The following is a 130,874-nucleotide window of genomic DNA, read 5'->3' as shown; positions in this document are numbered from 1 at the left end:
CCACGGAAACCAGCTTGCTTTACGGCAATGATTTCTTCAGCTTGGGGTTTCAGCCTATGTAATAGGACTTTTGCATCACTTTGCTAGCATGGCATATGAGGCTGATGGTTCTGTAGTTCTGGCATTGTTGTTAGTTTCCCTTCTTGGGGAGAGTGATAATAAGTGACTGGGTCCACAGTGTAGGCCAATCTCCTGTCTGCCAGATCTTGTTGCAGATACGAGTAAGGACATCAGTTACTGTGTCTTCTCCATGCTTTATCAACTCAGCGGGGATGTTGTCTACGCCTGCATCATACGCCTATATCAACTACTTATATATTAAAAAAGATACTTGTAAATCAATACATGCGAGGGTTTGCCACGAAAAAATGTTTTTTAGTGATCTTTGTAAACGTTTCGTAACTTGCAAGTGTACAACTCTATGACGTTTAAGCCTAACTGTTTAATGTCCCATTGAACGAAGTACTTGTCAAAATATGATTCCCAGTAACAACATAATTTGCAACCGAACCTTTCTTACAAGAAAATAACGGCAACGCGATAAAACATACTTGCCCAGGGTCTCTCCAACACATGTTCTTTCTTTGCTATGTACAATTGCTATCGCTACACTAAAGGGGATTTTACCAACGATCGTATGGCGGGCCATCAGTCTCAAATCATTTGGAATCGACATATACCGATTTAAATCGACATATACCAATAATCTTTGACTTATACCAGTTTCCAGCAGCTTAAATTGACTTCTATCGATTTAAATAGACATATACCAGCTTAATTCGACATATCATCGATTCAAATCGTCATATGCAAATTTAAATCGACATGTACCAATTTTAAATCGACATACACCAGTTTAAATCGATGATACGTCAAATTATATCGGGATATGTCACTTTAAATAGGAATATATCAGTTTAATTCGACTTATACCAGTTAATTCTACGTATACCAATTTAAATCGATGATACTTAAAGTAAATCGGTGTATGTCAATTTAAATCGACATCTACCAGTTTAAATCGATGATATGTCGAATTAAATCGGTAGAAGTCAATCTCCTTGGACGTATACCAGTTTCTAGGAACTCAAATTGACATATACCTATTTAAATCGACATACCATCGATTTAGCTCATTGATATATTCCGAATCCCGATTACGGCGATGATTGACATGTGACGATCCATCACGTGCAGTCACCTGAGTAATTAAATAGTTCCAAATTACCAATCTAATGTTTGTCTCAGTACCTATATGAAAGAAGCTAAAACTATCCATTCCTTTAAATATTGCCTACGTATAATATAATGTGCTTTATCTATTATTTATTCACTGTATGTATAGCCTTTCCCTTTGTCAATGGTTCCTTTTTTTGGTTTTGATGATAGTCATAACCTTTGCATTCATAATGGTGTGTGGATGTGTGTGGATGTGTCAAATTGTGAAATCCTTGTAAACACGATATCTCAAGAAGGGAAGCTTGGGCCGATCTCATGTTTGGTGTGTAAGAGTACCACTGTGATAACCCAGAAACCTGTTTTTTGTGGAGGTCAAAGGACAGTTGGAGTCATATCAGAGGTCAAATTGTGAAAACCTTGTAAACATGATATTCTCAATACTGGAAGCTGGGGCAGATCTCATACTTGGTATGAAGGTGTATAATATTGAGTAAAAGAAGCCTATTGATTTTGGTGGAGTATATTGCAAGAATTAGGTAACATTGGACATATCTCATGTTTTGGTTTGCAGAGGTTACATATCAACTTGAAGAAGCCTATTATTGCTTTTGGTGGAGTTCAAAGGTATTTTGAAGTCAACAAACGCCAAAACACTTACTTCACTCCCCTCTTACCTGTCTCTCTGCACTAACGCACCTTCCTAAACCTGATATCGCAAGGGAAGCTTGGACAGATCGCATATTTGGTACGTTATTGTACCGCATTGAGTACAAGAGGCCTAATGTTGTGGGCAGAGGCCAAATGGTCGTTTGAGTTCACCAGGACTCAAATTGTGAAAACTATGTTTACACAATATTTCAATAAGGACAGATGTCATATTTAGTGTTGATCTAGGCTATCTATCACATTTAGTACAAGAAGCCAGCTGTTGCAGAGGTCATGGTCATTTCAGGACAGCCTGTGTCATTGTGTATTTATTGTTTGTCACATCACACTGCTTTACTGAGATCGTGTATGTTGTACACCTCACTATACATTACGTCAGATTTATGAAGAAAACTACTCATGTTACATCATCAAAACTACAACGCATTTTTGCATTATGGTTATCACTTCTTCTTTTGTTTTTGTCTCTCCTTTTCCGAGTGACTTTTGCGGACTGAAGTATAGCGACTTTTCAGTGATATTATCTTACTTATTGTCTAGTACAATATATTAGTCCGACTGTAAGTTCTGTACCATTAAAACACATAGGATTATTATATAAAATATTTAAATAGGCTACCAAGCTATACTTATAAACTATGCATTAATTACATCTTATCAAAATCAATGACTTGACCGAAAATAGTAGCGCGCTGCTAACATTTTCGAATTACCCATCACACTCACCACCACAAAATGGTGAGTAAACCACATACAATATATTACTATTCTTATATAAAACTACATTTTCTACATCCACACCGATATTCCAAACCATAACGTAAAATAGACCACATGTAGGCCATAATCCAGGTAACATAACATTAAGGAGCATAAGTCAATGAAAGGCTTGACAAAGGCCATTAATTGTGTAGGCTACATTGAAGGACTAACATACTGTATATAGACTACTGGTAATATAGCTCCGTTCGTTGTAAATATACTCTTTTCGGTATGCAAGGTGCTTTACGTGTACCTCCAATAGAGTAATTAAACTGCTAATCGTGTATTATGAATTGGATATTACATAGGTATAATAAAATGAATAAGAATTCACTATATATAGTGAATAAGAGAAACCGTATTTTGTAAAGAGATTTTAGAAGGAAGTCTCAAGTATCCAAGTCATGTCAAAGGATTCTTTCGAGACCTATACTCTAAAACTGCAGGTTACTATATATGTACCCAAAAGTCCAAATATATTTTTTCGTGAAGCATGAAATACCTAGATTTGCTGGTATATATTGTTTCACAGACTCGTGTGAAGGCGTGAGAAATACCTTATATGTGTGTGAAATTTGTATTTTAGTTATTACTGGAATTAAGTGCCGAAGTATGATGAACATTACACAACGCATTACAATATTGCTTAACAAATGTTTCATACTTACATTATAACAACAGGTCCGTCACAGAGATATAAAAGCCATTACCTTTCAGCAGAAGTTATCATGCTCTTGTACATGACTGATATTATTACAACTATATACGGCTCTGCAATTTAAAACCTCCGTGATATTAATTCAAGCATGAATGCAGTCTATTAAAACAGGTACGCATGCGTACCACATAGACTAGTGTATAAGTCATAACCATATCTTCTATACGAAGCACTGTATTATGATACATTTATGTCCGTTCCAAGATGATGATGATGATGACTATGACGACGACGACGACGACGATGATGATGATGGAAGCCGGAGATCGAGAATGGGTTGGAGTTGCTCATGTCTTATTTGTTTTCTTTCTGGAAGCCTTTAAGGATGAAGAATGCAAGCAGAAACAAAGTGATTTAAAACCATAAGAGTTTCTCAAATGTTTCCTCCTTTCGATAGGTGTATTATCTATTCATTGTACGACCGAACCGTGCCATGAGAAGATGCTTGAGGCCGGAATGCGAGGAAGGGAAGGTGGAGGATTTTACGATCATGGTTACACACACAACAAAATATAAAAGCAAAAGGATAGAAAACACAAGAACATTTCTCAAGTAATGAATATATATTCAATTTTTAACAATTTTTTTTACAGGCGATAACAATATTACCAATGGTCCATGGTCACCCTCCTGCCCTCCCGCCACACACCCCTCCCCTTCCACACTCCTTGGCTGAATTTCGGAGACAAAATCCCCAATCCCTCCTTTCTACACTCCTAGCTCACAAAGGCCTTCGAACTAGGTAATTTAGGGACTATTAACTTACATGTTCAGATTGTTAACCAGTAAAAGTGTAAAGTTATTACAGAATACTTGTTTTGAGTGGAAATGAGTACAATTTGATATAAGGTTTGGTTTTCTGGTTGTTGGCAGCGACCAAATGTGCACACGGCTGTGCCAAGGACCAAAATGGCGGCTAGCTGCCCATATATGGCTATGATGAATTTGGAAGTTTTTTTAATAGCCAGGGTGGAAGAGTAGAGTAATATAAAACAATCCCTATGAAGGGTCTTCTGGAGAACAAAAAGCCCACCAAATTTGAAATTTGTCCGATGCTGACTGGGGGAACTATTAACAGAAAACCAAATAGAGGGCGCCCTTTACTCGTTGATTAGACTTTTTAAGAAAATCTACCGACCTGTTTAACAATACAGAGGTTGTATGTAATAATTTATGACTGAAAGTTACATACACATGTGAAATATGGTATCATAGAATATTCAATGCTATTATGAAGACTTCAGAAAGTATTGCTGTTGCCAAGGTAACCAAACATTTTGTTGTTTTTGAGGATTGACCAGAAGGAACTTTAACTGTGATATCTCTATATCTACTTGAGCTCTAACCTCGAACCTTGATAGGAATGTATTATTCTTGATTGAGACCAGTTTCATATCAACTTTTCTTTGGTTTCTGTGGTATAAACAGATTTCTGGTGGTCAGAAATTCATGATACACTGGCTTCAGCTTTCTGTATAAATTGTAGGGCATAATGTAACGTTAATTCACTCTAAGATTTGGGGTATTGGGGGGGGGGGGTGGTGCCTAAATATTCCCTACTGAGGACTGGTGGTGGTATGGAAACAAATGCACTTTTTTGGCACATGGAAGACGGCCTATATGCAGACAGTGCGTGATCTAGGCTCGCTACAGTAGATGTAAACAAAATAAGTTCTGGATGGGTCAAAAGGTCACGAGAAGCAGCCCTATGATTGGTCAGTTGCCCAAAATCAGGCATGTCCTATAATCAATTAAAATACTACAGTTTTACTGCATTTTTAGAGTCATGTGCAACAATCCTGTTGTTGGCATAGCAAATAATGAATATCGTGATTATTCTTGGCATTTTAAGCCACAGTAACACCATTCCCCTAAAAAATTGAGCAAAGGAAGCGAAAAGCAAGCCATGGAAGACGGCCTATGAGTTTTTCTTTCCCAGTGAAACCGGCCCTCCCTATTCAAAAAGGTATACCCTTTTTCTGTACATCAGTAAAGCGGGAGCCCCCTTTGGGTCGGGGGCCACCTGGTTAGCACGGTCTGAGCCCATATGAGTTACGCTACTTTGCCCCAAATTCTTTTCATTTCGAAAGACGCACAGTTTCAAGTTTATTACACACTGAAGGCTTCGATTCTCTATCTGCCTTCAGTCAAGGGAAGATCTTGGGATTTTCATCCCTATCGCTACGGATATTGCTAGATATCCATACAGTACAGTGCCCTTGGGATTTCTTGGTTTTTCTGGGCCTGATCTTGGGAAATTGCAAGTCGAAAGTGCTAACACTCTATGTAGGTCAGTGCACGACCTCTAGACGTCACTTATATACCCGATCACTTGTTATCGATGAAGTGGTGTGTTATCGGATTTTGTCAAGTTCTTGGTAATTACGGGCGAAGGTCATTAATTAATTTTCGTAACTCATCGGGAAGAGATTAGAGGGGTGGGCGTATGTTTGTGGGCGTATGGAAAGCCGTTTTAACATTTAATAAGGAATTTCAGATATCTCGAAATATTTTCAGATATCTCAGATTAAATTACAGATATCTCCAATTTATTTAAGATATCTACAAATAATTGACGATATCTTCAAATCAATTTCCGATATCTCGAAATACCAGGGAATTTCCGATATCTGAAATTGAATTCGAGATATCTCGAATTCATTTTCAGATATTTCGAATTCAATTTCAGATACCTCGAATTCAATTTCATATATCTGAAATAGAATTTTAGATATTTCGAATTCAATTTCAGATATCTGAAATAAAATTTCAGATGTCTCGAATTCAATTTCAGATATCTCGAATTCAATTACAGATATTTCGAATTTAATTACAGATATCTGAAAATTCCCAATATCTTAAATTCCCGATTAAATGTTAAATTGGCTTTCCATATGGGCGCGCGTTTTCATGCAGATGAGAACAATCTCAAGAAGTGATGGGTTCGTTGTGTTCCCCGACGACTCGGTCAAGTTCGAGACCCGCCACAGTTGGTTTCATAGCACAATTGTACAATTTAAGACGTCCATACAAACACACACACACACACTCGTAATCATATATAGTATATATATATATATATATATCCGGCTTTAGGAATCACAAATGATTTTCGAGTTGGATAGCATCATGTTTGATCTCTAGAGTAGGGCAAAATATGTCACCAAAAACAGAACTAGTATTGTTCGATATAGGTGACAAACGCCTACAGTGGAATTACGATCTTCCTTACCGGTTTCGAACCTCTGGACATACAATCAGCGTCCATAGCCTAGTGGTTAGGGTGTCCGCGTACAGAGCGGGAGGCCCGTGGTTCGAATCCCGGTGGAGGCTGAAAGTTTTTTCACTGTTCTTGATTTTCCAACTCATTACGATTTTCATTTATATATATTCATTTGCCTTTGTCGTTTACCTCCATTGCATCAACATAAAGTCTGTTCAAAGTATCTCTTTCGAGATCCGGCTTTAGGAATCACAAATGATTTTCGAGTTGGATAGCATCATGTTTGATCTCTAGAGTAGGGCAAAATATGTCACCAAAAACAGAACTAGTATTGTTCGATATAGGTGACAAACGCCTACAGTGGAATTACGATCTTCCTTACCGGTTTCGAACCTCTGGACATACAATCAGCGTCCATAGCCTAGTGGTTAGGGTGTCCGCGTACAGAGCGGGAGGCCCGTGGTTCGAATCCCGGTGGAGGCTGAAAGTTTTTTCACTGTTCTTGAATTTCCAACTCATTACGATTTTCATTTATATATATTCATTTGCCTTTGTCGTTTACCTCCATTGCATCAACATAAAGTCTGTTCAAAGTATCTCTTTCGAGATCCGGCTTTAGGAATCACAAATGATTTTCGAGTTGGATAGCATCATGTTTGATCTCTAGAGTAGGGCAAAATATGTCACCAAAAACAGAACTAGTATTGTTCGATATAGGTGACAAACGCCTGCAGTGGAATTACGATCTTCCTTACCGGTTTCGAACCTCTGGACATACAATCAGCGTCCATAGCCTAGTGGTTAGGGTGTCCGCGTACAGAGCGGGAGGCCCGTGGTTCGAATCCCGGTGGAGGCTGAAAGTTTTTTCACTGTTCTTGATTTTCCAACTCATTACGATTTTCATTTATATATATATATATATATATAGTATATATATATCTATATATATATATATATATAGATAGATAGATATCTTCATTAGTGAGAGAGGAAAATGGAAACGTAAAAAATGGAGTTGGTTGGTGTAAGAGGTAGGGTGAGGCGCACGCCCCTCCGTAATCCTCGATCCGTCACTGGCTACCCTGTGTATATAATAGTGATCAGTGCTGTAATTATGACTGTTCCTCTTCTCTTCCCGGTATCTTGGCGTTTATCTTCTACTCCCTCCTTTTTTGCTTGTTCTCTCTTTCTTCTGTTTCTTTTCCCTTCCTTCCTCTCCTCCCTCCTCTTTTTTTCTCCCTCTTTTTTCCTTTTTTTCTTCTCTTCTTTTTCTCTCCTCTTTTCCTTACCCGGGGGCGCGCCCCCAACGCCCCCCTGGATACGCGCCTGCTGTCTGCATTTTGTACCGACACGAACAAAACGCCACTTGCAAGCAACAGAAAGTTTCACTTTAAGATGGCCGCACACGGTTTGGGGCAAGTCTACAATGACTTTAAGTAAGGAAAAGTTGTGTAGGCCAAAGGACTTCAATAACCGGCAAGCAGTTCCAACCAGGCAGATGATTACAGGCATCATGTAGTTTAATCTCAATAAATCTATCCATTATATTGATATTTCTTAATTAGAGAGACTTTTTTATCAATAAATCAACAGAATTAATTTTTGAAATGCAAAAACGTGAACACACTTATCAAGACCATAGTCTTGATATATATTATGGCCCAAACAACACGGCAGTCTTGGATGGCTTTGAACAGCACATGTCCTTCACAAATTTGTTACACACTTTATTCATATTATTGGAGGCCATATTACGCTAATTACGCTTCCCTATGAAGCTTTGTATTGTATATCAGACTTAATGATCCCTATGGTAGATTTGTCAGTCCAGCCACTTTCATTAATTTAATGAGCTTCAGAGTTTGGACTTGTCATTTCTCATGTGAAAAGTACTACATAGATACTACCAGGACTGTGTTTTGATAGGTCCAGAGAATATAAAATTAAATTCGTGACCATGTAGTCCTTTCTCCACTTTTCTCCACAAACTGTCAAGTATCGTAAAGGACATACAAATAATTAATCACGAATCACTTAAATCCATGTAATTAAGCTGTATTTACTTACGCTTCACATGAAAAGTACATTTTGCCTAAAGCTGCTATTATCTGGTGGATTCATACTAGATTGCAAAAATAATTATTAAAACTTCATGTATACTATGATTTGTTATACTTACGTCACCAAGGTGGGACAATTTTCTGAATAAAAGCTAATATAAATTCTATATTCTTCCTTTCATTCATATATATATATTAATATTTATATATATATATATATATATATATATATATATATATATATATATATATATATATATATATGTATATATGTATATATACATATACATATATATATATATATATATATATGTATATGTATATATATATATATATATGTATATATATATATATGTATATATCTATGTATATATATATATATATATATATATATATATATATATATATATATATCATGATTGACAGCAAACGTACTGGAAGTTTGTTAAGTAATTCGTGAAATATATTTTATAGAAGTACTATAGAAACTACTACTAAATACTAGTCTATTCATACTGTACATACTGTCAGTGAGAGTGCTTTGAAGCATAATATGAAAGTTTAGTGACACATATACACTTGTTCCAATTAGATTGAGGGAATGGAAAGGGATGGGGGGGGGAAGGGGGTGTCAGAAATAACCAAACGTTTACCTCCGAACCGATGAGGTTTTAAAGAACTTTCAAAAAGACATATCATTCGGTCAATATTAAACGTGGCACCTTTTATCATCTCAAGTAAAGGGTGGGCGAATACTGTCAAGTTTAACCGATCAATTTTGCTATTCTATTTCGCTGGATGTTTCTGGGCCTTGTCTAACTAAAGGGTCATCAATAACGACCCCAAAATAAAATAAAAATCAGAGGTTTCGTTCCGGAAAAAAATCGTTGTCAAAAAATATCAATTAGAATGAAAGACAGGACATCGTATGCGTTAAATTACATTCGGGATACACAATTGTGTATAGGATATTATCCTATAGGTAACTGAAGGTATCTGATTTGTAAAATATATTATCCTATAGGTAGCCGAAAGCAACCGATATTTAAAATAGTCTGCGTAAAGGTAGTACGCTTAAGGTACCTTCAGCTACCTGTAGAATAATATCCGAAAGTAACTAATATATAAAATATTCTGTATAAGTATAGAACGTTTAAAATTACCTTCAGTTACCTAAAGGATAGTATCATATAGGTATAACCGAAAGTAACCGATATTTAAAATATTCTGCCCACGTATAGTTCGCCTAAATTTCGTATCTCATACTGTGAGGTGTATAATATCGTGCATATTATAGAATGTTGATGACGTCGGAACAGAATGGCAACGATGAACTGTAAATATTCTGCAAAGCTTTAACCAGAGGCGTCCAGGGCAGCATCGGCGATGGCAGTATTGGCGATAGTATTGGAAAAAGTGAACCAATTAGCAACGTAAATCCCCCATAATATTAAGACCAATACTCCCAAAACGGCGTCTATAATCCCAAAACACCCTCCAGCTAATGACAAGTAGAGTGAATAGTCCCTATTTCTTTGGCTTTGCTCATAATTTCCCATGGCGTCGGTTTCTCTAGCCTGCAGTAATAAAAGAGAAATAGCCACAAAATTATACGGTGTCTCCTTCAGTGGTTATGTAGTTCTCATGGTTACATGTAGTTCCGGCTATCAAGTCTTGTTTTTTTTAAACATTTTTTTATTTCTCCAATAAATGCAGTTCTACGAGAACAGGTTTTGATTTGGTGTGTTTCTCTTTTAAAACAAAGAACCACAATAAGAAGTGTAAACAGGATATATTGTGGCTAGTTTTTAAAACTGCACCAATGAGATCACAGTTGATGCTAATAATGGTTGGGTTAATGGTAATAGTGGTGGGGTTAATGCTTATAGTGGTGGGGTAAATGGTAACAGTGGTGGGCTTAATGATAATAGTGGTGGGGTTGATGCTAATAGTGGTGGGGTAATGCTTATAGTTGTGGGTTCAATGCTTATAGTGGTGGGGTTAATGCTAAAATTGGTGGGGTTATGGTAATAGTGGTGGGATGAATGCTGATAGAGGTGGGGTTGATGCTAATAGTAGTGGGATTGATGGTAATAGTGGTGGGGTTAATGGTAATAACGGTTGGGTTAATGGTAATAGTAGTGGGATTAATGTTTATAGTGGTGGGGTAAATGATAATTGTGGTGGGGTTAATGATAATAGTGGTGGGGTTGAAGGTAATAGTGGTGGAGTTAATGCTAATAGTGGCGGGGTAAATGCTGATAGTGGTGGGGTTAACGCTTATAGTGGTGGGGCTAATGCTAAAAGTGGTGGGTTATGGTAATAGAGGTGGGATTAATGCTGATAGTGGTGGGGTTAATACTCATAGTGGTGGGGTTAATGCTAATAGTTGTGGGGTTAATGATAATAGTGGTGGGGTTAATGCTGATAGTGGTGGGGTTGATGCTAATAGTGGTGGGGTTGATGCTGATAGTGGTGGGGTTAATGATAACAGTGGTGGGGACCTTAATGCTAATAGTGGTGGGGACCTTAATGCTAAAAGTGGTGGGGTTAATGCTAATAGTGGTGGGGTTAATACTAAAAGTGGTGGGGTTAATGCTGATATTGGTGGGGTTAATTCTAACAGTGGTGGGGTAAATGCTGATATTAGTGGGATTAATGCTCATAGTGGTGGGGTTGATGGTAATAGTGGTGGGGTTAATGATAATAGTGGTGAGGTTGCAGGTAATAGTGGTGGGGTTAATGCTAATAGTGGTGGGGTTAATGCTAATAAATGCTAATACTTTGATCAGTATTTATTTATTTTTTGGTTCAATATGCAATGTTTAATTTTGATTTATTGCAATACAATAATATTTCCTACCCACCTCCTTCCTCCCACCAAGAGAACAAACTAATAAAAAAACAAGTGTTATGCTGTAGTGATGTTTACCTGGCATACGCAGCATAACGCAAAAAGTCCACAGAGCCATCCAGCAGGACAGAAACATATTACAAATATAGCGAGAATCACCAACGTGGTATCGTCTTGACCTGGGCAACAGCCGGGTCTCCTAGCGTAGGTAGGATTGTATCCGATGGGATACTGAAATGGAAGAGAAAGGACTAATTGAAGGATTTATATAGCTGAAACAAATATAAACAACTGACTTGATATTTGAAACATGAAACCGACTAATAAGACAATTTTTTTTGGGCGATGTTCCTTGACTATACCTATACCTGCCAAACATAAATTATTTTTGTTTCCCTTCTCTCCACACCTTTCTGTCTTTGTCCTTCTCCAGTTTATTCCTACCCCCTTCCCTTAATCCTATCTTTGTCCCTCCATTGTTTATCTCCTACCTCTCCTCAGTCTTCCCCTGTTGGTTTCTTTCTTTCTTCTCTCCATCCCTTGTCTACGGTGACCCCGGACAAAATCCCCCCGGACATAACCCCCCCCCCGGACAAAATCCCCCCGGACAAAATCCCCCTGGACAAATTCCCCCTGGACAAAATCCCCCTGGACAAAATCCCCTGGTGGATTTTGTCTTAGAACCCTTGTCTACTAATCCCCTTACATGTATCTCATTTTGTTCACCATGCTCATTAACCTGTCTGTATTCTGTGCGTGTTTTTGCCCCTTATGTTACTGTTTCTTGTCATTTAGCCTCTGGAGAAGATCCTGTTAGTATCGAAACGTCAGGCCATCTTACTTTTAAACAAACATAAATGATCCAACATGCTGTGACATGTTCTCAATGAACATGGCTTGATCAGTTTGAAATAGTGTGAATAAGAGACATCCGTTAATCAGTGTCAATTGAAAAGTGTGTTGTAACACATATAAGACCGGTCAGCAGATGCATCTCTGGGGGAAAAATTACTAACAGACGACTTCGTTTATACTCGAAGGCGGTTTCTTCTAATGACTGTGTAGGAATCTAAAAAGATGGCCCTGTATTTCACTAGTAACTGTAACTTAGTAAAGATGGTTCGAACAGGGAGTTGTTATGGAACAACTCCCTGGTTCGAACAGCAGGTTCTTAGCGTGCTGCAGTAAAGTGTCGTCCACACTCTGTTAACATGTTGACGTAATTATCAGCCAAACCTAAAGAGTAGTCTGGTTAGTCCAGTCAGTCATCATGCATAATAGTGATAAAAATGATACACAATTTTTATATAGCGCTAAACAAACTATGAAGTAATTCTTGTTTATTTGGGGTTTAAAAGTGATATTGAATGAGGTTTCTCAAGTTAGCAAGAGGCCAGGTAACCAGAATGAACACTCGGAAAGGGCCGTTTTCCGGCCTTCTGGGGGGTTTGCGCAACCAACAATTTCTTGTACGCTCCGCGCCATCCGATGGTGGCTCTCCGCTCAGATAGTCGTGCCTTCAACTTTGAAAATCCTGGCTTCGCCCCTGATGGTTGTGCCTTCATTTTACTTGAATAGCCGACACAAAATTGCTTGCCTAAAGTGTAGTTTCATGGAAATAGGAATGACACCCTTTGTAAAGTATACGTTCAAGTTGTAGGCAATACTTACCGAACTTGCCATTTTGTGGGGGCAAAAAAAAGGTGTGAAGTTATATACAGGTCTCACAGTCATACTAACAATGAAGTGAGGACCGGTACTTCCTTGTTATGTGAATGAGTGATCATTTGGGTTCAAAATTCATTATATCTCTTGTAGCGTTTATAATGCTAACTATCGAATTTGGTGTCTCTCTCAATCTTAACCAATGATTCACAGCAGGATAAATATTTACCCTTCATATTAATAGGGACCTTCACATAATACATTGTCTCGATACCACTACTACATGCTCATGTTGGACAAAAATTATTTACCCATCGAAGTCGCATTTTATCAAAGTGGCTGAACCTCTTAGTCTAGCAAAATAGACAGACCAAGTTGGAGCGATACATACGTCTATGAGAATAGGATCATCAAACTGAAGTTATGCTTCCCATTGACGAATATCCATAGTTCCCCAAATAATTAGGACCATTATGAAAAGAACACAGATTTGGTCAGCTTAAGCCCTCCGATGTAAAATACAATATTAGTTGGATTTAAAATTATATAAATATGGTTTCAACTTCACATAGCCGACTATCGACTGGTTAAGATGTTTATTCTAAAGTATTGTCTCATACAGTAGTCCTTAATGATTCCGTAACCTTATTAAAAAATCGTTAGATTCGAAAATTTTAGGTAACGCGAGATGTCTACTAACTGCAATTGGCATTGCCTAAAGTATGCTTTCTCCTACCCGTTCCCACACACCAACCTGGCGTCCCCCCACTCCTGTTACCCCGTCACTGATTGAGAATTTGCTGCATAAGACACCACTCACTTTCGCAAGAGCTGCTATTGTTTTTAATTTAACTGCTCAAATGATTCTCAATCAGCACACTGTCGGATGATAAAGGGACCTCAATGAAGAAGAAGAAGAAGAAGAAGAAAAAGAAGAAGAAGAAGACAGGCTTTAACTTAACTGAATGTCATATATATATACTTACAGCATTATGAGGTGGGTAATGTGGGTTTACCCCAGGTGGGTATCGAGGTTGCGGGCGACTTGGTACTTGTAGATCCATAGAGGGAGTGGTTACAATAGGACCGGTCGATAGAAACCGTTGACTTCTCGGTTGTACAAATATCGGTTCACGGTAATCGTGCTTTGGAAAACCGCGGTCCCTTCCGTGATGGTGTCTGTCCGCTCTACGGCCACGCCCAAGCTCTTCAATCGGATCAGCGTATGCATAGTCATTTCGACCTCTGTCGCCCCCATCTCGAAATTCCCGCACTGTATTAACAATGTATAATACCAATATATGTATAACAATGAGAACAATTTGGAGGAATGGCGAAGATTTACAACAACAAAAAAGAATCATAATTGTTGATATTTTGGGAATGCATATGTTGTATGTATGTATGTATTTTAGATCCTCCTGCAAGCAGGAGCTCGCAAAGAAGCCTCATTGGCTTATCAAAGCCACAAGCTGACCGAAGTCAGTCTCTTAGATTCATATTTAACGTCCATGATTATGAATTGTCAATTGTCAACAACTCTGTAACTGGACGGCATACATTAATCTTGGAGTGACTCGAACTATGGATCTTATGATTGGAAGGCACCGGAGTTAACCACTGAGCTAACACTCCTGTTAGACCCAAGTTAAGACCCAAGTCAATAATATGTTATCGAGGCATATCAGTTGAAATTATATTTTTCCGGCGGAGGATAATAATCTGTCCACAAATAATTGACTCCTTGAGTAACTTCTAAAATATAGAGGACATTTAGAGCTATACTAAGAAACAGTCCAAATCTATCACATTGTGATCATCAAGTTTGAAGAAAGAAGAAGATTCTAAGAGAAAAAGTCAAGCTTTGTGGAGAAGGTTTGTCATGATGCCGTCACAGAATATGCTTATCGTTGTCCACTATATGGAATACCAGCCAATACTCATAGCTAGTACAGTAACTACTGTTCATGTTCCACAACCGTGCATCAGTAACTACTGCGCTGTGTTCGTAACACGGTAACATGTGTAACAGGTGGCACAGTAATTACTGCAAGTTTTTTCTTACTGCAAATTTTCACCTGTCGGACTCGTAGTTCAACGTGTAACAGCTTTCCAGTAATTACTGTGCTAGCTGTAACACATATTACCGTGTTGCGAACACAGCGCAGTAGTTACTGATGCACGGTTGTGGAACATGAACAGTAGTTACTGTACTAGCTATGAGTATCGGGTGGGATTACCTATATAGACATGCGGCACATATAACATTCAGTATCGCGAGCCAGGGACAAGATATTGAGACAAAGGATGCTAATGGTGGAACTTCATTTATGCGTTAATCTTTTGTTATAAGTATTTCATTGTCTGACATTGTCTGACATTGTCTGACATTGTCCGGAGTACCCATGCAGTGAAAGAAGATTAACGCAATCAGCCTTTTTTTTTTTGTAATCTATAAAATGAGCTGATAATTAATAAAACAGTTTCAGGAAATTAGTCTAGTAAATGTAAATCATGGGTCTCGAACAAATAACTTTATTATTTTGCTGAACTAGTACACCCTCTGGCCGAGCCCTGTTACATGGTCACTTTGGTCACGTGTGATCATGAAAGCGATTTAAATCAATTAAATGTGTAAAAGTAAGTGGGCCTGACGTTTCGATCCTAGCAGGATTTTCTTCAAAGGCTAAATGACAAGTAACAGTTACAGAAGGGACAAAAACCACGCACAGAATACAGACAAGTTTTTGTCCCTTCTATTACTGTTACTTGTCATTTAGCCTTTGAAGAAGATCCTACTAGGATCGAAACGTCAGGGCAACTTACTTTTTACACATTCTCTTACACAGGCTCTCTAGTGAATAAGCTGTTTGCTAACAGTTTTATTTTATTTTAAATCAAATAAAGGTAGATTACTCTTTCCAAATAGACAAATAGGCCTACTTACAAATATATATTGTCTCATATAAACATGAGCAGTACCTGTAAAGGTAATTCCCGAAGGTACAAAGCCATTGGTGCTTGAATTTGTTGCTTTGTTATTGACCGCAGCTGTATGTACTGACTGTACACTAGTATCTGATTACCGATGGCAGCAAGATGTGTGTGTGTTTTTTTCTGGGATCGATGGTGGTGTCTAACACTTCTGTTACACCTCATTCGAAACTAGGTCAAATTACCGGCATTAGACGTTTCTTTTTGCGCGAGTCTTTACACCCTTTAAGTCTGTACTTGGAGCTTCTTTTATATTCATTTGCCAGATATTGTCAGCTGCAGGGTTATTGCCACGCCGGCCGGCGGCGGCCGGTGGTAACCGCCACTCACGCCTGCCGGCCGGCATTGGAAGTGAATAAACAGTCCACTGGCCGGCACAAAAAAATAGTAAAATGCTTGTGAAATACAACAAAAGTAACAAATTTATCTTTCCCTTGCCGTAAAACATGATAATAACGTCACCTTTTTCTGTTATTTACCAATTGTAAATCTGAAAAGTAGCAAAAATCACCCTTAAGCGGGCCCTGGACCCCCGGCCGTGAGATGCGAGAGCTTCGCTCGCTACGCTCGCTACGCTTCGCAAATTTATTTAACCAGCACTCACACTCTCCTAGCTATAACCCTGGTCAGCTGTAATATTGGAATGGTCATTAGTAAATATGCGAGTCTCGAAAATGTACATTCTAACAGCATGAGTATATGTGTTTACCAATGTAATTGACATTTTAGACTCCTTTATGAAAGTTTGAACATGAAGATACTGGAGGAGTAGAAGTCTATGGCATTAAAGGAGAAATAACCCCTTGCTTTTTTTGCATCCATTCTTAGTTTTGACAGATGGTCTTTCCAGTAAAAGCAATAGAAAAGCATAAAAATCCCTTCTTTGAGGTGAAAAAACGATTTGAATGTAGTTCATGTGTCGCGCCATTTTGTTTAAATTGAGCCAGTTCCCGGATGTACCGTGACGAAAGCGAGCCACTTGGCGTATATCAAGAAAACATAGTTGCCAATCCCTAAAATAATTAAAATTGTTCTTTCAACAATAGAAATGAACAAAATATCGATCAGGAAATCTCTTTTGTCTTTATTGATCTGTACAAAAATGCCTAAAAAGTGAATAAAATTTATTATTGTAACGAGTATCAGTGGAAATATATATTTTTGGATCTTTTCAACGATTTGATTTTACCGTGATTAGATTGCTTTCACATCAACAGTTGGTCAGCCGAAACAAAGGGCAACAGGGCAACATAGCAGTCAGAAAGTCGGACAGCCGGGCAGCGCGGACATTAAAAGTTAAAATAATATGGTAAATTGAAATTAGATGTTTCTGTGATCCCGAGGAATACCTTTGACGAAAGAAATCTTGACTGTTCACAATGTATTTGATTTTCAGGTCCACGTAAGTTTGTTTTTTCTACACTTTTAACTTGTAATAATTTCCCCCGTGAGGTTTATGATATATTTCATATGATATTCTAGAAATAATACTGTTATTATGCGCTTTATTTTCTGTCAAAATAATCGGAAAAAATAAAAGTTCGTGTGTGTAACAAGTGTTGTTAAAGTGTTATGAATTACCAGCATATATACCCACACACTCGAATCGACTTTAAGAAGTCTCATTAAAATACAAATAGTTATTAACAATCCTTATGTTTAGGCCTGACTTTTGTTCATATACATTGTAACTTAACTATATATATCATTGTATTGTCCCAATGCATTGTTATTAAATCTGCTACTTACTGTCAATGGAAGAAATCCCGCTCATTGTGTCAAGTTATTCCAAGATAGCAAGAGGAACATGGCCAGAAAATATCCGTCATTAACAAACGATACACACTGTTATTAATAAGTATATATGAGACCCTATATACAAACTAGCATGTATAATCCAACAGTGACAAAATCAATGCCGATATCTGTCATGCATGAGAGACGAAAAGTAAATATATCGGTCCTGTGTTTGTGAGATGAACCATGCAAGTCGCTATTCTTCTTATGCGGCCATTTGTTGTGTTTTGGGTGTTTTTATTTCGTTGCCATCTATGACGATCCGATGAGTCATAAATTAGCTTAAAGGCATTGAAGACTCGCCCCAAACCGCGTGCCGCGCTCTCAAAAAGCTAAATTTACGTTGCTTACAAATGACGTTTTCTTCTTCTCGCTACAAAATGCAGAAAGTAATGAAACGTGATACCTTGTTATATTTTATCTAGACCTGAGATGTCCACGCTGCTATGTACACTGTGTTGTGGGTATTGACCGTAGCTGTATATGTATTGACTGTACACTAGTGTCTAATTACCGATGGTAGCAAGCTGTGTGTGTATTTTCTGGGATCGACGGTGGTGTCTAACACTTCTGTTACACCTCATTCCAAACTAGGTGAAATTACAGGCATGAGACGTTTCTTTGTGCGCCATTCTTCACACCCTTTAATAAGGTCATATCACGATCAGGCGAGTTAACGTATCATGCATGCACGAAAATTGTGGTAAGAATTATGAAAATATAGAAGAAAATAAAACACTGTTTAATTTTTTTTTCTTCAAATTCTAAGGGGGGGGGGGGGGATTGGGGTGTAGGAGAGAAGTGTTGGCTTCTATTTGTTAAAACCTTCAGAGGCGGTGAAAGAGAATTGAAAAGAAGAGGCGAGGCGAGGCAAAAACTTCTAAGGGCAGTGCAACATGTAAATCATATTTGCATTATGTACCACCCAACACAGTATTTGATTGTTTTTCAAACAAACAAACAAAAACAATATGATTTTTTGTTATTATAAATAACATGGCAATTTTGTTGGGTCGAACACGTCTGCAAAATAAACCATATTGTGAATATGACAGGGACCTTACCACGTTTAGTTGTACATTGATTTGATTGTTCAGTTTGAATTCAAGGTGGCTATGGATTGAGTAGAGCACTCAACATATAACACGCCTATTAACACTCTGTTAGAGCACATTGCGTGTTGGTCATAACCTGTACCGATTTTGGTTAAGATCATGTCTAGCATTAATGTTCTCCTTCTAATGGAGTCGCAATACAAACCTTAAGATGATCGCACAGTTAAGTATACCGTTGCAATGGGAATGGGGTTGAGAGCGGATCAGGCGGTTCATGGTTTGGTTTTTGTGGCCAGGTTCTTTCCTGGTTGCTTTCTTAAGTATCATGTGTAGCATTATGTTCCCCTTCAGGAGAATCGTTATACACACCTGACGATTATCATACAGTCACAATCTCGAGGGAAGGGGGCTGGGGTTGAGAGCGGTTCAGGAGGGTCGTTGTTTTTATTTTTTGTGACCAGATTCTTTCCTAGGTGACTTTCTTTCAAAGTATCATTACGTTCCCCTTCTAGGGGAACCGCGATACATACCTGACGATAATAACACAGTCTCTACACAATGGCGTTGGGGTTAAGAACCTATCAGAAGGTTTTTCTTCCGTGCCCAAGTTCTTTACTTAAATAAACCTGTTACCCAGCTGACATTCCAACACCGTTAGCTTTTCATTGTTGATCAGAATGTAAGCCCGTTGACTTGCAGAAGTAATACAATGAATGATAAGCAGAACTCAGTGACATTACGTCAATGCCAAGGCTTGAACACTGCATCGTGAAGTTGTAAAAATGTTGCCAACCCCTACCCCACCCCCCCCCCAATCCCCGCAAAAACAAACATTCTCAGCCAATGTATTAAAATGATCGACAGAGAGTTTTGCTGTTGCAATCTCAATTATTGCTCTAACAAGTAAATACCGTATTAAGTATATTTCATTGAAAGTAGTTACTACTTTATTGTTATTTTTCGGGGGGGGGGGGGTGGAGGTGAGGAAAGGGGTGGGGTTGAGGTTGGAGGGTGTGACTGAGGTTGGGGAGTGTTAATTTATTTGTAATATTATGTCACCTATGTGGCTTTTTCAAATGTATGATTTTACAAGTTCTTGTAGACCCCGTGACAATTTAATTGTTTCTTATTGGCCAACAATAATTAATGCCTTAACACTAAATAAAGCTCATCTACAGTGTTGTAGCCGCACACAACGTAATACAATTAAAGAAAATATTAAAACTTCATGAACACCGATGGCGCTAGTATAGAGCTCAACGCTGTTTTTTTTTTTTTTTTTTTGGTTATAAAAAATACTGTTGTCTCTTTACATCATCCGTACCTTCCAAATACGGCCATTGGCGTTAAACCAGGTTACGTTTTCAGTAGTCAGTGGCGGCACATAGAGTGGTAATGACGAATGCAAGGCATCCAATTGAATTGTGGACGGGGGGGGGGCGGGCGGGGCAGAGCGGGGCGGGGCGCGCGGGGCAGGGCGGGGCGGGGGTGGAGGCTGAATGACTGAGCATTGATCAATCATTTTTCAGGACATTGCTTATTCTGCCTGTAATTTATTCCATCAGCGCAGGTCATTGACTAGCTGATTTTAGTTCCATTTTCATTCTTTGTTTTTGCTTTCCTTTGTTTCATTTCCTTAAATTTTGTACCAAAATCCAAATGTGGTCCCTTATTTAGCAAATTGTGACAATAAACCTTACAACGATAGTCTCACACAAATGCGGAATAGCAATGACATCCTGTGTTATTTATTTAGCATTACAAAACAATGATATATGTCGAAAGAGACGGCGGCATATTATACGTCCATGGTGATATTGGTAAAGTTTCTCTCTACCTTTCCCTCGCCCCTCCCCCTTCCCCTCACTCACTCCACCAACCGCCCACCTTTACCCCTACGTACATAACTCATCCAACGCGTTTATCCAACATTTACCCTCCGCACTCGCAATTGGCACCGAGCAAATCCCATGCTTACTCTTCATTGCTATACAAACGATAACAAATAACAAATGTATAGGCTAGTATACGAACTCCAGTACAGTCAGTTATTTCGTAAATATATATATGTTCACTCATTTCTATCTATGAAAAGTTCTAGAATGATATAATTTCAATAATCATTTTCCATTATCACCTGCCTGAATTTGGCAAGTAGAATTTTGGAAGAGTAGAAAACATGCATATTTGGGAAACATTTACGTGGGTCATATACATTACATATTTCAACATTTTTCAACATTTTTCAACATATATCAACATATTTCATATTCAACATTTTTCAACATATTTCAACATTCAACATTTCCATCTCGGAAAAAAAAGAAGAAGTTTAGACTCAAATATATACATATTGATTGATTCTAAAAAGTAGCTGGCCTCGTTATATGTTTGTTTAAATTCATCTATGTGTTGGCTCTAAAATAATTGCATAAACCAACATCCTGCCATCAAAACATGGGGCAGTTCCTTATAAACTAGTGAAACCTTTTCAACCAAAAATTAAAAAAAAAAAAAGTTGAATCATTACATGTATGGAATCATATGGAAGCTAAAGCTAAGGATATTTATAATATGTAGCTAATGTTTAACAGAAAACATTGGGTTCAGGCAGATTAAGTTGTGTATTAGTCAATTGAAAAAATATCTTTGTTTGCTGAAAAGTGCTGTCATATCATACATATAGAAGCTTGCAGTACATGTATTTTAACATAAAACAATGGTCAAGTAAAATAACAGAAAGTGAAAGAAAAATGGTTTTGGTGTTCATATCATCCTAATTTTAATAAAGACCCATCGTTCTGACCCACGAGAGAACGTCAACACCCTATAGGGGTCTATATTCTGTATTGTTTGAAATGATGCAGACACAATTTTGAATGAGCATACCATTATTATTTCAAGTGATGTTTGCATACAACTTAAAGTGAAATATATATTTCCAATGGAATGGCATTTTGCGAGAGGGTATACCTTCGTTTCACTATTACTGTTACCTAAGTTGTTCTATTATGCACAGTTAAATGCAGCATTATTGTGTACAGCTGTCAACAATGGCAACTCTGGGTGAAGCCCTGTCAAAATTGAAAATTTCGGCATATCTAGTAGTGCTTTTGTACATTTCGTACATTTACTATACAATTTCACAAGTGTACGTCCGTCACAATAAAAATTGTACGTCCGTCACAAAGTAATATTTGAAAATATTGCAGGGAAGTGATAAAGGTTGCAACTGCTTGCTTACTGATATGGGTAGTTTAGAGTCTTCTTCATAACATGTATAAAAGTTTTAATTGTATCCCATCCAATTCAAAGATATTTTTAAAAGAAAACTACGATCTGAAAAATATCACTTTCTCTGGGTACGTCCGTCACAGGGAGGTTTTTTGAGTATTTTTGTAGTTTATTTGGATGGACAAGGAATGAAAGACCATATAAGAATAGTACAAGGTAGATGTTCCATAAAACCCAAATGAAAACTTATCTCCTATATATAGCCATTGAGATATGGATCAACAAACTGTCCGAAATGTACGTCCGACTATAGGGGCTAATCCATGCGCGGCATCGCAATTCATATTTCCATATTTATCCCGAGTTCAGAAAAGATGCCGACGGTTTGAAGCTAGCTGAATAATTAAACCTGAGTTCAGAGAAGATGCCGACGGTTTGAAGTTAGCTGAGTAATTCAAAGTAAACTTCAACCAAAGTTTTATTATATGAAACAACAGTCATTCAATCCACCAACCCTATACGCTACACGTGATACCCCAAGGCTATGAAAAGCCAGTATATCTTAACGTAAACGCCAGTTAATTTATCTTGCATACTGTCTCTATCCATATGCTTTGCAATGCAATTCAGGAACGGCCCATGTCTCCTGCCAATTAAAATTGAAGCTGCCTGCCAGCATTTAGACTATTTAAAAACAATTTTACAATCCGGACAAAAAATAGTACTTCAACTATCCTCATCCAAAAGATATTATATTTAAAATGGTTAATGATCAATTTTCATTTTGCTGATCATGTAAAGTTATGAAACTATATACAAGTTACATTTTGAACTACAGTGTCGTGAGATTTGTATTTCGGTCAATGTGCAGTCTTAACTCCATCAAGCCAAATAAGTGTTCTGTTGTCTTCCCACAATTTACGGAACATGTTACGTCGCCACCAAATATTATATTCTTGAATCCAGTTGTGGGTTCCACAGCGGTAGCAACTCCCAAACCAATTGGCCCCGTATGGATCAAAAGATTTACGCATAGGATGTTTTGCCATTTTTTCGAAATCATGAACAATTTTGCAAACTCCTTCTTGATAGAATGGAAATCGATAATTGAACCCCTGCTGTTGTACTTTTCCTTTTCTCCTCCAATCAAAATACGCGTTATATAAAGTTTCGTTGCCGCCTACTTTATTAATATATCTAGCAAGGTCTTCAATGGAATCAAAGTCGTCTGCGTGTATATAAGAATGAGGTGGCATTAATCTACTATATTCCTCCCTGGTTCCACCTAGTACTATAGGAACAGACTCCCAGTTCTGTAGGGCATTCCATACCTTTTCTGTCAAATACTCGCTACAACAGCTATTTTCTAAACTAAGATGAAATTTGTATCCCATAAAGATACCTTTGGCAATTTTTGTATTCCTCCGCATGGTTAAGTTCCCACACGCTCCGTACATGTCAATAGGAATAAATTCTCCAAGATCTTCAACAAATTTTGTTCTGTCCCAGCCTAATCCTCCACAGTGGAGTGACGATACCCATGAGGCAAACTTGGGTTTCTTTTTATACCAATTAGTACTTTTGGTATCCGACTTTACTTTATCGTAAGGAGTGTACCAGCCATAAGCACCGTGTATGTCAGACGTTGAATGGAAGGTGAAAGACCAATTATATGTATCGTATCTGTAGACTTTTGGCGGCAAATAGTCTGGTACTATAGCAGCAGGCTCCTGTGTTGCAAATATCCATATTTGTCCAGGACTACGATAGCGGTGTAAGGCTTCCCATTCTTCAAGTTCCATTGGTCCAGTAGTAAAAAACACCGCGTCGGCCCCAGCTACATCGGAAGCGTTCGTAGTGAAACGGACAGTGACCGGAGCTCCGTCTTTCTTACATGTATAATGACAAGGAAAGTGGACGAAATGCCATCCGGGTTTTTCCTTGAAAGCAACAAAATCATATCTCGACTTCTCGGGAAAGTGAATATCTACGACGGATTTCTCGATGGATTTTACGAGGGATAAATTCCGATTATTCTGTTCTTTGAAAGTAAGGAATTTATCTGGAAAAACAAACTCGTGCGTTGATGTACCGTGTAGCCAGACCATGGCTGTAATGACTACACTTATCACTAATATGTAGACAAATCGCTTCCTTCTGTTTTCACCCGACATATTGTACAGATATTACCTCCCACAGTCACGGAGTTTTTTGAAAGTTAAAGAAAAAAATCCCAATACTTGTTTCACTTCAACGGTTTTGGAGATCTGCAAGCAAGAATATAAATAACATAAGAATAATAACTCACGTGAACGGAAAAGGGCATTATTTAAGGCACGCGGTTTAAATTAATATTACTGTAAATATAATTCAAGAGATGAAATGGGGGGGGGGGTAGATTATGCAAGTTATGACCTTTGCTTTCGTTGTGATTTCAGCCTAATTTATTATACGTTGGTATATGAGAATAACTTTACTTTTTGTTAAAGAAAACTTTTTTATGAATATAATTACCTCAAACATTGTATTTAGTGATTCTTGTAAAATATATGCGTATATAAAATATATATATATAAATATAAATATATATATATAAATATAATATAATAATATAATATAATATAATATAATATAATATATATATATAAATATATATATAAATATATATAAATATAAATATATAAATATATATAAATATAAATATAAATATATATATATATATTTATATAAATATATAAATATATATATAAATATATATATAAATATATATATAAATATAAATATAATATAATATAATATAATATAATATAATATAATATAATATAATATAATATAATATAATATAATATAATATATAATATATATATATATAAATATATGCGTATATAAAATATATATATATTTTTTTTCTATTCTACTCATATTCTATTTTTTTTTATGTGTTTACTTCATTTATATTTGTTTTGTTTTACGGGAGGGCGTTGTGGTCAAGTGGTTAAGGCAGTGGACTTGTGATCTAAGGATTACAGGTTCGAGCCCTGGCCAGATCATTGCGTTGTGTCCTTGGGCAAGGCGCTTTATCTCCATTGCCTCTCTTCACCCAGGTGTATAAATGGGGACCTGCGAGGTAACTTGTAAATATAGTTGCGTGCGCCGGTTTGTGGCTGCACCCTATGGGAAGTCCCCCGGGGGACACGTGGTTGTGGTGCACTGTGGTGCCCCAGGAGAGATTGATTGAACTGTGCACACTTTGGTGTGTGGGTGTGACAAGTTACCAATGACCAGGGGTTAAGTTGTAAAGTCGTGTGAGGAGGCATTAGCCTCATACAAGACTGTAAACCTTCAACTTTTTTGTGTTTTTTAGTCACAAATGTCAGCTTACTATAAAGATACTATATTTTGTAATAACTATTTTATGATATCTCTAAAGTACTGCCCACACTTGTGTTTATTTTGTAATAACTATTTTATGATATCTCTAAAGTACTGCCCACACTTGTGTTTATTTTGTAATAACTATTTTATGATATCTCTAAAGTACTGCCCACAATTGTGTTTATTTTGTATTAACTATTTTATGATATCTCTAAAGTACTGCCCACACTTGTGTGTATTTTGTAATAACTATTTTATGATATCTCTAAAGTGCTGCCCACACTTGTGTGTATTTTGTGATAACTATTTTATGATATCTCTAAAGTGCTGCCCACACTTGTGTTTATTTTGTAATAACTATTTTATGATATCTCTAAAGTGCTGCCCACACTTGTGTTTATTTTGTAATAACTATTTTATGATATCTCTAAAGTACTGCCCACACTTGTGTTTATTTTGTGATAACTATTTTATGATATCTCTAAAGTACTGCCCACAATTGTGTTTATTTTGTATTAACTATTTTATGATATCTCTAAAGTACTGCCCACACTTGTGTGTATTTTGTAATAACTATTTTATGATATCTCTAAAGTACTGCCCACACTTGTGTTTATTTTGTAATAACTATTTTATGATATCTCTAAAGTACTGCCCACACTTGTGTGTATTTTGTGATAACTATTTTATGATATCTCTAAAGTACTGCCCACACTTGTGTTTATTTTGTATTAACTATTTTATGATATCTCTAAAGTACTGCCCACACTTGTGTTTATTTTGTAATAACTATTTTATGATATCTCTAAAGTACTGCCCACACTTGTGTTTATTTTGTAATAACTATTTTATGATATCTCTAAAGTACTGCCCACACTTGTGTGTATTTTGTATTAACTATTTTATGATATCTCTAAAGTACTGCCCACACTTGTGTTTATTTTGTGATAACTATTTTATGATATCTCTAAAGTACTGCCCACAATTGTGTTTATTTTGTATTAACTATTTTATGATATCTCTAAAGTACTGCCCACACTTGTGTGTATTTTGTAATAACTATTTTATGATATCTCTAAAGTACTGCCCACACTTGTGTGTATTTTGTATTAACTATTTTATGATATCTCTAAAGTACTGCCCACACTTGTGTTTATTTTGTAATAACTATTTTATGATATCTCTAAAGTACTGCCCACACTTGTGTTTATTTTGTAATTACTATTTTATGATATCTCTAAAGTACTGCCCACAATTGTGTTTATTTTCTATTAACTATTTTATGATATGTCTAAAGTACTGCCCACACTTGTGTTTATTTTGTCATAACTATTTTATGATATCTCTAAAGTACTGCCCACACTTGTGTTTATTTTGTGATAACTATTTTATGATATCTCTAAAGTACTGCCCACAATTGTGTTTATTTTGTATTAACTATTTTATGATATCTCTAAAGTACTGCCCACACTTGTGTTTATTTTGTAATAACTATTTTATGATATCTCTAAAGTGCTGCCCACACTTGTGTTTATTTTGTAATAACTATTTTATTATATCTCTAAAGTACTGCCCACACTTGTGTTTATTTTGTGATAACTATTTTATGATATCTCTAAAGTACTGCCCACAATTGTGTTTATTTTGTATTAACTATTTTATGATATCTCTAAAGTACTGCCCACACTTGTGTGTATTTTGTAATAACTATTTTATGATATCTCTAAAGTGCTGCCCACACTTGTGTGTATTTTGTAATAACTATTTTATGATATCTCTAAAGTACTGCCCACACTTGTGTTTATTTTGTAATAACTATTTTATGATATCTCTAAAGTACTGCCCACACTTGTGTTTATTTTGTGATAACTATTTTATGATATCTCTAAAGTACTGCCCACAATTGTGTTTATTTTGTATTAACTATTTTATGATATCTCTAAAGTACTGCCCACACTTGTGTTTATTTTGTAATAACTATTTTATGATATCTCTAAAGTACTGCCCACACTTGTGTTTATTTTGTAATAACTATTTTATGATATCTCTAAAGTACTGCCCACACTTGTGTGTATTTTGTGATAACTATTTTATGATATCTCTAAAGTACTGCCCACACTTGTGTTTATTTTGTATTAACTATTTTATGATATCTCTAAAGTACTGCCCACACTTGTGTGTATTTTGTAATAACTATTTTATGATATCTCTAAAGTACTGCCCACACTTGTGTTTATTTTGTAATAACTATTTTATGATATCTCTAAAGTACTGCCCACAATTGTGTTTATTTTGTAATAACTATTTTATGATATCTCTAAAGTACTGCCCACACTTGTGTTTATTTTGTGATAACTATTTTATGATATCTCTAAAGTACTGCCCACACTTGTGTGTATTTTGTGATAACTATTTTATGATATCTCTAAAGTACTGCCCACACTTGTGTTTATTTTGTATTAACTATTTTATGATATCTCTAAAGTACTGCCCACACTTGTGTGTATTTTGTAATAACTATTTTATGATATCTCTAAAGTACTGCCCACACTTGTGTTTATTTTGTAATAACTATTTTATGATATCTCTAAAGTACTGCCCACAATTGTGTTTATTTTCTATTAACTATTTTATGATATCTCTAAAGTACTGCCCACACTTGTGTTTATTTTGTAATAACTATTTTATGATATCTCTAAAGTACTGCCCACACTTGTGTTTATTTTGTGATAACTATTTTACGATATCTCTAAAGTACTGCCCACAATTGTGTTTATTTTGTATTAACTATTTTATGATATCTCTAAAGTACTGCCCACACTTGTGTGTATTTTGTAATAACTATTTTATGATATCTCTAAAGTGCTGCCCACACTTGTGTGTATTTTGTAATAACTATTTTATGATATCTCTAAAGTACTGCCCACATTTGTGTTTATTTTGTAATAACTATTTTATGATAACTCTAAAGTACGACCCACACTTGTGTTTATTTTGTAATAACTATTTTATGATATCCCTAAAGTACTGCCCACACTTGTGTTTATTTTGTTGATGTGTTTACTTCATTTATATTTGTTTTGGTTTTTAGTCACAAATGACAGCTACCTATAAATATACTATATTTTGTAATAACTATTTTATGATATCTCTAAAGTACTGCCCACAATTTTGAAGGTTAAGAAAAGGTTAAAAACATTCATGAGCAGCAAATTACCATTACAGCTGCATTGTTTAGCAAATCTGACTATTGTATGAACGGTCTTTAAGACAGGAGTATTAAGACGTCAGCTGGGAATATGGTCGTTCAAGATTTGGGCTTTTTATCAAATATATTCTTATTTCTTATGAAATTCTGGTCTAGAAAAACCACATTTTATCCTATTTGTGTGTATATGTAACTTATGGTATTTTTCCCTTGAGAATTGGAACCCACCCCCAGAAAGAACCCCCCTATTCCGGGGTTGCGTTCAGGATGTGGGCATTTTACCCAAAATATTCTTATTTCTTAGGAAATTCTGGTCTAGAAAAACCACATTTTATCCTATTTTTGTGTAAATGTAACTTCTGGTATTTTTTCCTTAAAAAATGGACCCCCCCACCCCCAGAAAGAACCCCACTTTTCGGAGGTGCGTTCAGGATTTGCTTTTTTCCCAAGATATTCTTATTCCTTTTGAAATTCTAGTCTAGAAAAACCATGTGAGATAAATCCTCCTTTCAGGTGATACCTACCTCATTCATAGCCTGGTCTATATATATATATGCAACATTCGAACAATGAAATTGCTTGTCACCATCACAGACGAAAGCGCGTCGAAATTCGCACAATCACAGTATGTCAGTATCTGTAACATAGGTCAGCCCGCACAATCGCTCAAACCAATTAAGTGGGTCACTGAACCAAATGATCGTGCAGAGGATACAATGGAAGTGTCGGCTCTTCATTATATCTCCAAAAGATAGTTTGAGCTAGACGGACACGTGACGTGACACTTATTGTAGTACACACGGCTTCCGCGAGGATAATAACAACAAACTATAGACATAATTGAACTTTCAGGCAAGTAAATCGTTAGACTTGTAATTATGTTATATCGGGGTAACAGTTTGAAATTGCCCCTTTAGTGATGTCGTTTGTGTCAATGTTACACATTTTCTTTTTTTCAGGAAGGTTTTGTCCGTCATACAGGGTAATAAAGATCAATATTTGAACGTACCTTCAAATTCATCCCATTTGAAATTTGCGATGGTAGGTGACAGCAAATATATGCGGTGTTAGCGTAAGTGTTCGAGGGATTTTAAAACATGGTGGCGTATTTTGAACTCAGTCAACATTAGTATTCCATGGGCAAAGTAACATGACATTGTACATCTGTGCAGGAATGACTCTAGTCACTATTTTGGAAACTTTACTTTACTGCACCGTTTGCAGTATGGATCGTGTGAATTAATAATATAGTTGGTAAAAGGAGTTAAATTGATCAAATCATCTTTCCCTATTTTCTCATAACAGTAGAGGACAGTATGGAACCATGGACAGTTGTTACATATGTCATAGTTTGATACTTAATTGTTCAGGTATAAGATTGATTACTTATGGGCGAGGTTTTTATCCCGTCGTGAGATTGATTATAAAGATAAGTCTGTGTCAATTGTTGATTGGGTAGAGACGTAAGTTTGGGAATTTAATGATGGGACCGGTCTCAAAAATCGGAAACGGGTCACTGATCTCCCTGGTTCGGTCGGTTCCCCCGTGTACCAGTTCATGACGTGTTCAACCTTAAACCTAACTCGGTCGATACTATAACATATGGCTAATGTTACTGTACGTATATAGGCTATGCGGGCCGCGATTTTTTTTCCCAAACTGAACTGACACTGAAATTATTTCCTCGATTCTGATTGGCTGATCAAAATCGGAATGGTAGTCTGCGTTTATCAATGAATCCGAAATAATCCTCAGGGTATGGGTTCGGGTGCTCTTTGGTTCCTCTTCGAGTCCATACCATGTACAAGAACTTCTACTGGTGCCGGTAAACATCTGTGTTTCCGTACGTATATGTTATAAGGCTATACAACTATAGTTAACAAGTCAAAAGACACAGACATATCGTCAAATGCCTTTTTTTTTTGTGTACACTCAATGGCTGGCACACACTCGCTCGCCGTCTTCATGGCCACTGCCTATTCGACTAGGCCTATCATGATTCATTGACTGAATACATTTTTTAGAAGTTGAACTTCTCATGAATTTATGATTATAAAACTATATCGCAACTCCGAATGTACACAAACACCTCGTACATACGTACATCGGCTACATGTATACAATTACAAATGCACTGTGTTGATTGTGCTGTATACTATACATAGTACAGTAGGCTACATTACATGTGTTGTGTAGAGCGGAGTCAAGCGAGTAAACAAACGATCGGGGACTGCCTATTATGGACGCAGTAGTTGGGAATTGTTGCTTCATTGTGTTAAGAACATTATATACTTTCGTTCATATATTCCTACCAAAAGTTCTGGAAAGTTGCTAATGTGAATGAATATCTTGAATTTGTTCGTGTTGATCATACTGATATCGACAGAGTATACCTTGTTGAATACTCATTTCAGTGTCAGTTCAGTTTGGGGAAAAAAAGTTCGCGGGCCTTCAGTCACGTAATGGTAAGACTGCAAACAACTGCTCGTTTAAGTAACTTAACCTTCGAACTTATTTATACGTCAAGGCTGCATATATTATTTATATCAACTACTTATATACTCAAATAAATTACTTCTTAAAATCAATACATGCGAGGGTTTGCCCCCAATCATGTTTTATTAGTGATCTATGTAATCTGGTATATGTCGATTTAAATCGGTAGAAGTCAATTTAAGCTGCTAGAAACTGATATAAGTCGAAGGAAATTGGTATATGTCGATTCCCCACGATTTGAGACTGATGGCCCGCTATACGATCGAACTCGCAAGAGGTTCTAGGGGAATATGTGTAATTGTGTTATGAAAGAATAGAAAACAGTTGGTATTTGGTATTTCAGGAGGAGAGCTTTATTAAACGGGTCATTCTCGGGGTTGCTATATAACTTAATTCAAGTTAAATTCTTTAAGAAGGACGGTGAAAAGAGGGCTTGTATTTCCTGCATGTGGAACGTGTAAACTACCGATATAACTATAGGGACTGAGGTTCAGTGCAAGCAGGCGCGTAGCCGGGGGGGGCGAATGGGGCGACCGCAACCCCCGCCCACCTCGAGCATATTTTTTTATGATATCGCTAGTAATTTCAAAATAAATTATGCTTAGATATCACTTACATGGCCTGGGAAGTGCCATTTCTAGCGATCTGGGAGACATTTTCGGCCAAAATTTTCTTGCACGCTTCGCGCCAACCTCTGGTGGCGCTACGCTTAGATAGTTTGCCCCTCACTTGGCAAATTTTTCGCTACGCCTCTGAGTGCATGGCGATCAGCTTTAGTATGAATTCTGTTGAGAATTTGTTTGTTGGAGTTAGAGATGGCAAGCATGAAGATGATGAGGATGGGTTTTGGTTTTGGTTTTATAGACGTGGATAAAAGTATCTGTTCAATCGTGTGCATACGTTCATACTGAGCGTGTGTTAGTGTTATTTGGAGCATGCCAACTTAACTGTTATATTCATACGCGAGCAACATACGGAAAACAACGTGATAATCGATACTGAGGGCTTCGATTAACATGAAATTTGGGGAATACAGTATGTATCAGTAGGTATTTCGTTTTGCTGTAAATCATGACGCGGCCAAACCTAAACGCGTATTCCATTGAACAAGATGAAACAGTCCTTTTACAGCTAGAGTTGGCCCTGAATATTCCCATTGTAGAATGGTTTACCTCCAAATACGCACATGGTTCTACATCAAACATTGGTGAGTGTCTTACATTTGGCACTGACGATTTTTGTAATTTATAGTAAAACGGCCACATAAGTTCAATCATTAACAAACTTAAAAGTAACAAAGCAAACGTCTTTATTGACACCCCCGCCCCCCCCCCCTCCACCCCTCGCCTAATGTTTGTTTATAGCATCGGTACCATTTCAAGTCATATAAGAAAAAGAAGACTTTACTGTGTATCTGCACTATAATATTCAGTGTCGAATGAGCTCGATTCTAATAGGTCTTTTTAACTTGATATTGAAACAAAATTGTGATCGAAACATCACAGTGCGCATTGATCCAATAATCTTCAAATGTTTTTCATTCAGTAATAGTTCTGATTTTAAAGCTACTGAAATATAATTTCTTTACTTTGCAAATGTTGTCTCAGTACATATATGAAAGAAGCTAAAACTATCTATTCCTTTAAATATTGCCTACGTATAATCTAATGTGCTTATCTATTACTTTGTATTACATTGTATGTATAGCCTTTCCCTTTGTCATTGATTCGGCTTTTTTTTTTGGTTTCGATGATAATCATAACCTTTGCATTTATGATGGTGTGTGGGTGTATATGTGGATGTGTCAAATTGTGAAAACCTTGTAAACACAATATCTCAAGAAGGAAAGCTTGGGCCGATCTCATGTTTGGTGTGTAGGAGTACTCTCTTAAAATGATAGACTGAAGAATTCAGTCTTCTTTGAGACTGAAATTTTTTTCAGTGTTATACACTGAGCTTAGACTGAGAAACACTCTACTTAGACTGTATTATCAGTTACACCGTTCAGTCGCTGTTTTGGACTGACTGTATTAACCAATCAGCTAATCACATGTGGCATGGCATCTTACCATTTTCAGTCTCTGTATTCCACTGAAAAATGTATCCAATCAGAGAACAGAAATGCGCCTACGTCATCCGAAAACTTGCAAATACGCAGCACAAAAAACAAGTGACAACGAGCGCTACAACTTGTGTACATATATACTACTATATTCTTCGCTTAGCCAGGTACTCGCTGTACTGTACGTACGCACGCCGTACACACAGCTAGGCATGAACGAGACAGACGACCGTATGTCTAAGCTAGAGTAAAGGTTATAAATTAGCAATGGCTGAGTCTTTAAGAACTTTTCTTACAAATAAAGGTTTCCACGAAGTGAAAACAGTTTTCGAGGGAAAGGTATGTATGTTTTTTGTTGTTTTCCAATTAATACAGAATAAAAGCTTGGCAGTTCGTAACGTTAGTTATTCTAGGCTTGTGCGCGAGGTAGGCCTAGCTAGGCTGTACCATAGCAAATAGGGACTAGGCTGTTGTTATAATTGGTGGGGCCTATTAACACGATCGTCGGCGAATAAGCACGCCGGTCCTGCATATGTACCCGATCGTCGGGCAAATCAGCCCGCCTATCCTGCATATGTACCCGATCGTCGGGCAAATCAGCCCGCCTGTCCTGCATATGTACCCGATCGTCGGGCGAATAAGCACGCTTGTCCTGCAATATGTACTCGATCGTCCCAAAATGAATCTAGCCTAGGCTAGGTTAACCTCATAACAAATACTTGGACATAATAATGCTCAAGAAATTGCAAAACAAAGGACTATTATGCATAGATTGTAAGCACCCTTAATTATTTGAAAAATGTAGTGACTGCTACAGCCATTACAGCATGAAGCTATCACGGTACCAGATCGTCGGGCAAATTAGCCCGCCTATCCTGCATATGAACCCAATCGTCGGGCGAATAAGCACGCTTGTCAGGACTGCAATATGTACTCGATCGTCCCAAATGAATCTAGGCTTGGTTAACCTCATAACAAATACTTGAACATAATAATGCTGAAGAAATTGCAAAACACAGTACTATTATGCATAGATTGTAAGCACCCTTAATTATTTGAAAAATGTAGTTACTGCTACAGCCATTACAGCATGAAGCTATCACGGTACCAGATTGTCTGGCAAATTAGCCCGCCTGTCCTGCATATGAACCCAATCGTCGGGCGAATAAGCACGCTTGTCAGGACTGCAATATGTACTCGATCGTCCCAAATGAATCTAGGCTAGGTTAACCTCATAACAAATACTTGAACATAACAATGCTGAAGAAATTGCAAAACACAGTACTATTATGCATAGATTGTAAGCACCCTTAATTATTTGAAAAAAATGTAGTTACTGCTACAGCCATTACAGCATGAAGCTATCACGATTCTGTTAAACAATTACCATTGTATTTAAATCATGTGGAAACTGGAAAAGAATTGGTATGCTTTTGCTATTTTATTAAACATATAGTGGGCCATCAGTCTTTACTATAAGATTTTACAGTAATATTACCATTCACTAATCTTATGAAATCAGTTTCTTTTACAAGCAGATAGACATATTAGTGAAATCAGTAGGCTAAAATGTAAATCATATTCCTTGTTCACTGGTTTTCTATGCTGATGAAATGGAATCAGGAGATGTCATGGACAATTTATCCTTAAAAAGAGAAATTTCTGAAAACAACTAACAACAAACCTTGCTTGGTAACCATGTACCTGCCAAAATCAACATGATAACCCATAAATGTTAGGTTGAATTTGAATCCACCTTCACATAACACATCTCACCCACCATGGATGACATATTGCTGCCTATCATGAATTGATGTATCTCCTTCGTACAATGCCAGTCATGTTCTTCTTTCTCCATTCTCTCCTAAATATTATTCTAGTCTAGTCCACATCGAACTCTACCTCTCAACATATCTTTTTTTAAGAATGTTTTGATTCATACCATATTGCTTGTCCTTTATCACATTTATTTTTATCTTCACCAAACAGGAGGGCACAGATATTGAGAGCGCAGCACAGGGCAGACAAGGACAATATTGGCAGCCTTTCATCCTATCTCTCGGACCAGAATTGAACCCCAAACAATTCTTCATTGTGGCAGATAAACTGGCCATTCCAACAGGGACAGAGGCGTAGAACATACATTTAACATAGACTATACACCCCCTCTACAACACTAGTTTTGTGAGTTCCATGCTTCCATGGTGTATGGAATTTTGCAACCAACAGAAGTGAAGTCTCTAGTTCGTATCCTTGCCACATCAATAAGGGCAGTCAGCATGGAGTAATTTCAAGGAGTGAATGTTACATTTTATTGCTCTGTAGGCCGGAACCCCGTCTGTCAGCGTGGAGTAACTTTAAAAGGGTGTGAAGACTCGCGCAAAAAGAACGTCTAATGCCGGTAATCTGACCTAGTTTCAAATGAGGTGTGACAGAAGTGTTAGACACTGCCATGGATCCCAGAAAATACAAACACAGCTTGCTACCGTCGGTAATTAGACACTAGTGTACAGTCAGTACATACAGCTGCGGTCAATACCCACATCACAGTGTATAAACGATACAGCGATGAACATCTCAGGTCCAGCTAAAGATATCAAGGTATCACGTTTCATTACTGTCTGTCTTTGTTAGCGACACGAACAAACATCACTTGCAAGCAACAGAAAGTTAACTTTTTCAGATGGCTGCATGCTGTTTGGGACAAGTCTTCAATACCTTTAAGGAGTAACTAACACATACCCTAAAATGATAAATTGATTACCCAGAGTTTACCAACAGTTTTATATGAATAGGGCTCCAGAAATAAATATTTCATTGATTTTTGGTTGTCAAAAATGTTTTTTAATGATACTGATCTAATTATGAATGTAATTAAACAAACACCTAGTTGCCAAAAAAACTTTGTTGTATGATTTTTCAAGCATGTTATTTTAATGTTTACTTTAATGTTCCCACATTTCACTGCACTCACTATGTTGAAGGTTTATTTAATTAAGCAATTAATTAAGCTAATATTATTTATTATGCACAATATTCCATAACTTGTGCCATGAAAAGCAAGTAACCTGATTATTATAAATTCAGTAATTGTAGAAAATTCCATTTGAGAATATCCTTTCCTCATTATTTTTTAGTCGACTTTGAGTCACATTTTTTTTTCAGCTTGAGCCCGACATTAAATGATTCACGTCAGATAATTTACAAAACTTCAAAGTTTGATTGAAATCCCAATCAAAATCACTATACATGATTACTATCAGAAAGTTAAGAAATAATTGAGGGTGGTATAATAGTCACATGTGCTGTTTTTGCATACAAATTTGCTTTATATGAATGCCATATCATGAAATTGTGAATGCAGTATATAATAATTCATGTTTATCTAATAGCCATTATGAAGTTAGTGCCATTCTGTTAACTGCTTGTAATATGTTGTTTTGTGTGTGCTGGATAATGACTTTCAGCAATCGCCAATCTATATCATTGAAACACAAAGTATTTAAATGTTGACGGCACTGATATATAGTTTAACCATTCCTAATATTTTATAAATAACCTTCTGAAAATTTGTCATATGTTTTCCCCATTTTGAAATCATTCTAAGAAATTGTTGCTACTATACATTAATGATTTACAACTGGAAAAAAAGGCAATGTACCAGATCCATTGTACTATCGTCGTGTTTCCATCCTATCCCTTTTGTAAAGGTAGGATCGTATAGTTACTATATCCTTTACAGTGGAAAATTTAAAGTTCAGTGAGATCGGGAGATGGGATCAGCTGGGTATATAACGACTCAATTTACAGCTGTGTTGTCAATGAATTCCAGGGTATTACCACCTGGTGGTAATATACAAAGAATTTAAAGTGCTTTCTGTTGCAGTGGTGTTGCCAGACATATGAATTTTGGTTGGTGTTATGTCTATTTGTGAATTCCCTCTTGGGGGAGGGGTTCCCCAGGCCACCCATTGGCGACACCACTGATCTGTTCTCAGCTCACCTAATCCTTTTTCAAAAAAATTAAAGAACATTTTAGATGGCCCAATTCAAGCAGAAATTTGACAGATTAATATTGAACTGAAAATATGTCACTGTTATGTAAAGCATCTTTTTAATTTGAACGTTTGTTGGAAAGATAACATGTTGTGTTGAACATCCCTCAGAATATTGTAGTTTTGATTTCTGTTTTTTTTTTTAATATGATAACGAAAATTCTATAAGAATATATTAGTGAGTTAGTGGAAATAAAATTACTGTTCGGTGGATATTGACAATTATATTTCTTGATGGAATACCATTTTTAATGTACTTTGTGTGTGACTGTCACAACGATTTTCTGGTCTTTATAGCCTAACATGATTGGATGTGAAGGCGAAGTCACTCAATGAAGTAGCACCTTTCAGTAAATTCCCCTGCATTAACAGATCATTGAATGTTGTCTTTGATGATGGCCTTAAATGCATCTATATTGAAGAATTCCAGCACCAAGCTAACACGGAGGATCAATAGAAAAGCTTGTTCAATCCAGGATTTGCAGTTTATAAGATTGACAGTATAGCTGTGATGTGTAAAGGACCGACTGTTCAGTCTGATTTCAGTCTAATAGACTGAGCATATTCAATCTAATTAAGACTGGTGCTGCAATAAATCAGTCTAAACTGCTGACTGTTCAGTCTAAAGTGGTTTGATTTTCAGTCTATTAGACTGCAGAGTACTCAGTCTAATTAAGACTGACCTTCAGTCTTTACATTTCAGACTGAAATTCAGTCTAAGTAGTCTGATCCCTTATCCCATCCATCATTAGACTGAAATTTCAGTCGATTAGACTGAAATTTCAGTCTCTCATTTTAAGAGAGTACCACAGTGATTACCCAGAAACCTGTTTGTTTTTTTGTGGAGGTCAAAGGACAGTTGGAGTCATCATAGGTCAAATTTGAAAACCTTGTTAACATGATATTCTCAATATTGGAAGCTTGGGCAGATCTTATACTTGGCATGAAGGTGTATAATATTAAGTAAAAAAAGCCTATTGATTTTGGTGGAGGATATTGCAAGAATTAGGTAACATTGGACAGATCTCATGTTTTGGTTTGCAGAGGTTCCATATCAACTTTAAGAAGCCTATTATTGCTTTTGGTGGAGTTCAAAGGTATTTTGAAGTCAACAAACGCCAAAAAACTTACTTCACTCCCCTCTTACCTGTCTCTTGACACTAACGCACCTTCCTAAACATGTTATCGCAAGGGAAGCTTGGACAGCTCGCATTTTTGGTATGTTATTGTACCACATTGAGTACAAGAAGCCTAATGTTGTGGGCAGAGGTCAATGGTCGTTTGAGTTCACGAGGACTCAAATTGTGAAAACTATGTTTTACACAATATTTCAACAAGGACAGATATCATATTTAGTATGTTGATCTAGGCTATCTATCACATTTAGTACAAGAAGCCAGCTGTTGTAGAGGACATGGTCATTTCAGGACAGCCTGTGTCATTGTGAATTTATTGTTTGTCACATCACACTGCTTTACTGAGATCGAGTATGTTGTACACCTCACTATACATTACGTCAGATTTATGAAGAAAACTGCTCATGTTACATCATCAAAACTGCAACGCATTTTTGAATTCTGGTTATCACTTCTTCTTTTTTGTCTCTTCTTTTCTGAGTGACTTTTGTGGACTGAAGTATAGCCTCTTTTCAGTGATATTATCTTACTTATTGTCTAGTACAATATATTAGTCCGACTGTAAGTTCTGTTACATTAAAACACATGTAGGATTATTGTATAAAACATTTAAATAGGCTTTACCTAGCTGTACTTTTACACTATGCATTGATTACATATTATCAAAATTAATGTCTTGACCAACAATGTAGCGCGCTGCTAACATTTTCGAATTACCCATCACACTCACCACCACAAAATGGTGAGAAAACCATATACAATATATTACTTCTTTCTTACCTAAAACTACATCTTCTAAACCCACACCGATATTCCAAACCATAACGTAAAATATAAAATAGACCACATGTTGATAGAGGCCATAATCCAGTCTAACATAACATTAACGAGCATAAGTCAATGAAAGGCTTGACAAAGGCCTTTGTGTAGGCTACATTGAAGGACTAACATACTGTATATAGACTACTGGTAATATAGCTCCGTTCGTTGTAAATATACTCTTATCGGTATGCAACGTGCTTTACGCACACCTCCAATAGAGTAATTACATAGGTATAATAAAATGAAAGAGAATTCACTATATATAGTGAATATGAGGAACCGTATTTTGTAAAGGAATTTTAGAATGAAGTCTCAAGTATCCAAGTCATGTCAAACGATTCTTGCGAGACCTACTCTAAATAACAGGTTAATATGTACCAAACTAAGTGCACATATATTTTTTCGTGAAGCATGAAAGACCTAGATTTGCTGGTATATATTGTTTCACAGACTCGTGTGAAGGCGTGAGATTTAACTTATCTGTGTGTGAAATTTGTGTTTTAGTTATGACTGGAATTAAGTGCCGAAGTATGATGAAAATTACGATACGCATTACAATATTGCTTTACAAATGTTTCATACTTACATTATAACAACAGGTCTGTCACAGAGATATAAAAGCCATTACCTTTCAGCAGAAGTTGTAATCCTCTTGTACATGACTGTTATTATTACAACTATGTACGGCTCTGCAATTTACAACCTTCGTGACGTTAATTCAAGCATGAATGCACTTGCTTAGTTACTTGTACAAAGAAGGTGGAATATCTTTCTTTGTACTGACACACAGTACACCGTTCAGTCTATTAAAACATCTACGCATGCGTACCACATAGACTAGTGTATAAGTCATAACCATATCTTCTATACTATGCACTGTATTATGATAATTTTATGACCGTGCCTAGGTAAAACAAACACAGTCTACACAGGTCATATCACTAATTCTACTTAACTGACAACTAAGTAAATAAATGACCAAGGACTTTGTCTCAAATACCCCAGTAAAAACGTAGTGTATGCGTTGATGGATGCGATCAAATATACCTACACGTATAATCAATAATAATAACAGTAATAATGATGGTGATGGTGATGGTGATGGTGATGTCGATGTCGATGTCGATGGTGATGGTGATGGTGATGGTGATGGTGGTGGTGATCGTGATGGTGATGGTGATGGTGATGGTGATGGTGATGGTGATGGTGATGGTGATGATGATGGTGATGATAATGATAATGATAATAATAACACTGATAATAATATAAAAAAAATAATAATAATACTGATACTGATAATGATAATAATAATATTACTGATAATCATAATAATACTGATACTGATAATTATACTGATAATTATTATGATAATAATAGTACTGCTGATCATAATAATAATGATAATAATAATACTGATAATCATATCAATATTCGTACTGATGATGATGATGATGATGATGATGATGATGATGATGATGATGATGATGATGATGATGATGATGATGATGATGATGATGATGATGATGATGATGATGATGATGATGATGATGATGATGATGATGATGATGATGATGATGATGATGATGATGATGATGATGATGATGATGATGATGATGATGATGATGATGATGATGATGATGATGATGATGATGATGATGATGATGATGATGATGATGATGATGATGATGATGATGATGATGATGATGATGATGATGATGATGATGATGATGATGATGATGATGATGATGATGATGATGATGATGATGATGATGATGATGATGATGATGATGATGATGATGATGATGATGATGATGATGATGATGATGATGATGATGATGATGATGATGATGATGATGATGATGATGATGATGATGATGATGATGATGATGATGATGATGATGATGATGATGATGATGATGATGATGATGATGATGATGATGATGATGATGATGATGATAACAAAACTTGTTGGGTCATTAAAAAACACGAAGCTTCCTGTTATAAAGTGGTTATGTTCAGTGTCGAGACGAGAGTGTAAGGTGGTCGGAAGTGCAAAAATGGGAGCCGGAGATCAGGGAGGGGTTGGAGTTGCTCATGTCTTATTTGTTTTTCTTTCTGGAAGCCTTTAAGGATGAAGAATGCAAGCAAACAAACAAAGTGATGTAAAACCATGAAAGTTTCTCAAATGTTTCCTCCTTTCGAACCGTGCCATGAGAAGATGCTTGAGGCCGGAATGCGAGGAAGGGAAGGTGGAGGTGTTGTTTCTAGAAAAAGTATTTTACGATCATGGTTACACACACACAACAAAATATAAAAGCAAAAGGATAGAAAAAACAAGAACATTTCTCAAATAATGAATATATATTTAATTTTTAGCATTTTTTTTACAGGCAATAACAATGTTACCAATGGTCCATGCCCACCCTCTTGCCCTCCCGCCACTCCCCCCCCCCCGTCCCCTTCCACACTCCTTGGCTGAATTTCGGAGACAAAAGCCCCAATCCCCTCCTTCATCATTTCTATACTCCTAGCTCACAAAGGCCTTCAAACTAGGTAATTTAGGAACTATTAACTTACATGTTCAGATTGCTGACCAGTAAAAGTGTAAAGTTATTACAGAAAATGACAAACCCAGTGAGGAGAATTGTACGTCCTACTATTTATAATCTATAATCTGAATATTTTAATGTAATTTATAGATATTCATAACCTAATAACAAGTAGGTTGTAGGAATAAAAGAGTCACTGGCTGTAATAAGGTGACGTTTGGTTCCTTCTACGAGGAACAAATGTTTCCATCAGAAAGTTTCTTCTCACTTGTAAAACAATTCTTACTTAGAAGCTAAACTTGTGAATTATGAAATTCATAGATGCAAGGGATGCAATCAATATCTGGTCCGACCAGATTATCTGGCCGGATGAATGACAAATTTATCTAGTTCCGGTGCCGACCGGATTTTTCCCGATATCTGACCGGAATTATTTCTTTATGTGTAAGAGGGTCTGACGATTCGATCCCAGCAGGATATTCTTCAGAGGCTGAATGACAAGTTACAGTAACAGAAGGGGAAAAACACACGCACATAAATTATCTCTTGAAGAAGATGTTGGTAGCAATTTAAGTGTGTGGTCATTGAGTATTTTTTTTTCTTCCAACAAGTACGAACATTTTAAGAAGGTATGAAATGCATGACATTTTATGTAACGAATAAATGTCATTTAGATTAGAATAATAGAGTAATTATACATTTAATGTTACCACAAATGAAAGACGACAAAAACAATTAAGTTACGGGATGAGTTGCTTACGAAGATGAATACAATTGAGAAAAGAACAATACACAATACAAGGTAACAATTTACATAAGCAAAAATTAATACATCCAATATTGATCATGCACCAATGTGAAAGAAAAAAATCAAGAATTCCTGATTTGATGAAAGTTGCAATATGACTGACTGAACTGCTAACTCGACAATGTTGCAAATACGATGTTAACGACCTATTTTAACATTTTAAAACATGAGTTTAGGCTGAATTTTAGGTCTTTATCTATTTAAGTCAATGACGAACACGTGCTACATTGTAAGACATGTCATTTGAGGCCACAAAAGTCTTATTTTTGCCCATTGAGTGTTTTGTTTTTTGTTTTGTTTTTGCAATGTGAAGAACTGACCTGTATATTAGACTTTATAATCCAGTCACTCTATATGATGAAACTTAGCTGTTTCATTCGGGCAATTCTTAAAAAAAATGAAAGTGTTACGGAAATAAAACCTGGATAGCAGCGGGTTTTAACTTTTCTAGAGCATATCTGAATAAATGTTGTGACTAAAGTCATACTTTAAATGATGGAAATAAAGAATTTCCGAGGCGGCAGTTCAGAACACTCGTCAGCTATATATCATAACAAGACCTGGGTTTTGAGAGAGTTGTGCATAGAATCAATTATAGAATCACTTCACCTTGTATGAGTTGAAAAGTATGAATTGGATTTAACATTTTTGATTTTTGCAAAGATCAGCATTCTGCATTAAATTGTTACTTGGTACTTCCTTTGACATCCGGGATTGTCGGTATGTTTGAAATATAATGACTGTAAAAAAACTTCAAATGATGGAAAAGATCAATAGTGGTTGTATATGAAACATATCACTAGCAATACTAGTTACAAGCAAGTTATATATTGAAAAGAGTGAGAAATAAACACCCGAATTCCATATATCAAGATATCAAAATGACATTTGAATAGTTCCAAACATTCGCCGAGTTCGAAAGATACCATATTAGTTACACATATCTGGATCAATAATTAAAACAACATGCATGCATGCGATCTTTTAAGCAAAGCTTACAAATGAATTATTTCAACAGTATAAAGTTCAGTTTAACATTAAAACAATGCAGAAAGCATTTTTAAATATTCCAATCAAATAAATTTCAAAGTTGCGTACTCGTGTCTAAAAATTGCACTATAGAAATCGTTTCATTACGTAAATAATGGATTGTTCTTCCTTTTGCAAACAAATAAAAAGACTGGTGTGTTTCTGAGTTCCACACCTCACGTAACTATGGTGATAAAAGTATATAAAGAAAAGGAGCCTGGCATTTCTCATAATGTTATTCCCTGTGATCCCAAATGTTATTAGATATCACTTTATATTTTGTATGTGGTATAAACTGTCGACTATGCATGGTTGTACAATGGTCGTTCACGCGTCTATTGTACCAAGAAGCATGGCGGCATCATGCTTTGATCACGCATAAACTGTGCTCAGAAGTATGATGGTATCATGAGTCGATCACGCGTCTATTTTGCTTAGTATTATAATGGCATCACGAGTCGGTCATGCATCTACTGTACTCACTTAGCATGATGGTACCATGAGTCGATAACACATCTTGTACTCAGCAGTATGGTGGTAACATGAGTCGATCAAGCGTCTAATCTACTCATTAGGCATAATGGTACCACGATGTGATCACTCACCTCCTAATAGTCATCTTATTTTGGATGTGTGGTATATTTAATAATATTGCAGAATAAGGTCTAAGTGTTGATGTAAAATATTTCAACGCATGTGTGTCACCAATGATATGGATACTCCCTTTCTTTCTACCGAGGTTTAATTGCTTCTCAAATACCCGCTGTATGAATCAATCCATCATTTACTTCTTTGATCACAAACCTAAGTTTAATATATTAACCAGGAGTATTGCCACGGTAATTAGAAGCATGCTGCCTAACATAAAACTCATCAAAGCGAAACCTTTGGCTTGTCCAGAGGCCCTGTATGCACCGAGCTCGTCCCCACTAAAGTAAAGACGAGGAACCTGTATGATGGAGAAAAAAAATATAAGGAAAAAATAATATGAAAGTTATGATATCACTCATATAGGTTTGATTGGATTTGATTTTATTCAGCAAATTATCATTCTTCATCTGCATACAAAAAATTGCACATATAGAGAAACATTTAAAATACAAGGTGGAAATATACTTAAATGCATCAAAAAGAAAACAACATGCCAAGGATAACCCTTTAAGCTAAAAACTTATTTCCAAAGGGGTCCTTATAATCTTAAAAATACAAGATAAGAAATTTACTATTAAAACATGCATACAAACACTGTAAACATTAAAAGCAAGAAAGGTATTTACAAGTTAGACATTCATATTATTTGAAAGGTAGGCTTTGGTATCTTTTTTTTTAAATTTTATTGCAGAAGGATGGATATTAATTTGATATTGATTCATTCATTATAACAGAAAGTTCCACGAATTACAAATATCCTAACTTTATCCCTACCGACATTATAGCTACTATATATTTAATGCTGGACTCCAGGCAAATGCAGCAACTAATAAATTGTAAAACTGACCTGTCGTGCTCTGTAAATGGCAAGTAACCCAAACGGTGGAAGGCAGACACAACAGATAAGTGAAGCCACGGCTAGCCAATAGTAATCTTCTGGAGGTTCGTAAAGATAGTGACGACGAATTGGAGTTACCTCGTTAATTTGCTGATTAAAATAAACAAGAAATCAAAACACAAAAAAAAACCCATAAATTTATAACTCGCAAATCATAGGAACATCCAACTTGTTGTGGTACAACATCACCTATACCAGAGACAACTCCATCATGAATGGGTATCCAACGATGTACTGTACGTGGAACATAACGTAACTTGCAAGTCACGGAGTAACAGAAAGTAAGAACTTGACTATGGTTAGATCCAACAGGAATGAGAGTATGAGCACACAATTCCCTATGGTAGTATGGGTACGATTAAAGTGTTACTGTATAAGAGTTGTAAGCGGCAGTGCAAGTATTTAGCTTGGAATGTTAGCTCAGTGGCAGGTGCCTTTCAAACATAAAGTCCCCGGTTCGAGTCACTCCTAGATTAATGTATGTCGTCCAGTTACAGAGTTGTTGACAATTAACAATTCATAATCATGGACGTTAAATATGAATTTAAGAGACTGACTTCGGTCAGCTTGCGGCTTTGATACGCTTGAGGCTTCTTCGCGAGTTCCTGCTTGCAGGAGGATCTAATATACATACATACATTTACCCTTGAATCAGCTAGATGCTATACTATATCCTAAAGTGCCTGACTGTCAGTTCGAGCCAGCCGATTCTCATGGCTTTATCAAAACTGGTAAAGGTGAGTACCCGTTAAACAGTTAAATACTATAGTGAAGTGTGTTGTAATTTCTTAACATGTGTTACATTAATGACCAGTTGCTACTGAGGACTTACAAATATAAAATACTAACACATAATCCTATGCATAATGATTGACTGGACTAACCAGACTATAGTCTAAAGGTTTCGCTGATAATTTTGACCCACGTTTAACCAGGAAGTGGATGACACTTTACTGCAGCACGCTGAAGATCTACCATTTAAACCATCTTTACTATAGGTTTACTTACTAGTCAAGCATAGGGACATCTGATTAGACTCCTATCTAGTCATTAGTTTAGAGAGCCTTTGAGTAACAAATTGGTATGTTAGTAATTTTTTTCACAGTAGCATCTGCTGACAGGTCTAACATATTGAACATTTTAGTTTATGGGTCATTCCGTGTCAAATCACGGATGGCTGTTGCTGCACCCTCTCCAAAAATTCCCAATTTTTTTTGTATGATTGGACCACTATTAAATAAGCATATTCTGAAAATTTCAGTTGCATTGCTTCACAATTGGCCGATTTATCACACTTTGAACTTCCGCAATTTGTCGCCATCATGCATGGCATTTTGGCATTTTCTTGACTTTTGAGGTCTCATTTCTCAGCAATTAAACATTCTACTACCTTTCTATTACAGATGCCTATAGAGTCTATCCCATAGAACAGGAAAATAAAAAATTAGGCTACAAAAATATTGTCTTGTGGAGTTAGGTCAACTTAAAAGTGTCAAAATATTTGACTTTTGTACTTTTCACTAAAAAATGTGCTATTTTTAGTGATGAATTGCTCCTAAACCATTGCTTCAGGGTACTTGTTTCTTTCAGAAGTTATTATGTATAGTACAAACATAACAAAATGATGATTACAATGCTTTCCTATAATATGTTTGCAAAGATGTCGAATTACAAGATACCCCAAAATTTGGTGATTTGATATGGAATGACCCTTATACTGATTAACGGTTGTCCCTTATTCTCAGTACAAACTGACCAAAGTCTGTTTTAGGTAATTACTATACACTGGAGTACGAGTAAAAACTAAGTACAAGTGTGTTGACAAACTCAAAAATAACTTTCAGTCTGGCCTCATTTGCATGACGGAAAAGCTACAAACCAAAAAGCAATTGCTTAAGAAGGAACCTACCGAACATTTTTACAATACATATACGAGCAAGGCCAATAGCCAGGCCGCGGGCACAGGATGCTGTTTCCCTGCAACCACTGTACAGACTATTACCCCCTTCCCCATCGCACCCACTTACAGACCATTACCCCCTCCCACACCGCACTCACTTACAGACCATCACCCCTTCCCCCACCGCACCCACTTACGATATGAACAATTGTCATATGTACAAACTTCACAAGTTACAGGACACAATTAGTGTGTCCCTCCTTAAATTGTTAATGACCCTCCTAAAAATTGTTAATGCTACTCCTTAAACTGTTAATGCTCTCCTTAAATCGTTGTTGTCCCTCCTTTAACTGTTAATGCCACTTCTTAAACTGTTAATTCCCCTCCTTAAACTGTTAATACCCTCCTTTAAACTGTTAATGCCTCTCCTTAAACTGTTAATGCCCTTCTCAAATCGTTGTTGTCCCTTCTCAAAATGTTGGTACACTTCCAAATTCCTTCCTGACTACGTGTCTGTATAAGTGCGAGAAATCAATTTCATGTACGTTTCATGGAACAATCATGGACATGTATACTGGACAAACATTGCATTCAACAAATATAAGATTGAAAATACATGCACGTCATAATAATACTTACGACTAGCTCCTTATTACTTCCATAGTTAATTGGAGAATCATTTTCCTCGTCAGATTTTATCAGTCTTTCAAATTCTGGCAAAAAAACAATAAATTGAGCCGTCAACATTTACAACTTGAAAAAAAACTTGACTCTTCATAGTGAATATACTAGTCATTCAAAACGATTGGTAAATAAAATCGTGACATTTTTTAATACAACATTGGAACCACAAAACATGTTTTTAGAGAAATGCTAAGTTTGTAAATTAACAGTATGATAATAATTTCATTAGATTGATCATTTTTAGATGAAAACTATGATGTTATTATTTAGTACTTTAATTTTGTGAACGTTTCAACATTTGGATGACGCCCATCCATGGAGAGCACGATTCTATTTCACAGTAAAACGTTCGATAATGCACTTTATACAACACTTAATTATATTCCGGCCATTTGATTGGTCAATTGCTCGTCGATTGCATGCAAAATCCGCTCTATTGCACTCTATGAAATAGAACCATGGGTTATACTTTTTTGATAGCACTTTTTTCAATGGTAAGAGAGCAGAGAAACCTGTCTGTTCAAAACAATCTGTTGCATGAGTGCATTTTACATCCAATTATATCCAAATTTGAAGGTGTTGTATAAAACAAATAATGAATGGTTTCCATTCGTGCAACAGTGCAAATATTTCATTCGTTGAAAGATGTAATTTGTTCCATTTAACTCGGCTGCGCCTCGTTGAATGGAAAAAATTACATCTTTCAACTCATGAAATATTTGCACTATTGCACTCATAACCATTCATTATGTGTATAATATTGCTTCATACATTCTTAACACTTCAGGAGGAGATATCTTTAATCAATTTTATTTCTCGGGGTTGTTTTGTATCTAGGTTAATGTTAAATGCTTCAAGAAGTTTAAAAGTAGGGCTTGTGCTGCCCGCATAAAGAACATGGAGGTTCAGATATAAGAAGGGATTTTTAGTGTAAAGTGATAGGCTGTTGTATGGAATTTTTATTACTTTTTATTATTATTTTTTTAATATTTCTATTATCATTCCATCAAGAGTCCAAACAATATACAATTCATCATAACATATACATTATGATCATTAGTCAATATGATCAACAACAACAAATAAATCATTAAACTTCAAATAAAGATCAAAAGCATGTTGCTTACAATTAGTTTTATTCAAAAACTTTTTAGATAACAATTCTTTAAATCAATTTTTACCATAGCTAAAGGAAGGTTTCTCATTTTTAACCTTACTTTTTGAAACACAAAATTTCAGAACCAGAAGGATGTTAGACATATATTTGTACAAATAATTTCCAAACAGAACAAGCTCTTTACTAACTGCAATTTTGATATTCAGTTGGATTGAACCTATAGTTTGAAAATCCCTCCATACTTTCTGGGTGAAGCCGCATTCTTAAAATAAATGAATTAAACTCTCATCTGCCACACCACAGAAAGTGTACAAAGTGGATCATTGATTTTGCTAACTTCAACCATGGGAGTATTTGTCCCTAAAATTTTATTAAGAAGACGAAATTGGAACCAACGGAGCTTCACATCTGAAGTACATTACCAGTTGTATGAGCACACCTAATTCCAATCTACTTCAGAAATAGGAGCATGTTCCATTTGTGAAAACATTTCTATTGGACCTTATTATTTTTTAATAAAATATTATAAAACCTTTTACACCCTTTTTGGATGTTGTTGAAACTTGTTTGTTGGAAGTAGAGATGGTAAGCAGGCAGGTACTCCCGTAGCTGAGGATCGGCTTTACTTTGGTTTTATAGATATTAATACGGATAATAGTATTTGGAGGGAAATTATATATATTTGTGTGAGAGGATCTGAAGGAATTTCAGTTGAGACCAACAGATTCATGCTTACACGGTATGCAAGTTCATGTGGCTTCTGACCCGCGAGTCCAGAGAAGATATGACTGTGCATATAGAGATCGCCATTTTAATAAACCCTAACTAGCTCATGGGTTGGTAGAGCACTGGATGGGTTTGTATCATCCGGAGATCACTGGTTCAAATCAATTTTCCAGCCTTGTAACTTATTGGCTTTTTCTTGATATTTAACTCTCAATAGAGTGAAAATATGATTTCGTTTAGAGATATTCCTTTTTGCGTGATGACTCCAATGCGACGTAGACAGCATTTTTTCAGTGGGGGCGCTGGGGGGCTTGACCATTTCCTAGGAGGGCGTCTTGTTACTATCTAAGCGGAGCGCCACCATGGATTGGCGCGCAGCGCACCAGGAATTTTTAGCTAAAAAGGCCTCCTATAGATCGTTGGAAATGACACTTCCCAGGCCTTCTAAGCTGCTCTAATTAAAGTTTTCTCAACATCCTTTATTTTGAGAACCCATGTCTTGATATGGTCATCAAATAGTTTAGTGAATAGAAAAGAAAAAAACACTCTGTGGTAAGTTACTTTGAAATATCATGACATATCTTTTATGAGTTTGACACCGGCATTGACATTTATCTGCAAATTGCGTAATAATATGCAAATAATCTGCAAATTAAATAATCTGCAAATTGCGCGTGGAAAATAAAAAAGAGATTGATTAGGTTTTCAGCCAAGTAACATACTGAAATGACCGAACTATATGTCAAACTGACATCGAAGATTGCTTTATGAGTGTAGTAGTCTTGTAGAGCAGGAATTATATAATTCGACGGTCGTTAGCATGCGTTTTCAGTACAGTGTGACTACTGTAGATGTCTTCTCGGCCTATACGCTATGTCACGTCAGGTTTTTCAGCAACTATAGCCTACTGCCGGTCCGCGATCGAAGGATCGTTCATAAGTGGTCATCATGGAGATTCGAGACCGTTCAGACCAATGATATATTTTTCGCACATGTAATTTTTTTTTTCGACACCCAAAATCCCATTGGGAGGGCGACTGGGGGCGACAAGCTTTCATGGGGGGGCAGCCCCCACACCTCCACCCCAACCCCACCACCGTGGCAACGCCACTGGATGACTCTCTTGGATATGATTTGCGTTTACTCATCGAAGAGTGATCGCCGTCGTCGACACTATCAAAGAGTGAATTTTCACTTCTTAGAATTAAGATTTATTGGATGGCGGAGAGATTTATTAAACGTTTAACACAGAAGCTCGTCTTACGTTCTTACGGTTTTATACTATCAAATTCCATTCAATTAAAATTACGAAAACGGCATAAGAAAGAGAAATGTAATGCGTACCTTCCATTTTGAAGACAAAAGTCCTTAAGAGGTTCCCAGCGTTGATGTATGGACTTGTTCGGGGCTCTTAATCCATTCCATTGACTTTGTGTACTGAAAGTGTGAAATTGCTAATTGTTATATCTTATAGTGATGATAATGTTAGTCTATTTTAACCACAGATACAATATAACATGAACATGCTGACGAACTATGACCAAGATTTTCCGTTTGGAAACTTAAGCCAACAGTGTATAATAATGGTATTTATGTGCTTTGTTCTGAAGTGTTGTTTGTTTGTTGACTTTACACCATTGGAATAGCATATATGACAGGCGCGTAGCCAGGAATTTACCAAGGGAGGGGCGAAACCTGTAGGCAAACTATCAGAGCCGTAGATACGGCCTTGCATAGTATCTAAGCGTATCGCCACCATGAGTTGGCGAGAAGCGTACAAGAAAATTTTGGCTGAAAATGCCTCCCAACTCGCTGGAAATGACACTTCCAAGGCCTTGTAAGTTGCATCTTAGCATTTTCTCTTTTGAAAATACTAGCTATATCATAAAAACATTTAAAAAAAATGCTCAAGGGGGGGGGGGGTAGGTAAACAAACAGAAGAAGATTATGAAGTATAGATGTACTGCTCTACCTAAACAAGTCCTAAGTGTTTGTAAATAAGTTGGAGAGTCATACCCTCGAGCAAAGTGTAAACTATTTTATAGCAAGTTTGTGGCATACTGAAATTTGGGGGAATAGTGGTGTTGGCATTTAATGTTAATAATATCACGTGACTTCCGTGGAATGTTTACTGGGAAAGTAAGTAACATAAAGTTGGTAGGGATCATGATTCATATAATGTGTTATGCTACCTGGCTAGGCCGGACTGGCACAAGATTATAATCCAATGCAGAAAGGTGACTTTAAGGCCACCCTATCACCGCCCCCTCCCCCACCCCCACCCTTCCCCACCAAAAAAATGCTAGAATGGTCACCCATGTTAAACAATGAAGAATCATTTTACTGTTATCCCCATTGCATATTTCTTCATTGAAACATTCGTTAGTATAATCAATTCCTCAGACCTATTATATTACTTGTGACAACGTCTAGCAAATTTAAGTAGGCCAAACGCGGGGCGACTAGCAAACTACTTAAAACAAAATGGAGAATGAGAAAGCAACCACTAATTCATAAAGAAAATGTACTTACCAGTATAAAAACGCCGTCACGGTTCTCTAAGGTTAAACCGTACTGTATAACTCATAACCATGTGTACTGTGCACTGTAAAATTTGTTGTCTATTCTAGGTCCCGTGCTTGTCGATCACAAGGTAAACCGTCACCTATCGGATCACTAACTTAGCAAATAATTCACCAAGGACTTTGACCCAAACTTAGAAGTACAAACGTAGTGTATGCTTGATGGATACAGTAAACCTAAAATTTTCTGTGATCAATAATGATAATTATGTAACTAATAAATAAACTTTGTCGGGTCATTCAAAAGCGTGAAGATTCTTGTTATTTAAGGCGGTGTATTTATTACCATGGTCATAGTTATAAGACCGACCGACACAACTGTGCCTATATGGCGTCAATAATATAGTCGAGACGAGAGTTAAATGTGGTCGGGACCGGGGAGGGGCATTGTTTTTTCCCAAACAGGTTTCCAATTGTGCTTAAATAGTCGCTCATGATTGGTCGGAAAAGTTACGTCATCACCATAGAAACCTTCACTTCGAGGTTACCAAAATGTCTGCATCCATTCGTTACAACGAAGATATACCCGTTCGAAATCACCCGAAGCTTTTCGTATATTCGGAATTGATTTAGACATATTTAGCGCACTAGTTTGTTATGATTGAACGATCTACTATCGATATTTGATCGAAGTTTTCTGTGAGGTTATTAATCGATAACATCGCACAATGAAGGTTTCGTACAGGGTGCATATAACTGTGTAAACAGTGCAGTGACGGAAGTGTATCATACTGCAGACTAAACTGTTTTGCGTATATTCATTCAGGACTCGTGAACTCGCGTCGTGAAGTTGATTTTAGAGTACCCATTCCACGAACCGAATTCCGATTTCAATAGAACGGCTCACGAATCTTACTCTTAGATATCGTAAACACGATCCCAATGGAATGTGGCGTATGTAATATAAGTAAGGACAACATATGATCCAATCATTAAAAGTAAAGTTAGGGCGTTTGAAGGGAAACCCCGTACCTAGACTTAACTAAGTAACAAATATTCGCGAGAGGGGAGAGGAGGTGTGGGTATATTGGTCATATAAGATATCATTCTTTTCTGGGAGTCTCTAAGGATGAAGGTTGCAAGCAGACAGCTTAGTGTTTTAAAACGATGGAAGTTTCTGAAATATTTCCTCCTTTCGAGAGGTGTAATATCTATTCATTGTACGACCGAACCGTGCCGCTTGAGGCCAGAAGGCCAGGAAAGGTAGGTGGTGTTCCCAGAAAAAAAATCAAATCAAAAGATAGAAAAATACGAAAATTCTGAAATAATGAATAAATATATATATATATATATGTATATACACATATATATATTGTTTTGTTTTTTTAATACTACCATGCCAGTTAACTTCATAAATTCTAGTTCTTGTAGATAATTTAATGAATATAGGTGGCAAGTTAAATACAATACTGTCAAAAATAAACGTGAAATGAAACAATCGAAAAAGCAAGTAAAGAGAATGTCGCTAAAACAGAAATAATAGATTCGGGGTTGGCCCTGTGTTCTGCTCAGGCTTTAGCAGGAAATTAAAGTTATACACATGCATTGCATGAAAGAACGGTCATTCACCACCATGGAAGAAGAAAACAAACGTGTCAATATTAATTTAGAACAGTCAGCTACCCAAAAGTTAGGTTTGGGGTTGGGGGGGGGGGCTGCTGTGTTAGACAAACGTTTAGGCTACAAGAACGACCCCATATTTTGACTAAAGGCCAAGGGTTCTAAATGAACTATTCTATGAGGACAAGGTAAACGTTGGTTGAAGCAAAAGGAAAAGAAACAAGCACGGACCTTTCGATATAAGTTTAAAACTGAGCAATTTATCGCGGGTAAGCGGCTGGTATAGGGTATATCCTAAATCACAATGACCACGCATATCCAATTACTACAAGAATTGTGGAATTCATATTTAAAATTTTCCATGGGCAGGAAAGTCTCTCGTGGGGCTGGATTTGACTCGCAGACCGGAGTCCACCTATGGGGTGTCTATTGAAAACCCCTTGTTATATGTTATGATATCAATATTAACAGGACTGAGTGTAGGAGGCTGGGAGCATACCCATCACTATGTCTTGTTTAACTTGAATTTGAAACACAAAATCAGATTCTCCAGTTGTACAAGTCATTACAGGGCAATAGCAAACTTTTACAGGCAATAATTATAAACAGGCAATAACAGCTAGTGTTATGCCAATGGTCCATGCAAACTCACTTACCATCCCATTGCCACCCCCTGCCCCACTTCCACACTCCTTGGCTGAATTTCAGACACAAAAGCCCCCCCCCCGACCCCCACAATTCCACACTCGAAGGCTCAATTCCTTACATAAAGGCCCTTATTCATTTACTATAAATTATTTCGGGAACTATTAACTTACATGTTCAATTGCTAACCAGTAAAAAGTGTAAAGTTACAACATAAAATGACATACCCACTGTTCCCCTCACTCATACCCTTATGGGACTCTTAGACCTCATTCCACAAACCTATACTGTTCCCCTCACTCATACCCTTATAGGACTCTTAGACCTTATTCTACTACTGATATTAAAGATGAGCTTCTCAAAAGAGTACACCGCTACTCTGGAACAGTCGTTAATACCGTTAAATTCACCCTCACTATCTAGATCAGAATACACCATAAAAATCATTACAAACCTTCCATTTTTAAGAAATAATTTATTTCTCAAAGAATACAGTGGACTATGACAAAACTTACTTGACATCAGACACTCACAGCAACAGTAAGTCCTGTTAATTTCTGTCAATATTCATATATATTTATGTATATATATATATATATATATATATATATATATATATATATTTATATGTGTGTATATATATATATATATATATATTTATACGTGTATATATATATATATATATATATATATTTATATGTGTATATATATATATATATATATTTATATGTGTATATATATATATATTTATATGTGTATATATATATATATATATATTTATATGTGTATATATATATATATATTTATATGTGTATATATATATATATATATATATATATATATATATATATATATATATTTATATGTGTATATATATATATATATATATCAGGTCATTTAGATTAGAATAATATATTTATTATACATTTAATGTTACCACAAAGGAAAGACGAAAAAAAGTTAAGTTATGGGATGAGTTGCTAACATAGAGAATAAATGAAATTGACAAAAGAAGAAAAAACAAAACTTACAGGGAAACTTTTACATTTACCAAAAAAAGTAATTAACACATCCATTATCGACCAAGCACCAATTCATGTGAAAGACAAAAAATCAAGAATTCCTGATTTGATCATAGTTGCAAAATAACTGACTGAACTGTGCTAACCTGACAATGTTGCAAATACGATGGTTTAACAATTTATTTTTTTATTTCAAAACATGACTTTAGGATTTTTAAATTTGAGGTCTTCATATGTTAAAGTCAAAGACCTGGAATGATAGCAGCCATTTTTGAACTTTTCTAGAACATTACTGAATTGATGTTGTGTTGACAGTCATACTCCAAATGATGGTAATAAAGAATTTCCGAGGCGGCAGTTCAGAACACTCGTCAGCTAAATATCAAAGCAAGACCTGGGTTTAGGATAAAGAGAGTTGTGCATAGAAGCAATTATAGAATCACCTTGAAGGAAGAAAAAAAAAACACCACAACCTTTACACAGACAAAAAATATATCTGGAAGAAATGTGTGTACATTACGCATCCTGAATTAGCTCTCTTGAATGGGGGGGGGGGGGGGGGGGTTAGCTTTCAAGTACCACCGTGCAAGAAGTCAACGGCTGACCAAATTTAACGAGATGGTTATTATTCCGCCGATTTTAATCACACCATAGCAAATGCAAAATCGGAGAACATTTTCTGACAAGATGTTACAGTGTATCATCACATCGTTATACAGTATACAGAGGACAGCAAAGAAAAAAATAAATAATGTTCAGAGTTTGTTTCACAATCCTGTCACAAAATAAGATTGTCAGATGGTCTGAGCACCACTGTTGATGGTCTTTATTGTTCATAGCTCGATACATATATAGTTTACAGACAGGTGTTGTCAAGAGATAACAGCCTTGGTTTCATGAAATACTGCTCAAATATATTTAATCTCGACTCTGAAAGCCTGGTTGGTAAAGTAAACACTGCTGCTAGAAATGAATTCATAAGACTAGCTAAGAATATACATAGTTCTAAAGATCACCCACTTCATTCCGAGTTGATCTCTCTGTGCAATAGAACCAACAAGTACAATCTACGAAATCCTACTATCTTGCCAACTTTTAGAATTATGCTTTTTCAGAACTCATTTATCTACAGAGCAGCCATTTATATTCAAAATGGGTTCTTAGAATCTCTGTTATAATCCTTTTAATCTTTCAAACTTCTAATCCTCCATCTTATTTCTTATTTGTTCATGCTTTCATGATTGTACATGTTACGTCTTTTGTTTATCATGAACATGTGTCCTATTTATAAATTTTGTAATTTATACCGGAATAAAGAAATTGAAAAAATTGGTGTTGCGATCTGAGGAAAGCAGGTTTTAAGTCATGGCTAGGTCATTACTGGGCAAGGGATTCAGCTCAATTGCTTCTCTTCACCCAGGTGCACATAATAATCATAATAATAATATTTGCTTTTTATATAGCACTTTATACCAGCTATAGGTCTCAAAGCGCTTTACAGACGTTATATTACCCCATGGTCAATGTCCCAGAGACAATCCCTCCAGTCGGCAGCAGTTATATACTGCACCCAATGACAAGTTACCTCACAGGTACCCATTTAACCCCTGCAGGGTGGAGAGAGGCAATTGAGATAAAGCATCTTGCCCAAGGACACAACGTAATGAACTAGGCAGGAATCGAACCAGCAATCCTTGGATCACGAGTCCGACGCCTTAGCCAATTGGCCACCACACTCACATATGGGGTCACATACTCATGTGAGGTAACTTGTAAATATAGTTCTGTGTGCCGGATAGTGGCTATGAGATAACCCCAGGAGGTGTTGATATGTTGCAAAGTAGTGACCGAGAAGTGAGGTATTTGAATTGTGCACACTTGAGCATAATGGTATGAAAGGTTATCGAGTTGATTGGTTGAGTCCATCACGTTGTTTATTGTCCCTACCTTAGAGGATTTTTCTATAAAAAGTTGTGCAAGTCAACCCCCTTATTTGCATACTGAGTACTTATATCATACCTACAATGTGCATACTCAATATGATAAGCTTGCAATGCTTCACACAGACAGGTGTCAACAAGGATTTTTATAATTGCATGTTAAGAAACATCATAATCAAACAGTAAGCGTTGCTTCTTTTAATGGTAAAAATGATCTAGAAATGAATAATAAGTAGAATGGTGAATAACAGAATCTATATGCAAATCTTTTCAATCTTATAAGTACACTTCACATTTTTTTTTTTCGTTCACACATTTGAATTTTTCAGAAAACATGGTCATAGCAAGAGTCAAACGTTTGACATTTTTTTTTTTTTTTTGTGGACACTTTCTCATGAAAACATGGTTTAAAGAAGCGGATAGCTTTTTAAATTGGTTATCACGATTGGGCACTTGTGCAAAAGTGACACCAATTATAGGCAAACCTCTTGGCCTAAACACCTTCAGAACTTAGACAAGGTTTACTGAATAATATTTACTAATCCATGAAATGTGGCAGTTTATAATTTGACAATAATTTCTGTCTTTCATGATATAATGTGATATAATGTGACATCACTTATCAAAACATGAGGAATTTCAGAAAAAAAAAAAATTAACAAATAGCTTCCAATAACAGTATATAGTGTTCTGCTGCCATTGAATACATCCGTCCCTTTTGTAACATGACAGCAATTGTATTGTAAACCTCAAACACTGGATTATTATCTAAGCGAACCGATAAAATTGCTGTAAAGTAAACTGTCACGAAACTTAATAACAGTACAGAGCTCTATGCCACTGGACACATCCAATCTTTGGATATGTATCCATGCCAATGTTTGGATATGTGTCCATGCCAATGTTTGGATATGTATCCATGCCAATCTTTGGATACGTATCCATGCCAATCTTTGGATACGTATCCATGCCAATCTTTGGATACGTATCCATGCCGATCTTTGGATATGTATCCATGCCAATCTTTGGATATGTATCCATGCCGATCTTTGGATATGTATCCATGCCGATCTTTGGGTATGTATCCATGCCGATCTTGGATATATGTATCCATGCCGATCTTTGGATGTGTATCCATGCCGATCTTTGGATGTGTTTCCATGCCGATCTTTGGATATGTATCCATGCCCATCTTTGGATGTGTATCCATGCCAATCTTTGGGTATGTATCCATGCCGATCTTTGGATATGTATCCATGCCGATCTTTGGATATGTATCCATGCCAATCTTTGGGTATGTATCCATGCCAATCTTTGGATATGTATCCATGCCGATCTTTGGATATGTATCCATGCCAATCTTTGGATATGTATCCGTGCAAATCTTTGGAAATGTATCTATGCCAATCTTTGGATATGTATCCATGGTATTATACATTGTAAACTGAGTGCCTTGCAAGCTGATTTATCAAGCACTTCAAGGTCTGTTGCCAGAAAGGAACACATCACACAATCTACCGCCCTGCTTGTTATGTAAGGGTACTCTAGTTTTATTTACCAACAAATGGACCGCAGAGGATGTCGTAGTTGGGATGCCGGACTGGATCCTTCAAGATGACGGCGAGGTAATTACTGCTACTCTTATTCGGAATCGATTTAACTATTCACGCCTTTTGCTTCAGTGGATTGCTATACCGCCATCCCTCTCCTTCCTTGTGGAATAATTTTGTCTGCCAGGTTTTCTTTTCGGCTAAACGTTCCCTCTCTTCTCGCCTCTGCCTCTCCTCCAACTGCACAAAAGAAAACATTGCAAGATAAATCCCTACCTGACTTTGCATGGCAGATGAATACAGATCCTAGCTGCTTAACATTCATCAACCATTTCTATTACAAAATCAGATTGACATGAAATCTCATTTCATTTTTCATTGTTTCTTTCTTTTATATGAACGTATGGTACATAGTAACAATTTAGTGAATTGAGTTTCAGTCAGTTGAATTTGTTTGAATGATCTACATTGTTCAAAGCGAATACATCAACTTAGCCTTAGCCTAACACACAGTCACAGTACACATATGCAGGCCTAGCCTAATTTGTGTAAAAGACTCTAGGGATGCACTGTTACAGTCATCAATCTTAATAGGATGATTACCGTCACAAGATGATCTACCAGTTCCATTTGTTTGAATGAGATACATTGGTCAAAGCATATATACATCAACTTAGCCTTAGCCTAACACACAGTCACAGTACATATATGCAGGCCTAGCCTAATTTGTGTACAAGACTCTAGGGATGCACTGTTACAGTCATCAATCTGAATAGGATGATCACCGTCGCAAGATGATCTATCAGTTCTGGAATACCTAGAAAGATCTCATGGCACAGAACCAAAAGGAAAATTTTGTTTACACAAATGAGAACCCCATTGTTTGCAGTGTTATATCAAAAACAAAATGCTTGGGCCTTCATCAGGTTTGTGCAAATTAGTGAAACAGAACTCTGTTATGTTACTTCGTTGGTTTGTCCTTTATTAAGGTAACCAGCAAATTTCACTTTAAACTTTCCCTAATATCTCAATCACTTAACTTTTCATTATTTGTCTGATTCTCTGATTTCTTTATAATTTTTTATATTTTGTTGTTTTATTTGGTATATTTTAAATTTATGTTATAACTTATCGTTTTATTATTTACATTTAATTTTATATTTTGTTGTTTGAAGTTGTTTGTTCCTTTCCACCTCTTCTGTGTGTAAATGAAACTTGTTGAACTCAAACACAAAAAATTATCTCCTCGATGGGGAAAAAGGAAGATCTCATCCGAAATAAATTTATAAAAGTATAACTGTGATTTATAAAGAAAAAAAATAAATATTACTTACATATTTTTTGTGCTCGGTTGCTGTGTTGACATCACCACTCTTCAGACTAGCAGTGACGTGTTGCCATAGGCGACGTGATTCAAACAGCCCCTGTTTGCTGACGGGACGTACCCTCTTGGGATAGGCGGGATATCTTGTTGTGTCAATTGTCTTTTTCTCACCCTATAAGAGGGATATAAAGGAATACCAATTGTTTTGGGGAAATTTCATATGAAAACATGAATTTTGTTGAGACTATGTGAGGGCACAACTGAAGTTCTTTAAAAGTAACATGATATAGAAGAAAACTGTTTACAATCCATTGTCCCAGTCTCAAATGTGTAGTGTGGATTTGTGATTGCCGGTATCACTATCCCAAGGACCTCACCCTTACCAGCAACAATGCCCAGTACCACCGCTGTCTTTGTTACAACTTATGACAGCTTGAATGGCGTTTCAGTCGATGCTCGAACCCATGACTATCCAGATACTGCATTTCAAAGTTTAGTTTTAGTTTTATCATTTCCCAAAGGACAGCTCAACATGACAACAGTTAGCTCTGCTGGAAGTCTATCAATGTTATGGTTGTGGATGACCACTAGCTTTCATAGCAACAGGGATGAGCCTGGGGTTAAAAAAAATCACGGAATTTTGCAAAAATTGCGGTATAGGCTCCAGTTTGTGTATGCTACAGTGTGTTAGGATAACAGTTTGGTCCCCATGGTAGAAAAGAAATCCCGGATATTCCGCTTATTCGCAGAAAAAGCTCATGCCTGGACTTTGAATAGTTCGAGATAAATTTGTGTCCTGGTGAGGAATTGAACATGAATCCTATCGAGAGGTGGGACAGAAACTATCACCTCAAGTTTGTGAGTGACAGTTAATTATTTTACAGCCTTTTATCGTCGTTAATCTGTTTCAACGTGGTACAAATACTTACGCTGGAATACACCAGTTCCAATGTACCGTTCCATTCCCCTGAGATCTGACATATAGTTTGCTTATCAGGATTTTTTACCTCTCCTGATATTCGGTGGACTTTACCTCCATAAAACGGCTGCAGATAGAATCAAATTGATATCGTACATTTAAATTTACATGGTGTAAACTTTGGGTTCTCATACTTTGACCATGTTCTACAATGTTACTCATCAACAGTGGTTATGTTTTCTTTAGACATAATACAGAGCTGGGATAAATAAGGTGATGGGCAAAGATTGGAGTTAAAAGAAACTTAAAACTAATCTAAATATTTTGGATATTTTTCACATTAATCTTTTGTCGACACTATTAACGTAAAACACCTGCAACTTTTAGCTTTCACCTATAAATCTTAACAAATATAACATGTAACTCTACTTAGTTAGAGACTGACTTCGGTCAGCTTGCGGCTCTGATAAGCCAATGAGGCTTCTTCGCGAGTTCCTGCTTGCAGGAGGATCTAAAATACAGACAAATACATACATACTTAGGGAATACGTACACTACATCAGTTATATGTGCCATAGTTTGCTACATCAAAGGCAGTAATACTACCTCATAATAATTAAACTGAATATCCTTGATCCTGTCTGCTACGGTAAATACCCTTTTTTTCTCTTTTCTTTTTCTTATGGTGATGACCACTTTGCCATTTCTACAACTTATGTTTCAAGATGAAAACTGTTTTGCTTATGAGAAGCTGTGCCATTAAGGATTTGTCAAAACACATTACCCTGTTACATCGGCATGGCAACCAGTGTGAGGGGCACTGAATTACTACTTTCCCCTTAGCTCTATGCAAGCTTTAGAAGTGACAACTTTATTTGTTAACTCAGCTAATAATATTACAATTAAAAATGCAAATACTTTATGAGTGGCAGCAGCATACCACTGTTTTTGCTCTTTTGCTTTTGTTTCAAAAAAGATTACCTTTGTGTGAAACGTTAAGTTGGCCTGGTAACCAGTCTGGGGGCACTGGATTAACACTTTTCCCCCTAGCTCCATCCAAGGTATCGTTAAGATGGATCTTCCGTAGGCTGATGGAAACTGAGCCTTGTACACCTCTCCTCTCTCCAGTACATGTATTGCACCTGTCAAGTTAACGTAATCCAAGAAATCAGGTTTTAACGTGGATCTTATTAATAAGAAATATCTTTTAATGAAGCTTAGTGGTTGACTCTTAACCTTCCACAGACATACATGATACTAACATCCCAAAACACTGCAGTCCATTTCAACTTTAAAATGGCAAGAAGTCTTGTCCAATTAATCGAGGGAAAAGGCTTTATTGTTATTAAATGTAATTTTAGTAAAAGTCGAGTAAATAATTTTTGAAAAAATTTCCTGTGTATTTTCTGTCGTTCCTTCTGTTCGTGATTGATGGAGGGTCCCCGTGACGCCAAATGTCAATTGCAGATAATAATTCAGGGTGTCTTTAATTATGAGATTGGAGACAGACTTTAAGCTACAGTTTATTACTCTGGATCACAGCAAAGTCAGCCTTTCAGGTTTTCTGACCTCAAGAAGGAATCGTATCATGCTTTGATAAAAATGATATGGAGAGACGGGTAACTTTGAAACCAGCGAGACTTTAAAATTACAAGAGTATTGTATCATCAAGGCTGTGCCCAGAATTTCCTGAGTGCCGGGTATACTGATCGCCAGCCTGGGGGAGGTTATTAGGTGGAGGGGGTGTCCCCCTCCCCAATTTTTGAAGGTGTTCCGATGCCAAATGCTGGCACTTGTGTAGCTTTTTACGCACATACACAAGTACTAGTTTTGCTAACAATTTACATTTTTCATTTTTTTTTAAGTGAAATATATTACTTACCTGGTAAAAGGTATTAGTTTGTTTCAAAGAGATTTTACAAGGGACCGATTGAGAGCCGTAAGTAATGTTTCTCGCATGCGTAACTGATGCATTATTAGTCTGTATGATTTTAGCATAGGCTAGGCCCAATTTATGTTGAATATATTGTTAAGAATGTCGGGATTTTAGATGAAAATAGTGCTGGGCGATATTCACGATTTTTAAGACAGTGCTGGGCAGTAAGTTTTAGTGCTGGGCGTGGCCGCCCAGTGCCGCCCAGCGTGGGCACATCCCTGATCATGCACAGTAAGATGGAAGTAATAGTGTCTATGGGTAGAGAGGGAAAGTATCCAGGTTGATCAGAGTGCAAATGTTGTGAGGAGACAGGGGTTGGTGGGAATTCATGTAAACTGTACCTTCGCCGACCATAGTTACGCCAACCGACATCCCTAAGAATTTCGATTTGGTCCATATCCATCCGTTCATGTAGGTGTTGAGACTGGGGCACTCAGCGTAGAAAGCAGATACTGTGAGAAACCGAAAGAATGTCAACGATTAAATTATGCAAGCACGGGATAAAACGTTGAAGTCAACCTTTCAATGAAGTCAGTATAAACCTGACACTGGTCAGTAGTCGCCACTAGGACCATCGATGCAGATTTGACAAACATTTAAGTTTAGGCTTAACATTGTTTCTTGGATCACTGGAACTATACTATTGACTGGGATGAGCCTGGGGTAAAAAAAATATCACAGAACTTTGCAAAAATTGCGGTATAGGCTCCAGTTTGCATATGCTACAGTGTGTTAGGATAATAGTTTGTCCCCAGGGTAGAAAAGAAATCACGGATATTCTGTGAATAAACAGAAAAGCTCATGCCTGCTATTGTGTGCAACTGTGAAGCAAATCTTGCAATCTTGTCCTCACACAGCCTGGCTGAATTGATGCTGAACTCTCTCTGTGGTGGGCTGTTAACGTGCGAATTGCGGGTGAGCATCGGCTGCTTTTGACTGCATCGCCTTGTTCTACAGTTTCTCTATGGTGAAGGAGCAAGTAACATGCCCTGGGCCTATATCTAGCTATAATAAGTTTGTGTAACAGGTAGGCCTACAGTGGCCTTCTGACGACTGCTAGAAAATATATACTTGCGATGAGCCATTAAATAACCAATGAGATTCATATTTATTTGAATTTTAACAATATAGCAAGTCTTAGACTATGTGTAGGCCGAATAGCAATACACAATAATAGGCTACTGCTCACACAAAACAACTGCTGTTAATTATTAGGCATTTTTCTACATATTGACGTAATGAAAAATGATACAACTGGTCATATTGTACTTTTTTCTAAACACACAGCTGTGATTAAAAATTAAAAATACTGTAGTTCGAGTTGATTGGAGCATGTTCTGATACACCAGTGGTTGAAAGAAAAACAATGTATGACACTAGGAAATGGTACTCCAAGTAAGGCAAAATGATTCATTTTAACTTCAGTCTATTTAAATGGCTGGAGAATTTACCAAGGTTCATTTATTTCTGATGAGATTTGCTCGTAAAGGTTTTTAGTGTTTAGTATCACAACATGTTCTCCTTTTACCTGGTGGATGGTGAGAGACCTGTTCGGCTACAAATGTCACCCTCTCTATAGCCTCTGGACTGGAATCTGATTGGTTGGTGGTGGCAGTGAAAGGCGGCCCCGAAGCGCTCGGATGAAAAGATGCCTTGGGTACCTCGTACGAACAGTTAAAGGTTTCTCCTATGATGGGGTTATATGGTTTCTTGGCAACAGATCCCTGAAAGCAAAAGAATGAAGGGAAAGGGTGATACATCATAAAACCCTTGACAACGCAAAATGATACAAGAGAAATAGAACCATAACTGAGAGTATATTCCAGGAGGACAGCTATGCACACATGCAACTCACTTTCACACAATTAAATGTAAGGGATACCAACAACCCCCCACACCCAACCACTTTGCATAATTCAACTGAATGTTAGAAATCCCAACGACTAGGGGTATTAAAACACCAAACACGTAATCCAATACGGTTAAACATCCTACTTACCACATATGAACTGGTACTTTGTTTATATCATGTATTTATTCGTTTTTTCCACAACATATATACATAAATTGTAGCAAAAACAGAGAGTAATGGAATGTGTAAGGAAGTGTATAGATCAATAAACCCTTGTGGGCTTATCAAGTGATACACTCCCTGTACATAGAGTACACACATAACTTACAAAAAAAGAATTAAGAAAAGAACTAAGAAAAAGAGAAGAAAAAGAAGAAGAACAAGAAAAGACAGAAAGAGGAACCTCAATCTCAGTATAAGTAAAATCTTTTTAATTTGTATTTAAACAAATTTCGGGAAGGTTGTGACCTGCTATTAAGCAGCAAAGAATTCCATGTGATGCTTGTACGATGAGAACTTTGAGAAGGCTATATTTTCCTACATTGGCGTGATTGTGATTACGGCGTAACATTGGTATGTGCCGTGTGCTATAATTGTGAATGTCATGGTTGCGAACAAGGAAATTGTTGAAAGTAGGTGGGACCTGTCCATGAATAGCTTTATAGGCAAATGTATCAAAACAGAGAGTAAGGAGGTTAGCTCTGCACAGACACAACTCACTATCACACGGTTAAATGTACGGTATGGCAAGAACATAAAAGAAACAAACAAATATGCTCCAACACATGATACACATGTGGAGTGTTAGCTCAGTGGTTAACGCCGGTGCCTTCCAATCATAAGGTCCCCGGTTCGAGTCACTCCCAGATTTGTGTATGTCATCCAGTTACAGAGTTGTTGACAATTGACAATTCATAATCATGGACATTAAATATGAATGTAAGAGACTGACTTCGGTCAGCTTGCGGCTTATATAAGCCAATGAGACTTCTTCGCCAGTTCCTGCTTGCAGGAGGATCTAAAATACATACATACATACATACACTAACCTTTCGACCTGTATGGAAGGAACAAAGGTAATATTCTACAGCTGCTAACATTCTCGACTCTGGAGTAGGCATCTGTGATATTCTGTCAACAAAACAAAAATGGTGAACACTTCACTGGTTCTGAAAATCGTCTGTTCCCAACTTCCCCTCTATGATTGGAAGTCTTACAACTGAATACCACTCCTCTATCTGCCCCTCTCCTCCACTCCAAAGGAGCAACCATCAAGTTTGTGTTTCGTACAATTTTTAAACTCAGCCTCTAACACCTCTACAAAGAATTATTATAGAATTAAACTGAAGCTGAAACTGGGTGGAAAAGCTTTATGCTGCTATGTGACTTAGTATTACTCTCCACACGACAGCAAACCCAACAAAAAAATGCTATTTTCAAACCAGATTCTGGAGTTTGGTTTCCAAGTTAAAGTAAATAAATTAAGACAACCATTAGGAAGCACATGCTACCTTAATAGCCTCAATAATTTTTTTCAACCATTTCTTGGGGAGGGCAACACAACTGCTTCAGTGTCTTATACAGTTCTACAATTAAGTGATTTATTTGTCAAGTCCAAATGTTGAACTTACCTTAAAAATTGATCAGCATGGCCGATAAAATCTGCATACATTTCTAATAATGATCTCTTTTCTAAAATGAAAGTGGGCAGGACAACCTGTGCAGGAAAGAAAAATTAGAAATGACCTTGTTAAAGGGTGTGAAGACTTGCACAAAAAGAAACGTCTAATGCCCGTAATCTGACCTAGTTTCGAATGAGGTGAAACAGGAGTGTTAGACACCACCATCGATCCCAGAACATACACACACAGCTTGTTACCGTCGGTAATTAGACACTAGTGTACAGTCAATACATACAGCTACGGGCAATACCCACAACACAGTGTACATAGCAGCGTGGACACCTCAGGTCCAGATAAAAGATAACAAGGTATTACATTTCATTACTGTCTGCATTTTGTAGCGACAAGAAGAAAATGTCATTTGCAAGCAACAGAAAGTCAACTTTTCAGAGCGCGGCACGCGGTTTTGGGCGAGTCTTCAATGCCTTTAATAGAATAACCAACCAAGTGCCTTGATGATTACATAGAGAAATTGTCTAGACGGTGAACGTTTAAGAGTCAAATCAAATCACTAACTGTCTCGGTTATGTTCACTTGGTTAAGAGGCATAAAAAACAAAAGATGCAAACTTTTAAGTTCTATCAACTGGTAACTTATTTTGGGTATTACTGTTTGGGTGAGGTAGGACTGTAACTGCCTAAAAAAACACAAATAATAATAATAATTAGCTATATAAACCACAGACGTATCCACCGATAACTGTGCTCATGGTGCATCACATTATTAGCCTGGTCAACGATTACCTGTCAAACATAGAGACAAGCCCTGCACATGGCAGCGCCCAACTGACAATTTATCTTGCAGGTCCCCCATTTATACACCACCTATGTGAAGAGAGGTAATTGAGATTAACTGCCTTAGCCCAAGGACAAGGATCTGGCCGGGACTCGAACCTGCAAACCTTAGATCACAAGTCCACTGCCTTTATAACCACAATGCTCTCTCCTGTAACACCAGAGTTTATTACACCATAGCTGAAGCCTGTTCTTGAATTAAATTTTGTCTCCAATTTGTCTCTTCTCAAGGGAAAACTAAAGTGTGATTTATATCACACCAGTGCTGTGGCCGAGTGGATACAGGCGGTGGCATTTGAAGCAATGAGGCTTAGCAATCGGGAGGTTCGGGGTTCGATTCCCGGCCATGTCACAGTAAGGTGGGTTTTTCATCCAAGAGCAATCTACGGTTTTCCCATCTGAAAATGACTTTCTAAATTGAAAAGATTCCAAATTTGTGTTAAAATGTTGAATTGGAAGCCACCCCATGTGTAAGTTGTAATCCATAAGCCCTTGCGGGCTTCTCCCACATTTTTGGTCGCTTAAGCATCGTAAAAATAACTGCTGATTATTAATATTATTATTAACACCAACTATTCGGTAAACAAACCTAACTTTCGACTTATCACAAGTATAAACAAATAAGCAAGAGGATAGCTGGTTCATTTAATCTTACTCTTGTCAGATCCATCCCAAGTTTGAGTTGTGATAAAAGATGGAGGATGACATTCTTGTGCTCTTCTACATCTCCGATTTTATTCTCGCCGCTCTCGTCACTATCGGGAACCTCGTCGTCTGGGTCGATCTCTGCCGGTGAAAATGTTCAAATAACATCATAATAAATATATAATAAATCAGTTCTTAATATAGCGCCAAACACCAAAAGGCCTCTAGGCGCTTTACAAAGCCTAAACAAATAGAAACATAAAAAAAGACAGAGAAATCAAAGGAATAAAAAGTTTAGAAAACACATAAACGAAAATTAAACAGTATGTAAAATACGAACACAAAAATCTTAAAACACGAGAAGATTTTAAAACAGACCAAAACCTATAAAAAAGCAAAACGAAGGATAAGCACATAAAATAGAGTTATACAAAAGTAAAAGTCTAGATAAAAACAAAAATTATATATAAGTGACAAAATCACGTTGAGGAACTTAAAAGATGTGTTTTTAAAATCCATTAAGTTTCACTTTTTAAAGGAGCTAATGAAGTCATTCAAAGTCACACGACACATAATCTATCATCCGATGCCAAAACTTTTGGGAAAAAAACTCTAAAAATGGAATCAAACTCCACGCTAAATTTCAAGTGTCCTGAAGTGTGTTCTCTCTAGTCGAGCAGCTTTCTGTATTTGGTCAGCAATTTTGCCAACTTTACAGAGTATTTACACAACATGAGATACAGACTGATTTTTTAATTTTAGGAATGAATTAATTTGATGCGATTATCAACATCTTGGAAGCCCATGCAGATACTTTTCATAAAATATCAGAAGCATTCTAAAGGAGGGGGGGGGGGGGGAGGGAGGGGGAATTCATGTTTTGTTCAACTTTAACATGACTATGTGAAAGGAAAGTTGACTGATCAAGATTTAATGACCTACATCGTAACTTGTATGTAATTGGTACATGAAATTTGGCATCCAAAATTTTGATCAAGATAAATTGCATGAAGCTTGCTTTCATAAAACAAGTATCCACGTATATATCCACCTTACCACCATCCCTCCTTCACCCCTTCCCCATTTTTTCACAGCTCAAATTTGCTGCAAGTATTGCTATAAATCATGTTTTATTAAGATGATGCCCGCCACTATCAAAGAACTATTGGCTTCTTTCATAAGTGTGAAAACACTTTGAGACATTATTTACCCACTGACAACAATTAACGAAAAATTAATACGTAAATTATTAAATGCTCTTGCGAACTTGTCAGCTTTTGTTGGTATGACCTTAATGATGTGCAAGTCTTGCTATAAATCATGTTATATCAAGATGATGACATCAGGCAGGGATGAGCCTAGGGTAAAAATAAAATCATGGAACTTTGCAAAAATTGCGGTATAGGCTCCAGTTTGCGCATGCTACAGTGTGTTAGGATAATAGTTTTTGTCCCCGAGGTAGAAAAGAAATCACGGATATTCCGCGAATTTGCAGAAAAAGCTCATGCCTGATTCAGGGGAGTAGAATTCTTTGAATATTCAACAACAGAGTTGACTTTGACAACTTAACACATTATTTATTACTTAGCTGTATCCTACTATTACTACTTAATAAATCATTTATTACTTAGCTGTATCCTACCATTACAACTTAACACATCGTTGTACTTAGCTGTATCCTACCATTCTTAACACATTATTTATTACTTAGCTGTATCCTACCATTACTACTTAACATATCATTTATTACTTAGCTGTATCCTACCATTACTACTTAACACATCATTGTACTTAGTACAGAGTTGACTTTGACAACTCACCAGGAGGGTCTTCTCTGCTGTTATTAAATGCTAAATCTTCTCTCTGAGTGCTCACAGATGTCACCTCTGTATTGTGAGAGTTGTTAGTATGGATCTGTTGGTCGTTGGCAGAAGGTGCAGGCATGTGGGCTCTGACATCAAAACTGAACAACAGACAAAACCATAAAAAAAAGAATCAAGCGGGTTACCGTAGATGCAGAGAAGTTATCCATCAGTCAAAGGAAGAATTTAATTTTAAGCTACTCTCCTAACAGTCATTGATTCTCTTGGAGCTTCAAGAATCAATAAATATTACTATCAGTCACTAACGATACACACTCTTGTGAGTGTTTGACAGGTCTAAAACTTAGCCATAATGTAACGACTCAACTCAGCCAAACGTGACCGGGTTATCGAGGGCCAACCACATCAGCTAAATGTAACCACAGGAAAAAGTGGCAACTCACACTGTAAACAACTTTGTGTGCATGGTAAAAGTGGCAACAAAATTGTGTACCGTGTGGCAGTTCAATAGGAAGATAATTAAGGCATTAAGACATGGCACTTCTGTGTAGAAACTGTTTATGCAGTGTCACCAATACAATGAGTTTCTGTTAGAGTGATCTGATCATCACACAACCCTGTCAACAGTTTTACATGACATCGACTTAAATCGAGCGACGACTCGAAAAATGATTACGTCAAACTGCATTATTAACCTGTATAAATATTGATTATTAACTAGGGATGCACCGGATATCCGGTCCGGCCAGACTATCCGGCCGGATAGTGAGCAATTATCCGTTTCCGGTTCCGGCCGGATATTTTTAAAAAATCCAGCCGGATCTTTTTCAAAATCTGGCCGGATCTCTTTCAAAATCTGGCCTGAATTTTTCCTTAAAAAGGTGTTGGTATTAACTTAAATCAATGTAAACTATTTTTTTTTTATTTTACAGATAATATTGCAGTGTAAAAATTCGTTACCAAATAATGAATAATAAAAGACAATTCTAAATCCAGATAGTAGTGTTATTACAACAGTTAAATAATCTTTTTATTCAGTATAAAGTATGAGATTTGTGAAATGTAGCTTCCAGTTTTAAAACAAACTTCATAGGTAGTATGCAGTATTTTTCCAGCAAACAAATTTACATACTGTATCAAGATTGTCAACAATTATATTGTAGTTATTTTATTAGATTACACCACTTCAAGTCATATTTAATCTCATAAATGGGGTCTTAATTTCACCTTCTTTATATGCGTATACCTCACCTAAGATTTGCTCCTTGTTTCATACTTCTACTTCTTATTAATGATTTTCTCTTGTGTAATGAAAAAATCCGGTTCCGGCTGGATTTTATCAGGCCGGATTTCATGTACTATCCGGCAAAATCCGGTTCTGGCCGGATCCAAAAATTTGGATCCGGTGCATCCCTATTATTAACTAAATTGATTTTCAATCACATTAGTACAGACATACATGATACATATAAGCATATATTTCTCAGTCATAAACTTTCATCTGGTGAACAAGATATAGGATGATTTTGTCTATTAAAAGTTCCATCAATTTTCAATGATCTCATTTTGTTTAAGGGCCGCGTCGCCCGGTTTGCTAAAATTGACAAACCGACTCAGACAACTGCTAAATGGTACCAGAGCGTGCGGTCCTTGCTTTCATACCTGTTTGCCATGGACTGTGATACAATTTTCAATGATCTCATTTTGACTAAGGGCTGCGGCGCCGGGTTTGCTAAAATTGACGAACCGACACAGACAACTGTTAAATGATACCAGAGCTTGCGGTCCTTGCTTTCATACCTGATGTTTGCCATGGACTGTGATACAAATTTTCAATGATCTCATTTTGACTGAGGCCGCGGCGCCGGATTTGCTAAAATCGACGAACCGACAGGGACAACTGTTAAATGATACCAGAGCGTGCGGTCGTAGCTTTCATACCTGATGTTTGCCATGGACTGTGATACGGCCTGGTCTTTAGCACTCTTGTTTCCATGTAAGACATCTGACTTCTGTAAGAGAGTGAGACAGTCTTCCAGACAGTCCACGGCAGCTTGGGATGTGGCTTTCAACATGAGGCAATCCTGTAGTGGTGCATATGTATAGTGTAGAGAAAACCAGTCATAAGGTGGGAAAATACAAGGGCAGGGTGGGAGGGGGGGAGAAAAAGTGAAGGGAAGGGAAAATATTAGGGGGAGGTGAGCAGAGGGTCTGAATTTTCTTACACCAAGAAATGTTTTTTCCTGATTTGACATTTTATGTACTTAGCCAACAAATATGATAAATTTCTACTTATATATTAGGTCAAGAAGAATGCAAAATAATTTTCTCTTTTTTTTTTTTTTTATCAATTTCATTAAGCTCTACTTTCCACACATCTTCTGGGATGACCTTGCTTCCTCATCTGTCCTTATATTCCTTTAAGGCCCTATAACTCCCCACCCCCTCACCCCTCTCCCCCACCATCTCCCTCCCTCCTTGGGCCCTCCTCATTCAATAAGACCAATGATGCTAGTGGAGATGTGGATAAATGCAACCAACATATTTTTTCCCCCTGTCATACAGTCATATGGTCCTTTTTAGGGTTCCTATGCTCCCTCGTCTCTTATCCGGTTTGTTATTGATGTTCTTGTCCGATCGAGATATGAATGACAATTACGTAAACATTGGGAGTCGACCATTCTGTTTTAAAGCAGCATTTTGCGTCCTTTTCTATGGTTTTTCTCAACCTCACTGATTCCACGATGCCATAACAACATACATAACTAGCTTTTCTATTCAAATCTTACTTCAAATGGTGGCATAAAAGTAAAAAAAATTGACAACTTTCAACTTTGTTTTTCTCAAAGATATTTTCCATTGGGATCCAAATAAACCTCGCCCATAATATGAATATTTTAAAGCTACGAATGTCATTGGCCAATAAGTTATACAAAACCATGCTTGATTTGTGTAGATTGTCTATGGCAGTTGTACCAGGGAACTGTCAAAGTCCAGCTCGCTTGTTGAACCAAGTTACCAACTCAACGTTTTGAATCTTTTTTAGCAACGGCTCATAACCAAACCTGCATCTCTGATTGGTTGAATTCAAACTAGTGGGTTGGGGGAACTGTATGCGATTATTATTAAATGTGTAATTTGTCGGACGCAACTTTTCTCATTATCTGCAAATAACCTTAACTACTCGGCAATTAACGCTTTTGGCAGGGAAAAAAACTTGGCTTATATCTTAGTTTGCTGTTTTGTGATTGATTTATGTAAAAAACTCGATGGATTTGTCAAAAAAGTGGAAAACAGCGACAAAATGCAAAAAGCTGCTTTAACAGAGATCAAGCAAAGTAATGAACTACTCACAGGATCCAGGGAAGTGATCTCACAGTCAGATCCTGGTAAAGACTGGAAATGAATGGAAAAAAAATACCGTAGATTATGTTCAAGTCAACACATCATCACAAACGTTCCTGCGTATCTCTCCTTCTTTATGCATGACGTTATGCGGTTGCGCTTCAGTGATCATACGTGTGCTGGCTAACTGAATATTCCTACGTTTGTTTGGTGTGATTTGATACAGCATAAAACATTTGAAATGCAAATGAATAAACTTACATTAGGTTTGTCCATTACTTAGTTTTAAAGCTGAGGTCCAACATACTGTAAGCAACATGCTCTTTGAAGGAGACACAAACCCAACAGTCTTTATTTTGGTCTGTCTTATAGAGAAGACTGTCATGAACAACTTACCCCCCCCCCTTCCTCACCCACCCTCCAGATAGGAGACACAAACCCACAATCATCCTTTGGTCTGTCTGTTAGAGATAACTGTCATAAACAACTTACCCCCCCTTCCTCACCCCACCCTCCAGATAGGTGACACAAACCCACTATCATCCTTTGGTCTGTGTTATAGAGATAAGTGTCACAAACAACTTTGCCAAACAGCTAAGACAGAATATTATTCCACTTGGGAGATATTCACAGATTTAAAGTTCCTTCACACCCGATGCTGAAGACTTGAGTAAGTCTAAAAATCACATCATCAAGCCACCACCAGTGCATAAATTTTTGTGCTTTTTATTATTTAAATCACGATGTTTATTTCTTAAATGGAAAGTTATTTAACTATTTACATACTTCTGAATTTTTCTTGGACTATATGCTTTCAGGTTGTTATTTTTTTGTTTATATACATATATTTTTATTATTGTTTAGTACCCGTGTTTTTTCTATTGTTGCTTTAGGCTTTTACATTGTATGCCTTATTGGTTCTATATATTTAATATTTACGTTTTTGTTACTATTTGTATTTAGGTTTTACATAATTTATAAATCGCTTTGAGCAGCTTTGCTGATTATGCCCTATATAAATATTACTTATTATTATTATTATTAATTGTCCAACCTCAAATTTTGAAGATTGTAACATATCCTGATGATGGCACTGCGTAAAGTTGTTCCTGACAACTTCCAATAAAGTTTACGCTAACAAATTGAAAATTCCTTGATCCTTTTTCCTCTTTATTTTTGTGTGGAGGGCAAAAGTCCACAATATTTTGTTGACATAGTACATTACAATAGATTACCTCAATATCTCGGACAAGAGCTTTCTGGTTTTCCTGGGCGACACGGATGACTCCTTTAGCGTTCTGTAACGATTCCTGCGTGGCGCTGAGGGATTCTTGCGAACTGTGCGGAGTCCGTAGGGTATAGCGCCCTCCGATTGACTCACTGGAGCTATACTTCCCCGAGTAAGATATATTCATCTGTGGAATAAAATAAGTCAACGATTATCTTGAAGTCTCCAAAAATCTGTCAATATGATGAGAGACAATTAGTTCGTGATTATTCTATTTGTGCACATTTATTTGAATTATTAATATGTCCAAGCCTCTGTACTTTTCAGTATTTGACAACCCAGGATAATTTATCCGTCTCTGATCAACACGAACGCCCTCCCGTGTATTACATGAGTGACATAAATGCTTACAGACTTTAGCTGTACTTGCATCATTTTGAAATATTAACTTTTTAAAATATTCCAATAGGTATGACAAAGTGTACCCTCAGAAACGGTAAATTTACAAACAAACAATTTTTAAGTTGACTTTGGGTTTGAAGGGGTTTAAATCTGTGATCCCTCATTTGAACATTCGCCCTATTGTAAGACTGCTGTTCACTTTTCACCACTGGCCACTTCTTCACCTTTCAAGGAAAAGAACATTAGCCTGGGTGTTACATAATCATTTTGCCAAGCCTTGCAGAGTAAACAAGCGTGGAAAAGTCACTTCCTCAGCTCTCAAATTTTCCCCTGATCTACCGAGAGAGCCTATGAAAATGCCCGAGGCAGGTAAACTGTTATGACAGTGGTACTAAAGGGTGCATTGTCACATGCTGGAATACAAGTCTAGTAACTCAAGACTTTGTCAGGGATGAGCCTGGTGTAAAAAAAAGTCACAGAATTTTGCAAAAATTGCAGTATAGGCTCCAGTTTGCGTATGCTACAGTGTGTTAGGATAATAGTTTTTGTCCCCGAGGTAGAAAAGAAATCACGGATATTCTGCGAATTCGCGGAAAAAGCTCGTGCCTGCTTTGTAGATGGAGGCCCTTAGTCGACCACAGATCAAAGGGCGCAATACTTAATTCTGCATGATCACTGGTCACACATGGAATATTTCTGGCAACTGATTGGCAACACAAATGACATTAACTATATATATAACAACTACCTCATCTGCTGATGATTATCTCCACATGTATCACATTTGGTCAAAATATATATTTAAAAAAAAAAAAATTTTTAGCCTTTGAAAGAAATCCTGCTAGGATCGAAACCTCAGGCCAACTTACTTTAACACATTCTCTTACACAGGCTCTCTAGTGGATAAGCAGTTTGCTAAAAGTTTTATTTTATTTCAAAATTAATTTAAAATACACATCTTTTAACTGCATATTCAAAGGCCGGGTTGACTCACCACACCGACTTGTCTTTCGACAACTGCCCTCAATCTGCTGACCCACTTTTGTCTCTCTCTGGCATCGTGCGCCCTGAGTCTGTAGACATCCCCGTTAGCTGCACTCACCATGAACGCCTGCTCATCTTCTTCACTGGGAGATATAACTGCACCCTGACATAGTAGAAGATATATGTGTAAAATGAAAATATGAAATGCACTGGGATTTAGAAGAAACCAGCATTTTATGTGTCATTCTCTATGTTGATATATTTGTTGGATTTCCACATGCTATGTACTGTACACTGTATACATGTACGTTGTATGCGTATTATACGTACACTGTATGAACACTGCATGTAGTTTGTATGCAGATTGTATGTACGCTACATTATATGCACATTGTATGTACACTGTATGTACCTTGTAGCTCTACTGTATGTACATTGTATGCGTATTGTACGTACACTGCATGAACACTGCATGTAGTTTGTATGCAGATTGTATGTACTGTACATTATATGCACATTGTATGTACATTGTATGTACACTGTATGTACATTGCAGCTCTACTGTATGTACATTGTATGCGTATTATACGTACACTGTATGAACACTGCATGTAGTTTGTATGCAGATTGTATGTACTGTACATTATATGCACATTGTATGTACACTGTATGTACCTTGTAGCTCTACTGTATGTACATTGTATGCCTATTGTACGTACACTGCATGAACACTGCATGTAGTTTGTATGCAGATTGTATGTACTGTACATTATATGCACATTGTATGTACACTGTATGTACCTTGTAGCTCTACTGTATGTACATTGTATGCCTATTGTACGTACACTGTATGAACACTGCATGTAGTTTGTATGCAGATTGTATGTACTGTACATTATATGCACATTGTATGTACACTGTATGTACCTTGTAGCTCTACTGTATGTACATTGTATGCGTATTGTACGTACACTGTATGAACACTGCATGTAGTTTGTATGCAGATTGTATGTACGGTACATTATATGCACATTCTATGTACATTGTATGTACACTGTATGTACATTGTAGCTCTACTGTATGTACATTGTATGTGTATTGTACGTACACTGTATGAACACTGCATGCAGTTTGTATGCAGATTGTATGTACTGTACATTATATGCACATTGTATGTACATTGTATGTACGTTGTAGCTCTACTGTATGTACATTGTATGCGTATTGTACGTAAACTGTATGAACACTGCATGTAGTTGCAGATTGTATGTACTGTACATTATATGCAAATTGTATGTACATTGTATGTAAACTGTTGTACATTGCAGCTCTACTGTATGTACATTGGATGCGTATTGTACGTACACTGTATGAACACTGCATGTAGTTGCAGATTGTATCATGTACTGTACAATATATGCACATTGTAAACATGTACCTTGTATGTGTATGTACATTGTATGCACATTGTATGTACTGTACATTGAATGTACATTGTATGCACATTATATGTACATTGTATATGTACATTGTATACATGAACATTTTCTGTTTGAACAATAAACACCCTAATAAAACATTACCGTACTTAAAGTAGTGGCGCTACATGTCTGTGCATTGGGAAACAGATATAAAGAAACATCAGCAGTTAGCAATGTCAGAGACTCACCCCTAAGTTAACACCACCTCTTACTTTCTGAGTCTTCACATCTGAAGTCTGAAATGAAAATGACAACAAAAACAACTCTAAGAACAAAATGAAAACAATTTTTCACTGGGCAATGATTTTTAGGAACTACAAAAGGATAGAAGATACATGTAAGTCACTTTTTAACCATTCTGTAGCTTACAGTTATAGCCTATGGTTATAGCCTACAGTTATAACCTATGGTTATAGCCTACAGTAATAGCCTATGGTTATAGCCTACAGTTATAACCTATGGTTAAAGCCTACAGTTATAGCCTACGGTTATAGCCTACGGTTATAGCCTATGGTTATAGCCTACAGTAATAGCCTATGGATATAGCCTACAGTTATAGCCTATGGTTATAGCCTACAGTTATAACCTATGGTTAAAGCCTACAGTTATAGCCCATGGTTATAGCCTACAGTAATAGCCTACATTTTATAGCCTTCAGTTAGATACAAAATCATGTCTGAAGGGAACGTAATACTACAACAAGTACACAGTTGAGCATCATGTTTGCACTCTGTGCAGCCAATGATAACGAAAAATATACAGCAGATATAATTCATAAAACAATAGATTTATAAACAATTAATGAGCATAATTTAGGCCTGCACTGAGGAGCCGATGTTCACCATCAAGTTTTCAACCTGAACTGAGCATTCCAGAGTAATATATTGCATACTGTACATATATATTTGAAAGGTGAACATATTATATCTTGAAAACCGGAACGGCTTTAGAAGATATGTTACCACCTTTCAATTTTCTGTTTTCTTGGACGATGACTTATCAAGACTTACAATTGTGCCCTGAAATCATCAAGTTTATTATTCTACATATAAATATTCTATATTTAATATGTCTCACCATGTAATATTCCAGAGTTCCACACTGGGGGTCCAGTACGAACCATCTAAACTGCCAGCCTTTCATCACATTCGTGTACTTGGACAGTTGGCCGTCCAACTTTTGCCTGGATTATCAAAAAGATTGACGGGCAAAAGAAATGAAATCAGCGATGAAGTACGGTATTTAAAAATATCTTCTGGTGTCTAAATTTTCTGAATACTTTTTCAGCAAGTTTACTGAAAACATTCCCGCCATCTTTTTTTTGGGGGGGGGGGGAGCAACCAGTCTTATAGCATTTAGCGACAAAAATTGATATGATTCCAACGTTCCCCATCCCCCTCCCTTCTTCAGATTTGGTTAGTCTGTTGAACTTTATATGCATCTAGAATAATAACAGGGAAATATGACATCAGGAAAATTGACCATAACAAAATGCCCATGTCTTTCTTTCTGATATTTTCAGAGGAGGAGCCCCTGAAACATCATTCTCCTCTCCTGATGGACCAAAAAGGGAAAAAAAATTAACTAAAGATAAAAAGGAAAAATTATCACATGAACTGTACAGTATACACACAACTGATATTGTGTTAACTTGTCTATTCCCTATTCCCATTAATTTAATGTACAATATAAACAGTACATAATTTAATAGACCTCCTCCTCACAAAAGTTGTTTCAAATTTTACAGTACTGCACAAATATTATAACCTCCACCTTCATCATACCAGTGCTCAGGCTTCCTTCAAACATACAGAACAGTCATCCAACTATTAAAACTGTATTAGTCTACTGTACACACAATTTCTATTGTATCTTTGTTTCATTGCAATGGAAAATAATGAATAATAACTGAACTGAACTCTACTCTACTCATCTTCTTCCACTGTGACCAACCCCAACCCCTCCCCTACCCCTACAGAACTTCCCTCTCTCCACCTCTCTCCCCCCCCCTTCCAACCCACCCACAATTTGCATATCGAGATTTCCTCTTGGTCAAATCCCGCCTACTTGCCTTCACCTTGACAAAGTTCTCCTACACAATCTGACTAAATATAGTTGGATTGCAAGTTTTTAACTCACCTAAATATGGTGTCTTCGTCCATTGTCCTGCAGCAGGGAAAAAGACAAAGACAACATTTACAACAACTACAGCATCTTTTAAGGAATCTCCAGACAGATGTCATCCTGCCTAAATTATTTGCTCAAGATTATTTCCTTTATCAGCCAAAAAAAAGAAAAAAAATCAAAGAAACTCTTTCTCCAAAAAGTGTTCCCTTTGTCGTATGTTTTTGTCGCAAAACAATTGTTCACAATTGTGGAATCCCTGTCCAACAAATAAACTCTAGCATCAATGCATCATGTTTCAATATTATAACAATGCAATCATGTTTCAATATTATAATGATACATGAATTAAACACCATCCAGCAAAAATAAATATGATCCAAATGGCTGGAACAAGACCATGTTCATCCTTCGAGAAGCATCCGTACTAAGGAAAAATCGGCATGTATGTATTTCAGATACTTTGAGGAGACGACCCATACAATAATACCGTGCACACTATATGAAATACAACTGTTTCACTCTTACACTCACATACTGTACTGTATGTACACAGAAAGCCTACAGTTACTGTATGGCCTCACCATGCACAATATTCTGCTGTTAAATTTGACAGTTTTGACTCCCATAAATGGCCACCTGTTACTTCTGTTACTTCAATATTCTTTGTATTTTTATAGATCGATTGCATCATTGTGTTTTAAACTTGATGAAATGAAAAAAAAACTAGGACGGAGAATTTATGGGACATCGACGTCGGGCAGAGGCATCTACATGCTGTGTAGCCTCTTTGACAGTAGAGTTTATGTATATATGTGTGTGTATGTATGCGTGTATGTACTGTATGTACTATGTATGTATTTTAGATCCTCCTGCAAGCAGGAACTCGTGAAGAAGCCTCATTGGCTTATCAAAGCCGCAAGCTGACCGAATTAGAAGTCAGTCTCTTACATTCATATACATTTAACGTCCATGATTATGAATTGTTAATTGTCAACAACTCTGTAACTGGACGACATACATTAATCTTGGAATGACTGGAACCTGGGACCTAATAATTGGAAGGACCTTATGATTTATACGGGCCACAACTTGCAGTCTGGCAGATGAATAAGTTACCTACTGTAGTGTGACATGATGTGAAATCCATTAAGATCATTTGTGACATATATACATCATTCAAAAAAGACAAGAAATTATTTGTACAGAAATCAGGATTTTTAACAACCAGCAAACTGTATAACATGACACTGTTAGACAATCTACTTCATATATATGCACAGAGAAACTAATGTAGCCTCATCTCTGGAACAATCTACCATCTTCAATTCGCAATGCACCATCGGTTGACTGTTTTAAGCGTCTCTTAAAAACTCATTTATTCCAAAATTTACAGTGATTTGACTTGCATATTTTTGTACTTGTTTAAGCGCTTTGAGGCCTTTGCATAAAGCGCTCTATAAATATTTGCTTATTATTATTATTATTATTTTTATTATTACTTCCTTTCTTCTGTGTATCAAGTGATGTTTCTCATCCAGGAACTACTGGTTTTACTACCACCACCTCCACCTAACCCCCCCCCCTCCTTCTCCCCTCTCTCTCTATGACATGATCATTTAATATTCACATTTAAAGTGATGTATAAAAATGATTATATACCTGTTCCTATCATAATTCAGTAAAATGAACTTCACACTTAATAATTTATTCATGATTTCCTTCTGTGTATCAATTGTTGTTTCGAATCCATCTGGTGATTCTGGTCCATCCCCCCCCCAACCCCAACTCACCCCTCTTTTTCTCTCTCTGACATTATATTTTAATGTTCCCATTTAAAGTAATGTATAAAATGAGTACCTGTTCCTATAACAGTTCAGTAACATGGCCTCTACTCTCTTTGTAATTTATTCATTATATTGTTTATCAACCAGTACCTATTCCAACCCATTACCTGATGTATGACATAATATGTACGGTACACCCGACTACCTTTGTTAAAACCAGATGTTTTCGCACCTGTAGGCTGTAGACAATATTGATCAATATATACAGTACTACTCAGGTCACACCCACAGTACATTATCTACAGTACTAGCATATACTGTAGATTCTGATGATCTACTGTACTGTTGTACTGGTGTGAAGTTTATCAACATCAAACAACAGGTGACCAAACACAGGAGGATTTATTCATGTTCCGGTCTGTGACCAGCAGAATCAGGCATGGCACAAATGGGCGTAATAATCTATTAGCTATCCAATCGAAAAGTGCATACAGTATAAAATGGACAAATAGATATGTATGGCACAGCCCTCCCTCACTTTTAGTACTGACTCCATATATTTGAATAGAAACAAGTGCCAAATTTATTTATTTCTTGAATTAAAATTAGTTCAACCATACAATTACAGTAGAGTGTGTTTATACAGATCTAGCCTAAATTCAAAAGTGGCACCTCTATTGCCAAAGGTTGAAAAGAAACTGCCAGAGGAAAAATGTATACAGAAAATGATGCCATACTATACATGTAGGCTTACTAGTGTACAGTAAGTAACACATGCCAGTAGTTGGACATGTATACATGATGCAATAATTTGAGGAAGTTATATTTCAATATATTTGAGTTAAATTGTCATGTTACACCTCAGCAATGGCTGCCAGTATATGGTTATCAATAATATTGAATTAGCTTGATTCCAGAGGAACGTTGAGTTAATCATTCCGGCTCATTAGAAAGCGCTAATTGGCTGATTAGCACAGTTAATGTACATAGCAAATGGTTTGAAACTCAAACGATTTAACCTGACAAACCTTCGAAAAGAGAACGTCTAGGTAATATGTTGAGGGCGTGACATTTCAATTGGACTAGGAGGATCTGAAGTTAGCCTCTGACGAAGATCCTGCTGGGATCGAAACATCAGCATGCCTTCTAACTTTTACATATGTACCTACACACAGGTTTTTTGCAGTACTTAGATCAAGTTTGCTGACAGTTTTTTCTTTCTTTGCGAAGAAGAAGCAAATATAATTGGGCACAACAAACAAAGTGAAAATACGGACAGGACGCTCAGACACATCACGTGATTGTACAGTGTTTCAGGAATGAGCCTGGGTTAAAAAAAAATCATGGAAATTTGCAAAAATTGCAGTATAGGCTCCAGTTTGCATATGCTACAGTGTGTTAGGATAATAGTTTTTGTCCCCGAGGTAGAAAAGAAATCACAGATAATTCCGCGAATTCACGGAAAAAGCTCATGCCTGGTGTTTAGGCAATTCTCTCGAGGTTCCACCTGTGTGGTAGAAATTTGCCCAAACGCAAAATATATTTGGAAAATCAGTCTTATTAATAGTCATTGCATAATGATGAATGCTTTGAACTTAAAGAGGTCGTCATCATCAAGTAGGATGGTATCATAGTAACTTGGCAATAACGTTTATGAGCAAAATGTTCCCTTAATGGATAGTGATAATGATGATCTGTGTGCACTGTGGTTTGGTTCTGTCCTTCAACTACTGTATGTGATTCCATCCATGCTTTGACCAGGAAAAAAGATGGAATTAGAAATTTTCTTGTAAATAAAAGAGATGGAAAAAATTTCCCTAGTTATTTGCATTAAAATGTAGTTTTAAGTTTACTGATTATGATTCCAGTCAGTAAATGAGCAAAATAATTCATGAAATATTGTTCCTCAGAACACAAAACTGATGTTTCCCTGTTTCATTATAGCAACATTAGTCTTTGTTGTTTTGGTTTTGTAGAAAAGGGGGTTTGAAAAAGCGGACACAATTGTTTACTGTCGGACAGTAACTATGTAGAGTGTCTGCTAGTGCAACTAGATACACACACAGCTTGCTACCCGTTAATTAGACACTAGTGTACAGTCAATACATGCAGCTACGGTCAATATCCACAACACAGTGTACATAGCAGTGATGGCCATCTCAGGTCCAGCTAATAGAGAACAAGGTATTACGTTTCATTACTGTCTGCATTTTGTAGCGACAAGAAAAAAATGTCACTTGCAAGCAACGGAAAGTTTTTTTTTCAGAGGGCGGTACAAGGTTTGGGGCGAGTCTTCAATGCCTTTAACACAGTTCACCAAGTTAGGGAACACAAAGAGTTCACTGCACCAACATACAAGAGCAATTTACTATGATCATTCTGACCATATGCTTCTTCGTAGCAATTTTTCTGTGCTGCTACAGTATGTTACTGTGGGATCAAGGCCTAGCAGTGTTGCTGTGATTGAATGTCAGTTTGTATGGTACTTCTATGATCACATTCTTAAAGTACGCTGATTCAATTAAAATGGTTAAAATTGCACCATCGAAGAAGGAAACATTCACCCATCAATTAACATGTGGCATGCAATAAGGATTAAACACATGCGAGATGTTGAAGGATCAGATCGGGCCTTGTGTTAACCTAACTTGCTGTAATTTAGGCCTAGTATTTAGTAACAAGCCTTGAATTTATCTAGTGTGTTTTGAACAATACCTTTCCCAATACCCAATATTAGTAAGCTATGCTTGTAGTAAGTGGTATATATACTCTCCTACTGGCATAATATGTTTGAAAAGTCACATAGGCCTAGGTTATGCCTTTTTAAATATTTTGCCTAGCCCTAACATCTTCAGCAAAATCTAAACGTAAGATTGTCACCACTGAGTTGTTATCCTCAAAAGGAACGTTTGTTGTCTTACTCTTAGCACCTTATCGCTGTCGGTCAGACTACTGTACCATCCTACCATTATAACTGGCGTAACCGTTAATTCTATTATACTCACTAGTACAGTATAGGCCTAGTATTACTATTAGTACTGTGACAGTGATGTGCACTGATTTAGCCTAACTTTGGCACAGTCTAGGCTACTGTATGTCCAAACAGTACGCGCTATAGGAGCATGATAAATAGGCTTTATGTATCATGGCCAGTCTGTGAATCTGTTACGGAATTTCCGTTGTTTTGTATCTAAATAATGAATGCGTTTAACCATGGGTTACAAACACGATTGCTAAACTACATAAATTTGAGGTTTCTTACCAACTGCTTCGCCCAAGAGTGATTTTTCGCGTAAAGTTTTATCTAGAGCAGGGCTACTTGACTGTTTCTTGTGTATGTTAATAGTCTTTGGTTTATGTATGTAACTCCTGGGCAAGGACAACTCTTGCAACAACTAATACCTTAAAAATGTTGACTGTGGCAAAATATAACAACGTGTAAAAGTATTTCAAATCAATCATTTTAAGTCTTATTGACTATAGACAGATTATCAAATGACAATGCAGTAAATAGTATCCTGGTATATTATGAAATATTCAACAAATATGTATTTATTTGACAAATCGAATGAGTCTTTTTGTAGGATATGTACGTAATTGGAATGAGGTGATGTATGTTTTGGTGTGGCGCTGTTTTGAAACGGTCCAAAGCAGCGAACAACTCCAATGTAGACTTTGGTATATGATTCGAATATAGGATTCCCAAAATTAAGTCATGGATTTATTCTGAAAAAAAAACTCTTACTAGAGTAAAGAGATGTAATCGGAAGAGAGGTTGTAAGGATAATAGCAACTAACTGACTGGCTGTAAGCGCACTAAGCTGCATTTTAGAAATAAGTAATAAAAGTCTTAATCAGTTTCTGCAGAGCACTTTACGCAGTCTTGGATCAACACGTATCATCGAATATTTTTTTGATGCATGCCCAAAATGACCTCAATGATGAAAAATATAAATGAAATTCATGTAGATAATAGTTCTTGGTGTGATCTCTACAAAAGTATATGAACTGTTCTTCTAGCCCCCACCCACAAAGTTTTCTGGTGAATGAAAGTAGGTCACGTTTGCATATTTTAATGGAGCGATGTTCTTTTTTTCCCCAAAGAACTGTATGATCATGCATAGAAGCAATGTATAACCCTCTCATACCTAAAATAAAATAACCTTCGAGTCAACTGAAGGAAACCATCTTTTACTACTATATGCATGACCTTTTGACCTTAGAAGGTTGTTTTGTTTATTAGAGATAAATTGTCCCCTCGATGACACCCCCCCCCCCCAACCACTGAGGACCTGAACAAATTGAGAGGTCTCTTGAGTTGAACTTGTAAACAGACAGCAAAACTGCAATGTGGTTTCGATGAATGTGGCACACTAGGCTGTAGCGTATAGCCAGGATGAACAACATACTTCAATCTAAGTATATTTGTACTATATATAGTAGGCCACAGCAAAAAGCATTGAGATATGACAAACAATATTAACATATTTACATGACCGAGATGGAAACTAGTTGTATTCAACATACAAATTGATCTCTACCAAACACAACAGGTTTCTTCTCATGCATGCCTCGACAAATATTTTTAAAAGTACTCGCCATGTTGAGACCGTGACTAAAAATCTACTCGAGTCGCCAAAACGCAAAATTGACTTGCCACTTTGACCGCTGTTCAAGTCTCCATAGTACAAATCTCAGGGGCGTATCCAGGATTTTCCAATAGGGGGGGGGGGCGCCAGGCATGAATGATCGCCGTCCTGGGGGATGGGTCTTAAGGGGAGGGGTGTACAATTTTTGCTTTCAAAGAAGGGCTGAAATGCAAAATGGTGTCATATGCATGGGCGGCGATCCGTAGTTCCGAGTGGGGGGGGGGGATATGACCTTGTTGACTATCTAAGCGTAGCGCCACCATGAGTTGGCGCGAAGCGTACAAGAAAATTTTGGGATTAACAAACCATCTAGATGGCCGGAAACGGCACTTCCCGAGGTTTCCAAGCGGCATATACCCAACTTTAAAATAGGGATGTCATGTCCGAAATATCTCATAATCAGGATCCAAAATACTTTTTTTTTAAATTTCGGGTGTTATTTTGGGAAAATTGCCCCTGTCAATCTTGTTTCAGGCGCAACGTTAGAATGTTCGAGAGCTCTGTTATATTATTCGATGAAGAAAATGGCCTCATGCAGGCTATTATAGGCCTATACACATGCAATACACAATTACACATAGTTACATTCCTAGGTACCGATTGCTAGGGCATCCAGGTGAAACGTGTATTAAGCATTACCCTGGTTACATGAGATTCTCAGCTGTTCGAGGGAACATGTACGTGTGTAGGCCTACTATAGGGCCTATATGAATACTATGAGGGTGCATATATGTACTATATCAATACCGTGGGCGCAATAATACATTTTGTTGTTATAGGGCCAATGAAGCCTACAGTCAACTATTTTTGCTTTATAAAGACGCTTTATTTGAAAAGATCGCACTACGTTTATGGTAGGCGAGAAATGAAGCTAAAAAAGAGCCGTACATTAACGAAGATGCATAAAGTAGGCATGAAAATATTCTTATCCCTGGCATTTGGTGGGGGGGGGGGGATATGGTGCATTACATCCCCTCCACCCTTTTCATGGGGGATATATCCCCCCTCCACCCAGGATCGCCGCCCATGGCCATATGTGATCCATTTTTCGACCTTAATAATAAGCAACATTTCCAGTAAATATGGACACAAAATGCACAATTTAGTATGGCTGGCATGTCATTTAGTGTTTATAGTGATAATACAAACACAATTACCATCTATGTTTCTAAAACTATTATGCCGCCGAACTTCGCCAGAACCTTTTTTGGCAAACAAAAAATAAAGCATACGGGAGGGGGGGGGGGGGGTTGAGCGATCACCGACATCTCACATAAAGGTCGTCATCAATTTTTTTTTTTTTTTTTTGCTAAACTTTTTTTTTTTGGTGACGGCCAATAGGGGGGGGGCACGTGCATGTTGCGCCCCCCCCCCCCTGGATACGCCCCTGAATCTACAACATAAATACTTATATGAACAAAGTTAAGGCAATTAGGCAGATACATGATCCTACGTAATTGCACATTGAAAAATAATGTTCCTGTGGAGTATGAAATTTAAACTTTTTCCACCAAAAGTAAGTGATGTTCAAAGTAAAACATGTCGCAGAATCATAAAAAAAGCAGCCAGGCCTTCTGTAGTGTATCAAACAATTAAACAGAAAACATTTGCAAAAATACATACAAAGATAGCTTAGGTTCTGTTACATTAGGGCTCCTCTAGTAGCCTACTAGTCAGATACTAGGTGTACGCGAGTCATAAGCCTATACCAGGGTTGTCCAACCTTTTGCAGAGGAGGGCCACATGGAAAGATTATGATGAAGGAGGGGGCCGCATGAACCCTACGCTCGATTTTTGCCCGAAGCCCAAGGCAACAAAATGTGAGCACTGCGCGCGGAGCGCACTGATTTAATTTCCTTCCTGATAAAACAGATGAATAAAGTCCAGCCGCCCCCCCCCCCCCTCCGCTAAGAGTGTCACACAAACTGACCTGTATGCAGTTTTTTTTTACCCAGAAGGTTCGAAAGATTGATTATATAGCTTCAAATTGTTATCACTAAATCTGCTTACTAAAATTTCTCACCGTAGAGCATCTCTGGCGGGCCGGACGCAACCCTGCGGCGGGCCGGGTTGTGGCCCGCGGGCCGAAGGTTGGACAACCCTGGCCTATGCAGTACCTCACTGCTACTTTGAGTCGCCGCCTCGATTAGCGCGACGTCGTCCATTTCCCTAGCTTTTTATCTTGTCTTTTAGCTGCAGATTGGTGTGCGAAAAATGTCGCTTTTGCTCCATTACACTGCCTAAATCAAAGCAGTGGCGTAACCAGCATTCTATTGTTAGGGGGGCAAGATTTTTTCTTAAGGGGGGCAACCCCGGTTGTATGTACGTATGTATGTATTTTAGATCCTCCTGCAAACTGGAACTCGCGAAGAAGCCATAATTGGCTTATCAAAGCCGTAAGCTGACCGAAGTCTCTTAGATTCATATGCAACGTCCATGATTATGAATTGATTGTCAATTTTCAACAACTCTGTAACTGGACGACATTGGAGTGACTCGAAGTGACTTGGAGTGACTCGAATTCGGGACCTTATGATTGAAAGGCAACGACGTTAACCACTGAGCTAACACTCCTTGTTATATCAGGTTATATCAGGTTATTATATGATACAATAACGATACACACTAATTAAAGAAGGTACGTATGTTGGGAACTGAATCTATTCTATGTGTTTTGACGTGATTTGGAATTTCCAGGAGGATAGTTTCTGTAACTGTATGATGTCAGGCCTACAAGATCATTGAACCATTGCGTAATTTATTGTTGTTTCAGACCGTTAATTCGGTACACATATCGTTAAGCGTCTTCTACTGTATACGTTTGTACGTGATTTGTTGGATATGTGCGTAGGTGTACATGTGTGTGCTTAGTGTGTGATATGGCTCTGTTTTTTTCGGCAGACATCTGAGAACAGTCGTTGGCTTTGTAACTCAAACGTGACGTTCTGATTGCAGTATTATCATAGAGATATACTTCACTGGTTTAACTTTAATGCTGGTAAGAAATTGAGTATACTTGTTCGCTATTTTCTCTCTTTAGATTTCCTGAAAATCACTTCACAGCCTGACTCGTTTATCCTAAGTATCCTGAGATTGACTGCGATCTTTGTGACGAGTGGCCAATTCTTCGTCAACATGGGCATGAAATTGCCAAAAACATGCATCTTTTAATTGAAGCTATATGTAGATGAAGAATACCGATATACGGAAAAGACCTTCTGTATTCCTTTTATGCAAAAATCTCAACTTTTGTCAACGAAAGACCTGCTAGTAGTTGTATCTCCGTGATTTTGAGTTACAGTAAGATATAGGTAGGGTATTACAGGGTATACTCGACAAGGTACTGTATTCGATCAAATTTGAACTTTTTCAAGATTTCATTATTTTTAGTGACCATAAATCAATCGATTTTAGCACTTTATAATTTATAAGACTGTTTTGAAACACCTGTAATATCTGAGAATCTCGTTCGAAGTATTTGTCTTATCGAAAATACTAGCTGTACGTTATACATGCCATATGTCAACGGTGTTTTCGTCGCTTATTCTTTCGCGTAACTAGTTCGTAGTACAGTTATATCTACATAACAATAATTTTAATGATAATGTTACATAATTTCTGCCATTTTCTTATGTTTAACACTTTAATTTATCCATACTATAAAAAAGTATCGGAATCATAACTACTTATTTTCTTTTTCTTTAATAGTTTTGAAAATCACCAGAAGCGGATCTGTTGTTGCAAAAAAAAGGGGTTGGAAACCAACTGAAGGAGAAGAAAAACTACATAAAGAATACAATAAAAACATTAACAATTGGATCCAATTTTTGTAACTCTCTTTATTAGAAACCGAATACACTTTATTCACAGTCATTTTGGTGTATATGGGACCCTACTTTAAAGATATAAGTACACTATCATAAGAAGGGAGAAGACAGTTTTTGACTGGACAAACATGAGAAAGTTTTCTGTAAGATTCGAAACAAGTACCGCAGTAATTTCAAAGAGTCAGTATCTTTAATAACCTACAGTGTACACCTCAGTACCTTCAATATATCCTGATTTCATCATATTAGTCCGTTATAGTCCATTATATCCTCCGTTATATCCTTAAATTGAAGTCATACAAGGAGGGGGGGGGTAGAGAGAGGGGGAGAGGGAGAGGGAGAGGTGCTAACAATTTTTATTTACATAATATAGTTTACGTCATTATATAGTGTGTTATGGAAAACAATAAAGGAAACAGATTACTAAAATACCTTTCAGGTATCAGGCGAATAAAACTTATTCCTAAAACCCATGCATCTAATACAACATAGACCTATACCAGAAACATAAACATACAACCTCTGGATAGAAATCGAGGAAATTTTGAACATTAACTGTAGTTCCTTATCAAATACACCTACAATGCTAATTTTTACCCTTATCTTATCTTACCTTTCTTAAATTGTTTTTTTTTTTTGTTTTTTTTTTTTGTAAATTTCATAAATTACATTTTAAGTGATAATACTATTGCATGTAACCAATGGAAGACAAACTAGGAAGAAACAAAATATTTCAATATTTTTTCCATTACATAATGACAATTGACACTACTACTTTAAGTCGTTACGAAATGAAAATGAAAATGAAATTAAGTGTAACAGTTTAAATACTTTTGTACAATAACACCTAATTATGCGATTGTTTTTACAAATATCCCCTATGATGACTTTCGTTTAGTGTGCATTGGCTGCCACTAAGTTTGATATAGTTTGTAACTGTGAGTTTTCTTTCTTTCAATGTAAAGCAACGTTATATATGCTATAATTCCTTTATCGTGTAGTAGACTGTGCAAGTTGAGGCTATTCAAGAATGATTTTCTTTCGCAATTTATCGATACTACTTGTAACTATAAAGATGAAATTTCTTTACTGCAAAATAAAACAGGAAACTGCCGAGGATATTAAAGTATTTTTAGAATAAAAGTGACAGAAAGGAAAATATATTAAAATATTCTTATATAGAAAGAATGCAATCATTTCAAATTGATACAATTTGAATGGTTTGATATAAGCTGAAAAAAATATCAAATAAAACATAACACCGTGTGCACTAAGTATATTCGAATAAAAAATATGCAAGGAATGTCACATAATCACGGAGTAATCCACATTTCATAATATTGTGTGAATTAATTTCCTCAGATATCTCCCCTTTACATTACTTATTCCCAAGGAGTAGAGCTAAAAGCACAGATTGGTTTGATAAATTATAAGAAAAACATATCAGAGCTGTATCTTATCCTTTTTTAATGTCATAATTTAACCATCAGGGGTTACAGCTTTGCACATCATTTAATGATATTAAAATATGATAAGCCATTGTGATAAGCCGAGCCCCGTTGTTTGGCTAACTGAGTGTGCTTTGAACAGTTATTGTCGTCTGCCACTTTTTGAAGTGCGCGCGAGAGATGAGGTTTGCATAAAAAGGCGGGGGAAACCTTTTAGTGACATAATGGGTGTGTTGAGACTGGAGATATTGCGCAATTTACACCCGGGTAGTACAAGGATTACGTACTGTTGGTAAAAATTAAAACTATATAACTACTGTATAGAATGTAAACTTGCATAACTTTTACCCAATCGAATACTATGTACACGAAATCATGAAACATGAAAGGTCATCTCAAGATTATTAATGATTAACTGATTATGCTAATACATTATAAGAGCGCAAGGCTAGTAGTGTACAGGTCGAGGTCGCGGCATACTATACTTTACAATAGCCTTCATACTTTGTTCGTTACTAGCTGTGTATTCATATACTGAAGTGTATAAAATAACCTATGATGATACAGTAGCAGCAGCTCTGTTATTAATTCAGACTTGATACAGCCATGAAAGTATCCGTGTTCACTCTATCTTCCTCATTTCTGTAGGTGAGCTATTATTCGAAGAAGTGCATATATCAATCCTAAAGGTACTGTCTTAAAGGTATTCAATGTACATTTTATCTAAAGTTTGTCGTTACTGTTTAGTTTACTAGTATTCCAAGAAGTGCAAATATAATTCCTTATGATACTAAAATATAACAGTTTCAATGTACACTTTATCTTTGCCTATACACTGTTCAGTGTAATCGTATTCAAAGAAGGGCATAAATGATTCCCCATGATACTACAGTACAAGTAGCAATGAACACTTTTTCTTTTTCATGATTACACGGTGTTAACAGTGTTCAAAGTTGTGCATAAATGATTCCTTATGGTACCGCAGTATAAGTATCATGGTACACTTCTTCTTTTCCTTTACTATACAGTGTACTACTTTTCATGGAAGTGTACAAGTCCATACGCGGAATCTCGTAAGCATTATCTGATAAGTTTTCGAAGATCTATAATGAGAACAAAAGAAAGAAAGAAAACAAACATGGAAATAAAAACAATTATTCAAATATTCGACTGCATTATGTAAGCATCTCGACTGGTGAAAGAGCAAAAAAGACTATAAACTAGTCACCTGTTTTAATTTCAATAGCATGCAAGAGATCGAGACGTTGTAAAAAATATGTCCCAATACGCGAAACATGGTCATTTAAATTCCTGCTTGAAGTGTTGGGAGAAAAACAATTAGCACAAAGGATAACTTTTCTTAATGTTATGGAAAGAACGTAGTTTGCACAAATAAACTTATTTTTTTTTCTCTCGAATATTCATAAACTAGTTTACCTCTTGATAAGATTCCCTGAGCTCTCGAATAGTTGGACGTCGAGGACAGACCTGGTGCCAGCAATGATATAATTGTTTATTTCTATAATTATTAAGCAAAACAACATCATCAATTAAAAGTATACATTTTTGCAATTTATCATAACAAATATATAAAGTAGGAACAATTACTTTCACTTTTCATTCCATCGGTCTCTTTTCGGCAAAACAAGTAAATTAATTCAGTGTTTTATTTCGAGAGATTTCGATAAATATTACCATTTTGAGTTGTCAGTTGGTTGATTTGATATCCTCATTTCGCTAGTCTTAAATATTTACCTTTATGATTTATAATGCGTCCTGTTAAGGTCATCTCCTATTTCATAAATATTCAACTCATATTCATTTCGCTAAATCAATCCACGGTAAGATGGATCCCCAACTAAGTAGTGTGAAGTCTTGATTTTTCTCTTGAATTACATAATTTTACATCATTGATAGGTTTTCTTCTCCAATTTGATATATCAATACAGTTGTGGTGTGCTAAAATCATGATTCATGCGACTGCAAGAAGCGTGGAATGCTTCCTGTATTAAAATAAAATACCAAAAGATAATAATGATAGATATTGAATACATTCAATGAAAATTAAAGAGTTCTTGATGAAGTTTTTGTCGGGGTTTTGGCGTGGTATTTATATTTACCTTATTTCTCTATAGTGAGTAACCTGCGATTCTGAGGGTGCCCTAGCCTGATCTTCAAAAGTAGTGCCATCTTCTGCACAGGGAAATGGAAGCTTGCCTGTGAGATGGCAGAGAATATCAAATCTACAACCATATTGTATGTTTACTTTGTAAGAAAAAGCTAGTTTCCTTTGTATTTCCGTATGAATTATCATTCATTGTTTAGATGAACTCAGAATGAATAATTTTCACATGATTTTCATTTCTTACAAACATTTGTGTTTGCAATAAGTTGTTGACACAGACACATTCGTGTCGTTTTCTCAATAGAAGAGATGAAAGGCACTTCCTTAATGAGAGTGATAGAGAGGTGGAGAGAGAGATGGAGAGAGGTGGGTAGAGAGAGGTGGATGGAGGGAGAGTAAAACACTATTTCGATTAAATCACCTTTCCTGTAGTCGTCAATTCCATTTCTGATCATAGTTAACAAGTTAAATGACACACAAATGACTAATGTGAACTTTGAAAAGGTTGAAAAGAATTGTAAAAAATGTTTCTTTTAAGGAATATCAAGGTGATGCCAAATTAATTTGCCCGTCTCATTATTTTCTTTATACTTTATACAAATATCTGCAAAATACAAATAGTATAGGAAGAGCAACTCTTTATTCAATCCGAATATCATGACTTTTTCTTATCATATGATTCTTTCACAGAATAGATATTCAAAATACAATTCATACACTTTACCAGTAAGTAATTCCCATATGACACCGGCTACAGCCCAGACATCACTAGGCTGTGAATATTCATTGCGATGCAAAGCTTCTGGCGGGAAATGATTCAGCGAGTATGGTATCTGGAGAGAGGTAGACAAAGACAAGCTTTATTGTTTAATTCTATTAAAACTTTTGACTCTGGTGAATTATCATATGTACATGAAATTAGTTACTCTACCATTACTTATGACATTAAACGCCTCTGGTACTACGTCAAGGGGATTTGACACGTACCTTAGTTTTTCGAAAGGAAGTAACTTTTGGTGCATCTTCAGAAAGACAGAAATCGTAGAGCTTGCAATGACCTTTCTCAATCCGTAATATTTTTTTGCTGGACAAGCCGGGATGTAAAAACTGTTAAGAGAGCAAAAAGAGAGAAGCAAAAACGTTAGAGAATTGTACGTTTGATAACTGTTGTAAATATTTAACTCAAGAAAAAATGTAAAGTATTGTCAGTACAACCAATGTATTTTAGTGACAGGACGGAGTTGCAATGCCAACAAAGAATATTAAAGAAATGAAAAACATAACCATAAGCTGATATTTTTATTATAGATATACCTCTCACGAGGCATAAGGTACTTTGATATGGTATCAATATTTTATTAAAATGAAGTATTGTGTAACTAACTTCCGGTTTATTTTAATATAAAAAATGATAAATAATAAATATCGTTATGGTTGTTCTTTAGTGTATGAAAGCAATGTAATAATATCAATGAAAAACAGACCAGCATTCCACTTGCATGTTAGCCTGCAAGTTATCAGCAAAGCCTTTAGTAGCTTCCTTGTTTACTCCCTCAACCATTTATTATGTTTTAAGTCTCTTTTCTGAACACATCACTGTAAATTCTTTGAATCTTGTTGGTTGAAATAGAGTTTAACTGAATTGAATTGAATTGAAATGTATATTTAAAGGAGGTAACGAAATGAAACGAAGTGACAATAATATATATATATATATATATATATATATATATATATATATATATATATATATATATATATATATATATATATATATATACATAAATATACATGCAATATGTAATTGCTTAGCTGATTAGATACGTTTAACTAAATAAGAACAGATAATAACAGTTAACATTTGGCTCTGCTAATCTACACATATAATCCTGGTGATTTTGATACATATGATTGCTCAATCACTTAAATTTATTGAAGACTTTACCCCGTAAGAATGAATTATGTTTAATCCTTCCAGTAATCCGGCTATGATCCGCATCACCTCAGACAAGTACATGGTATTGTCAAATGTCTCGTGGCTAAATACCTTAACTAGCCATCCGTCGAGTGTCTCACAGGCAAAGTGCTCTTGTACTAAGTGAAGTTTAGCTTTAAGAAAACGTATGAAAATCAGATTGATATGATTGATATGAGATGTATTGCAATTGGGTAATTGGGTAAAGATAAGAAAAGAAATAATAAATACAAATGGAATTAAATTCTCTCATCCTCCTTCATTTATCAACAGTTTTAGCAAGCAGTATATAATGAATATGAACATTTAAATCAAGAACAAAAGCAACATGAGTAGCAACTAAGACATATTATCATGTTCTGGTTTTTATACTAAAATATACTAAAAGTAAATACAGACAAGAATTTTTGTTGCAATCCTTTAACCTTTCGGGATATTTGTCTCTTATTACAGCTCCTTATAATCTACTGGAGAAACAATTAGGCAAAGACATATGACCTGATTAACTTAGTATCCTGAAATTATTAATAGAATTGAGTAATATCTGGTTGAAAACTAACGGGTATGATGGCACTGTAACCAATGTCATTGATATGTACGATAAGATAAGCGCTTTGTTATACTATCATTTGCAAAATCCATCTTCACTATACCGAATAATAGGCATATTAATCAAACAAACAAGGAAGCACATGTGGATCGATGATGTCATATTTAGACTTGGTCAAGTCTTAAGCCTTACGTGTGTAGAAACATTAACACTGTGATATTTCCCACAAGGAATAACATTTATCTTAGTTTCTTTGGGAAGTTGTTCACGACAGTTATCTCTATCACATGCATTAATAATGATGATATGACTGTGTCTCCTTAAATGTTAGAACTGATTTATATCTGTTCTGTTCCTACCTTTCAGTATTGCAATTCCTTCAACTTTAACAAGATGTTTCGTTAAGGGTAGGTCAATGGTCCTTTTAACGAACTCATCCCAATGGATGTCTTTCCTTCGAAAAACTTGATCTGTATCAATAAAGTAATAAGATCAAATAAACAGTTCAGCTGACTTTCTTTAAACTTGATTATACAACATGTTGTAGGACATGATATCATATTTCATTAGAATTGACGTCATCAGAAAAACATTTTTCGTTCGTTTTAGACAAAATTAGGTCATACAAGATATTCTATGTTATAATGATGTTAAGAAACAAACAAACTTATCACTTTATTATCAGTGGTAAATTTCAGCATTGCACGTGTAGAGGTGTCACGTAGCATGGCAGAACCATACAAGACAAGATGGCGGATATGACATTAAAATGCACTGATGTGTACTTATTACCAGCGACTGTCGTCAGCACTACACATTTCTTTGTTCCTTTGGTGGCCGGTATTGTTCCCATCCACCTACTATGCCACTGATCCAACTTAATATTCATGATCAAGCAAACGTCCTTCTCTCCAAACATTCGACTCTGTTTGGGACTTTCATCGGTCGTCATGTAATAATCTTTAGCAAAAAGTAGACGAGAATATAAATCTGCTATATGTCTGCTATTCTATCAAATTTATTCGTTTGATAATTTGCTTAAAATCGTCTACAAAATAGTATTTCTTTTAATTCTACGGTCTCTGTTTTACAGAAAGTCGCAATCAGCTCGTTTACACAATATTTAACTTTGGTTTGAATGACTTTAAAATTATATGAAACAAACAACATCGTCACTGTTATGATTAACGACCGCAGAAACTCGACTTTTTCTTTGCCGTTACAGAAGTTTTTCTAACTGCGTAACTGTTCTGAAATAACCTAGGAAAATATTGTTTACGTACAACACAGTTTCGAAAACAAAAGATTAGTTTGGTATTATGATGGGAGGGTACCACGACATATAAATAACTATGCTTTCGTGAGCTATATAGTACAAAAAGTTCTGAGGCGAACGATACTTTATTGTTACTTCAGCCTAGTTGACACCACAGTTTGAAATTCAACCTCTCCTTTACAAGAGGCGAAGACGGAGTAACATACAACATTCAGCTTTTCACAAACAATCAGAGAGCAAACATACAGTTAATGGATGTTCCGACGACAGATAAAATGACACTAACATGTAACAAACATAAAAATTACTCTTCATTGTCGGGTAAAGACTGCATTTTTCAAACTCGATTTAGTGTTTTCAAGTTTAGATATGGTTACTGGAAGTTGATAGTACTTTGGTTGCTCGATAAACCATTCTTTACTCCAGGAAATGTTTCAAAACAATTATGTTATTAGAAAATATTTACTTTCTTACATAATCAATCTTTATTATTTTTTTTAAATCATGTTTTCACCATCGCATTGTCAGTAAGCATACTATCAGGATGTGATTTCACCGACTATATATATATAAGCATATTTATTTTTATTTAAACTTTTAACTGTGCCAAATGGAATGTATTTCTAGTGGTGAGAAGAAATGGGTCTTACTTTCGGACTCGTTGGAACCGTCAGAAACATTTTCATCACTTGGTATTTTGGGCAAATCAGGCCTGAAAGAAAGTGAAGTAAACTTATTCAGATAAAATAAGTATGCGATTCATTCCGTCAGCTAACATTTAAGGAATTGATGCATTTACGTTCAAATTATGTACTCAAAATTGTTTTACCTTATAGGAATGGTTGGCAGGATTCTGTGTGAAACTAAAGTAAAAATAAAAAGAACAGGAAGAATGAATGTTGGAAGTGTGAACAGAATCGTTGAAAATTGACATTGATCTTTAAAGAAAATCACACATCCCCCAATTTATACAACAATTTGGGTATAATAATGTAAAAGTGGAAGAAACATAAATCAAGGACATAACAAAACATGACAATCAAATACTTGTGCTACAAAATAAATGAAGTTACATTTTATATTAGTATTGCAGCTTGCCGACTTATGATTAAGAAACAAATGTCGATTGAGAAAAAAAATATTACTCACACTACGGCTTGAAGATAATAATTTCGAAAGATTCAATAATTTCTACATAATAAACCATTCATATCAACCATATTGATATCACCGAGGCAGCTCTGTTGTTTGTGTACTTTGCTTCACTAGTCATATGAGAAGTTTTAATTTTATGAAATATGCTAAGATAAGATGAGGTATAACGACCGTTTTCGAGGTTGTAGTCAATGCGTTATAACATCATTTAACATTTTTACAACTTGGCCTAAACGTTCATACCTACATGACAGTTACAAAGCGAAAAAAAAACATTTTGAATGTATTGCAGAAAAAGAACTTTGGTAGAAGTAGCATCATTTGAAATTTACGTGAATGTCTTGATATTGTTCCAGCCCTTTGTGTATCCCTCATCTCAATTGTCGAGCCATCGGTTTTGGCACGTTCCCGATTCCTTAAATAAAACGCAAATGAAAACTTGGGATAAAAGAAATTGATTTGAAAACTTTTCAGTTTTAATCTTTAAATGTATCACATAGGACAATGTTATTTAAAGGTTTCATTCCTTATTCAACGAAGGTAACTATTTCTTAAATATTTACATGCGCATTGACATGAAGTTTTTCAAAGATAATGCTTCATTCTCTTATTTTGTAGAAATTTCGCTTCGCCTAAATTCTGTCAACTTGAAAAATAAGATAACCTTTCATTGTTTTGTGGGCTTTGATTTGTCAATGGAGGTAACAAAGTAAACCACGAACATATTTACAAACAATGCAAGAAAATGTCTAACTGAAGGTAAAAAGTAGACAATTTTATGAAGAAATTTGGACAAAAAGTGTATAGCAAGCAGGAGAGCTCTTCTTCAAATATATACATCAGTTCCAAAAACTAAAAACCACGCTTAAGATACTGATCAAGTTGTGTGAGTACCCCTCATCATCGTATAATGCGTTAGATTTCTAAACAGAAGTAATTTTAAAACTGGTTGAGATAACAAAAATTAGTCAAGAACATTGCTTTATGATTAATATGAAACTAAAATTAAACTAATATAAAACTAATATAATATGTCTATTTAAAACTAATTTAAATGAAACTACCAATGTATAACTTCAAAATGGTTCAAAATGGAAATTTATAGTGTTGCATTTTCTCATCAGGATCCATGGTCCAAACATTTAATGTTTGATATTATGTAGGCGGTTTATACTAGAAATGATGTATCAAGACATAGATTGTTTTTTACGTAAGTTGAACTAAATGTGAAAGTTTAATGTAAAGTGAAAGATTAATAAGTCAAAACCTTACGTATTTCATTAAGCAAATCATTTAAAGCTTCAATAAATCTGAAGTATTTGACATCTCTACTATGCAATAATGAAAGCTTACGTTATAATGGAAAGCTGAATGAAAATATTATACATTACAATGAATATAATGGCAAGCTGAAAAGCTAATTAGCCTACGTTAACATGAACAGCTGAAACAATAAGCAACAATTGTTATTGCATTGGATATTAAATAGAAACTGCTGATGTGAGGTATTTCTGGGAGTTTGGCGATAATGCCATCACAAACTATCAGTTTCTTTGAAAGTACTATTTGTTAGAACAGTAGGTAATTAAGGTTTCTCTCTGTAAAGTGATTGACGGCTGAAAAAAGAAGAAGAAATGCAAACGAGACACAATGTACATAACGTTACTGCTGAGGCTTAAAGAGGATGTCTCGATTGCTCACAATAACTAAAATTAACCTTTACAGGCAGTTAAGACAACGCTGTAGTGTGAAATGGATATTCATTGTATGCCGTTGATACACATTTCCAATATTCAGAATAAATTCACTTTGTCCTGAATCAAACTTCCTTCTAGACTTTTCATAGTCAAATTCAATATCTTCTTGACGTCATATTCTGACGTCAATACCCAACTCATAGGGAGTAAGTTTTGTGTTAATTGATATCTGCATAACTTACTACCCGTATTGGAAATCATAAATCCTCCTCAAATCAAATGGGTGGGTAGCCTCGATGTTTATCATTTCGTATCTGCTTAATTGTCTAATTAAGGATATTCATCCCCCAATAATATGATAAGCTTGCGCTTATATCACAAACTCTATTTTTTTTTCTCAAAAGAATGCTGACAAATTTGAGTTTAATTTGTTAATTATGACCGCAATGAAACTTAGCCATGAGTGGTTATCTATCGTTTGAAGTTCAAAACAGATGATAACTTTATTATAAACAGTTCAGCAACAGTTCGTCATACAATAAATAATAAATAGGGTGTATCTTGACTATATTAGCACCAAACGATGCCGTATCAAATGCTGCATATTTGGGACGCATCCCACTTTTTGTTTGAAGAAACGTATTGAAACCTATGCAGATTTGTCTATTTTCATCAACCTGCAAGTGTCCACTTGTAGAAAGAAAATACATCACAAAAGCTTTGCATTACGGAATGCACTGGGTTTTCATTTTGTGTGGGATTTGCCAAGTTTTTCAATGAATATCACAGGTCCCCTCGGCCCCTGTCCCTCAAAACCCTTCTCCAATCCTTTTTTGGCTGTGCTGAGCTGTAAACTAAAACATTCAATAACACTGGCGAATGTCGCAATTCGAATTCACAATATAAAAGATGGATTGTTCTCTGTAGACTATATTCTGGACTATAAAGTATTTTCTATTGTTAAATTAACATAATTTTCTCTCTCAACGAAGACAATTTTGCTATGTTTTTGACATTTTAAGTAACGTGTCGAATACTATGATCCAATAAGTCGAATACTACAAATACTGTCCAAAACCGGACTCCGAAAGATTTGTTTTACCTTTTCATTAAAATATAACATTTGGAGGGAACATCTCCGGTGAATCATATTATTTCGAGAATTTGGCTTTCACTAACGTTTCCGAATGCAAACTTGTTATTTTCCTTTTCCCTGTAGACTAAAGAAAGCTTTTTATGCTAAAATGTCGAAATCCATCAGCCTTACCGTACTACTCTTTAAAAGACATACAAGGCTAGTGCAAACGACAGTCTAATCTACAATCTACTTACAATCAGCTTACGAGAAATGGAATTTCCCTTAAGCTTAAAGAAACTAGTTAGGAATCTTTATTATGATGCCATTTTGCTAGAGTTATTTACAATTAAGCTTATAAGTAAAAATCAATTGTACTGAGGTGGAACTTATTTCGCTTAAGCTTAATTGTATTTTACTTAGGTGGAACTAATTTCTTCTTAGTCAAATACAGAGTTAAATGATATTAAAAAATAGGATTTGTCATACGTGATGTTGCTTCCTACGAAACTGTTTTTAATACGGCAATACTTGGCTAGTGCAATGTTCTAAGTTTGTAAAGTTGTCCTACGTTTGTAAAAGAGAAGATAATCAACGGGAAACATTATTTCATATCATTCCATTTATTTGTTTTCCCACAACAGTTTACAAGACACATATAATTGATAAAGTTGAATATAAAGCATGCATAGTTGTGGAAGGAGGTAGTCTATGAAGCTCCATGGATTAATGAAGTATTATATAACACGCCGATGCATGAAAGGTAAAAGGAAACAAGAACAACCGGAAGCAAGAATGCTAACAAAACTAGCAAAACTAACAAAACTAACAAGAAATAACGGAATGTGTGCACTTCTGTATACCCATTGAACAGAGTGCATGAACACAAATACTACAAGATGGTAATTAGCCGACACTATAGTTTGACGGGATAAGTTAATGAATAACAACCTTACTGGAGAAAGTCAGAGACCAAGTAACTACCGTTTCCTGAGAGGTGAAGTAGATGGAAGACATTGTGTACTTGTATGGCACGGTAACGTTTCGTAAGGTTTATATAAATAACAAAATTAAAAGTCAAACTGAAACTCTGTAGAGTTACAGTACTACGGAACGCCATCTGTTTTACCTAACGTCCCTTTGATTCCAAGGTAATGTTACAATTGTGATTTTATGAAAAAATCAAACCGAAAACAAGGTAACCAATCAAACAATAGTGTAATCATCTTTACAGAAGTGTCTGACACTTCCATTTACTGATATATAACACTGTCACGGTCTTTCTTACACAGTAACAGTAAATAAGATCCAGTCTTTCCAGTTGCTTTCGTTCCTTATTAATATATTCATCTATACAACGGCTTTAATAAATTCATCATCTCCCCCCCCCATAATTATACGTTCGTAAATATACAAGTACTTAACTTGTATATTTAGTCCTATGGAATATATTAAAGTTATATGTTACGTCACTGACTATTCACATTTGGGTTGTATTTGTTTGAAAATGACTTTATTTTTCGATCGACTTTGTTCTGTCAATCACAGAGATGACCGACAGTAAGCTTACAATACCCCTCAAGTTAATTATGGTGTTTTCTTCTACTTTTTCTACCAATTTACTCATGAAAGATGTTCAGACGGAATGAGGTACACTAAACCTTGTCAAATCTTTCCAGGTATTTCTTAGTAACAGCAAGCTTTTTGCGCTGTTATGATGCAACATTTCCAAACCCCACCGTAATTTTTACTACTCTCTAAGTATTTCGTTGCTACAGGGGACACAAAACTTATACTGCAATCAGTACTTTATAAGATATGCTAGAGATAACTCGTATGAGAAACTTCCTCAAACAGCCTCACAAAAATATCTTAATTCAAATGGGAGAAATTACAGATTAAATCAACTATCCTATGCAATGCTGAAGACTCGTAAATATGACATCATCAGATCCCACATTTGCTTCACATTGTTATGTTTTCCTTATGTATTACAATGTTAATCTTCTGTACTGGATATTGGCTTTGCAAATTCTGAATCTATAAGTACTGATACTCTAATATGACCACCGGATTGCACTGGATTAATTATCAAGACAGTCAACATTTTATGTTGAAAATATAGAGAGGAAAGCTAGAATGTAAAATGTTCCAGATCCTAGTGGCATTATAGCATCATAGATTTAGAAATAATGACTTACATAAGATTATGTTTAGTTGTTAGAGTGTTGTTCTTCACAGAGATCTGCCCTTTAAGCTTAAATATGATAGCTAAGATTACGTCTCTTTTAACACAAATAACTCTTATTCGATACATTCTAATATCCAAACTGTATTGCATTCGGTAAGAGCTTCTTTCACAGGTTAAGATAATTATTCTCTCTAATATGTTCCTTTCCTGTTAATATGAATTGACCTTGCAAACAGACTTAAAATACATTGCAAATGTAGATCCTACAATTAATAAGACTCCACCGAGTGCAATCAATTCTACAGGACGACTTAGAACAAGAAAATCAAAGAGGAAATTAAGTGGAATAGAAAAGGTGAGGAAAACCGACACCAGTAAAACATTTTCTTCTTCCAGAGATTTCACGTAGCAGCCGTATGCACAAAGACTACATACGCCTAGAGCAACAACAAGTAGCCAATCATGAAGCGTATCAGGGAATACCCACTGTGACGACGCGAAGGCACTACATATAGATACGCAGACCCCGATCATACCCGATACGCTCAGAAGAAGCGGTACATCTTCAGCGTTCCTGTACTTCATGGATCGACAACATACAGAGGAAATCACGTTACCCATGAGAGATCCAAAGGCCAGAAGGATCCCAATCATTTGCTGTTGTGGAGAACTTTCATCGATTGCGTCATTTGGACTAGGGCGGAGAAAAGATGGTTGAGCGACAAGGACTAATCCAATGGCGTTTGTGACTGTCAATATTCCATCGAAGACATCCATAGTCTCACCGAGAATGATACATGCTAAGACTGATGCAGGTACCGGCTGGTTAAAAGAAATGGCAGTCACGTTACCAATCCAAATGAAAGTGGCAGCTAACCCAGCGAAGTAAATGAATAATATGTCACTAAGCCCATTCAGTAGACATATCATGATTTCGGTTAAACCGTGAGATTCTTTCTTATTCCAAGATACAAAGACTATTAGTGCTAAGAGAAAGCAACTTCGGATAAAGAGTGCTTCTCCAGCTCCCCATAACTTTGAAGCACTGGACATGATTACAACTTGGCCTGCTTCAAATATGATGGCCAAAGCCAGCCATAGAAAACTTATGCGGCAATTGTTCGTGTTGATAAAACCAGAGAGGTACCTGTTAACAGGATGTAACGGTTCAGATGTAAGTTCATCGCACTCCTCGTCCTTTGTAGATATGAGGTGTTGTTTGGTATCTTCAACGACTTCTTGATTCGTGCTCTTATTCGCCATGATGTAAGTTTACTTTGAATATTTGGAAGAACAGGTACCATAGATAGGGAGCAGGACCCGTAATCAGGAACGATATTTACTGAAAAGACAAAAAGACAACAATATACAAACAATTATTTGATAAGGACTCTTCAAAATGGAATAATTTCCGTGTCATGGTTAAACTTCAATGGGTTTAATCAATATCTTGATTTGAGCTGAATGTTACGTTCTCTTTCTAACAATGTGTCAAATTCTATAACTAGCTTACCTTATAAATTGTGAGGTATCCATGTAAAAAAACATATGGTTAGGACGTTTTGCAGTTTCCATCTTTTTATTAACATCAACATTTTCAATAACCTCGGTTGGCTGGGTTCTTTGTCGCTTTATTTCTATTAATAACTGAGTTCTGACATGTTAGAAACCTGGCAACACCTGCTAGTTCATACAAAGCAGCTTACTGCAAAGTTCAGCGTTGTATTTCACTTACCCTGATAAAGAATCTCTATCATATAAATCAATGGTGGTAAGATTTGTGTCTCCATTAAAGGCACACTCTCACCAAAGCTAAGAATATGCTGTGTGATATGAAACCAAACGAAATTATAATTATGACTCATCCTGTTATTAAAACAATGTAGTAGTGGTCTAAATTTCTTTTGGGGGATATGGTGACCTGTTTAATTTAAGTTTTAACTTTATAATGTTTACATAAAAAGGCTCTAAAGTATCAGAAAACTGGACATTTTCTTACCATTTTGATGATAAGTTGCGTGCTACTCTACTAAGGACAAAATGTCCTTCCTGGATATCATAAAAGGGTTGTTTAGCAGATTAAAACCTTTCTCAACTAAATATATTTACCATGAAATGTTAAACTTTATATCGTAGTTTTCTTTCGTAGGACGCACGCCATTTTAGCATGCTGTGAATAATCGGAAGTAACATCTTATAATGAATAGAAAGAATAGTGGAAAGGGTATCCATATACAAGTATATACTGATCAAGTTAGTAACTAGGGTATAGATCGTTTTCTATTATTTACCATATGTAAGCTACTTAGCATCTTCTCCAAACTGACTGATCCTATGGTAAAGCTTTTACTGTGATAGCATTTACCATTAACGTATACCTCATTTTACTAACGTAGTCCAGAATTTGTAAAACTTGCCGGTTGGATCTTTCACCATTATCGTATTACGATCGCTATAAGGGTATATATCATCTATTTATTGTGAATAGTTTAATTTATATACTTTGACAGCCAATACTCATAGCTAGTACAGTAACTTCTGTTCGTGTTCCACAACCGTGCACCAGTAACTACTGCGCTGTGTTCGTAACACGGTGACATGTGTTACAGGTGGCACCGTACTTACTGCAAATTTTTTCTTACTGCAAATTTAATTTTGTTTTTTTTAATTACTGTTATAGCTTTGCAGTAATTATAGACGTACATCATAGACTTCTTCTTCCACAAAATGCACCATAGGACGTCTAGCGGTTTTTTCCTCTGAGGGCCACTCCCGGAAACCCCTAAATAAGATTCTGCTTCAACGACTAAACGGCCACTACCCCTCCTTTATAAAATCTGCCCTTCATAAAGTTCGTGCCCTTACCTAGATCAGTCAAAGGGATTTCTAATCCCTACGATCACCTCCCCCCCCCAATCATTCACCCCCAACCCCCACCACTCACCCAACCCCAACCACCCCTCCCCCCCCCCCCACACACACACGCCCAATTGGAACTCCATTGTATGCCATTGAATGACATCAATACCAATATTGAAATGACATTCTAATTGAGTATTGGTTTCATTTTAGTTACAGTAATATATGTAATTATCGTTGGCATGCAACCTCATTTTAGATTTATTTTCAATTTCAATATTAAAATTATTAAACTATTAAATTGCAATAAGACGACGACAATGGCGTATAATGCATAGATATTAAATTAGCTTATTTTTTTTTCTAATAACAATGCTAAAATTGTATGCTATGTAAAAAATACTATAATTGTAAATAATAATTTAGATTATTTATCGCTAAGTAATAATGAGATGATTGTATTATATCCGTTTTGGAAGTTACGCTGAAAAGTACATCTCAAGAGCCCTTCCGTACAACTATAAAGAGGCATATGTGTACAAATCTTGCTTATGCAAAAATGCAGCGTGTACATCGCATTATGAATAATAAAGGAAAAAAACATTGCAACACTAAATCATTCATTGCTATTGACGAGCATAGGATTTCAAAGGTGGGGCCAAATTTTAAATTTCCCGACTGATTAAGGATTAAGTTATGGGCATATTATGTTATGGAAGGGCCAGAGGCGAATAAATGATATACTAGACTAAAGTTTGTAGCCCTTGGGTGAAGGGTATAGTAGGATGTGCTCCCCAAGCAAAAATTAAACTGTAGACGTCAAATTGTGCATTTTGGGACATATTTAGACGCCACGTTAAATATGATCTATAAATTAGGCATAAACGCTAGGTTGTGCTCTCGACTGACCGATGTAATCGCCCCCCCCCCCCACACACTTACTTCTCTTCTCATAAAGTGATAGATACATTAAATTTATAAATTAAGTACGCAAGGAATCACGGTGTACAACATACCAGCATTTTCCACTCCGTATTTATGTTGTGCCGTGCATGTGCCACGTCTCGACTAATACATGTATAAATACTTGTGCATCAAACACCTGAATCTAAGTATCACGCAGAGTGGCATAGACAGTAGCCTACAAAGCCTTATCTTTTAAATGTGAGTGACCACAATTAAGTGTTTGACTGGGCAGCATCCATACATTGTAAGTATACATTCCCCTTCTCATAGTTAAGTTAAGAAACGCAGTTTCACACAAGACTAGGATGAAAAGAATATATGAAATAGATTTGCATAACTACCATTGTGTAGTATCTGTTCTTTTCAGTCAATAACTACGAATAGACCTACTAAGCTAGGAGTTGGCAGTTATTCATCGAGTTGTAAATATTTGTAACATATTATTTAAAATCCACTACACCATCATGATACTTTCTTGCACGCCTTAGATATAGGCCTTTTGGCTAAGATCATGTGTAGTATATGTTCCCTTTCGAGTAGAATGGTGATGCACACCTGACGATGATCACACAGTCACAGTCCCGATGCAAGGGGACTGGGGTTGAGAGCGGTAGTTTGGTTTTCGTGCCCAGGTTCTTTCCTGGGTGACTTTATCTTAAAAAAAAATAGATATAGGCCTACAATGGACCCCTGCACTGTAAAAAAAAAAATCAGTAATGTATAGATGTGTCAACGGCCTGGCTCCAGATTACCTTACTGATAATACTATTATTCTACTGATAGATAGCCATTCGTACAGAACTAGATCTAGCTACTCTAATAATGTTTTACTTGCTCCTGTTAGATCTGGGAATGGTAAAAGGTCCTTTAAATTTTCTAGAGGCAGGTCGTGGAACAGTCTTCCCCCATATTTGAAATGCTTGCCAAATGTTAATATTTTTAAACGCAATATGAAAACTTATATATTTTGTTTAGATGTATGATATTTGTTTGTCTATCTTTTTGCCGGCCTTTGTGTGCTTTTGGATGTTTACCGTTTTTTCTACTGCATAATATTGTATATGTATTTTGTATCGAGGGCTGCTCCGGAAAGCAGTGCTTCTGCACTGAGCAGGACTACCCTCATTAAATATGACAATAATGAACAAATTTGTCAAAAAGTAACGCGAATATAATACCAGCTGATATTTTAATTGCGTGGTAACTCAGATATTACTCGCCTTGTCAGAAACACAGACCCAGACGGTGCTTTATCAGGGGCGTATCCAGGATTTTCTAATCCGGGGGGCGCGAATTACTATCTAAGCGGAGCGCCATCATCGGTTGGCTTGGAGCGTACAAGAAAATTTCAGGTTTTGATACCCCCTAGATCACAGGAAATGGCACTTCTCGGGCTTGAAAATGACCAACCAGATGTACACTTTTGCCTGAGAACCAAGTATTTCCCAATATTTTTTTTTCATCCATAACCTTTTTGAAGATTGTAACCAGTCACACATCATGTTCGACCTCATTGCATGTCCTGTGGATCATTGCTTTTGTAGGTGATTCTACGTCACGGCCCACAATATCCGAAAGCCCCACTTTTCAAAGTTTAAAGCCCATTATTTGTTCAGAATTTGAAAATTCACATTTCTCGTGAAGAAAATCACTTCAAAACATATACATAATGTTGCACAAAATTCAATCTATAGACAACCAATATAGAAAAACCTCCTTCAACCCCTAACAGACAGGTCAAAATTGCTACGAGTAGAGGGAAGTATGATGAAGAATGTTGGTCAGGAAGTTTTCGAATATTCAGACACAGTTAATTTATTGGTGTACAAATATTACAACCTCTTATAACGGCAATTATAAAACTTGGTTGAAGGAAATGAAAAATAGCAGATATTTCCGATATCAGATATTTCGAAAGCGAACACTACACACATAGGCGTAGGAGGCGGGGGCTGCAGCCCCCTCCTCCCCCCAACCAAACTTTTTCCCCTGAAAATTCGGGCAACATGCTGAGAATAAATGAATTGTTTAAAAATGATCTCCTTGGTAATTAAAATAAAGTTCTAAGCTTGGCAGACTAATTCGCCATTACTACTGTAAAAGAGAGTTTTGACATAATTGGACCTGTATGCTTTTTCTCCATCTACATAAGACATTTCGTTGTTTACCTTAGCATCCTGCGGAATACTGCGCAACTTTCACGGACCGTACGTTACACGATGCCATGCGATGTAATGAGCTATGCTTGCTTATATGATATTGACATTAACGCGCTGAACGCGCGCTTAGCGCGCGAAAAATTTTGGTCGTATTTTTCGGGCAAGTCGTTACAGCCCCCAAATCCAATTGGGCTCCTACGCCTTTGACTACACACATAGACAGTTTTGAGGCTGTTCATTTTTGAACATGCATTTTCATGCTCACTGATATTATGTGATGTCTGCTCTTTGCTTTACAAATTCGAACAGGCGTGTCGCGAGTAAATTGCCAAGGGAAGGGCGAAGCCTGTAGGCAAACTATCTAAGTGAAGCGCCACCATGAGTTGGCGCGAAGCGTACAAGTAAATTTTGGCCGAAAATGCCTCCCAGATCGCTGGAAATGACACTTCCCAGGCCTTGTAAGTTGCATCTAAGCATTGTCTATTTTTAAATTACTAGCGATATCATAGAGAAAATTTGCTCGTGGGGGGGGGGGGTGGGCGGTCGCCCCTTCCCGAAATGCGTCATGTTCCCCGACGACTCGGTCGAGTTCAAGACCAGCCACAGTTGGTTTCATTGCACAATTGAACAATTGTTTAAGGCGTCCATACACACACACGCGCGTTATGCTAGACCATATATAGTATATATATATAGATACATTAGTGAGAGAGGAAAAATGGAAACGTCAACTAGAGCACCAATGGTGCAGAAGCTCATACCTTTTCGAGCTTAAAAATGTAGGGCCCACAAAACTTTATGGCCCACCAAATTTCAGGCCATTTTTCAGATTCCACCAATTTTGGGCCCATGAGGGATAACCCCCCCCCCCCCTCCGTTAGCAGAATACTGGCCACACCACTGGCTATAATTCCTATTTTCCCCCTTTAAATCCTGTTTTACCCACTCTCTCAAACATTACCACTGACCTACCCTATTACTTTCTCCCCTCTACCTGAGCAGACCTGAAGTATGGAACGCGAAAAGGGAACCATATTTCGTTGCCTAAACTAAGTTTGTTTCGTTGCCTAAACTAAGTTTGTTGCTGTCTAAACTAAAGCTGTTGCTGCTAGTTTACCATGTTGCTGTTGTTCGTTGATGTCTAAACTTACGTTGATGTCTAAAGTCACGTTGACGACTAAACGCGCCTTAATGTCTAATCTCACGTTGATTTATAAACTTACGGTTGATGTCTAAACTCACGTTGATGTCTAAAACTTTCGTTGATGTCTAAACTCACGTTGATGTCTACACTTTCGCTGCTATCTAAAGTTCCGTTGTGAACACATTGTGAACGAACATCATTCTTTCTTTTCAAAAAAATTATAACAATCAACCGCAAGTTGCTTCCGTGCAGTGCTAACAACATATCTATTACAGAGATTTTCATGCTAAATACAGCCAATGATGTTTTCTCAAATTTCCCGAGATTTGTTTGGTTAATAGTCCCTTACCCATTGTCTGCAAACATGCTTGCATCTTCAGTGCTCAATGAACGCAAAGTAGCCTATGATGGTTTAACTATGTAACGCGAAAAAAAGGGGGGGGGTTATCGTTAATGTCATGCCGGATTTGTAGCAACAGCCATGTAAATATCCTTAACAACCTGATTTGTCGAACAAAATCACGTTGTTAACGATATTTACATGATAGTGGATACAACTCCGAGGACGTTATTTACATTTATATTGTTAATGTCATATTTGAATAATTGTTTTATCACAGAAAGTTATGAGTTGAGACAATCTATGAATTTTGCGGGAAGCTACCACAACATCTCTGATACTGAAAAGGACTTTAAATCTCACGGTATGTTATGTTCTCTCCCTTTTGAGAGTTGATAATGTAAAATGTGCATTTATACCAGAGTTATTTCTTCGTTGCAAACTTGCGTAAATTTTTGCGGTCCCTTTGACCACGTGCTTCAAGTCATGATTCTGGTGCAACATTAATTCGTGTGCATAAACTACTGCAGTCATACATCATCAAAAGTAGTCATTGAAGTTTCGACATTGCGTAAAAATGTTATTTAAATACTATAATTTTCGTGGAGTTGGTTGTTTCCAAATACTGAAAAGCATCCAGGGTAAATGTTGGATCAGTTGCTCTATGGTTGGATGTAGTCTGCGCTTCGTGAGTAACAAGAGGGGCACAGTATTGAAGTACGCAGGCAATATGACTCACAGAACTAGTTTACTAAACCCGCCAAGCAAGTTCATTCGTAACACCAATCCAGTTCGGAGTTTCGATTTGCGAAAGGGATTGTGTTGTAAATGGAATATACACAAACCTCGCTCAGCATTTTAGACCAAAAAACCCGCTAACATGTTATGCAAGAAACGAATCATCCAAGATACACTCGAGTTTTGACTAAGGCTATGTGTTGTAGGTAAGGTGATATGATCTTTTTTTGTCCACAAATTTTTAGGATATGCGCATGTGCAGTTGAAACTCCGAAGTTTGAACAGGCCTAATACAAATTGCGTGGAATTTAGCGAGATATGCACACTACATTTGCGGGGATATTTGAAGAGTTGGGGTTGCTGGTGAAATCGCTGCAGGTCAAAGCATCGAGGTACTATATACGGAGTTGGAGAGGAGGAAAGAGTGGCAGGGCAGGCGAAATGAAGGTCGGACGGCCGCCCTTGTAAAACAGCGAATGCATCCGCCATATATATATTGTGTAGAGCATTCACAAAGTACAGGCAGTGATAAGATCGCATCTTCTCAACTATAAACACTAGTAAAAGTATAGGTTATATAATAAACGCAATTGGTGTTCGATCGGGACGAAAACATTTGTCTTTAGTAATATTACTGTCATTCGTTTTACTTGATTGCCGACATTCACAACATACCCAGACATCATGTAATGGTTCAATAATTCAATTTTAAGTACAGTATTTTATGCTGGCATTTTGTCTCGACACTCGTTTTACTTGATTACCGACATTCCCAGATTATCTCTACACATTGTTGGAGGGGCTCAATGAAATCAGTTTAAAAGTGCAGTATTTTTATGCTGGTACTTTGTCTAGACACTCGACGTTGTACTTGATTTCCGACATTCACAGCGTATATGCATAGCCTTTAAGTATAATATTATAACATTTTAAAAGTTGTTTACCGTGCAGCCTCCTATTCGTATGAGTTGTACTAACGCACATGTTATCTGATAGGCTGGCTGTGGGAGATACGGTAGCTTATAAAACAAGGTTTCCACAAGTTTGCGTTTGGTGACTCCAAATGGACTTGGACCTCCAAGACCCCTATTGTTTTTGGTGCAGGTGTGTATAGCCACGTACAGTAGACTGACCTGTGTTTATCATGCCGTAGTGTTAATGTATCAAAATGGTGGTTCGGGCCATTTCTATAGTAACAGCTAGTTCTGCTTATACTAACACCTTTCTAGTGTACTGAAGTCATCGAAACCTCAATGCATTTTGCATTCTGGTTTACATTACGCGGTTGAGCAATTTTGAACAGCGCCAATAGCAACAACGTAAGTTTAGACAACGACGTATGTTTAGACAACGGAAGTTAAAATAACAACGTGAGTTTGAGCAACAACGTGGTAAAACAGCAGCAACAACTTAAGTTTAGACTGCAACAAACTTAGTTTAGACAACGAAATATGGTTGCCCTTTTCGCGTTCCATACTGAAGCGCTCCTTGCCAAAATTTTGGCTGGCTGCCTACATACCTCAGGCTCAAAGACTTCTAAGAATCGGCAAGTGCTGATTGGCTATAGGGCTCTCATGCTTACAGTTCAACAGTTAATAACAACTCTCAGTCCTGCTTTAATTCCACTAACAGCCTCTGCAGAGCTTAACCACAAATTTAAACAAACACTGCAGAGACTGGGAGACAAATTAAAGGAGCTTTGGCAAAAGGTGAAGGATCAGATTTTTTTAAACAATGGGGATTAATTGTAATTAATTAACTTTTGACCAAAAATTATTAGGCATCATCTTATTCATACACAATCCAACAATCTTCAGTTCAACTTTGAATATGATCCATCAAAATCTTGAGGAGATTGAGATATTTGAAAATATTACAAAGAATGACCCCTGATGACCCCCTAAATGACATTTGACCTCAATTTTCCGAACACCCCTCATAACCCTCATCCCGAGGAACGTTGTGACCAAGTTTCATTATAACTGGCCATACACTGTACGAACAGGAGCAATTTGAAAATATAGGGCCGCGGCCCGGGCCACAAAAGACCCCTAGTTGATCTTTGATCTCAAATTCATGAACACCCTGAAGGTAAAACTTCCATAGTACTATCGTGACAAACCCTCAACATTGTACCATGGAATCTGTAGGAGAAGAAGCATTTTGCGTATTTCCACAAAATGGCCCATTACGGCCCACAAGTGACCATTGACCCCAAATTTCGGACCATCTCTGATGGCCCTATACCCAATGGTCCTTGTGTCCAAGTTTCATGAAATTCCATTAAATACTGTGTGAGTGGGAGCGGTTTTACCAATTGTTGACGGATAGAGTGATAGACGCCGCACTGTAACAATAGCTCACACCAGCATGCTGGTATGAGCTAAAAATGGAGTTGTCGGTGTAAGGGGTAGGGTGAGGCGCACGTCCCCTCTGTAATCTTCGATCTGTCACTGGCTACCCTGTGTATATAATAGGGATCAGCGCTGTAATTATGACTGTTCCTCTTTCTCTTCCCGAGGTCTTGGCGTTTATCTTCTACTTCCTCCTTTTCTCCTTTTTCTCTCTTTCTTCTTTTTCTTTTCCCTTCCTTCCTCTCCTCCTTTTCTCTTTTCTCCCTCTTTTTCCCTTTTTTCTTCTCTTTTTTTCTCTCCTCTTTTCCTTACCCGGGGGGCGCGCGCCCCCAACGCCCCCCTGGATACGCGCCTGTTTATACCGGGTAGGAATGTTATAAAGTAACCGTATTAGTATGTAGTTCGTGGTTATGAAGTATAACGAATATGAAAAATGATCAAATTGAAAATAAAATAGCACATGTGTATATAGTAGAGACATGTGCCAATTCCAATGGACGCTTTATACTCATATTGCTGTAACAGCGTCAAAATCATACTGTTATTGTCTCGATGCAAGGGCAAACTCTACGTTTGGTAAATTTTCTATTAAAATAAAAGTATCTGCTATATTTGAATGAATATTTTAGTCATAACATAACAAAAATGTGCTTTTTGATGAAGTCTAAATACACAAAATATTGACAACTTACAAACATTCTAAGAGATAATCTAGACCGTTTTGATAAGACACTTTAACTTTGCACTAGAAGAACCTGATCAACTTCGTTATCTTGTTGATATATAACATGGGCATATGTAAGTTATTTTCTGAGTGGAGCAGCCACATATTAGTACAAAATCGAAACAATATTCCAGTCTCAAGTCGATATGTTGTTTAAATTCTATTTGCCGTTTCTCCCCTCCTTGAACTATGTGCATGTGTCAGTGAAATGATAGCAAATTATAATAGCATATAGTACCTCACCATAATTGGTAACAGAGTGGTATATATATATTAGCAGCGTGTAAGGCCGACTGTAGAGAAAGTGGATGAGTTTAAGTCAAACCCTATAGGTTTAGCAGCTAATAACAGCCTGTTGGAACGCAACATATATGTTCAAAACCGTACGGATGGGATCATATCGAATCAATGACATATATTATTGTATTCTTTAATGTAATAAATGGCGAGTATGTTCACGATCAATAACATCCAGTTGATCCCTGTTTCGTCTCACAGAAGCTATCACCTCAAGTGTGAATAGGGATCAAGAGCTTTTCAACAATTAATTTGAAACAAACCGTTTGGGCAATGCTCATCCTTTGGAAGGAAATTAGATTCCAAACCTTAAGTCTGTGATCCTGTTGAGTCAATCATATATATAGTATTAATTTGTTTATATAAAATAATATGGGAATTATATACACATTAAAATAAACCCAAATGATCCCTTTTTCGTCAAACAGTGTCAACTGTGTAAATATGAATCTTCGTTTTAAATGCCAGGATATGTGTATATCTGTTTTCAAACAATGAAATGGTATGATTTAACATCAGTATGTATTCCTCATAGGTTGCAGTGTAAAATTAAATCTACAAAACGAAATGAATCAAAACTGTCAGCAAACTGCTTATCCACAAAAGAGCCTGTGTAAGAGAATGTGTAAAAGGTGGGCCTGACGTTTCGATCCTAGCAGGATCTTCATCAGAGGCTGAATGCGAGAAGATCTTGCTAGATTCGAAACGTCAGGCACACTAACTTAAAATTAAATGTATGTAATTTCGCAAGGAAAAGTACTAGCAACAAGTTTTACACAATATTTTATGTAATTTTCGGTCGGTCTGTAAAACTACTCATTAAATGTTATTTTACAGACTACCAAATATTACATAAAATATGTGTGAAACTTGTTGCCCATACCTTTCACTGTATAGTTTCAAATTCTTTACCAAGAGTGAAATGTTCTGTTATTTAACAGAAACTGGAAAAAAAATCAATACAGCAAGCTTTTGACAGATTTATCAAATGACTTTATATTCAAAAACACTTTAAGGCCGAGTAAGAGGGCCATATAACGGTCATCGTGAAGAACACACTCTGAGATGCAAGATGCACTTAAAAACTACAACTTTTCCACTTGATATGAAATGTTATTGAAGTAAGATCATAAAGGTGTAGAATTGATGTTGGATCCAAATTCGTTCTTATGCATGTCATGTGCAAGTTACCATTGATAGTTCCGCACAACAAACGACATAGTAAGTAACATTAACGTTGCCCCTGCAGCATATAACCGAACATGATCAGTCTAACTATAACGTTAGGATAACTATAAACAATCACCGGGGACGATGAACTAACGTGTTGAAAATGTACTCCGCCCTGCTTAAAAATTGCCCAAAAAAAATCAAAGTTTCCCCCTTAAAATTCAATCAAAAAGCTCTTTATATAAAAAGGGTACTATTTCCAACGATAATTTCATCTGATGAGTGAAGGAAACAATTCCAACACACCACAAAAGTTGAAAAACGCTAGGTCTTTGCTGTTCGAACTGCAAAATTCAGTGCCATACATACCCGGGTGTTTATGTATAGTTGAATAACTACTGTAAATTTGCATGAGAATCTGTGGTTTAAACAGTATGAGACGTTAAAACTTATAATTAAGTGCATAAGTACACACAAGTTTGATTTCACTTTATGGTTAAAATGGTAAACCGGGATTTCAATAAGCAAACATGGAAATTACTGATTAAAGTTAAAACTTTGTTCGAATGAAACATGTTTGACTACGTAAATTTGCAGGTATTACTTACCGTGTGTCAGTGACTGTGTCTGGTTTAACTGTACAAATATTTACAGCATGTCGGCACACTTCTCTAAGCGAGGCAGCGGCATTCCTTTTGCGAGCGGTCATCTACTAACAGGGTTTTGTGCATTACATCCGCTAGGTGAGGCATGAGACTCCGAGTATTATCTTTGTTCTTTTGCGCCCTGATCTTAAAAAGCAACTTAGAATACCACATAAAACCGATGTATATTATGACGTTGCCAAGTTCACTTCACTTCTGTGATATTGTTACTTTATTATAACTCTGAACTAAAGTTTAATGTGATAAATAATATAGTAGTAGAGTATGCCTGCACATTTCTTCCAATCAGCTATATAATCTGTACCGTCAATTCTGAATAATCTGATGTTTATCTAGTTGCTCGCTAGGTTTTTACATGTACTTGTTCGGCATAACAATTTTTTCAGGAACACATTAGATGCATGTCATTGTTACATTAGAATAAATTATAAAGCAATGGTATTAGATGTTGTAAAAGTTAATCATGATTATTCTGGGAGGCACAATTATTTTACGAAGCACTTCGGGATAAGCAGCCACATATCCATGTATAAGTTCGTGAATCTTGTACAAATGATGGCAACGAATTAAAAATGTGATGTTAACATCGTTGGCTCTATTTTACACGATGGATTGATGATATCATTTGAGAAACAAAGATGTTAATGTTATTTTTTATTAGATTTGACACACGTTTGACACAGTGGTAAACCTTGATTCCAGCAAGGAAGGAACGAGCCTGGGTCGTTGATTGAATAACGTTATCGACAATTTCGAGGAAAGAGCTGTATAGAAGGTAAGTGTTGCAACGAGTTTCTATGCTATTTTTACAACCTTGTGTCGTTCAATATAACATAATAGCGGGAAAGCAACACTAGCGGTATAGGATTAAAAACGTTATAAGGCCTAGTCACATTAACGACCGTTAAAGGCAACTTCAATCATAAAATTTTTAACATTTTCGAATAAAAAATGAATACAACTTATTACCTTTAGATTATTTAGTAACATGATCTTTAGAACATATGGTAAAATATTAATAAACTAACTGCGGGTTTTGTTACATATTACATTATATAGCATTACATTTTTACAATAATTTTATGTGGTTATTGTTGTTTGTGACATGAAATACCAACAGAAAGTCTGACAACTGTGTACATAATTACTATCCTAGGATTTCGTTGTGCATGAGCTAATAAGTTCAAATGTACTAGATATAGTATACATAATATAACTATCCTTTGTTAATACTATTCAGACGAAAATTTCCGAGATAAAATTGTTTCAAAGATGCGATTATGTAATAATGATACAGGCAGAGAGGTCTTGAACAAAATTTACAAATTAAGAAGGTGAAAACACAAGCGAGATGAGCTAATTTACACTATCATTCTAAATGTGCATATGTCTTGTGTATGGACATTTTGTAAGTCTCCGGAGGTTGAATTTGAATTAAATTTTGTACTTGAGTTGGTATTTAAATTAAAATAGGTAAACGAAATATCAGGTAAGTAGTGAATATTGACCCAAGTATGCGCTTTCTTTCGTAGCCTTTCAGCCACCCCCCCCCCCACCCGGCCCGACTGGCAGACTATACTTTGCTACCATGGAGTATCGTGTCCCTACTTAAAATATCCCTGCCCATTTAGCTCAGAATTCCTGACTAAGTCCTACATTAACATCCATTTTTGAGTGAATTACGCTTAAAAAAGGATAATGATATTTACAGTTACTTCAACGAGTGCGGAACAGTTGCTGCAAACGTCACTAAAAGTTGACTTCATTTCGTTTTAAAATTTCTCATTATTTGACCTAAGCGATTAATAAGACCGATCATAGACGAATATCAATTAATGAAAATGGGTCTAATTTGATTGTGAATTCTCTATTTTCTTTCGAGATTATTTTAAACTTTGCAGACTAAGAGAGAAATAATTTTTCACTTCTATTTAACCCATTCATTTTGGAAAAATTTCTTAACAATTTGACCAAATTATCAAAATGATGACGTGTACTTTGTTCATACATATAAGCTACTTATAGCTGTACGCAGATAGGACGTGCGTCTTTCCTGCTTGGCTATTTCGTTCTAGTTAGATGATGGAATTATTCTTATGTTAACTTGAATTTATTGTATATTTATTTTTACATACAAAACATGGGCTTTAATTTTTTTTCCCTCCGAGAACTTTACTTCTTATTATTCTGTTCTAATGTTTCTTGCGATTTCATCTAAGGAAATGATAAATGACGATCAATATATTTCATGGTACATGTGATCATAACTACGTAGCTCAGTGTGTATTTTTTCGACGTATAGTACAGTATATTTCAATATAGAAATTGTATGACATCGACTACTGGTAGAAGTATGCATGACACACTTAATGCTATCAGACAATTCATGCCTGCATCAGTGTAATGACGGAAGAGTACGTGAGCTATTTATTTGGTCGACGTAAGTACGAACTTGTACTTCTCTTATTAATATTTATAATATTCATAATTTTACTAAAAGTGCTATATTACCATAATATAAAACGGCCTCTAGTACGGAATACCAACATTAATCACCACAGCAATATACAGATAGCCTTTCATCTGAAAACTACTACCAACAGATATATTTCGTTCCAGGGAAGCTCTCCTGACCTTTTTAAATGGAGTTGATTCCATGATAAAAATGAAGCCATCACACATAGAAAATGTACAAACGTATCCTGTGTCACTTACAAATCATAAATTACTCGACTGGGAACATTGAACTTGAGATTTTATATTTGCAAAGGAAACAACATCTCTTTCTCTCTTTTTTTGGCTCTATATAGGAATACCGAATCATTTTGATATCCTTCCTGGATAGGCAGCAGACGAGATTTAATGTGTGAAGATCACAGAGAGTTAAGGCGGTTCACATGTTAAAGACATGTCGTTAGAGGCGACACCATCCAGGAACGTGTTACTGAATGTCTTAAACAATCTGCGTACCATGGAGCCGATTTCGTCATTAATAAATTGTAGAGAGGGATCACTATGGATAGCGATGGCGGTTGTTCTACAGGCTGGACAAATTCTGTTGATATCAGAGGTTACCCATTCCATAGGTGCATTTGAAGCGTCCTTCGTTCGAAGTAGCTTCTTGCTGTGTACTCTATTGTTCATTTCATGGCGGAATAGTGAAACGTACGGTTTTATCGAATTAGTAAACTATATCTTAACTGGACTTGGTGATTCATTATACATTGTGCTTGCTGCTTTAGCCTCTAATTATATTTGGGTAGGTGATTGTTCAGCTATCGTATTGAACCAGCCGATACCATCTGCGATCTTAGCCTGCATCATTCTCGGTGAAGCTATGGACAAAACAGATAGCGTCCTGGTATTTCTGAATGCATGTGGATTGGTCCTTGTCTCCAAACCATCCTTCCTTTTCCCACAAAGCGACGAAATTGCTGAGCCACCACCAACAACCCAGCCTTTCGTCGGTATTCTTCTTGCCAGCGGGTCTTTAGCGTCAACTGTAACTGCTACACTTTCTACTCGATCTTTGGCATACAGAAATACTGAAGATCCGTTTCTAATTGGAACAATGGCGGCCCTTCATGGTATCGTACTATCCTGTTTGGGTTTAGTAATTACATCATCGTCTTTCACTCTACCACACAATGCGAGCGAATGGCTGCTTACGCTTTTATTAGGCATATGTGGCACTGGTGCGTTGTGTTGTTATGCCAAGTCACTCGAATCTGAAGAGGTTTTGACAGTTACTGTTTTCATGACGTTAGGTATTCCGCTGAATCACATGTTCGATTTGATCTTCCTAGATCGAGAGATAGATTGGTGGAAATTAGGTGGCATTGTCTTGATCATAGCATCGACTTTTGCAATGTATATCAAATCTAAATTAAGGTAACTATATTGCTTTTGAGGTTAATGTACGATAGCTTAGTAGAGAAGTCTATCTATATATCTGTGTGTCTGTCTGTCGGCCTGTATGTCTGTCTGTCTCTCTGTCTGTCTATCTATATATAAAATGCATAAAATCAGTTATTAATATGCAAATACGTGATGCATCTGTTACTGTCCAAAGAATACATAGCGTACTCTTCAGTAAGATGCTTGACATTAACTACTGATAGCAGGCGCGGCGGAACGGGAAAATTATTGGGGGGGGGGGCTAATGTGTGGAGACTATCTAAGCGGAGCGCCACCATCGGTTGGCGGGGAGCGTACAAGAAAATTTGGGGTTTTTCAAACCCCCAGATGGCCGGAAACGGCACTTCCCGAGTGTTTTATGCTGTGAATACCTAGCCCTAAAATATGGGTCTCAAGCCCGCAATTTCTCAGATTGCACGTAAAAATCCGGAAAAACATTGTAATTTGTATATTCGATGGTGTTTTAAGAGAGTAGCTATTACTCGTAGTGTACTCGCAAAGACGTTTTTGAGTGTAGTAAATTACTACTTGCAATTAAATGCAATAATTAAATAAATGTCATAAGAAAAAACAGAAAGCATTTCTTAATGTCAACAAATGGGTAATTCCAAAACCATGTGCAGTTGCCAACAAATTTCTATGAACCAAGCACTGTCACGATTGCATGTACCAGTGGCGTAGCTACGGGGGGGCCTGGGGGGGCCGGGGCCCCCCCATGAAATCGGCTGGCCCCCCCACTGGCCCCCCCACTGGGAATGGGGTAAAAAAAATTGTAAAAAAAAAAAAAAAAATTGTTAAAAAAAAAAAAAAAAAACTCATCAGTGGGATTCACTAATATTTTTTGTTCAATAATTTGGGATATATAGTTACATAATTTTCTCGTCTGCATCTGGCAGAATAAGAATAATACAATATCTGTAGTAATCATGAGAATGGTCATACAGCATGGCATGGCAATGGTCGATGCGACCGTTGCGACCATACACCACGAACCTTGTGCATGTGCTGCGCGATATCGATATCTACCAATACATGTTATCGGTCATCGATTGGCAAAAAAACCCAGATTCTGATGACAGCTGCCTCAAGAAACCCAATAAATGGCCTAATTAGCACCGAGCCACCAATGTGGACCATTACCGAAACATCGATGCGTGTTAGTCTTCTATCCCCTTCCTCTAATGCTATTTAAGTCCACATGTGGGCATTTCCTGCAAACCTACCGGTAGCCCACAGGGGTTTGAGTTGGGAGAAAGGCCTTGACACCTTGAAACAACAAATGATGCCAACCATAGGCGTTCGAGGCGGGGGGTGCAGGGGAGCAGACTGCCCCCTAAATTTCCAGAGGACAAGAAATTCGGGCGAAAGTCCTGAAAAATTCGGGCAGCCTAAGAGGAGAAAAAATATATATATATATATATATATTTTTTCTCCTCTTAGGCTGCCCGAATTTTTCAGGACTTTTGCCCGAATTTCTTGTCCTCTGGAAATATATATATATATATATATATACATATATATATATATATATATATATATATATATATAAATATGCAGTAGCTTGCCCGAATCTTTTTCAAATTTTTGCCCGACAATTCCATGATTTTCTTTATTTAGCATCATGATGCCCGAATATTTCCGTGTAACACCACCGTAAGCGCAGTTCATCTGGGCTACCACGCTTTTTGCACGATCAATTTTTTTTCTTCTAACTAGTCAATTGTATACCTGGACCAAGGGCGGCGGAACCGGGGGGAAAAAGGGGGTACGTGCCCCTCCCCCACTTTTCCTCAGGTTAGAAATGTGCCTTTTTTCTACATAAAAATTGAGGTGCCTCAAGTTAGCAAGAGGCCAGGGAACCAGAATGAACACTCGGGAAGGGCCGTTTCCGGCCATCTGAGGGGTTTGTAAAACCAAAAATTTTATAAAAGTACGCTCCGCGCCAACCGATGGTGGCGCTCCGCTCAGATAGCCGTGCATACAACTTTGCAAAATCCTGGCTAAGCCTGTGACTTTTAACGAATTTCTGTGAGTCAAACTCAAAGCATTTTCGAATGGAAAAAATTTGTTAAGATTTTAACAAGAAAAAAACTCTAATTTGGAAGATTCCTACATTAGCAACTAACATGATTTCACCTCATTTTGTCTCAAAAGAAAACATGTTCCTTGTTTCCCAATTTGCGCATTGGATATTGCAGTGCTAGTATGCATATTTTCCTTGAGGGGGGGGGGGGGACGTTGATGGAGTGATGTGTATACACAAATAAGATAATACAATAAGAGTTATAAAGGGTACTGAATATAACGCTGCATCATTCCAATCGAATTTCTGCAAAGTGCCCTTTGATGTCGGTGCCCCCCCCCCCCCCAGATTAAAAGTGCTTCCGCCGCCCTTGACCTGGATATCCCTGACATGAGTGTATAAAAGAAACATTTTCTTTTTCATGGATGGTGGGGGGGGGGAGTGTCTACAAGCCTAGAAGTACAGGTTTATCATATTCTTTGTTATATTTTATACTTTTTTGTGAGACAAATTGCAGTCTCACCCGACACAGCGACATTATCCCGCCTACGTGTCGTTGAACAATGTTTTTCTGGAGGTAGCTGAGTACTGTGTTAAAATAATAAATAAGGTAACTAAATATAGCAGCTTAAAAAATATACTGTCCCATTTTTCCCCTTCAAAGTGATGTTACCATTTTTTCTTCTTCTAATTTACCAAATTTTTGGGGAACTGTAAATTTCTAAAACGTGAGATTATAAAATAAAGAATGTTTAGATGCAACTTGCAAGGCCTCAGAAGTGCCGTTTCCGGCAATCTGAGAGGCATTGTGTGCCAAAAATTTTCTTGTTCGCTACGCGCCAACCGATGGTGGCGCTCCGCTTAGATAGTGTCACGGGAACTTTCGGGCACAAAAAGTTCTGCCCCCCCAAACTGAAATGGTCCCGTACGCCTTTGATGTCAACTTCACTCAAGTTAAAAGTCTGGCTGAGTTGGCAAGGCCAGTCAGCATGAAAGAGAGAATTTTTTTTTTTTTGCATTTCTGTCACCAAAGTTGCACATCTTTTTGGTTGCTATTTTGCCTCACAGGTGCCATCTCCTGCGATCTGGGGGGTGCTGAAATCTCAAATTTTCTCTGTACGCTCCGCGCCAACCAAGGTGGCGCTCCGCTCAGATAGTAACCCGGCCCCCCCACAAGAAAGAACAGCCCCCCCATGGCCCCCCCACTTAAAAAATCCTAGCTACGCCACTGGCATGTACCCTATACAGTACAGGTGAATAATATAATAATAATGCTAATATTGTGTTTTTGTTCGTTTAATAATTGATTAAAATAAGATGGGCAGATGCATGTTTCGGAGCCTTGGTAAATATTGGGGGGGGGGGCTTATCATGCATTTGCCCCCTCAACTTTTTCATTGGGGGCTGAGCCCCCCCCCCCCCCAAGCCCCCCGGTTCCGCCGCCACTGACTGATAGAAGAATGAATCACATAAAAGCCATGACATCAGCTAATGATAAGATAAGACAGGAGGTACGTACTGTCGGAAAATTCATCACATCAGCTACCAGTAGAAGAGTACTCAACATACCTATATGTATACGCTATTGGGACACGTTAATACGACGTAATATCATAAGAAGACCAATCCTGATGTAGTTAACGCTGATTATATTTCCGAATTTGGCATCGCGACACCAGCATAAATAATATTACCCTTCATCATCAGCATTAGTACAGCGTCACTTAGTTTAATATTCTTGTGACAGTATTTCATTGCTGTTGGAAAATTTACGGCATCGGATACTAGTAGCAGTTTGTATGACATACTTAATGCTCTCGGAAAATTTTACATGACGGTCGACGTAAAAATACGAACTGCAGTTCTCTTGAAAATGGGTATATTTACTAAAAAAACTCATTTTCCACTAATTAATATCCATCTCTTTTCAAATCATCCTGTAACGTTGTCAAGTTTACGGCAAATATATACGCACACGAATAACGAGTAAAGTGGTGACTGTCCCGTTCAATGTTGGTACGTAGGCCTATTGCACGAAACACTACAACTAAGCGTGATAAAACTTATGGAATTGAATTGCTTATATCGAATGATATGAGGAACTATTCATGCCGGTGAAATGACTTTTCTGTGTGGGTAGGATGTAAATGACGCACGGAGACCACGAAATACTGGCAACTCGGGCTGGCAAATCGATTTGGTACATCCACACATAACAATACATGCAAGCAATGCCATGTCGTAACAATCGCTACTTCTGGTACTACTCGCTGCAATCAGACACTCAACACTGGTCTGCATTTATCCCCAGCAGTAATTGTATTTAGAGACTCTCATGAAGATGGACCCATGCTGGTGCTGTTCCAAGTACAAGCCCTGCCACTCCCGCTGCAAAGAGTATAAGCTCCACCAGTTCCCCTTCAAATTCACCCTCCTGAAATTGTACATGGGGTTGCTAGTTAACGGCCTATGGAGCCTATCGAGACAGAGGCCTTTCAACTGGGTATATTTTGAAGTATAACTAGTTTTATGGAAACATGTAACTTTAACTGTTGACAAATGATAACTCAAAATGATAACTGATAGGGCTCAGATGAAATATGTTCAGACAGTGACTGCATATCATTCTGATAAGCATCAATTATTATTTCTCCAAAAGAAATTTGCAACTGGTTTACATGGTTTGTCTGAGCCTTTCAGTCAAACTGAAAGAATAATTGTGCTGTCATATACATTTGTCATGGCCACAAAGATCCACCACTTCCAGTCATCCTCCATGCCAATTTAATATGAGTACCACAATGCTCCCACACGTAATATGGGTCACAAAGTAAACCTCCTACAAGTTCATGATCCTTGGGTGAGTCGTTTATATACAGTGACAAGCTACTGCAAGTGGGCCGAGTAACAATAAAATCAAGAGTACATATTGGTCAAGGGCTTTGACGGTACTACTACTACTATATAGCAGCATACTACTACTTCTAGCCTAGTAATAATACTTACCATGCCTGTAGCCGTGTAGGTCTAAGCATCCCATGACAATGCAGAGTCATGACAGCACATTATCTAAAAGTAATAATAGAGTAATATAATTTTGGTCGGATGCTGTGGATTACACTCTCGTCCGTTGGAAGGGGACGTTAAATGGCGGTCCCGGGAGCAGAAATGTGAGCGAATTCACACCCCTGCCTCGTTATTTTCTGAACACTTATCGAAATGAAAAGGCTTGAAATAAGCCTGTGTTCATCCATGGTATTACACGGATATTGTTTCATATAAGTTACTAATAGTGTAAGGCTTTCTTATATTTCGTGTAAACTAATCTATCATTATTTTATATGAATTAGGCCTGTATGTCGATTGCATTTGCCTGAAGGAATATATGTTAGGCTATAGTAATATTATGACTATGAGGTGCGTAAAATAAACTCTAGGTTATGTACTTTTACATGGGCGTTTTCCACGAACTAAAGCAATGCACATTATAACATGTATACGCAGAGGCAATACAAATCCTAACAACTGTATTACATAACGCTGTGAGTTGTTGTAAGTTAATTAGTTGATAGTTGACCATACAAGTGCATTTCCAACCGCAAATTATGGTATCAATGAAAAGAGCATGGTCTAATCTAGCCATTTTTACCAAAATGTGCATTTTTCTCCTGTAACAAAGTCAAGTTCACCGCAATTTAACGGCACTTTTTGGAGCCATGAAAAAAAGGCGCCAAATTCAATGTAGGTTTATCATAAAGTACGACAAAAATATAAATCTGTAATGTTTTTATACATGAGAAGCCCCAGGAGAACCAGTTATGTTTACAAACCCTAACGACGGTTGTTAGCCCGTATCGGCCCGGTCCTTTAATCTCGAGTCCTACGCGCGCCGCGACCTATTTCCTAAGCCTTTGAACAAACCGCCCCCGTCTGCCGCAAGTTCTCGCAACGTTCCATGAAAGCGGACCGACCCGCTAGTCGTTGAGAAACTCCAGTAAAACCAGCAAATGTTTACAAATCCCTGACAACGGTTGTTAGCCTGTGTCGGCTTGGTCTTCTCATCTCGGGTCCCGCGCGAGACACGAGCTGCTTCCCAAGCCTTTGAACCAGCCGTCTCCGCTTACCGCAACGATCGATGAGAGCGGACTAAGACGCTGGTTCCCACCAAAGAGATATAAAACCGTGAAGGCTCAGTAGAGTCTAACTTTCAGACAAACTTCACTGGACGTTCTATGGCAAAATCGAAAGCGCTGAAAATTACGTCTTCCAAATATAAAATGAAACAATAATGGCCTGCGTTACAACTGCAAGTTTTAGATCTAGCTTCTCTCACAGTTGCTACACTGCAAGGAAAAGGTTAACTTGTTAATACATCAGTTAGAACTACATATTAAGTGTAAATTTTATTTCTATTTGTTCAGACATAAGTTAAATATCTTCGAACTATACTAAGTAAGATAATATTTAAATTTGCACGTAATTTACTAGCAATATGACAGAAGTGTTTGAGAAACGCATTATTGAAAATCGGATCTTTATTGGAAACAAATAGTTGACTTTTAAAAATGAGTAGTACTCCGCTGTTTGGCAAAACTGTGACTGAACGTAAATTAGGATGGAAACTACAGACTAATTTATTCCAAAAAAGTTTGAAAGCAAATCATCATCATCGTCATCGTCATCGTCATCGTCATCGTCATCGTCATTATCATCATCATCATCATCATGCGTTACTTTCTGCGTTACTTTCTATATTGTATACTTACCGTGTAATAGGCCCGTAGGCGTAAACGATCGCTTACGAGAGCCACCTATTAAGATGGCGGCCCCCATGTATAGTTGGAATTGTATACAATATATATTGTATTCAAAATGGATGCGCCTGTGTACCGTTAACATTATTGGTTCAGCATATAATTCTTGTGATGTATGTTGGGCTGAATATCGTAAATAATGTAACAAGGTCAAAGTATGTCCTCTATGAACATCTCGGAAGTTATTTTACTACATTTTCAGTTGTTTAACAAAAAGATGCCGTACCTCAAATTGAATTAACTTGTAGTTTATGGTCATCAGCTTTAGTTTAACGAATCGTAATCGTATCAGACGAGGGTAAATTGAGCTGGATAATAGTGTGAATAGTGACGTCATAATAGTTTGAATCTGCTTTTATAATTCAATTGTGGTTGTTTAGAGACAGACGTGCCATAACTTTAGTATTACCTCCACTGCTTGTTTAGTTATAAAATGTTTAATTTATGAATCCTTGAAGGTGTGATGCATGTGTTAATTACCATGTGTAATATAGCCATTTATTATTCATGAGATATTTTTAAGTTGTTTCACAGATCTCTTTATTATGTAAGGAGATATTTAATCTTAACTGTTGATTAAAGTCTGAGGTTTCATTTATGGACTTATGTTTTTTTTATTTTGTTTGTGCAGATTTTATGAACAGTTCTCAGAGCTAATTATGCATCCGTCCCAGGTGAGTTGTACTAGGGAGTTCCTGGTTGTACTGGTCACCGTCCTTTCTTATGTGGTTCATTTAATTTACTGGCTTTAATACCAAGTAATGGCCCTATAACCCTAAATAAATTGGAGCAGAACAAGCCACGGGTTCGACCCTTATTTCGTGTTGCACGTACGGCATCACAATAATAATAATAATAATAATAATACAATTTGCAACTATAATACAGTATCGTCTCCGTAATTATCCATAACGGTTCAACATCAGCAATGTTCATTCATTTCTTATTCACATAATTATCAACATGTCGCGAAAGAGTGAAAATCAACCTGCTACAGTTCAACAGCTATTTGCCAATATATTGACATCAACAGTCTTTGCTCCTCAAAATTACAGTCAAACAGTTTACAAGTCAAAGATCAATATGATTAATACCCACATTAATGGAATGTTTGCTGTGGGCCTATCGGCATCAACATTTGTCTCTATATATATGCCAAAAGCAATATCATCTTACATTCCACTTGGATGTAAAGATGTTGAGTATAATATTATTATGTTACGGGGGAATTTCACGAGACCGAAGGTCCGCGAGACCGAATTTCCGCGAACCGATGGTCCAATTGTCCGGAGCCTGAAATGACACCATTTTATAATTCCGTGCACATACTAGAACAGCAACAAGAAAGCAAAAAAACAAGAAACAACTGTTTGAGCAAAACAAATTTCGGAAAAATTGCATGTATTTTCTCACTCAACTGAAAAGTTTCAATTTTTTTTATAAAAGAGAAGCAGGTAATTACAAGACATAAACCTTAACAACCATTGGCGACGAAAGCGGGGGGGGGGGGGAGGGGGGCGAGACTGTTGAGAGCGGAGGCTTTCTCCCCCTGCAACCTCCTCTGGTTACGCAACTGGTTACGCCACAGTCCAACGACATTATACAGAAGATGGGGAGCACAGAATACAGAATTTGCTCCTGCTTGTCCATTCATACAATAAAACGAATGCAATGACGTCCTTTTGCAGAGGAATAAGTTACTAAAGTATTGATGTTATTAACTCTTCTACCTCTCCTCTTCCCCTGTTGGTTTGTTTCTTTCTTCTCTCCATCCCTTGTCTACTAATCCCCTTATATCTTGCATACATTCTGTGCGTGTTTTTGTCCCTTCTGTTACTGTTACTTGTCATTTAGCCTTTGAAGATCCTGCTAGGATCGAAACGTCAGGCCAACTTATTTTTACATATTCTCCTACACATGTTCTCTAGTGGATAAGCAGTTTGCTAACAGTTTTATTTTATTTTGATGTTATTTATTCATCCGTTATATCACATATCTGTGTTAGGCCTATGAAGTTACAAAAATACGAGAAAAACCTGCTTCAATGAAGAAACTTGGAGTATTTAATACCGTATATATGACCGACATCACTGGTCACAATCAAACCAGAAATTGGACTTAGTTTATTAATAAAAATAACCATTGATCTTTGTACAAACCGGTTTCTCGATATCGTCCGTCTTGTAACTGAAGCGAATATGGGCTCTAGAGATGTAATAAATGTACGCAAACTGTAGTAGAAACCAACGTTGAGATAAGGAATGCGAGTCTCTAACGGCAAACCTCTCAAATAAAAATGCTTATCTGCTTAAATTGCAAGGGTATACTATATAAACAACATCGACGAGGATTTTCTATATTCCACTATCATTGGCTAATAGTGTTTGGTTTGAAAACGTAATATTAAGCGACAACCCATATCACCTTTGAAATACTAATATTAATAATGATACATAATTTTTATATAGCGCCAAACAAACTATGAAATTATTCTCGTGGCGCTTAACAATAGTTACAACATATAAGTTTTAGTAAAAAGATACGTCTTGAGAATTTATTTGAACGTCAGACTCGTTACTCCCGTCTGGATTTTTTTCAGTTTCTCTTTCAAAATATTGGGAGAATATGTTTCTGTTTTACGGAATTCCCATCAAACCTTCGGTTGTTAAATTGGTATTATTTGATGAACTAACTACCACAATATTGTACATTTTGCAATGAAGAAGGAATATTTTTTTTGCAGACAATGTAATTTTTAACCTTAATAATGAAAACAATATCTACATTCTTGGCTGAAAACCTCCTCTAAATATCTCGTTCCTAACTCGAGATGTGGTGAGATGATGTTCAAAAGCTTTTCCTTCCTTATATTATTATCTTTTGGTTAATTTTTCCTTAAAATGTGATATCTTAGAATTCTTCGTTAGCTGTCAATGTTCTCTGCATTTAGAATATCTTTAAAATACATTTTTGTTTCTTAACAAAGAGGTATTACATTTCTCTATGAAAAGGTGAGTTGAATATGCTACAGAATAAAAACAAAACCATTTTCAGCTGATTTGCTAATTCAATTTTCAATTTCAAGTTTATTGATTCAACCGTATCGATCAAACCAGTGGCGTAGGAAGGTACTTTTGAGTGGGGGGGGGTGAAGACTGATGGCCGGCCTGGGGGAGGGGTCTAAGGGGAGGGGGAGTCCCCCTCCCCTTTGGAATGTTTTGCATTTCCAGGTAGCCTCAGATGCAATTTGGTGCAATATAGCACACTTCAACACCCACTCCATTTTGTAAACTTAATTTTGTATTTTCACCAGGCCTTAGATGCAATTTGGTGCTCCAAATGAGATTTTTTTTTCTCATTTGGAAATGAAAAAGGGGTTTTCTTACT

General features: G+C 36.7%; 7 protein-coding genes and 2 long non-coding RNA genes across 13 annotated transcripts in view; 3 read left to right on the top strand and 6 right to left on the bottom strand.

Moving 5' to 3' along the window:
- LOC139983055 (alpha-(1,3)-fucosyltransferase 7-like) overlaps positions 1–3,406 on the bottom strand; it is a 10,853-nt gene extending 7,447 nt beyond the window's left edge. Inside the window, exon 1 of the mRNA XM_071996394.1 lies at positions 3,276–3,406. The gene's annotated coding sequence lies outside the window, so the exon portion shown is untranslated. The remainder of the gene's footprint in view (positions 1–3,275) is intronic.
- A 5,810-nt stretch (positions 3,407–9,216) lies between these two features.
- On the bottom strand, positions 9,217–18,029 carry LOC139983059 (uncharacterized). The gene is made up of 4 exons (XM_071996399.1): positions 17,871–18,029; positions 14,114–14,400; positions 11,541–11,693; positions 9,217–10,185 (listed from the first exon to the last, which is right to left on the bottom strand). Exons 1-4 carry the CDS (start codon positions 17,893–17,895, stop codon positions 9,964–9,966), a joined length of 687 nt encoding a protein of 228 aa, XP_071852500.1. The 5' UTR covers positions 17,896–18,029; the 3' UTR covers positions 9,217–9,963.
- A 2,670-nt stretch (positions 18,030–20,699) lies between these two features.
- LOC139983054 (3-galactosyl-N-acetylglucosaminide 4-alpha-L-fucosyltransferase FUT3-like) lies at positions 20,700–40,444 on the bottom strand. Of its 2 annotated transcripts, none has more exons than XM_071996393.1 (2): positions 39,990–40,444; positions 20,700–24,474 (listed from the first exon to the last, which is right to left on the bottom strand). In XM_071996393.1, exon 2 carries the CDS (start codon positions 24,379–24,381, stop codon positions 23,068–23,070), a length of 1,314 nt encoding a protein of 437 aa, XP_071852494.1. In that variant the 5' UTR covers positions 24,382–24,474; positions 39,990–40,444; the 3' UTR covers positions 20,700–23,067. The 2 variants fall into 2 exon arrangements, with proteins under 2 accessions (XP_071852494.1, XP_071852493.1); XM_071996392.1 differs by having other exon boundaries at positions 39,948–40,438.
- On the top strand, positions 32,667–37,643 carry LOC139983063 (uncharacterized). Its single transcript, XR_011798490.1, has 2 exons — positions 32,667–33,687; positions 35,338–37,643. It is a non-coding gene; the product is annotated as an uncharacterized lncRNA (long non-coding RNA).
- Positions 40,445–42,882: 2,438 nt separating the features above from the next.
- On the bottom strand, positions 42,883–52,397 carry LOC139983052 (uncharacterized). The gene is made up of 5 exons (XM_071996388.1): positions 52,256–52,397; positions 51,068–51,160; positions 47,836–47,909; positions 45,246–45,386; positions 42,883–44,696 (listed from the first exon to the last, which is right to left on the bottom strand). Exons 2-5 carry the CDS (start codon positions 51,072–51,074, stop codon positions 44,544–44,546), a joined length of 375 nt encoding a protein of 124 aa, XP_071852489.1. The 5' UTR covers positions 51,075–51,160; positions 52,256–52,397; the 3' UTR covers positions 42,883–44,543.
- Positions 52,398–55,800: 3,403 nt separating this feature from the next.
- On the bottom strand, positions 55,801–84,738 carry LOC139982419 (oxysterol-binding protein-related protein 11-like). The gene is made up of 18 exons (XM_071995257.1): positions 84,611–84,738; positions 79,577–79,603; positions 78,515–78,620; positions 77,626–77,673; positions 75,967–76,119; positions 74,578–74,757; positions 73,352–73,393; positions 71,939–72,081; positions 69,995–70,137; positions 68,185–68,315; positions 66,685–66,770; positions 66,103–66,184; positions 64,730–64,925; positions 63,543–63,653; positions 62,247–62,407; positions 61,276–61,392; positions 60,357–60,518; positions 55,801–59,262 (listed from the first exon to the last, which is right to left on the bottom strand). Exons 2-18 carry the CDS (start codon positions 79,597–79,599, stop codon positions 59,137–59,139), a joined length of 2,010 nt encoding a protein of 669 aa, XP_071851358.1. The 5' UTR covers positions 79,600–79,603; positions 84,611–84,738; the 3' UTR covers positions 55,801–59,136.
- A 5,078-nt stretch (positions 84,739–89,816) lies between these two features.
- On the bottom strand, positions 89,817–116,799 carry LOC139982416 (tyrosine-protein kinase BTK-like). Its single transcript, XM_071995252.1, has 13 exons — positions 116,676–116,799; positions 104,464–104,658; positions 98,686–98,768; positions 98,028–98,061; positions 97,849–97,910; positions 96,715–96,882; positions 96,282–96,392; positions 95,343–95,506; positions 94,385–94,504; positions 94,122–94,230; positions 93,393–93,489; positions 92,710–92,791; positions 89,817–92,375 (listed from the first exon to the last, which is right to left on the bottom strand). Exons 2-13 carry the CDS (start codon positions 104,577–104,579, stop codon positions 92,244–92,246), a joined length of 1,278 nt encoding a protein of 425 aa, XP_071851353.1. The 5' UTR covers positions 104,580–104,658; positions 116,676–116,799; the 3' UTR covers positions 89,817–92,243.
- Positions 92,221–94,227, top strand: LOC139982418 (uncharacterized). Its single transcript, XR_011798174.1, has 3 exons — positions 92,221–92,345; positions 93,408–93,541; positions 94,088–94,227. It is a non-coding gene; the product is annotated as an uncharacterized lncRNA (long non-coding RNA).
- On the top strand, positions 107,273–121,315 carry LOC139982417 (solute carrier family 35 member G1-like). Of its 4 annotated transcripts, none has more exons than XM_071995253.1 (4): positions 107,273–107,385; positions 111,065–111,148; positions 117,394–117,507; positions 119,543–121,315. In XM_071995253.1, exon 4 carries the CDS (start codon positions 119,641–119,643, stop codon positions 120,625–120,627), a length of 987 nt encoding a protein of 328 aa, XP_071851354.1. In that variant the 5' UTR covers positions 107,273–107,385; positions 111,065–111,148; positions 117,394–117,507; positions 119,543–119,640; the 3' UTR covers positions 120,628–121,315. The 4 variants fall into 4 exon arrangements, with proteins under 4 accessions (XP_071851354.1, XP_071851356.1, XP_071851355.1 ...); XM_071995254.1 differs by lacking the exon at positions 107,273–107,385 and adding an exon at positions 109,740–109,758; XM_071995255.1 differs by lacking the exon at positions 111,065–111,148 and having other exon boundaries at positions 107,304–107,385.
- The last annotated feature ends 9,559 nt before the right edge of the window (positions 121,316–130,874 follow it).

Source organism: Apostichopus japonicus, chromosome 16 (genome assembly GCF_037975245.1).
Source record: "Apostichopus japonicus isolate 1M-3 chromosome 16, ASM3797524v1, whole genome shotgun sequence".
NCBI lineage: Eukaryota > Metazoa > Echinodermata > Holothuroidea > Aspidochirotida > Stichopodidae > Apostichopus > Apostichopus japonicus.
The sequence above is the reverse complement of the archived record's forward strand: the minus strand, read 5'-3'. Positions and strand labels throughout refer to the sequence as shown.

Coding starts and splice junctions, on each gene's coding strand:
- LOC139983052 (XM_071996388.1), bottom strand. Junction 45,387..47,835: donor GAAGTAATAAGGAGCTAGTC/GTAAGTATTATT, acceptor TATTTTAATCAG/CAAATTAACGAGGTAACTCC. Junction 44,697..45,245: donor CCATTTACAGAGCACGACAG/GTCAGTTTTACA, acceptor TCCATCATACAG/GTTCCTCGTCTTTACTTTAG.
- LOC139983054 (XM_071996393.1), bottom strand. CDS start 24,381: ATGTCGGGTGAAAACAGAAGGAAGCGATTTGTCTACATATTAGTGATA.
- LOC139982417 (XM_071995253.1), top strand. CDS start 119,641: ATGTCGTTAGAGGCGACACCATCCAGGAACGTGTTACTGAATGTCTTA.
- LOC139982416 (XM_071995252.1), bottom strand. CDS start 104,579: ATGGCGAATAAGAGCACGAATCAAGAAGTCGTTGAAGATACCAAACAA. Junction 98,769..104,463: donor CCGTTACATCCTGTTAACAG/GTACCTCTCTGG, acceptor GTTTTATTTAAG/GAATCGGGAACGTGCCAAAA. Junction 94,231..94,384: donor CTTCCTTTCGAAAAACTAAG/GTACGTGTCAAA, acceptor ACCTCTCTCCAG/ATACCATACTCGCTGAATCA.
- LOC139983059 (XM_071996399.1), bottom strand. CDS start 17,895: ATGAGCGGGATTTCTTCCATTGACA. Junction 14,401..17,870: donor CGGGATTTCTTCCATTGACA/GTAAGTAGCAGA, acceptor TTGTTAATACAG/TGCGGGAATTTCGAGATGGG. Junction 11,694..14,113: donor ATTACCCACCTCATAATGCT/GTAAGTATATAT, acceptor CTTCCATTTCAG/TATCCCATCGGATACAATCC.
- LOC139982419 (XM_071995257.1), bottom strand. CDS start 79,599: ATGGACGAAGACACCATATTTAG. Junction 61,393..62,246: donor ACTTAACGTTTCACACAAAG/GTAATCTTTTTT, acceptor TTCTATCTGCAG/CCGTTTTATGGAGGTAAAGT. Junction 60,519..61,275: donor TGGAACTGGTGTATTCCAGC/GTAAGTATTTGT, acceptor TCCCTCTTATAG/GGTGAGAAAAAGACAATTGA.